General features: G+C 39.5%; 7 protein-coding genes across 12 annotated transcripts in view; 2 read left to right on the plus strand and 5 right to left on the minus strand.

Moving 5' to 3' along the window:
* The first annotated feature begins 2,228 nt into the window (after positions 1 to 2,228).
* ldb3b (LIM domain binding 3b) lies at positions 2,229 to 15,673 on the plus strand. Of its 2 annotated transcripts, XM_028567114.1 has the most exons (9): positions 2,229 to 2,566; positions 6,098 to 6,249; positions 6,577 to 6,646; positions 10,820 to 10,842; positions 12,422 to 12,619; positions 13,407 to 13,430; positions 14,201 to 14,370; positions 14,559 to 14,595; positions 14,947 to 15,673. In XM_028567114.1, exons 1-9 carry the CDS (start codon positions 2,471 to 2,473, stop codon positions 15,041 to 15,043), a joined length of 867 nt encoding a protein of 288 aa, XP_028422915.1. In that variant the 5' UTR covers positions 2,229 to 2,470; the 3' UTR covers positions 15,044 to 15,673. The 2 variants fall into 2 exon arrangements, with proteins under 2 accessions (XP_028422915.1, XP_028422916.1); XM_028567115.1 differs by lacking the exon at positions 13,407 to 13,430.
* Positions 15,674 to 19,215: 3,542 nt separating this feature from the next.
* On the plus strand, positions 19,216 to 35,973 carry sncgb (synuclein, gamma b (breast cancer-specific protein 1)). 3 transcript variants are annotated; one of them, XR_003691325.1, is made up of 7 exons: positions 19,216 to 19,534; positions 23,208 to 23,249; positions 23,391 to 23,518; positions 25,678 to 25,695; positions 26,650 to 26,691; positions 27,786 to 29,364; positions 35,858 to 35,973. XR_003691325.1 is itself a non-coding variant. In XM_028567904.1 (6 exons), exons 1-6 carry the CDS (start codon positions 19,414 to 19,416, stop codon positions 27,792 to 27,794), a joined length of 360 nt encoding a protein of 119 aa, XP_028423705.1. In that variant the 5' UTR covers positions 19,216 to 19,413; the 3' UTR covers positions 27,795 to 29,964. The 3 variants fall into 3 exon arrangements, 2 of the variants coding, with proteins under 2 accessions (XP_028423705.1, XP_028423706.1); XM_028567904.1 differs by lacking the exon at positions 35,858 to 35,973 and having other exon boundaries at positions 27,786 to 29,964; XM_028567905.1 differs by lacking the exons at positions 25,678 to 25,695; positions 35,858 to 35,973 and having other exon boundaries at positions 27,786 to 29,964.
* A 2,584-nt stretch (positions 35,974 to 38,557) lies between these two features.
* On the minus strand, positions 38,558 to 55,028 carry glud1b (glutamate dehydrogenase 1b). The gene is made up of 13 exons (XM_028567413.1): positions 54,400 to 55,028; positions 51,020 to 51,100; positions 50,301 to 50,356; positions 49,513 to 49,576; positions 47,796 to 47,890; positions 45,776 to 45,955; positions 43,854 to 43,991; positions 43,445 to 43,582; positions 43,238 to 43,318; positions 42,194 to 42,317; positions 40,783 to 40,874; positions 40,334 to 40,396; positions 38,558 to 39,534 (listed from the first exon to the last, which is right to left on the minus strand). Exons 1-13 carry the CDS (start codon positions 54,794 to 54,796, stop codon positions 39,415 to 39,417), a joined length of 1,629 nt encoding a protein of 542 aa, XP_028423214.1. The 5' UTR covers positions 54,797 to 55,028; the 3' UTR covers positions 38,558 to 39,414.
* A 7,076-nt stretch (positions 55,029 to 62,104) lies between these two features.
* On the minus strand, positions 62,105 to 68,032 carry epas1a (endothelial PAS domain protein 1a). Its single transcript, XM_028568548.1, has 9 exons — positions 68,007 to 68,032; positions 66,574 to 66,740; positions 65,442 to 65,689; positions 65,197 to 65,281; positions 64,915 to 65,015; positions 64,649 to 64,812; positions 63,270 to 63,376; positions 63,026 to 63,194; positions 62,105 to 62,168 (listed from the first exon to the last, which is right to left on the minus strand). Exons 1-9 carry the CDS (start codon positions 68,030 to 68,032, stop codon positions 62,105 to 62,107), a joined length of 1,131 nt encoding a protein of 376 aa, XP_028424349.1.
* Positions 68,033 to 68,488: 456 nt separating this feature from the next.
* Positions 68,489 to 107,488, minus strand: prkcea (protein kinase C, epsilon a). Its single transcript, XM_028567795.1, has 15 exons — positions 106,295 to 107,488; positions 86,135 to 86,198; positions 81,434 to 81,599; positions 81,313 to 81,347; positions 80,247 to 80,335; positions 79,795 to 79,924; positions 78,496 to 78,638; positions 77,284 to 77,386; positions 76,484 to 76,683; positions 75,212 to 75,385; positions 74,957 to 75,111; positions 74,404 to 74,542; positions 73,054 to 73,242; positions 71,297 to 71,443; positions 68,489 to 70,316 (listed from the first exon to the last, which is right to left on the minus strand). Exons 1-15 carry the CDS (start codon positions 106,637 to 106,639, stop codon positions 70,167 to 70,169), a joined length of 2,229 nt encoding a protein of 742 aa, XP_028423596.1. The 5' UTR covers positions 106,640 to 107,488; the 3' UTR covers positions 68,489 to 70,166.
* A 4,144-nt stretch (positions 107,489 to 111,632) lies between these two features.
* six3b (SIX homeobox 3b) lies at positions 111,633 to 113,300 on the minus strand. Its single transcript, XM_028568321.1, has 2 exons — positions 112,527 to 113,300; positions 111,633 to 111,953 (listed from the first exon to the last, which is right to left on the minus strand). The coding sequence occupies exons 1-2, from the start codon at positions 113,219 to 113,221 to the stop codon at positions 111,815 to 111,817; spliced, it is 834 nt and encodes a 277-aa protein (XP_028424122.1). The 5' UTR covers positions 113,222 to 113,300; the 3' UTR covers positions 111,633 to 111,814.
* Positions 113,301 to 127,979: 14,679 nt separating this feature from the next.
* Positions 127,980 to 144,179, minus strand: part of ppm1bb (protein phosphatase, Mg2+/Mn2+ dependent, 1Bb) — a 31,096-nt gene continuing 14,896 nt past the window's right edge. For 2 of the 3 annotated variants that reach the window (XM_028567368.1, XM_028567369.1), the window contains exons 2-6: positions 142,800 to 143,636; positions 135,557 to 135,674; positions 134,830 to 134,941; positions 133,963 to 134,020; positions 129,551 to 132,477 (exon numbers count right to left, since the gene is read on the minus strand). In XM_028567368.1, coding sequence (XP_028423169.1) covers positions 132,151 to 132,477; positions 133,963 to 134,020; positions 134,830 to 134,941; positions 135,557 to 135,674; positions 142,800 to 143,624 — 1,440 coding nt within the window. In that variant the 5' untranslated portion in view covers positions 143,625 to 143,636 and the 3' untranslated portion in view covers positions 129,551 to 132,150. Of the gene's footprint in view, positions 128,789 to 129,550; positions 132,478 to 133,962; positions 134,021 to 134,829; positions 134,942 to 135,556; positions 135,675 to 142,799; positions 143,637 to 144,179 lie in introns of those variants that run through there. The other variant, XM_028567370.1, reaches the window with a different exon arrangement.

Raw genomic sequence — 144,179 nt, forward strand, 5'->3', positions numbered from 1 at the left:
AGAGCTCTGCAGGGTAAATTGAGACAGCTAGCTATAGACTATCTGTCCAATCTGAGTTTTCTCTCGCACGACTAAAACAACTTTTGAATGTACATGTTCCACCAAACAAGTTCCTTCCCGAGGCTATTTTGCAGCGTCTCCTTGCGGAGCTTAGTGCAGCCGATGACAATTGTGATTGTTTTAAAGAAATGCCAAAAAAAACAGATTATGTTTTTCTCCTATCCCGGAATGCTGTGTGGACTAGCCAGACCCTCGTACGCAGCGCCGTGGAGGTAGTTCTGGCAATGCGAGACTAAACTGAAAAGACTACAACATTCAGGAACTTCTTTTGGTAAGGGCCGACGCCAAAATTGACAAATTTAAGGAACGGCAAGACGCTTAAGGTTGTTTATGACCAAATTAAGAAGCGGCTTTAGCCGTGGTGTAATCCAAGTCATGTCCTGCCTCCGCTTTACCCAGGTGCCACCCCTCACCTAAACCAAACAGAGTATTTCCAGTAGGTAAGAATACTTCTGAGATGGACAATCTCCCGTTGTGTGCTACATATAAAGAAAAAAGAGCAACTTCGAACAATGTCCAGAGTTCATATGAGAAAACGGCTCTAGTCTGGCTTTGTCCAAAATAAAAAATTCTGTTTACGGGCAGTCAAAGACCAGCTAATTAACATGTTGTATCAAATTGTAATTTCTTTCTGTTTGTGTACTGATTAATATCTCACCAAGAGTGTGAGCTGTCTTAAATTAAAACAAATGTTTCTTCATAACCAGAGTCTGTGCACCACCCTTAGTACTTTGCACCACGTAAAATCCAGGGGCTCTGACATATCACTAGAGCTAGGTAATGCTGCAGTCTGATTCATGCAGTTAAAGGCACAAAAACAACTTTTAATGTTGATTTACCCATAAGCGCTTAGTCATTTTGGTTTGCTTTCTACCTTTCTATATGCACATATACATGTATCTCACTTTTCCTCATTACGGAAAATACTATCATTCGCTAATCACTTGCTGACTACAATGTAAAGTTAAATGCGTACACAAGCACATTTTTATGAAAACTGTTCATTAGTAAATGTAGTTGTGTTAATAAGCAGATTTGTTTAACCTTTGACAGAGCTAAACTGTTACCACCATTCCAGTCTTCATGCTAAGCTAACTTCTTTAACATATGGACACGAGAGTGGTGTCAATCTTCTAATCTACGGTAACCCTCAGCAACAAAGCAAATAACTGTAAGTGTATGAATTTTTAACACCAGAAAACTTACATATAATGGAGTAGATTTGGAGTTAAGGTATTTAACATGAAATCTCCAACAGTGTGTGTCTTCACTAGGACCGGTAGTCCTAGCTATTGATAAGCGCTGTCTTGAGTGATAGATTTGCTATGAATCATTACTGGCTCATGTTCACTTACTGCTCTACCATCTCTTGTCTTTTAAAATCAGTTGTTCAGAATCACACCAGTGCACAAACTTCACAAACTTCTCAAATTCAAGGTGTGTGCATGTTATATACCAGGACATGATCAAAAAGTAAAGTCAGTCACCACCTATTAAACAATGTCAGATTCCCGATTGTGTTTCACTTCACAGCTGTGGTTGGTTTCTAACGGAATTGCTCCGAATCACATGCACAACACAGGACTCTGTCAACTTAGTGAGGGTGTTTCTAGGAAAACGGTGCCATGTAATTTGTTGTTTCCTTTTCTCGAGCGGAATGAAAGCGAATGACATCAGTGCACAGACACTTATTACAGATAACAGGGTGCTAGCAGCATGAACTGATAGTACTAAGAGAGGGAGAAAGAGAGAGGGAGAATGTGTTGCAGTAAGAGGGGTCTATATTGGCGATGTGAATCGGCAGTGAAGCATTCTGGGGCTTCGTGTTACAAGCCTTATAAGGGCCAGGGCCTCTGTGTCTATGCTCACCTCAGCTATTCTTAGTCTGTCTGCCCCTCGTCCTCAGCAACTCTGCAGGCAAGAAACTCCTCTCTCTTAATATAAAGTTTAAAGTTGACTTTTTAGAGTTTGTACTTAAAATTTGAGGTTTGTTTAGGGATTTTTTGGTTAACATAGTATAGTTAGAAGAGGTTTTTTGTGGCTCTAGTCAGAATCAGTTTACTGTTGTTCTGCAGTGGCTCAGCTTAGCTCTGCACTCTTTCGGTGTGTGTCTATCTACACATATGTGTATCTGTGTGCATGAATGTATGCCTTTGTATGTGTCACAGAGGTTCCATAGCACCTGAACCACCAGCAGCACCACCACCCAGGGTGTTTGTCCTGAGAGCTGGGAGCAGACAGGGAGAGACGGTAGTAAAGCCAAGGCTGACGGAGAAGAAGCAACCACCGAAGCCAACAGGGACAAAAGGATAGCAGGGGAGGACGGAGAACACGGGCACACCGAGCAGGAGGAGAAACCACACAGCCAGCAGGAGTTATTAGCAGGAGGAGTGTTGACATTTAACCGAAGATGAGTGCGTACACAGTGACTCTGAATGGCCCCGCTCCATGGGGCTTCAGACTACAGGGAGGAAAGGACTTCAACATGCCGCTCACCATCTCCAGGGTAAGGACAGAGTCACACAGGCTGCTGTAACAAAAGCAACTCGCAAATAAAGAATAAGTAACCCAAAATGTGACACTGACAAAGTATTTCACAAACATGATAATCCATTGGGACAAAACAATGCACTGGCAGCATTACATTATGATGACAAAATAGTTCACGAATGATTTCAAACTGAAACTTATGATCTTCAAACATGGTACACTGATTGACTGAGTCTGCCAAATTGTTCTACTCAAACATAATAAAGAACCAACATGCACAATAATGTAAACACAGAACCCTTTAACTTAAAAACACACACACTTTTATCACATTTTCCATGCGTGGATATCGGAATAAGCACCATTTGGTTTTTTGCAGGTGAAAGTATATGTAGGCTCAGTAAAAAACAAATTAGGTTTAAAAGTAAAGGTTGTTTAGACGTGTAGGTTACATCTTACTTCTGTTAAATGACTAAGTGAAGCAGGTTTATTAAAGGACCTCCTACACTGTAAAATACAATCCTTAAAAACAATTAAATGTAACCTAGATGTCTACAAACTTATTTTCCAAACCACATATAACCCCGTTTTATCCTCTTCACCTGGAAATCACGTTCTCACTTGGTTTTACATTAACGTGTTGCATGTCAATGCATGTGCATACTTTATATGCATGTGCGCAGGTGTGATTTGTGTTTGTGAGCAGTGGCTGAGTGGCGGTTATGTAATGTTGCTGTAAGTGATGATGGCAGGGAGGCTCAGATGTAATGTCCAGAGAGATTTCTAGAATAGAGCAGCAGTGGAAAGACTGGAATAGTTTAACTGGAGTAGAGGTGCTGCTACATTGGGTAACCTTTACTGCTGTGAATTTTCTTTAACTTGAAATTGCTTTTAAAAAAACAGGTATAACATTTACTTTGATTACATTACATGAAACCTCAAATGTCAAGTTGATTAATTACAGATTGACTAAAGTGGAACTACTTTTAAGCTCAGCACACTCAAATCATTGTTCAAGATTAGTTATTTTGATGATATTGAGATATAATTACATTACATTGAGTACATGGTTAAAGTTTTTATTGTCACAAATGACAGCAGACAAAGAAGATGATTAAAGAACACAAAAACACAAATACTTTTTATTTTCTTGTATGTACATTAATACATTCTAAACCATTGGTATAAATTAAGCTTATTTGCCTAAACTTTTTATTTAGAATTTAAGAAACAGTGGGGAAGTGAAGTGTCACTCAAGAAATTAATTAGTTTTAACCTTTGCAACAGAGAGACTGGGTGTCTCTCTCTCTGGCAGGACTGCTGGTGTATTTACAGCGTTTCCTTTAAATAGCACTAGAGGAGAGGTGGATGGATGGAGACGGGTGGGAATGGGGCAGGAAAGAAGCAAGAAGAGCAAGGAAGCTAATGGCAGCTTGTGTTACCTTTAGTAAGCTTTATTCCTTGCTTATAGTTCAGTTTCGGCTTCACCTTTTTGTAGCTGCTCCTGAGAGAACAGCATCATTGTGAAGAAGAATGGATGGATGGAGGATTTGAGAGATTCATGAGATGAGAATAAGGTAGTGGAGTTGAGGCTTCCTGGACACTAACAGCGTGGACATTAACGCTCTGATTGATGCTCAGCTGGTGATCTATACAGATTCACGGCTCCAGACCTCTGTTAGTTCATTGTCTCCTAAACCCTTAACCAGGGGGCTTTAATTTGTGTCCAGCATAACATTGTATCATTGGATTTGAGTTAATCCTGTGGTGGTGTTGGGCTCTGACAGGTTCATATACAACACAGCAGCTTGACATGACAACTTGGGCTACCATTACAGTTTGACGTAACACTGCTGCGGTTTGGATTTCAGCCCACTTTTGCTAAGAATTATATTATAAGGAAATTCCAAGCTGAAGCATTGTCCATTAAATAAGTGACACACTAAACAATACATTTCCATGACTATTAGTGGGGTTGTCATAGCTAAAATTCTGAAAAAAGGCTGAAATATGAGTCTCCTTAAATAGACACTTAACTCTATTTACATGCCCTCTTAAGGCTAAATAAATGGAAACATTTTTCTGAACACCATCAATAATTGAAAGACGCATAGGTATCTTTTATGGATTGATATATATATTTTTAGATATAAAATATGCAAGGAACATTTTTAAAAAGGGAACTTCAAGGAGGAAAATCCAAGATGTGTCGGTCTTTCATTAAAAATAAAACAATTTAAGAAATCAGTCCTCATATTAATTTCATGTTTGTCATCTGTTATATTTTATATATACATATACTTATATGTATATATATATATATATATATATATATATATATATATATATATATATATATATATATATATATATATATATATATATATATATATATATATATGTATGTATGTATGTATGTATGTATGTATGTAGTGTCTGATGCACATGAAAACATGCATGCCAGAGTGGTCGGGCACATGTGTCTACATGTGTGTTTGATCACGCTGTGGCAGGCGTGCAGCAATAAGGTTCTTTCTTCTTGCTTTTTCCACCTCCTACCACCTATTGTAACTGTTTACACATACACACACACACACACACAAAGGAGAAATGTTGACAGGAGTAACAAGGACGAGAGTTACAGTCTAAGAAAAAGCAGAACTGAGGACTGTGATGTGAAGTGGTGAAATAATGCAGATAAAGTGTGGATTGTAGAGAGAACTACGTAATGTAAATAGAAAAAAAGATAGAATCAAGGAGGTCTTGGATGAATGTCAGCAGCAGGTGTGTGGGAGGAGTGTGGCGTGTGTGTTTGGGGGATGAAGGGGGGCTCAGTAGGGTCAATCATATTGAAGCTAGAGGCATCAATAGCGTTGCTTATTTTTAACTCTTTAACGAGTTCACTGTAGGCCTAGACCCAGTACTGTATATCCCAGGCCTCTGGGCTCACTTAAAGCTCTTCTCTGTGTAGTTTAAGCGCTAAAGTCTGGCTTTGTCGCGGGGCCAGGAGCATGAGGATTCAGCTGAAGGTCAATGTGTGGCTGACAATGGAAAAAAAAACTAAAAAAAACATGCTCTTTTGAAAATGAAAATAAAGATTTGCAAGGTTGCAGTTTACATTATCTACAACATAAAATCATTTTTGAAAAAGATTTCTTGGATTTAACGATCAGTCACTATGCACAGACTGTATCAATAGTTTGAGTCACAGTTCCTGTACCATGTATCCCTGTCCTGCACACATCATGGCTATGTTACTAGACATCCTGCTGCTTTTCTATTTATTTATTTTGGTGTCAGACAATCTTGTTTGCAGCTGTGGCAACCGATTAGTATCTTAGATAAAAATGTGGTTCCACTCTGCTGATAAACCTAAGACAGACATTTTAACCAGCCCTTTATCTGCAGAGCTGATAAATGATTAATGTAGCTTCATCAGCTTTTCTCCTCTACCTCTTCAAGGCTTATTTATTGAGTTGCTTGTTTGTTTTTTAAGGAATCTGTGTCAGTGGTCCGAGTGTGACCTGCTCTCTTGACCCCTCCATAGATAACTCCGGGCAGCAAGGCAGTGGGCGGCAGCCTGGCCCAGGGTGACATCATCTCAGCCATAGATGGGGTCAGCACTGAGGGGATGACGCACATGGAGGCCCAAAACAAGATCAAGTCTGCCACCACCAAACTGTCACTCACTATGCAGAAGTAAACAACCAGTATACTTACACCAAAACACCTGTCTCCATTAAACTTAAGTAGATGATAAAGAAGCACATTTTCAGGTACTGGATATTACCTGCAGAAAGAACAGGAAAAAGACAAATCAGTGTGGGGGTTTAGGAGGAAGTCAGTGTTATAAATGGCTGGGACTATATAATAATAACAAGATGTACCTACAAAGGTATACCCCACTTGGTACTCATGATTTGCTAATGGCTGATTTATTTTTCCTTTTTTGATTGTCAAAAACAAAGTGGCAAAATATGATGTAACAGTTTATTTTAAAGGGATATTTTGTCATTTAAACTTCAGATCAAGACGTGCTGCAGCATTTTCCACTCCAAGAATGGACTCACCTATGCCAGTCATCCCTCACCAGAAGGTACACACACCCACAACAACAATCAACAAATGGATAAATTAACACAAAGAAATTTCAGTTGTACATCTGCATACTTGTACATGTTTGTTTGTATGTCTGTCATACGTGTTATGCATTCTTGTCCTGTCTATGAGACTATAATCTTCACAATTCTTTAATGATGCCATCAGGCAGTTTCCTGCTGCCCTCTAGTGTCAAATATTTACAGTGCAACTGCAAGGAGGCCTGTGCAGAGGTCAGGGGTCAGCAAACAAGACAAGTTGATGCCTTTACTCTTGTTTGACTTTAAAGCTTTCTTTTCTATATATCTTGATCTCTTCTCATTTTTTTAAGGAGTTAGAAAAAGTTAAAGAGGAGGTTGGACCTAAACATTGTGGAGAGGAAGTTCAAATGGAGCAGCCACTGTCCTATGAATTTTTACAGGATAAAAAGCCATCCAAAGGGAATCTCTTCCAAGTTCCTAAAAAGGATCCAGAGCTCCTCTCGACCCTGGCCAAAGCTCCTGCCTCCTCCACACCATTTTCCGTATCTACACCAGGCCAATGGGGGCAGTACAATTCCCCAGTTGGCCTTTACTCTCCCGAAACTGTCAGAGAAATGATGCTGATGCAGGGCAAGTTAGGACAGGGGTCGGCAGCTTCCCGGGGAGTTTCATCACTGGGGTAGGTTACCATAGAGATTTGTAATACTAAGAGAAACAATTTAACTTCTTGAGTGATAACCCAAAAACCAACCACCAGCTGACGTAACAAAACAAAAGTACTGCTTTTCACTCTGGAGGAATGAAGCAAATGCACATCACACCCTTCCAATTTAATCTCACATTAACCAAGGACCATGATGTAAAAATATACTCAGAACTTTCCATTGCTATCCCAGCAGTCATTCATCTCTCACATAGCACTATTTCGGGAGTGTACACACAAACATACCTGGCCGGCCTCCAGGTAACAGAGTTGCAGGAGATCAGAATACAGGAATGAAACTAGGGCGATGATGTTGCAAAAAATCTTTTTAAAGAACTCTTTTTACTGCTCCAGCTCCCTGATTTCCCTTTTTGAGGCTTTATTATTATAATTTTTTATCTTAAAACAAATGTATCTCCCTTTGTCCTCATTAATCCTGTTTTCCTGGAAAACCAGAGCCTTGCTTGTTAAGTGTATATATATACATTTTTAATTGCTGGTGAGGTTACAGGAAGGTGACGATTTGTTGCTACAGCAGTCGGCCCTCAGCCACTAGAGGTATGTTAATATTTTAAAATATAAACTTTTTGTAGGTTCCTTTTTTAATTATTTAAATATTCTAGGGCTGCTACTAACAATGACTTTTATTTCAATTTATCTTTAGATTGATAATTGTTTGGTCTACAGAATAGTTATAAATGCTCATCACGTTCCTGGAGCGAAGTGACATCTTCAAATATTTAATTTTGTCCGACCAACTGTACAGAAGCCATTGACTTCATTTACTATCACAGAATACTAACACAGAAACTATTCACATTCAAAAAGCTGGAACATTTAATGAATTGATTATAAAAAATAGTTGTGGATTAACTTTTACTTATAATGCTATCATAATTAGTTTACCCAACGATATTTTAGTATATTTGGCCATTTGTGGGTCATTATACATTATGGATTAAAAGAATAAAACATTTGGAGAGGGCTATAGGAAACTTTGGAGCGTCTGGGGCGCTAGAAAAGTACAACACACTGTGGCTGCCTTGCAGAGCGCCACATTACTTGACATTGGTCAACTAACGGCCATAGCAAACTCTGAAAGCATCAAACGGATGTCAAGACACTGCCAGTTGTTGTCTTACATGGAACAAAAATGGTAACTTTGTGTGCTCTTTATCCATTTTGGATTTTGACACTGCTATAACAAATCAGAAGACGTTAAAGTATAATGGTGACGATGTTCTATATATTTTATTTTGTGAACACGGAAAAGAAAAACACCATCATTTCTCAATACTTTCTGACTTCCTTACCTTGTCTGAGCCTCAGACCTATTTTCTCCTACCAAAGACGTGAGTCTTCTATTTAAAAAAAAAAAAGGCTTAGTAACTTTCTAAAAACGTTGGGCACAGTTTTTAGTGAACATTATTCAAACAGGGGTAAGTACTGCATTTGTTGGGGACTATTTTTAGTCGGGTATTAATAGACATTTGGTGCTCTAGTGCAGTGGTTCATAACCTTTTCCCAAAGGGACCCCTTTTCTATCATTGAGTAAACTGACAACCCCAGACTAAGTGAATTTTTGTAATGGATACTTAATATGTGGATGGATACTTAAGTTTAGTTAGTTTTCTTTACAGAAATAAATGAAATGCAGAGATATATGCCAACTGTATATTTAAAAAAAAAAAAAAAGTTGTCTTACATCTCTTCAAATTAAAAAGGTCTCACGACCCCCGTGAAGTTTGTCAACCCTCCAGGTTGGGAACCTGTCCTCTAGTGAGGATTTACGGCAGCAGAACAGCGTTTGTAAGGTTGACTCAAAATAAACTACAGGGCCCCTGTTCCTCGTCATGAAGGTACATGTCATTTGGTGCAGCAGGGGGGGAATAAGATCCGGCTTTCATTACACAGACAATACTTGTTATTTGGGGGATTTGTTGACAATAAGAAACATATATATAATAGAATATCACCTGATTCTGTTAGAATGACACAGTCAAAAACAGCTAATATTTAGGTTATTTGTATGAGTACACATTTGCACTGTTGGGTGTCCCAAAAAGGCTTGTGTCGACCCTAGATTATGCCATTTTTGCCAAGTATGTAGGGCCAAATCAGCAACGCCTTTATCTTAACTATACTGTGTGCGGCACTGAGTAGAGTTCAGTGGGAGTTAAGTTAAGGCTAATGTTGCACACTGGACCAGTGGATGGCATGCATTTGGGTGAAGCCTCAGTCATGAATGCAATCTGCTTTGCCTCTGACATATCACATCCAGATATCAATCCTCACTAATGTGTTTCCCCTCTGGAGCAGAGCTGCTTTACAGTAAAGGCCAACGGTAAGTCTGGTGTCAGGGAATGTGCTCCAGGCAGACTGCAGGGACGATGACGACAGTATCATACCAGCGACCCCACCTCACCGAGCACATAGAGACTTCTTATTCCACACGCACACACACACACACACACACACACACACACACACACACACACACACACACACACACACACACACACACACACACACAGGAGAGAGCAGCTGTTGGTCAGGGAATGTTCCGCTCTGGTTACACACCACCATCCTGAATCCCCTGGAAGACCCCCTGCCAAACCTGAGATAGCTCCCCCTCTCTGGAGGGAGATGTCCCACATGTGGGTGAGGTGCTGCTAAGCACATTCTACTTCCTGTACCCTGAACACATCCATGTACTGTATGGAAGAATCCACCGGCTGAATTATGTGTTGCACTCACAAGCACATTACTGCGGTGGCAGAGTGGAACTGAACACATTTAAAATTGTAATAAAACCAGAGATTTTTGGGTTTGATCACAGTCAGCATTAGTCCCCTCTGACAGGTGAAGGTAGTTTGTGCTAATCTGGAAGCCCAGAAAATATGTCTTGTCTGTTAAATCGGAACTAAATTTTGTTTAAAATATGGTCTTCAAATGGCATTAAATAAGTATAATCCATGAAACTTTAACTTTTTAACATATAACTGGTTCTACAGGATGTGTTGGACAATGATTAAAAGTTCATTCCTTTACATACATTGCAGTATTATAAGTGGGTTTACAACTGAGGTGCCAGCAATTGCGGTAATGGCATCTTATCTACTCGGATTTGTCTATATGTAACGGCTACATTCTTGACATAAGTCATCACGTGGCATATGTTGTGTTTGTGTAGTTGTGTATATTTGTGGCTGTTCTGTGCTAAATGTGTCTCTGCTTAATGTGACAGAGAGGTCTCTGCTCTTGTCAGTCACTCCTGATGATGCAGGGGAAGCTGGGAAATATCCCAGTGATGACAAACTGTTGCTATTCTGACCTGTACATGGGATAACAGCATATGCTATAGTTGGATCATTTCCTACAAACACACACACGGTGCCATTGTTATTAAAATAATCTCTGGTGATTTATTACATTCTCTCCTTCTCTGTCTCCTTCTGTCTGTCTGTGCCACTCTGGTGTGTTTCAGGTTATCGCAAACACAGCTGCAAAGTCAGTACCGTTGCATTTTTCAGTAGTAAATGTGCATGAAGTATGCATAGGCGGAGAGTATTCGTTTTTAGTGATTTTGGTGTGACGTGTCAAACATGCATTCATGTGCGTGAAGTTGAACTAAAGCTTTAGCCTTCAATGTAACTTTAACAGCATATTGAGTGTGCTGATCATTTGTTTCTTCTGGTAACATGTTCTTAACAGCATCTGTTCCCCGGAAGTGGAAGGTAAAAAAGTACATCTACTCAAGTACTGTACTTCAGTACAGTTTTAAGGTACTGCTACTTTACTTGAGTAAATTGTGAGACTTTCTACTTTTTCTTCTACTACTTCCTTTATACTTTATACTTCACTACATCTATCTAACAGCTGTAGTGCTAGTAAGTTCATAGATAAAAGAGTATTTTGACTTGACTAAATATAGAGTTACTAACACATTACCCCAGTTTAAAAACAAAACAAAAATTAGTACTTTTCTTTTTGATACTTTATTATATTTAGCGCTTTTTCTTAAGTAATCATTTTAATGTTGAGCTCATACCCTACTTATACCCTACTATGATATATATGATATCTACCTTACTATGATATATATATATATATATATATATATATATATATATATATATATATATATATATATATAGCAGAGCACAACCTCTGCTGGTTGTGCTCAGCTTTAATATATTACTGGATTTGCGGTTTCTTACTGCAAATCCATGTATAAATTCATGTGCGTTAGCGTTTTGTATGCTTGTTATACTTCCATGTTTGGCAGTAGTGTAAAACATAATCTGCGGTGTGTCTATTCCACTGTGGAATATGTAGATAATAATCAGTTTGGCTGTTGTGAAACTTTAGCATGTTTGGATTTTTTTCAACTGTATTCTGGTTTACAGTGGTTGTTTAGCTGCAAGTCGTGATGGATGAAGCCTCAGTCCCAATTCCACATTAATAAATGCCACGTAGTAATATGTATTGTATCCTGTTTCAAAAGCTATAATACTCCTAATTGAACATAAAGCCACTATGTGGGGATTTTGATGTGATTACATCATCTGTCCAATTATTGTGATGAGTTTTTGTTTGTAGAAATATGAGACAATCCAGGTGAAAGTTGGTGCAGCCCATTCATCTTAGAATCCTTCCTTCCATTAGGGTGCGCAAATTCAGAAACAAGTTCTACACATAGTGGATTTAATTAATTAATTGTCTCACCAGTCTCAACATTTTTTGAGTGTGAACCCCCTAACAAAAATGCAATTTCTATGTAGTATGGAATTGGGACACAGCTACAGTGAAGTGCAATGTGTATTTGGTGTGTGTGGGTGAGCGTACATATTGGATCTCTAAAACTAATATTAAGTGATGCAACAGCCCCACCTGTCAGTCAGCTGTATTACTACACATTGACCCAGTTTCCTCCCTTCACTTTAGTGCTTTCTCTGTCATTTCTTTACTCACAAATTCCCCTCTCCTCCCCCTGTCTGTTAACCTCTCATTTTCACCTCTGCACCTGAAACATCCCCACCTCCTCTTTACTGACCTTTGACCCCTACCCACCTCCTGACACTGACAGTGTTGAGTACACTCCCAGCTTCAACCCCACTGCTCTGAAAGACTCGGCCCTGTCCACCCACAAGCCGATTGAGGTGAGGGGTCCGGGGGGGAAGGCCACCATTGTTCACGCCCAGTACAACACACCAATCAGCATGTACTCACAGGACGCCATCATGGACGCTATCGCAGGGCAGTCGCAGGCCAAGGGACATGACAGGTGAGGTCACAAAACCAAACTAATCCTTTCTCCAGTCTTTTATGCGCTCTCTCTCATGCACTTTTCATCACACTGATTAAACCGACCTGCATGTTGATAAATTAAAGGATCAGTTCACCCGAATTACAAAAAAACAAAAAAACATACCCCATAAAATATTTTCCTCCTCCATAAAGCTGCAAAGTGGATTTGTTCAGGGTTTGGCAGCTATGGTGCTGCGTCTTGTTCCCAACACCAAAAATGAGGCATTGTGAATTTGCCAAATCTCTAATTCAGGCCTTTTTCTCCATAGCAACATCTGCTGAGGCTCATGGGTATTTGTGTCATTCAGAGTGCAAAGCTTACAGAAAGAATGGTCCTTTTAGAAATTAAGTTGAAATAATTAAAACTCATGGCCCTAACATGACATCTTGATAAATTATCCAGGAGGCTTTTCTTGTTTTAATTCCAAATCATTTTGAGGAAGTCAATAAAATAGATGCTGGATATCTGTAACAAAAGTGAAAAAAAATGTTCTCTGGGTGAATGAATTATGGTGAATCAACCCTTTTAGACAATCTTTCTGAAAAGCCAAAAAACAAACATAGAAGCCTGTGCTCCTACCACTCAGATACTTTACTGTATGCCCGGGCTTTTCCATGTTGTCTGTGTCCGTGCCACGTATTCCTCCGTGCTTTTCACCCACTTTCCTCTGCTCATTCCATCCACACAAAAAAAAAAAAACGACCAACCACACCTGTGCTGTCCTCCACCCATCCCTCCCCTTCCTTCCTGGTTGTGACCTCAGTGAGGAGGCGGGCTCCCCCTTGTCGTAAGTACAGCAGCGCTCCTTTTCTTTCCCGCCTCTCCTCATACGCGTCTCCTTTGTCTCATTATTTCATAACAGCTTGTGCGTTGCTCTGTGTTTCATGAACTAATATCCCTGAAGTATTATAATATTAATATGATTAGAATTAATATTATAATAAATAACATTCCTGAAAATGAAATGCAAATTCTACAGCATATATATGTTCATTTAAAAAAAAAAAATTTAATGTGTCATACTGTACAAACTCACTAACAAAGAGGTCATTTTATGTGTATCTGGAAGTACTTAGAGGTACTTTATTCGAAGTGTGAGTTGTGTTTAGGTTTTTCTTTTTTTTCGAGACATCCTCTTAAAAAGCAGCCAATATCATCACAGTCTCGTTAAAATGATGGGATTTCATGGCATGGGAATGTTCTGAGTATCAAATCAAAGGTTTTCAAATGACTAGTGCTCGATCAGTATTGACTCACTTTTCTAACACTCATTAAAAAAACTATCCAGTCATGTTGTTGTGTAATCTCACTTCAGTATCTACTGTACGCCACAGTACAGGCACCTTTTATGTGGAACTATGGGACAACACAAAGACATTGTATGAGTAACAATTACAATTACGATCTTAATGTAATAACTGCCCATAATGAAATCCAATTTAACAACTTCATACATCATATGCATTTAATACATTATGGTCATCTATTATATTTGGGGGCTTTACATACAGTACATACTACACACTTAGAGCTCTAACAGTACTCTCTACCCTGCAGTGGAGCTCTGCCTGTCAAGGACTCCGTGGTAGACTGTGCGTCTCCGGTTTACCAGGCAGTGATCAGGCCTGGAGAAACGAATCAGGATATGTCTGAATGGGCTCGTCGTGCTGCAAACCTGCAGTCCAAGAGCTTCAGGATGCTGGCCCACATCACTGGCACTGAATACCGTCAGTACACAGACTCTTCCTTACCCCCATTTTTCCTGTCCTACCTCCTCTCTTGATCTTCTCAATACTCATCTCTGCTTATCCTCACTTCTTGTTCAGACTCAGTTATCATCTCATTGATGATTATCGTCTGATTGGGTTTTTGTTCTTCCTTACCAAATGTCTCTTGTGTATTTTCACCCATGCAGTGCAAGACCCAGATGAGGAAGCCCTGTTGAAGTCGAGGTAAGAACAAGATGCAAGGCAGCCAGCGGAGACTTCAGGAGGTTACTGGTCACTGCCAAGAATAATCCTGCACAAACAAAACCACACGTCATTTTTAAACTTAAAGTGTTAAATAATTAGCTTTAGAGGTGCTGGTAGGCAGATTTAGTTACCTTTTGGACAGAGCTAGGCTAGCGGTTTCCCCCTGTGTCCAGTCTTCATGCTAAGCTAAGCTAACCAGCTGCTGGCAGTAGCTTCATATTTACTGAACAAAGAATAACAGTGGTATCAATCTCATATAACTAAATACTGAACTATTGCTTTAAAAATGTGATTAAAAGTGTAAATATCACCTGCCTTCCACACCATCAGAGAGAAGTTTGAGTCGGAGGTGAAGGGGCCCCGCTTTGCCAAGCTGAAGAACTGGCACCACGGACTGTCTGCACAGATCCTCAACGTCCAGGAATAAAGAGGGGAAAGAGAGATGAGGAGGACATGTTAAGGAAGATATGGACAAAAGCGCAGGAGTTAACAGGAAGAAAGGATAAATTATATAGGGATAAAAAAGGAACAGGAGGAGGAGGTAACTCCTCAGGAATGTGAGATAGTGTTGTAGCCTAGATTAGTATGTGAGATACTAACTGTTAGTGTGAGAATGCTATGTGTTCATAAGCTCATTATTACCTGTCAAATGTATCTGTCCGCTGCTAAGACCTGATCTCACATTTGGGTTTTTCTTTCTTTGTTTCCTGTTTGTTTGGGTTCTGTCTCTCTTAAGTGAAAGAGAAATTGTACAAAAAAATAAGTATTCAAATGAAAATGCAGCGCTGATGATGTTTTTTGCTTTTATCACATTTAGCACATTCACAAACATAGGAATTTTAAGACTAAGCATGCTTGTTAGAAGGTACACAAGGACAAATGCACACAGAGATTTACCTACATGCACAAAAACAGTATGTAAAAAAATGCACTCAAAAATGTACTTATATCAATGTGAATAAATGTTTTCTTAAAACCATACGGCTGAGTGAACTGTTATAAACTCAAACAAATTGAATAAACGTTTCACTCTCTATTTTGGGACTCAAAAACTGAAGGCATGGTGTTGTGTCATAATTCATAAGGACATTCCTCAATCAGTATCATTTCCTGTCATTTCTAGTGCCATTGGAATGGCACAGGGGGTGTTTTGACTTTGCAGGGAAAAATGGGTTTTGACAGAATGACTGTTTATTAGCTAGTGGCGACATAGACAATGACACAACTATGGTAGCAGGGTAGAGAGCTGAATATTACTGCTGCTGCATTCTCAAAGTTTGGTTTTCTATAATGAATATATGACATAAAAGAGAAACATTTTGTGATTGAACGTTCAACCTCAGCATGCATTCTAAAGAACATGTGTAATGTACAGAGATGATAATAACTAAAAGATCTGTGTAAATGTAATGCAATGTGTATTTCGCCGCAATTTAATCTGTTACAGAATAAAAACAGAAGTCACATGGAAAACGTCCTGATAAACTATGTGAGGATAAAATAAAAAATAAATTAAATTAGCATCACTCTGGAAAACATATAGGTTTTCATGTTCTAAATGCAAACGTTCATTGGTCCAGTGTCAAGTACAACAATGCAATACAATGAATACGCCATTATGGGTTAATGTTAGCATCATTGTACCTCGACTTGGTTTAAAAAGAAAAAGAAAAGATTGCATCTACCTTAAACAGGGATTTAATACACCACCCGGAGAGCACGCTCAATGACCAAAATCAAACACACCCACATGGACCAGGTGCATGCTGCTCTGTGGCTAACATGCTAAATGCTAAAATGTTCATTGATCCTCCAATTGGATGGAATATTTGGAACAAATGGAGAGGAGAAAGCTATACATCCAAGGGAGAGAGGGGTAATAGATTTCTAATTATAAAATGGGTAGTCTATATCAACGACGTTCCACTTATAGGATTGTTCAGGTGCCGCCAGAAATTCCGCTGGATGTCCCTCTTTTTAGGCCGGTTGTCCCACACCGTCCACGTTCAGACCCTCCTCCACAGCGCTGTGAAGGAAGGTCTGGCAATGCGAGACTAAAACAGGTAGCTTAAATCAAGCATCTGATTGGTTCATAGCTGATATATCATAACCATATAGGCCTACAATGGCTATGATTTAAATTATTTTGCACAATGAGTAACACTCCTGCACACACACACGACACAGAGCTGGTAAAAAATCGGCCAAGTGTCCCTTTAAGTGTCCACTATATTTAGAATATTTTCACCGCTTTAACTTGCCGTCAGGTCAGCACTTTTCGACAGACAACTCACGCCGTTATATATGCTCTTTTCAAAGCTATCAGACTCCATTGATAAAAACAGCAATTTTACCTTGTAAAAACGAGAGTTGCTGTTTTACTGCTACCTTGATCGGTAGTAGTTTGTTGTGTTACTGTGTGCCTTTCTTTAGCATTAAGCCAAATAAATAGTTTGTGCTAGCTGCTAGCGTAGGCTAACGTTACCTGCGCTGCATTCCATAGCAACCACTGGTATGTGTGGCCAGGCTAGGAGGGCCATTTTATTGTGAATCTGATTATTTAAATTTTGTCAATTGGAATGTCACTATAACTTTCATATTGTTATACTTGATGACCGTTTTATAAAAGCAATAGCTCACTTCAATCTGTGACATGTTATTATATCACAACATACGGCCTATCATGATCAATTGCCTAACTATATCACAGCTAAAGCCTGTCGTGCAGCCATTGCTTAATAAACACTGGTTTGCTAATTTATAGTTTTGTTTTTTTGTGTTTTTCATTTATTGTATTTTATTACAGAGTTAGACTAACAGAGTTAACTATCCTGTTCTAGTGGCCGGGTTGGGTCAGTTGGTAGAGCAGGCGCACATATACATATATATACGCAGAGGTCCAGGGTTTGAGTCCGACCTGCGACTATTTCCTGCGTGTCTTCCCTCTTTCTCACCTAGCTGTCCTGTCCATTAAAGATGGAAAACCATCAACAAACAACAAAAACTATCCTGTTCTAGGCTGCAGTGGTAAAGGTATACACCTAAAGGTTGATATTACAAATGCAATCCACCAAAAAACACAAAGAAGAAGAAGTGATCTCCAGTGGTTGTGCATTTATTTAACTTCAGTCAGGTGTGTGAGGACTTCTGCTGTTTGTGACTGTCTCTTTCAACTCAAAGTGTTTAAAAACGTTGTAGGAGCGCAGTGACAGACTGGTTATATGTTCAGTAGATTGTAGAGGACTCTGCAGTGCAGAAGACTCACAGTATGACGTTCATTCAGGTGAGTACACTGTCTCCAGAAAACAACTTTGATAGGTAATGTGGCGTTGTGTGTGCAATTTCACCCGCCACAGTGTCCAGTTATTATTTATTGTCGTTATTTTGTTAAATTGTCTTGTTTTGTTGTCTTTTCTGGTTAATTCTAGCATATACAGAAGACGGCAGTATAATTGATAACAGTTGTATGCACAGGCTGCAAGGTGTTTTATGGAAAAGGTATGTATGCATTCAGTGAACGTACATTACTACATTTCTATTTCAAATATGCAGGCCCTACATGAAAAATGGCAACATGTGGATTGTTAATTCTTTTCATATTTGAGACCAAAAAGCTTAAGTTGCTTAAATGCTTAACTAGTCTTTTGCATGTGTAAAGAGAACCATCAGTCAACAATAATGCTGTGTCATGATGTCGTATGTGTCAAGGCCACTAGAGGGCAGTGGGATTCTGTACAGCCAGATTGAAAATATGAGACGTCCTCCTCTCTGCAAACTGCACTGCTCCATATATATCACATTACTCCTCTCACCTTTGTTTTATTAGGTATCGTTATGGACAGAATGCAAAAAGAAATACAGTTGCAGCATCTTATTTTTATTTGTGTTGCCAATTATTTTACTCAGTGTGCCTGTTTTTTTTTTTTTATAGAAATGAAACAAAAATGGAGCTGTTGTCTTATCAACACTATCCCTAGAATTTCTCTGCTGCGGAGTTGGCATGTATGGGAGAAACAGGACGATGGAGGAAGATGACGAGGATGAGGAGGGCAGTTATGACTCATTCAGAAGGAAATGACAAAGCATTTTCTCTCCTCCATACAAGAATACAAATGGCTGTAGGTGCTCTCTTTTTCATTTTTTATTCAATCCAATTCAACTAAATAAATAGAAAATGTGATATATACGGTACATGTAGTCGTTATCAGAAAAAAAAGGATGAAGGAATCATATTTTGGGACTAGTGATTACAGACTACATGACAAAATCTCACAAGTCATATGATATAAAAAATAAATAAAAACTTGAACTGGTTATGTAACAGTGCTCACAAGCTCAGCATCTAGAAAGGTGTATCCAGAGCAATCTGCCAATCAAAATACGCAGCAAACAGCAAGCCGGTGGCTGCATTGAGCATGAGTGAGAATCATCAGGAGAAAGATGGATGACAGGTGGAGGTGTGGCTGAGGCGTGGGGTTGCAGCATGACTTGAAAATGCTGCAGCAGCCGGCTGTCTCTACTCCTCCTCTTCTCTCCCTCTTGTGCATACCGGTTGTTTCCTCCCCCCTCTTTCTCTCAGTCTGCGTGCTGTAGCCCTGCTGTGCGGTCCTCACAGCCCTCTGTTGTAGCACCAAAGGGAGGAGGAGCCACCGCACACACACACACACACACACACACACCAGACACTCACACAGACATACACACTCTCACATCTCACATCATCTCTTCTGCACACTCACTGTAAGCACCAGCCAGGCCCGTTTGGAGAAGGGGAGCCCAGCCGTCTCGTCGCCCAAGATGGATGTACTGATGAAGGGGTTCTCTATGGCCAAGGATGGTGTGGTGGCCGCCGCAGAGAAGACCAAAGCTGGCATGGAGGAGGCAGCTGCCAAGACCAAGGAAGGGGTGATGTATGTAGGTACGTAACACATCTTGTCTGTGGAGCTGCACCGAGTTGTATTAAAAAAGGAAAGTGGGTAAGTGTTGGGGGAGATGCACTCGTCTTTTTGTTGTGGGGTTGCATCATTTCCTTTTTCACCATTTGAGGTGGGGTCCTATAGGTGTCAATGTCTGGGACACTTGTGAGAAGCGACAGAACCGGAGGGAGGAGGAGGAGGAGGAGGAGGAGGAGAAGGAAGAACAAAAGTGGGGATGGACAGAGCACTGGAAGGATACTGCTGCATGACTGGTGCAGGGTTACAGGGTGGGGGTCTGAAAGAGTGAAGGATAGACAGAGTGTGGAGGGGGAGTTAGAGGGAAATTGTAAAAGTTGTAATTGGGTAGCAGGACAGAAGCTGGTGGAGGTCTGGTCTGTCTGTTTTAGGGAAAAAAAGAATAAAAGAGAAAGGATCATGTGATGGAGCTGCCTCAAGCTTATATCACCTTTCCTATTTTATTGAATGGTTTGTAGAGCAGGTTGCAGAGGGACGTCCGGTGATGGACTCATTGCAGTGATGTCCAGCAGTGTCCAGGGACTTGTTTTATCTGCCCTTTTTAATTTACAGAATAGAGTTGGCCTACATATAATACATTTAATATTTGAGGTATAGTCACAGATATTTTAGATAAATAAATAGGTAAGATACATGCATAAATTCACAATAAAGATGCAGACAGAGATTTAAAAATGTTAAAATGCTTCAGATGCTTTGTAGTCACGCCGGGGTTTCCTGTACTTTTAGATTAGCTCAAGCAGCGAATGCGTCACATCTCAAGGTTACCTCGAGTACCAGGCTTTTAGGCCGCCTGAGAGGGGAGGGGCATTGTAAAAGTGGGAGGGTGGGTGAGGAGTTAGCAGAGTGGAAGTCTTTATCGTCGTATACAGTCGCTCCCTTCAGCACTCTGACTGACCGTCACACAGCAGCTTCAAAATGTTAATCATAATGATGAAAATGGGGGGAAAAAAGAGTGTGGGAGGGAGGTGAGGAAGACAGGGCAAGGATCACTTGAGCACTGCAGCAATTTGCTCTCCCATCACCCCCCTCCACCCAATCCTCGTGTTGATGCAAGAATGTGTGATTGTGGCGTTGCAGCAGCAGGATTTGCCTGCCAGTGTGTGCTGCTTTGATGACTAACCACCTTCCTCCCCCCGCAGCTCTTAAAACAACCCCGCCGCCAACCCATCCCAGGGAACGATGGTGGGATGCAGCGGAAGAGACACAGAGAGAAAACAGGGAGAGAGAAGGGAGGGGTATTATGTCAGAAAAAGCTTTGAGCTTCTAGTCTCATGGCTCCTGTTTGAACAGATGGAGAGGCAGAAAGAGAGAGGCAGTTGACATGTAGTGATGGAGGGATGATGGAGGTGGAGGGATGGCACTCACTGGAAAATGAATGTAGGGGGACGGAAAGATGGAGAGAAAAGTAAGCGAGGGGGAAAGAAAATGGACATGCGGATCATAGGGGGAGAAACAGAAGAGGGAGAGAAGATGTGATCACTGAAGTGAGGAGGGTCGATGGCGCCGATAAACCACTGTATCTGCCTGCAGCAGAGTGCATACGTCAGCATGTGAATGTGGGTACACACTGTATCAAGGTCTGCACGCCCGCTTTCACAAACAGGCCAAACCTGGACTGACAGCTGGATGTGCTCTGTGATTAAATTAAAAAAACACGAGTCAGTGAACACAAGCTGCCACAAAACTTATTTTTATATATCTTATTATGGAATTTAGTTTTGTGTTGTATCAGTGGTTTAATTTCTGGTCATCAGCAGAGATGTACGTAATTGCCCGCACCCCTTATTAATTACAATTCATGTTTTCTCAGTGCACATGTGATATATTTTACATTGCTAAAAACATGTAAAAAAAAATAAATACAACCATTGACAGGATTTTTCAATTAATCAGGGACATGTTTGAGCTTTCATCACATAAGGACTGCTAAAGCACAAATCCTCCTTTAAAAAAAAAAAGACGAAAGCCATATATTTGCACATTATTTCATTATTGGGAAAAGCATTCACACACTCTAATCCGTGCAATCTTCATTTATTGAAGCAATCTTTTTATCTGGATTGTCATTTCCTATCAGGATTATTTCAAAATGGCTTTCGTGTTCTGGGTTTATGCTGAGCAGTGTCCTGTGCATTACCTGGATAATTGCATCTGCTTCTGTCCAAATCTTATTTGATAATTTAATTTACACATTTATACATGTACACACACACACACACACACACACACACACACACACACACACACACACACACACACACACACACACACACACACGACAGACAGATCACCACAGGCTCACATGCAGATATTCACAGTGACACTCAGGTGGCTCCCTCTGTTGACTGGAAGAAAGAAGCTCTGTCATTCCTGTGTGTGTGTGTGTGTGTGTGTGTGTTAGGCTGTACTGCAGTACTGCTCAGTACTCAGGCACGTGGCTCATGTAGCACAGGGAGCGTGAGGAGAGATGGAGGGAAGCAGGAGACAGAGAGGACGGGTGGATGCAGATACTGTTAATGGCAGCATCTGTGTAAAAGAGGGAACAGTCAGTGTGCACGAAATCATGTTATTCCGCAGATTTATTCTTGCTTTCCTTACTTCGTTTCTACCTTCCTCCCATTATTCCCTCTCATCTCTTACAGCAGACATTTCCCTCCTTCTACTTCTTACTCTAGCAGATTATATAACCACAATTTAATCTGCTTGGGATCATACTATAATGAGCACAGTGCTGGTGAGCAGAGAGGGAAATGCAGAGAGGCTCTGCTGTTCACAGGATGTTTTCCATAAAATTATGAATTCAACTAAGCTTTATAGAGCTCTCATACACCAAACACTGCTTTATCATGTTGAAAGAATAGAATATTAAACAATATATGAAGACAAAGAAAGACAAAGAAAAAGGACCACGTTCACGTTTAAAAACTAGGGAAACACATCAGTCACACTGAAAGGACGCGGAGTCTTTAAATGTATTTTTAGAAAGAGCAATGGATACTGCTAACCCGACACTGTCAAAAGGATATGTGAAAGTCTTGGGGGGGAACAGCAGCTAAGAAATGTTTTTTTAAAAGAAGGATATTTATCCTTCTTTTAAAAAAAACATGTATTGTACTTAAACTTCTATGATGTTTCTACAACTTTGTGGCAATTAAACTGCAAAAATGCATATCTAAAAATGTGTTTTTCAAAGTGAAAGTAAATGAAATGGGTGAAACCTTAAAACATGTTAATGTCATGTCTTAAGCAACATCCCATTATTACATTGATATTACATTGATATAATAGCCTAGAGGTGAAGCCCTTTTATGATTAATATCAGTTAATAAGCATTCATTTTATTCTCACAACTACAAGATGAGTTACTACATTTAGGCTATTTAATCATCAATGAGCCTAGGTGTAAGGGTATCAAATAATACATGAATGCTCACATCCTAATCATTGCTCACTGATTATAAGACAAAAAGTAAATACAAAATAAATCAACAAAATAATGAAAATATGCATGCATATACAGACTATTCAGTGAAAGCCATAACAAAACATAAGAATTGTAAAATATGTCATTTTTCTATTAAGTAGGAAACAGTGAGTGATTGAATATGAATTTGATTGTATCTTTTTGATCCTCAGGCAATAAGACAAAGGAGGGAGTTGTGTCATCAGTAAACACAGGTAAGTGAAAGCTCTGTAGGCTACCTGCTAGCCCTATTGGTGACCTCCTTACGCACAAATAGGGAAATATACGTGTTTTGTCATAGTACAAAATTTTAGTGTGTTTCAGTTTCACTAACAGTCCCCCACTCTGCATCTCAGTGGCCAACAGGACCGTAGATCAGACCAACATCGTTGGAGACGCAGCGGCGGCCGGGGCCAACGAAGCGTCACAGGCGAGCGGGGAGGGGGTCGAGAACGTCGGCGCGTCGACTGGGATGATCAACCAGGTCAGTTACCATGGTAACGCTGGGTTACAATGGTTACACCCATAGACTGTATAATAAAACTATGTTACACTATACTAGACCACCAACGGCCCCCACAGATACATGTCAGTGTGCAGCACCGTGAAAAGATCTGAACTATAATTGATGTCTCTCTAGTCTCACTTTGCCAGTCCCTCCTCCACAGCACTGCGCAGGAGGGTCTGGCAAGTCCACACAGCCTTCCCGGGATGGAAATAAAACGTGCTTTGGTTTATTGGCATTTCTTTAAACCAATCACAATAGTCTTGCTTGGTGCTAAGCACCGAGCGGAGCCACGGTGTCGCTGCAAAATAGCCTCGGGAAGGAACTTGTTAGTACGTTCAAAGGTTGTTTTAGTCGTTCAACAGCAAAGTCAGATTGGACAGATAGTCTAGGCGTTGATTTCGGTGGGGACGGTGGAGACGGTGGGTACACGTACCTATCAGATTTCGTCATGAGTCATTTTGTACCCACCACTTTTTTTGAAAACCTTTAATAAAGTTCATAATTCTTGAGCGACAGATACCAACAAATCCACAAAAATCTCTATCCCCACAGGGCAGGCACAGATACAGCCGTTCTGCTGCTGCGCTGGCTACACACTTCTCTGTTCACAACACTGCAACAACTGTAACATTGGGATACGTTCTAGGTTGGGGGAGGGGTGGGCGTATACATTTTTATTCATTTACATTAGTAAGCTACAGGACAGCGTCTTTCAAAACATGACCTGCACGAAAGAGAAAAAAGAAAATGAATGCGTCATTGTACCCAGCACTTCTGAAAATGCATTTCCGAATGCATCTCTGTCCCAAGCACATTTCAAACCAAACTGACACCCATGACAGATAGTCTAGCTAGCTGTCTGGATTTACCCTGCAGAGATCTCAGGAGCAGTTAACCATAGTCCTCATAAATCGATCAGAGTTTAAAATTCCAATACAAAGAAAGCGTAAGGTAACGGACATCCACAATTTCTGGTGGCAACAGAGCAATCCCGGAAGTGGAACGTTGTGGATATAGACTAATTCTCTCCAACAAGCTCAAATAGACTCGTAGGTCCAGACCATAGTCAGATTCAAGTTAAATTTTGCCTGACACTAATACTGAATGATCTTTAAGACAGTTGGTCTAATGTCAGCCTGTAGATAGAGCTGTTTCACCATATTAAACACAGAGAGCTGCAGTGTGTAAAAAAAACATTTCCTTTAACAAACTGATATATCAAAGCAGCGCTAAAATTGAAATAAACATGCAATGGTTCTGCTCTTATTTTTTAGGATGCATTTATTTATTTACTGAAATTATAGATAAATAGAATAGAGCTGCAATCAATATCAATTAATTATTGTATTTATTTTGATTAATACATGATTTCATCTATAAAATATTGACAAAATGTAGATATTATTTTTTCTTTCTTTTTTTCATTCTTTCTTTTTTTATCAACAGTCCAAAACCCAAATATATTCAGTTTACAATGATATTGATTTCTGAGACTAATATTGATATTTTGCTTTGTTTTTTGGATATATAAGCCAATGTTTAACATTTTTTTTAAAACAAATCTTGATACAGATCCCTTAGATTTGTGCTAGTTTTGCATTTCTGTAACAATTTTTTGTGTTACTTTATTATTAGCTTGGATGATTTATCAGTCTAGCTTTGCCTAAATTATTCATTATCAGCATTGTAATGATTTATTGGTTATTTTTCTAACTAAAAGAACTGACACAAACATGAGGATATAAACCAGTATGTATTTACACTGTATAAGTGTATTATGTACTGTTTTTAAGCAGATTTAATACCATGCCACATCCATTAAAGCTCACATTTACCCAAAGTTACATTGAAAAGATTTTTCCTGAAATATTTGTTTAATTTGTGACAGTTAACACTGATGGCCCTTCTTCTGCTCGTATGTTTTGTTGTCCTTTTGTCAGATGTTAGATGACCTTACATCTAACTTTTGTGTCTTTCATGCATGTCTTTAAAATAGTTTTTTGATGTCTGTGTGTCGCTTCTTCTGTTATAATTCTGTGGCATTGCTCCTGTCTTGTGTGTTGTTCTGTGTCGCCGTTATTCTTACCTTTTGTTGTTTGTGTTGTTTGTGTGTCTCATCTGTGTTTCCCTGATAGGAGGAGCCTGTATACGAGGTGCCTATTGGACAGAGCAGTGTGGGGTCATAGGTCATGCTGGGGTGGTCTGGGGTGAAGGAGAGACAGAGTGGGGATGCTCTGCATGCTACATTCTAAATGCACCAAGTTTATTATGGTTGCCTGTACAATCTAATCCAATACACCTAATAAATCTGGCTTTTCATGCAGAATTATCACATTTTAAGGTAGGATTAACTGCAGGATTTTTTTTGTATTGGATTACATTAAATGACACACAAATGTACCCAATAAACTGGTAACTCTATTTATATTAGCTAATAGCCCACAACAGACTAAGTGAGCGTCAAGAGGGAAAAGAAAAAAACAGAAGCTGCTGTGATGCTTCCTAAATTAAAATGGACAAATTCCTGCAGTATTTGGGGCTTTGAATAAAAGCTTCCACTGACTGTATAAAAACATAGACACACACACAATGTCTTGGTGAGTAATTCACAATTTTCAACCTGAATATCGCAAACATTTTCTTTTGACCTCTCAGATGCTCACTCGTGTGTGGTTTAGGCAACAATGATACTAAAAGTCTCCATTTCTAACCATGTAGCTCCCCTGTTTAGCGTAAAGTGACATACAAGCTCTCAGCCACATCTCCAGCACGTCGGATAAGCCAGTAAATATATTCATGGCATGCACCAAAGTTACTCTGCGCTGCTCATGCTGAACAAGGCCTGTGCACCTAGAGTCCGTCACTTTTACATGCTGTATAGCTCTAATCAACTAACCCCCTGGGAAGTCTTGAGCATGATAAGAAGAGTTGAGTCAACCCTGCAGCATGGTCTTTGTAGTCTTAACTGCTTTATTTGATCAGAGCTGGAGGAAAACGAAGCCATTGGTGCTTGAGGCTCTCCACCCTGCCATCAACTCATTCTTTCATCCTCTACTCCACCTCTTTTGTGTCAAATTTGTTCTCACTCTTCTTGTTTCCTCTGGCAGGGAGAATATGGAGGAATGGAGCAGGGTGGGGATGGAGGAGAGGTAAGAGAACAAGTTAGACGGCTGCTGGGATTAAGCAGAGCGGATTATTTATAAGAAGCAGCTCAGTCATATCAAATGATGTGTGACACTTGGCTAAGTGCAGCAATAATATAAATGCGGAAAGAAACTAAATACATTGACACCAATTATGATTCTTTTTCATAACTTCATTCAGGTGCTACAGGTGAAATAGTGTATACATTAGTTTAGACTTGAAAGCGTACTTCACCGATTTAGCATTGCTGACATTGTCAGAGTCAACAATGGATAGTTGAACTCTGATCAGATGACAAAAACACAAAATAATGTTTTTTATGCTTTAATTTCATCTAGTCAAATGTTAATTATATAAATGAATATGTGAACTTTAATTTATGGACAAAAGGTAGTGACTGTTCCTTTAACACTCTGAAAGAGAGCATTGTTTAAGGAGTGCTTTCACTTTTGATATTAAAGCACATTTTGCTGCCAATATATTTTTTTGTTTTTACTTTTTAGGATTAATGAAGTACAGTTTTGGATGCAGGACTTAAAAGGGGTACACCAGCAACTTACAATAAATTTATACCATTTCCTTTACCAATTAAGATTTTTTTAATAAAAAATATAATCACGTATTTGTCCTTCTTATCAAGTCATTTTAATCTATGATTGAGTCCCATCCCTTTCATTTCACAGAATAAAAATCCACGAATGCACAAAGAATATATATATATCTTTATCATCTTTACCATTTACTGTATTTTATGAGCAAATTATATATTTTTTAAATGTAAAATGTTAATCTGAAAAGTTACAAGTAACTACAGCTGTCATATAAAAGTGGAGGAGTATAAAAGTACAATATTTCCGTAAAAGTACCCTGAAATTGTACTCAAGTGCAGTACTTTAGTAAATGTATACTTAGTTACTTTTTGCCACTGCTTATGACGAGTGAACGGATCTTGATGGGTATAATATCTGTGGAGTGCCCCTTTAACTTGTAATGTCTTTTTTATTACATTGTGGTATTGCTACTTTTATTCTCAAGTAAAGGATCTAAATATGTATTCAACCACTGACAACATCTTCCTCCTTTCCTTCCTTTCTTCCAGGGGTATTAGTCGTCTTCAGGACCTCCCCTCCCGTGCTCTCCAGTGGTTCCTCGCTCCCCTCGCCTCGCTGTACCAGACTCCAGATGTTCAACATATTTTTTTGTGACTTTACAGAACCAAAATCAACTAAAACAGACTCTTCCGGATGCCACACCTCAGCACCTGTCTCCCCCTCTGCCTCCCCCCAGCAGCAGCCCTCTGCCACCTGTTCTCACCCCGTCTACCTCCCTTCTGATTTTCTGCAGCCTGTAGCTTTTCCTCCACCGCCGTCTTACCCTCGCCAAGCCTGTGTGTTAGTGTCGTCCTGATATGAACCCTGGTGTTGTTACAGTCCCCCACGCCTACCAACCAATAGGGAAACCTCACGCACAAACACACATGTACACACAAACAAAAAGAAATACCTTTATTCCACACATGCATGAAACACACACATACAGTACATACCACAAATGCCAGCACAGACACACACACACTGGGCAAACATGTTAACTAGAGGACTTTTTTTGGGTGTGTAAGGTATGCCTATGCACTCCACAACAATAGCTCACTGAGTGACTGAGGCAGGGTATGAGAGGGTGTGTGATCTGCTGTTTGTGTGTGTGTGTGTGTGTGTGCATGCGTGGCTGCTGGTGTATAAAATATATCAACCAGGGGCTTGTGCAGAGAATCGTGCATTGATGACAGATATCATTCTGTTTTGTGTGTGCAGTAGTTAGATAGCTACAGTAGACTGCATGAACAGATGTGTAGAATGACTTGTCTCGTGTTGTAACTATAGAGTAGCAGCTGTTCTGTGTAGCTTTGTATGGCTTAGTGTGTGTTTGGCCTCGACATTTAGAAACAGGGTTATTTACCAGTAAGCAATAAACAAATGCTCATTTTTCTCAGCAGTTAAGAGTGAAACCTTGAATTGTGTTCATGCGATGCATGAGAAAACAAGAGCAGTTGTTCCACAAGTTGTTACTTGGTTTCAATTTGTCAAAAAAAAATCACTATAACGTTAAATATATGTGGCTAAATTCAAGTGAGAAGACAGACAGATTTTGATTCTTAGATTCTGATTGGTTCGTGGAAATCCCTGACGACTCCTTTTCCACCAGTGTTGCTTTAACTTTGGCAGAAAATAATGTATTCATGTACGCCGGACCCATTCATTTATAGTACTTAAAAAGCTGATTAACTTCTTCAACCCCACAGGTGGGTCTGTCATTACAAACTGATTGAATTTCTGGGGGAATGTGCTTAAATGCTGCACAATAAAATTAGAATAATTCCAAGAAAAACATGTTGGGTTTGAAACATTTCTCTCAATGTAAACATCAAATAGCTTTGATGAAGAGTTAAAAAAACTTGATACAGAATATAAGTCAGACAATCTACTGAAGAGGAAATATGAGCAGCTGATACTGATCACATATTGTTATTGTGTACCGTAGTTGCTTTTTAGTCTTTGTGAGAGTGGTTTGCATGCTATCAAGAGAAACATGCAGTGTGGACATTAGTCAGGTATTCTGATTTCTGTGATGAAAACATTGATTCAGTGAGAGAATCGGTCAGCTAGAAGAACAGCATGAAGGTTCGGGTGTTATCATGGATCAGCTTTATGTGTAGTTCTGTGTACAGCTTGAATTCTGGGATGCATAGTTGTTTTTAAGGTAGTTTTGTATTTCACGAGTCTGAACCTTGGTTGTTCTGAAGCTCCCACCCATCAACTGTCTCAGCCAATCAGAGAATTCCCTTCTCCTCTCAGTCAGTGTGATGCTACCTTTCACAGCTTGTCTGCCCGGCATCAGTGGGTGTCTGTATGCACTGTATGTGTGTGTATGTGTGTATTAACATAGAACCGGTCCAGCCAGCAAAGTGTGTGTGTGTGTGTGTGTGTGTGTGTGTGTGTGTTTCTGGAGCAGGTTTGTGTGTTTTTACTTTGAGGTCTATGGAAACTGATGACTGCATGTTGCCTTATCAAGCATTCTCTGACATTCACATGCATATAGATTACACTTGACACTACACTTGTACCAACACACGCAGCACACTCCAAACAACACACAATCACAATTCCCACCTTAAATACACAAACACAAAATCACACACCATGTTTAAGTTGGCATCAAAGCAGACTCGCTGATTTTATAAACAGTACCAGTGAAATTAAAAAGGTTTTGGTTGAAATCAAGCAACTGTGTCAAGAGTTTCTTTGAAGATGTGGAAGATCGGGAGTTGAGTTTTGATTTTGATTTCATATTTGGGGCTAGATTATCCCGGTAAGGGACCACGGGGAATAAATGAGCTGTGGACTCCAGCTAAATTTGCTTGTTTGTTTGCTTTCTTACCAAGAGTTAAATATAGAAAAGTGATAGCACTTTCACGTCTGTCCGTAAAGTAGATCTGGGAGATGGTTAGCTGATGACATTTATATGACATACTGCATATGAGTTTTTAATGACATTTGTATGACATAGTAGTCTATGACTTTTTATAACTTTTTACTTTTTTATGGCTTTAATGGCATTAGTAGTGCAGTTAAGCATAACAATTATGCATTTTATGAGAAAAGCATAACATATAGTCCAATAGTTAGTGCATACCATAAGGTATTATCCACTCTACTACATACTGTACTACATACTATAAAAATGTCATAAAAGTTGTCATTCGATAGACAGGTGGGGGGGAGTCATATGTCACGGCAACACAACAAATTTCTAAAACACAAACACTAAGAGTTAAAAGTAAAAATGTAAGCCCTTTAAATGTGCATTCATATAATGTGCAAATTCCTGTATGGTGTGGGAAATGTATGTAATTATGAGTTCAGAAATTAATTTCAGTTTGCCAGAGTTACAGTAAAGGTAATTGTGATCCATCCATTTTTTTTACATATTATAATATGACTTTTTTCCACATACTATACGATGACTTTTCTTTGACTTTTTTGGCATACTCTATACTATGACTTTTTTTTTTTTTTTTTTGACATATTATATTATGACTTTTCTTCGACTTTTTTTGGCATACTATACTTTTACTTTTTTATGATTTTTTTCCACATACTATACTATGACTTTTTTTCGACATACCATACTATGACTTTTTTCGACTTTTTTGGACATGCTATACTATGACTTTTTTCGACTTTTTTAGACATACTATACTATGACTTTTTTCGACTTTTTTGGACATACTATACTATGACTTTTTTCAACATGCTATACTATGACTTTTTTCGACTTTTTTCGACATACTATACTAACACTTTTTTCTACTTTTTTCGACATACTATACTATTACTTTGTTGACATGCTATACTATGACTTTTTTCTACTTTTTTGGACATACTATACTATGACTTTTTTTGGACATACTATACTATGATTTTTTTCTACTTTTTTCAACATACTATACTATGACTTTTTTTGGACATACTATGACTTTTTTCTACTTTTTTGGACATACTATACTATGACTTTTTTTGGACATACTATGATTTTTTTCTACTTTTTTGGACATACTATACTATGACTTTTTTCTACTTTTTTGGACATACTATACTATGACTTTTTTTGGACATACTATACTATGACTTTTTTCTACTTTTTTGGACATACTATACTATGACTTTTTTTGGACATACTATGACTTTTTTCTACTTTTTTGGACATACCATACTTTAATCAGGAGAGACTTCCTTGCAAATATGAACATGTTTATTGTACAGGACAAAATATGAAAAATGAAATGTGCAAAGTCTCTGGAGATTAGACTCCATCGAATCCATATGTTATAAAAGGGGTAGTGAACCCAAACATATCCCCCGATGGAGTCCATACACTGGTGGTGGTGATGAAGGCTCCCAGGACCCAATCAAGATTGCCATTCAGCTGACGATCCCCGGAGTACGTGGGTTGAAGGGGAGGAGGCGGGACGCACTCTATTCCTGAAATGACAGCTGACAACCGCAGAGGAGGGAGAAGATTTAAAACAGGATGTCATGCTGTGATTGGCTTGTGATACATGGCTGAATCGGAATGAATTGGCTTAACTAACAAACAGCTAAATCCGATTTTCTGCTGACAAGTGAATGCCATGGAACAGCTGATCAATTAGGAGTGATGAAAAAAGAAATTTGAAGTCTTCCTGTAAGAACTTACGCTGAGCTTCATTATGACTTTTTTCTACTTTTTTGGACATGCTATACTATGACTTTTTTTGACATACTATACTATTACTTTTCTTAAACTTTTTTTGGCACACTATACCTTGACTTATTTACGACTTTATTCAACATACTATACTATGACTCTTTTTGGACATACTATACTATGACTTTTTTTGACATACTATACTATTACTTTTCTTAAACTTTTTTTGGCACACTATACCTTGACTTATTTACGACTTTATTCAACATACTATACTATGATTTTTTATTTTTTTTTTTTACTTTTTTTGGACATACTATACTATGACTTTTTTTGACATACTATACTATGACTTTTTCATGACTTTTTTTCGACATACTATACTATGACTTTTTAATGACTTTTTTCGACATATATAACATAACTTTTTTTCTATTTTTTTTGACTTACTATAGTAGTACTTTTTTCCAATGAAAACTGCTATGTATTATGACTTTCATTAGATCTGGAAGTCACTGTTGCTGTTGTAATGTGGACGTGCATGTGTTGTGTGGCTTTTTGCTATGGTGCGTGTTTTTTTGTGGCTCTTTATGCTCAACTGGTTGGCCACCCCTGTACTATACTATGACTTTTGTCTACTTTTTTCAACATACTATACAATTACTTTTCTTCGACTTTTTTTGACATACTATACTATGACTTTTCTTCAACTTTTGTTGGCACACCATACCTTGACTTATTTACAACTTTATTCAACATACTATATTATATGACTTTTTTTTTACTTTTTTTGGACATACTATACTATGAAATTTTTTGACATACTATACTACGACTTTTTTTCAACTTTTTTTGACATACTATACTATGACTTTTCTTCAACTTTTTTTGGCACACTATAATATGACTTTTTTATGACTTTTTTCGACATACTATAGACTATGACTTATTTTCGACTTTATTCAACATACTATACTATGACATTTTTTCGACATGCTATACTATGACTTTTCTTTGACTTATTTTGGCATACTATATACTATGACTTTTTTCGGCCTATTATACTATGACTTTTTTCCGACTTTTTCGACATACTATACTTTGACTTTTTTATGACTTTTTTCAACATACAGTACAGGCCACAAGTTTGGACACACCTTCTCATTCAATGTTTTCTTTATTTTCATGACTATTTACATTGTAGATTCTCACTGAAGGCATCAAAACTATGAATGAACACATATGGAATTATGTACTTAACAAAAAGTGTGAAATAACTGAAAACATATCTTATATTTTAGATTCCTCAAAGTAGCCACCCTTTGCTTTTTTGATAGCGCTGCACACCCTTGGTGTTCTCTCAATGAGCTTCATGAGGTAGTCACCTGAAATGGTTTTCACTTCACAGGTGTGCTTTGTCAGGGTTCATTAGTGGAAGTTTTTCCCTTATTAATGGGGTTGGGACCATCAGTTGTGTTGTGCAGAAGTCAGGTTGATACACAGCCGACAGCCCTATTGGACAACTGTTATAATTCATATTATGGCAAGAACCAATCAGCTAAGTAAAGAGAAACGAGTGGCCATCATTACTTTCACAAATGAAGGTTAGTCAGTCCGGAAAATTGCGAAAACTTTGAATGTGTCCCCAAGTGCAGTCGCAAAAATCATCAAGCGCTACAACGAAACTGGCTCACATGAGGAACGCCCCAGGAAAGGAAGACCAAGAGTCACCTCTGCTGCTGATAAGTTCATCCGAGTCACCAGCCTCAGAAATCGCAAGTTAACAGCAGCTCAGATTAGAGACCAGATGAATGCCACACAGAGTTCTAGCAGCAGACACATCTCTAGAACAACTGTTAAGAGGAGACTGCGCGAATCAGGCCTTCATGGTCAAGCTGCTAGGAAAACACTGCTACGGAGAGGCAACAAGCAGAAGAGATTTGTTTGGGCCAAGAAACACAAGGAATGGACATTAGACCAGTGGAAATCTGTGCTTTGGTCTGATGAGTCCAAATTTGAGATCTTTGGTTCCAACCGCTGTGTCTTTGTCCAACGCCGAAAAGGTGAACGGATGGATTCTACATGCCTGGTTCCCACCGTGAAGCATAGAGGAGGAGGTGTGATGGTGTGGGGGTGCTTTGCTGGTGACACTGTTGGGGATTTACTCAAAATTGAAGGCATAATGAACCAGCATGGCTACCACAGCATCCTGCAGCGACATGCCATCCCATCCGGTTTGCGTTTAGTTGGACCATCATTTATTTGAGTGCTGCGCCAGATGACCTGGCCTCCACAGTCACCGGACCTGAACCCAATCGAGATGGTTTGGGGTGAGCTGGACCACAGAGTGAAGGCAAAAGGGCCAACAAGTGCTAAGCCTCTCTGGGAACTCCTTCAAGACTGTTGGAAAACCATTTCAGGTGACTACCTCTTGAAGCTCATCAAGAGAATGACAAGAGTGTGCAAAGCAGTAATCAGAGCAAAGGGTGGCTACTTTGAGGAATCTAAAATATAAGACATGTTTTCAGTTATTTCACACTTTTTTGTTAAGTACATAATTCCATATGTGTTCATTCATAGTTTTGATGCCTTCAGTGAGAATCTAGAATGTAAATAGTCATGAAAATAAAGGAAACGCATTGAATGAGAAGGTGTGTCCAAACTTTTGGCCTGTACTGTATATTAGGGCTGTCAGCATTAACGCGTTAATCTATAATATGCGATTAATGGCAGAGCAAAACGCGTACATTTTCCAATCGCATGCCGCCATTTATTTATTTATTTTCACTTCACTCGGCTTAACGTCGTGCCTACTATTTTGACCCTTTGCCGCACCTTTACTTATCATCAAGCTGTCATACTTCCTCCTAATACATCCTAAAAAAATGTTTGTCAAAACATGTAGCCTCGTGGTGCATTCACAGTAATTGTAAAATACCATTTTCCATCTGGTGGTTGTTTTTGTCGTTCAACAGCAATTTACTGGTGAAATAAGTTATTGTTATAGTTATTACATTATTATTAAATCTTTCATTTTGACCATGGCCTTAACAATAAACAAGTTCCTGACTGTTGTTTAGTATCCTTCTTTTTTCTTCTTCTTTTCTTTACAGTAAATAAATAATAAACTAATACAAATCTTAAAGTCAAGTTCATAAAGTAACTTTCTTTGCATTCATTTGATTCCCAATCAAGATACACTGGTAAGAATTGCTTTCCATTGTTAATATGTACTTAAAAACAGTTCTGAAATGCAAAATAAATAGAATTTTAATCATGTGATAAAACATGCTTAATCGCAATTAACTATAGAAATTCAGCGATTAATCGCAATTTAAAAAAAATAATGGTTTGACAGCCCTAACATACCATGATTATTTTCAAATTTTTTTTCGACATACTACACTATGACTTTTTTATCAACTTTTTTTCCGACATGCTATACTATGACTTTTTTCGGCTTATTATACTATGACTTTTTTCCGACTTTTTCAAATATACTTTTTTGATATACTCTATGACTTTTATTTGATCTTTTTTGACATACTATACTAAGACTTTTTTTTGCCTTTTTTCAACATACTATACTATGACCTTTTTTTAGACTTTTTAGGACATACTATTACTTTTTTCCGACTTTTTTTCAACATATTTTAATATGACTTTTTTCGATTTTTATCGACATACTATACTATGACTATTTTTTTTACTTTTTTTGACATGCTATACTATGACTTTTTTTCAACTTTTTTCCACATGCTATACTATGACTTTTTTCAACTTTTTTCGACATACTATGACTTTTTTTGACATACTATATTATGACTTTTCAACGTTTTTTGGCATACTATTACTTTTTTCAACTTTTGGTATAGTATAGACATACTATACCATGACTTTTTTCGACATACTATACTATGACTTTAGGTTTGGGTTTTATCATGGATCAGCTTTATGTGTAGTTCTGTGTACAGCTTGAATTCTGGGATGCATAGTTGTTTTTAAGGTAGTTTTGTATTTCACGAGTCTGAACCTTGGTTGTTCTGAAGCTCTCACCCATCAACTGTCTCAGCCAATCAGAGAATTCCCTTCTCCTCTCAGATTGTCTGCCCGGCATCAGTGTGTGTGTGTGTGTGTCTGCATGCAATGTGTGTTAACATAGAACCGGTCCAGCCAGCAAAGTGTGTGTTTGTGTGTGTGTGTGTGTGTGTGTGTGTGTGTGTGTGTGTGTGTGTGTGTGTGTGTGTGTGTGTGTGTGTGTGTGTGTGTGTGTGTGTGTGTGTTTCTGGAGCAGGTTTGTGTGTTTTTACTTTGAGGTCTATGGAAACTGATGACTGCATGTTGCCTTATCAAGCATTCTCTGACATTCACATGCATATAGATTATACTCGACACTACACTTGTACCAACACACACTGCACACTCTAAACAACACACAATCACAATTCCCACCTTAAATACACAAACACAAAATCACACACCATGTTTAAGCTGGCATCAAATCAGACTCATTGATTTTATAAACAGTACCAGTGAAGAAGAAGAAGACCAGTGAAATTTAAAAGGTTTTGTTGAAATCAAGCAACTGTGTCAAGAATTTATTTGCAGATTTGGAATGTAATTTCACATTTGGGGCCTAGATTATCCCGGTAAGGGACCACAGTGAATAAATGAGCTGTGGACTCTGTGGAAATTTGCTTGTTTATTTGCTTTCTTACCAAGAGTTAAAAATAGAAAAAATTGATAGCCCTTTTATGTCTGTCCGTAAAGTAGAGCTGGGAGCTGGTTAGCTGATGACATTTTTATGACATACTGCATATGAGTTTTTAATGAGATTTTTATGACATACTGCATATGAGTTTTTAATTACATTTGTATGATATAGTAGTCTGTGACTTTTTATAACTTTGTACTTTTTTATGACTTTAATGGCATTAGTAGTGCAGTTAAGCATAACAATTGTGCATTTTATGAGAAAAGCATAACATGTCCAATAGTTAGTGCATACCATAAGGTATTATCCACTCTACTACATACTGTACTACATACTATAAAAATGTCATAAAAGTTGTCATTCGATAGACAGGTGGGGGGGATTCACATGTCACAGCAACACAACAAATTTCTAAAACACAAACACTAAGAGTTAAAAGTAAAAATGTATGCCCTTTAAATGTGCATTCATATAATGTGCAAATTCCTGTATGGTGTGGGAAATGTATGTAATTATGAGTTCAGAAATTAATTTCAGTTTGCCAGAGTTACAGTAAAGGTAATTGTGATCCATACTGAGTGTACTGAGTATACAGAGTGGCGATAAATTGAAAAGTTTAATGGTGGATCTCCTGGGCCGTTCTGTGGAACATCTTGGGGATAGAAGTCTTTGGCTCAAGACTCTCCTCTTCTCAACCAGCATGTCCTGGAGGTGGTGGTTGTTCAGGATGATAACCAATTTGGACAGAAAGCTCTTCTATGCCAGCGCCTCCATAGAGTCCAGCTTAACTGCGCCGGCCTTTCCAACTAGCTTGAGTTTATTAGGGTCTCACTCTCCGTCCCCAGCAGGCAGCAGCATAGAAGACTACAGTGGGCACCACAGACTGGTCGACATACTATACTATGACCTTTTCTCAACATGCTATACTATGACTTTTTGTTTTACTTTTGTCAACATATTACTTTTTTAAAAACTTTTTATGACATACTATACATCGACTTTTTTCAACATGGCTTGCTATGACTTGTTTTTTACTTTTTATGACATAATATATGATCACTTTTTTACAACTTTTTCAACATACTATACTATGACTTCTTTCGACATACTATACTATGATTATTCATGACTTTTTCGAACATATTATACTATGACTTTTTCATGAAATACTATTACTTTTTTCGACATACCATGACTTTTTATGACTTTTTTGACATACTATGCAATGCCTTTTCATGACTTTTTTGAAATACTATAGCAGGACTTTTTTTGCATACTACACTATGACTTTTTATGGGTTTTTTCGACATACTATACTAGGATTGTTTGTTTTTTCTACTGTCCTATGACTTTTTTATGGCATTTATATGACATCTGTGACTTTTTATGTAGTTTATAGTAGTACAGCATGTAGAAAAGTCATTGTATAGTATGTTATACATATGCCATAAAAAGTGATAACATGCTATAGAAGAGTCATAGTATAGTGTCATAAAAATTTAATAAAAGTCATAGTAGTTATAAAAATGTGTTAATGGCACATTAAAACAGCAGTTTGTCTCTGCCCTTTCCTTTATGTTGTTTTGCATATACATTACTGTGGTCTCCACCATGGTTTGCTGTTGTAGGAGCACTACGTATCCAGGCTTCTTTCCTTTCTCTTGTCATCTTGTGACGACCACTCATAATTTAACTCAAATGTTATGTGTAGAAATATGTTCATCTTTCTGGTGCAGTATTTGTTACATCCACGAAAGATGGGCTAACGGCCCCTAATGGAATGAATGGTTAGAACACTTATAAAGCAGAGTGATACATGTAGTTAAAAGCCACATTGATGTTTTATTGTATATCAGCACTCATGGAATGTGTGGTTTGTAGCAGTACAGCATTAAAATGAACGACACACTGACTCTTCTGCTTAACATTTTATTGGTTTCAAAATAATGAATACAAATAAAAAGTAATTTCCTCCAAAATAATTTTAATGTTGAGGAACTGGACGATTAAAACTGAAGAAAATTCAACCAGGGGACGGGCAGTCACAGTGACACCTCCCGCCCTCCCTGCTCCCCTTTCTTGGCCAGCGGAGGAGTCGGGGAGAAGCATCTTTTGAATCTTCAACAGTAAAAAACACTAACTAAAGAAAAAAAAAATCCTTGTATGGAATCTTTAACCTTGGCAACTTTGCTACTAACCTTTACACCTGAATAGTGAGGACAAACTCAAGAGTAATAAAATTACTATTCTCTTTTATTCACATGAAGTTAAATCTAAATCCCTTTGAATTAAAGTAAAATTTAAGTGGCCATCCCCCTTTTAGAGCAGACCTCTTTCTGTAATAAGGCATCTGCTGTCAACTAAACAGTCGTAGCAGAGGGTCACGGGTGCATCAGCAATCACAAAATGGGCATTCTGAACATGTCCGCCATACAACAATATCATGAACATTTATATAAGGGCTGCCGGAGAGACATGATGTTACTCTCTCTCTCTGCTTTTTCTCAAAACAACCTCAGGCAAAAACAATAAGAGGGCAACATTTAAACATAGATGCAGATAAAGTATAATGGCAGCATAATAGATCAGGATAAATACCAGTCTAGCCAATGTCTCGCAGTGTGTGTGTGTACGTGTGTGTGTGTGTGTAGAAGAGCCAAAGAGCAGCAGTAAACTGATATGTTCTGAAGGCTGTTTAGAGGGTGGAACAAGGCAAGAGAGGGTGATCAATAGCAGGAAGGTGGGGTGGGGATGGTATGTGATTGGCCATTTATGTGAAGGTAAGCCCAGCCTCGTTGTAGACCTTGAAGACCTTCTCGATGGCGTTGACGTAGGCGGCCGTCCGAAGGTCCAGACCCAGGTTGTACTTGGTTGCTGTGCGCATGATTTGCTAGAAAAAAAAAAGGCAGAAAAGAACTTATGTTATACAATGTGGGCTAACAGCAATTCCAACAACTTAAACCTGGCCAAGCTTTTGATTATGAATATTTCATAGAAATTTACATTATTTTATTCACCGTTTTTTTAATTATTAATATACGTTTTTCTGCACTAGCCTGTATGAAAGGTGCTATAAAAATAAAGTTTGATTGTCAATCAATTAATCAAATCAGACAACTCCGATGTTAGGTAACTAAAATTTAAAAAAGTCAAATTATGACTTATGGGAAACTTGGTTTCTGCAGTGTTAGACTTTTCTAAAATACCTTTTCAAATTACCTCATATAATGCAGTTATATACTTGTCTTAATGTCACATCTAGACAATCCACTGTCTAACCGGTCTCGCCTGTAGTAGTCTGAGATCTAACATTTTCATTGCCAACGACTGCGTCTCTGTAATTGCTGTGCACATGACAATAGAGAACTTAAACTATTGTGTTGGTTTGTTGGTAGTGTGAGGTCCTCTTGCTACCTTTCTCCTCTATCTGAGCTATCTTTACAAAGGCTTGGAAGTCTTGAAATTATTCAAGGGCTCACTTTTAGCAGTTTTCTTGGTGTCAAGTTTAAGTTGAATCTTTCATTTGCACAATAAAAAAAAAACAACAACGTTGGAACAGGACAGAAAAAGTCTGAGAACCACTGCTCATGCCAAAGTCGTAGTTTTCATCTCAATTTAATACACTAGATATGATGGCAACTGCTGACAAAAACAAGTTGGACTGTGTTATGTACCATACGATCACTTACCCGGGCAGATCTCTCCATGGTGTAGGCCAACCCAGAGTGAACAATATCCTTCTCAGAGGCACCCTGCAAAAGGAAGATGAAGGTTAACCACCCAGTAGTTTCAAGAAAGACGTGCACAGTAGTCCTCACAATATTCATCACTTAGTCAAACAACAGAAAATAATTGAATACTTTGACAGTTTTTAAAGGCTCTGTAACTTGTAATGGGCATTGTTAGTTACAGTGCTGATACGATAGATAGGTGTATGGGGACCTTTGTTGCATGTAATTTTTATGATAACGGTTTGTTATTCCAAGTGGGAAGGGGCATATTTGGCACATTTGTTCAGAGCACACTTTGCCCATGAATTTGTCAGTCACTATCTTAAAACTTATATTTTGTTCATTACATTTTTTTCATCAGGAAAAGTCTCTGCTTGAATACGAGTGTGTCAGCAGATGTTACTTACAGCAACTCTGGCCTGGAAGTCAGCAGTAGGTACGACGGGGATGGGTCCTCCCTGCTTGCCAAACTTCCTCTCTAAACTTTCCTGCACAGACACTAGAAGGGATAACAGAGGATAAAGATGTCTTTAGTTTCTGCAACAACAAATACCATTGATGGCACACCCTGAAAGTTATCTAGCTGTGCATATGACCATACATGGTGAAGAAGGATTGCGTCCTTGCATTTCATGATTTGCTGTGCGTGAACAAGAGAGTATAAATACAACTGGAAAGAAGTTGCCCAGGATTCTTTTCTCTTGGACAAAGACGTCACATCAGCCAACACCAGCTTACCCAAATTTACACAGCAACATCACAAACGCTGCCTGAACTGCCAGATACAGTGAGAATACATTGTTACTTGCTGACTGAATTGTTGTTTAGATTTTTCCTACTTGTTGCAGGTGAAACTACTCAAAACACTGGTTGCTACAATATAAGATTTTCACAAAGGACAGAGTGAAGAAAGGGAGGTAGACTTGATATATTATGAGTAGGTTGGATTTTATAATTCCTGTAGTAGATGCAAATCCTGATCTGAATTTACAAAGAAATAATGGTTCTTTTTTGTTTAAATACAGATGGCTACTGGTGCTCCTCGTGAATTTGAATACCCTGAAAGTGCTAGTGATCAAAAAAAGGAATCGATAAGAGACGACGAACTGAGAAGAAACAAAGACACGCTTTATTGTGCAAGGAAAGGGCGTGAGATATGGAACCTCATGTTCCAGAGCACACTTATGAGAGAATGGCTGAGTGCAATAAAGGAACAATATCCTGAACTTGTGGAAAGTCAACAAGACAATTTAATCAAACTCAAGTCTAACGAAGGTACCATATCTTTCTATACGACTGTAAAGGTTTTGGTACATGGCAAACAACTACAAGAGAGGTTCACGCAAGATTTTCTACAAGTTAAAAACATGGCCCAGACCCGCATGTTAACAGCAGGATTGGCCGAATTGAACATGACCAGTGAGGAAGGACGTCCTGATGAACCAGAGGTTGAGGGCGCTCCCCCCCACCCCAACCAAACAGACAAATGAAAACTAGATTGTAATAAAAAACAAAGAGAAAAAATTAAAAAGAACACTGATGATCATTATAAATAACTGATTATTAAAGTGTTATCCTACCAATATATTTGATGAATAGTTAACTGGGTTGTAAAATCAGTCATATACATATTTTTCTGATGTGTAATACATTTGTCATGTACAATTTCTGGTTTTGATGTTTATATATTGTTTTAGATTTGTGTCACAAGAGTTGGAAATGTAATGATTATGTATCTATTGATTGTGTTTTATGACCTGAGAACACTCAAGTCTGTCTGCAGGTTACGGAGGAAGTAAAGAGCGGTCTTGTACTCACTGAGCAGGTGGTAGTTTGAGTCTCTCTCATATTTGAAGGTCAGTCTTCCATAGCTGACATGGTTGAGATTCTTCAGCCACTCGAAATAAGACACTGTCACACCGCCAGCATTCAGGTACATATCCTGCAGGTCGAAACATCACAAACTCATCAGACATCTGACTGTTAGGTCTTCACTTCTCTGTGTGTAAAACTATTTTGACTAAATTTCCTTGGTGCCGTTTTAGGATTTGATTTGGTAAAAAGAGTGAAAATGTTTTCTGTAAAATAAAGACACTGGAATGAACTGTAATGCTTCTGTGAAATAAATATTTTGACAAGCTTGAAGAAACGTGTAAAAACGACCAAAAGACCCTAAAATCTGTTTTTTACGCAATAAAGGCAACATTATAATTTACATGACTACTGTTCTTGTTTTCAGAATAATTTACTCTGCTTATTGTTTGAGTTTAACCTTTATGGTTTAGGTATATTTACATATATATTACATTGTATATTTTTGCTGTAACATTACATATTCATGACTAAATAAGAAACACTACAATTTAAAAGTGAGATTAACTCAACAAAACTCCGTTAATCTGCTCCATACGGACTGGGTGGGTGTTTGATTAGATTTGATTGAAAGTGCTGGAAACAAAAACAAACAGCTCCACAAACTGTCATCAGACTTTGATTCAAATGCTGCTATGGCGTCGCATTTTCGCTTCACCTTCAAACCAGCAAAAAGAACTCACACTAAAAGAGAAATGAGAAATCTTGATTATGAAATAACCAACACAGGTCCAAATTTGACAAGAAAATTATGACAAGTAGGAACCAAATGATGACATGTAGGAACCCATCACTCATAGTAGGACGCTGATTGGGTCTTCACTGAACTTAAAAATGTTTTAGAGACTCTGCTTTATATCTGAATGGAGAAGTCTTTCTGAATACTGCAACATTTAATAGTTTTCATTGTGTGTGTGTGTGTGTGTGTGTGTGTGTGTGTGTGTGTGTGTGTGTGTGTGTGTGTGTGTGTGTGTGTGTGTGTGTTCTTACAGGAATAACCATGACATTGTTTTCCAGGAAGACCTTGTCAGCATCTGGGGTGGTGGGACCGTTGGCACCTTCAGCAATGATCTGAAACCGACAAAATACAAACACACTCTTTACATGACTGCATCTTGGTAGCCTTGTCCTTACTCATGTAGAGTCAAATGAAAACTTGAAGCAAAGCACCTTGGATTAATTAAATTGAGTGTTTACCTTGGCCTTGATCCTGGGGGCATTGACACGCGTGAGCTGCTTTTCTCCGGCAGCAGGGATCAGGATGTGGCAGTTGGCTTCCAAAATATTCCCTTCGTAGGGTTTGGCTCCTGGGAAGCCCACAATGGTGCCATGTTGCTGCAGAAAGTGCAGAGGTAAACACATGAGAACAATGTTTGAATGTTTCAATGAGAGTTACATTTTGGAAAAAAAAAAAAACTTGTATTTCCAGGAGCAGAAAAGTCATCCAACAGTCATGTAAAGTGAGAATGAATTAGTCAGATAAAAAAGGAGAACTTGTGTATTATTGGATCAAAAAACAGAAAAAAAAGGAACAACTTCAAGTGAAAAAGATACAAGAGAGGATCAAAGAAAGACAAAAGTGAGGGGAAGACTGCTGTGCCGGTACCAGTTTGTAGTCCTCCAGCTGTTTGGGGTCAATGCCCTCTGGGTTGTAGATGGCTCCATCAATCTCACCGATGCCCACACACTTGGCCCCAAACCTGTGCAGGTACCTCATGGAGTGGAGACCCACATTACCAAAGCCCTGTGAAAAGTCACAGCAAGTTCATCATCACCACTGTACAACATCACTATGACAATCACTTTAAAATCTTTAAATACTATCAGTAGTAAACATTTTCAGTGGTTATACCCAGTTTTACTCAACCATAAGGTATGGTTCAGTTCCATTGAAAAAGGCACTGTGGTGCCACTATGTGGCCAGTTTCAGTTATAACATTCATCATCACAATTATTTTACTCTATCTTGACCTGAAATAAGACCTTAGACAGGTGCCATATGTTTAATAAAATATTTGTGTAAAGATGTGAGAAATGGAGAGAAGACAAAAAAAAAAAAAAGCACAGATGGACAGAAGGCCTGTCTGGAGATAATTATGTTGCTTGGTTACAATCTAAAATGTATGTGAATAAATGAAAGAAAAAAAAAAAGAAGAAAATTCAGGATACTTCATTACAGATTCCAAGATCTCTAAACACAATGTGGCCATGAAACAGTCCAAGACTGCCAGAGTGATTAAAGGATAGCAACCTCCAACTGCAGGGTTTCCTCAATTTCAACGACGAGTTGACTTCACAGCTGATTTTGTTTTAATTTAAGTGCAATAGAGTAAAAACATGCCTTTGTTTTGATCTTGATACCACACTAGAGATCAGGCTCTCCTCACTCACTAATAAATGTCTAAGAAAATCTAATCTCAGCACAACATAATCCTCAAACACAAAGGGATTAGCTTTTTCAACATCCACATCATGATTCAGCTGCTGTCACCACTTCTTTACCTCCTTCTCATTCCTCACACAAATACCCCCTCCGCAAATGTCATCCCCTTTCCCAACTCTAATCATTTTCTTTATTGTCACTGAAAAAAATCTGCCTCTTTGCAAATCTCTATAAAAGCAGGGAAAGGATGTTTATTTGTGCGATATCAATCCTGTAAGAAAAAAAAAAAAAAAAACTAGTTTCTCCTTTATGTGTCTAAATGTTACACAGACATTTTTTGTTGAGTGAAATTGAATCTAAACATACAGTTGTCATCAAGAATACCAGATTACATGGTTGTCATTTAAACGTAGAGTAAAAAGGTAAATATAGAAAGCATTCTAGGAAAGCAGTGGAGTCCCGTGCCTACGGGCTCCCTACCCGTGTGTGTGTGTGTGTGTGCGTGTGTGTGTGTGTGTGTGTGTGTGTGTGTGTGTGTGTGTGTGTGTGAGACACGTGAGGAGCTGCCATGTGACATGGAAGTGAAACAGCTGAGAAACCCCACAGATGAACTTCTCTTTTTACCCATTAAATCAAGTATCCTTATAGAAATATGTCTTTAATGTTGAATGTTACCAGACTCTATACTAATTGCCTTGTGTCTTTCATTGCATCTTTATTCAAGACTTTTATTCATATTTCCTAATAAATATTCCTTTGATTACATTTAATCCCAAACACAAAAAACAACAACATTGAGTTCAATAACCTAATCGACTCACAAAGCTTGGTATGCAGGAATTAGAAGAGTACAACAGTTTCCACCAAAAGACTATGTATATATTAATTGGTCCTACTCTCTCATTCCTCATAAACAAAGAAGCGAACCTCCTTCAGTTCACTGACGTCTGCTCTGTATGAGGAGATCAGAGCCAGGCTAAAACAGATGGCATTGCTCTGATTGAGGCTCTAAAACCCCTCATGATTTCAAATGAAAACTTAAATCCTTTGAGTATCTGTGAGCAAAGATCTGCAGCACAGTTAGGGTCTCATCTTCCCTTTCTCCATCTAAACTGTTTCTATGATCATACTACATTTGTGTGTACCTGGATGACAAAGGTCTTGTCCTGGAAGCCAGGTGACAGGCCCAGCATGCTCATGTAGGACGCCTCGTTGATGAAGTTCTCGATGCCGTGGAAAACTCCACGACCAGTGGCTGAGATACGACCATGGATTCCTCCCTGGCTGATGGGCTTTCCTGTCACACATGCATGGGCGTTGATGTCCTGCAAACACATATGGAAGAGATCAAGCCAAATAGACCCTAGAAGATGATGTACAGAGCATTGATGCCCATAGGAGATTTTTGAAGCTTCAATTTGGGTTTGAAAAGCACTGTGAGCGCAAACAGCAACCATCACGGCTGTGTGCGATTGGATGAGACCCAAACACAGCCCAAAACTTCATGTCTCCAATGAGCCTCAAAACAGCAACTAAGATGCACATTAGACTGCATTCACACCAAATCAGGCGTTGCGGCACTTAGCGCAGGGTTGTGCTGCAGTGTGGTAGTGTCACTTAATGGCCCATTTGTGTCTCAATGGTTAGCGATTGGCCACTGGCGGTTGCACTTCAACTTTTTTGCCCCAGGGACACTGGGTTCTTTTCCAGGATCCACTACGGTCCCCACCTCCGCAGCCTAAACGCATTACTCACATTCAAATGAATGGCAGCACTGTCATTTTTTACCACAATGTATGATTTGGTATGAATGCAGCCCTAGAAGCACGGAAACAAAACATTTTTTTTGCAGAATAAAAAAGGGGAATTAAAAGGGAATTCAATACAGTCTGAGATTTTTGGAACCAGTCTTTAGTGGCCATAGTGGTACTGCATTTTTACTTTCTGTATCAGATTTCGGACATGGAGTTAACTGCTTGACATACACACAGTTAGACGTTGTGTAGTGCTACAGTAACAGGCAGTGCTGCAGCTGACTGAACGTCAGTACCAACTACCCATAATCCTCTGCCCTCAGATACCCAGAGCAAGAATGTGTCACCCATTCCAAAGCCCTGCCAGGAGTATCTGGAACAGAGGGCACATGACGAGGTAAGGTGAGAGGAGAGGGAAAATTACTAGCATGGAGAAAGTAGGGGATGAGATGTGTAATAATACACACATGAAATCCAAAAATGTGTTCCGTTATTAGTAGAAAAATTCAAGATGTATCCAACACAGTGGATTACAATTAGTAATAATTATTGTGTAGTCACATTTTAATGGCACAGGTATATAGTAGAGTGCCTGGTGTTTATTGATTCTACATGCATCGCAGTATGTAAGTATGTAATGCCAAAATAATTACAGCAAAACACTTGGTAGCCATTCAGAAAACTGTTGAAACCAGATATCTTACACCAGAAATGTTTATGGGTTGCCTGAATGGTTAACAAGCCTAATCTTAGACTGAATGTAACAAAATAGATTCCACATAGGAAAAAAACAACATAAAAACAGCTGGTAAAATTGTATAAATGTTAAATTTAGCTGCTCACGTTTGCTTGTCTTTACCAAATTGTATAACGATGGTATAGTGTTAATACAGTAACTTGCAGTTTTTGCCAAATACTTTTGTCCATCCACGAATCCTTTGAGTTTTTATAATCACTCACCTCTACTCTAAACACTGCAGCTGGCTTTTCCCAAATCCTTCTGAGTTCGCTATTACACTTTTTCTTGACTTTAATATGGTTAAAATCAAGGTCAAGTCGGTTATTTGACTATTATCATTTTTTACTATTCAGATCAAACCTAAAACCAGTTGTAATATAAACATGAACATTCAGGTAAATATTTTCCAACTTTTGTCAAATAAGCCCTGTTTGACAGGTTTAGATACTAGAATGATTAACTGATAACACAAAAACACACAGGCCTCAGTTTGTAAATCTGCTTTTAAAGAGAGGAGGAATGTCTAAGTGGTCGGGTGGGAAGGGAGAGGCAGGAAACCACTGCTCGTGCTTTACGTGTGACTCATTCCTTGCTTTCATTTGGCCCAATTTAAAAATCGTACTAAAAACTGGCCAAGTCATACAGTTTGGTTGTGTGTGCCTGAGAACTCACAGTGTGTGCAATGGTGTTGGCGTATGTGTCGGCGATCCAGGACATTTCCCTCTCTCCTGTGCTCATGTCTGGGGCCGGGACATCAATGCCAGGTCCTGGTAAAGGGAGACGGGTAGGAGAGGGAAAAGTGGGACAGTTAAATCAAGCACGGATGTACAGTGCAGGAATGCACGAGTACAAACTTCACACAATGAATTTCTCTCACAAACCAGGTTTCAGTCTTGATAACTAGGTATCGCTTTGGATACTAAAAGCTTAAATGAGTATTAGGTCACTGGTAATATAAATTTGGATGACAGGGAAAATGTGAGGGCTGTGTCCTATATATAAACAGAAGCATGCATGCATGAATGCAGAGAGGGGGTGGGTCTACTGAGAGAGAGAGAGAGAGAGAGAGAGAGAGAAAAGGGTGACTTTCTCAATAGGGGCAGTTTGAGCATGTTAAGCACTGACAGAACAGGACAGTGATGTGTACAGTGGGTACTGCTTTGCCTCCAGGGTGTATATGTGAATACATTATAAACATTAACATGCATCCAGGCTGAGGCAGCAGTAAACTGTGTAGGGGCTGTTAACCTGCTGAACCACTGTATGTTTATGTGGGACCCATAAACTTTATTTTAAAGTGCTCATTATATGCTCATTTTCAGGTTCATAACTGTATTTTGAGGTTGTACCAGAATATGTTTATGTGGTTTAATTTTCAGAAAACACCATATATTTGTTGTACTGCACATTGCTGCAGGTCCTCTTTTCACCCTGTGTGTTGAGCTCTCTGTTTTAGTTACAGAGTGAGGCATCTCACTTCTGTACCATCTTTGTTGGGAGTCGCACATGCGCAGTAAGTACTGCTAACTAGTCAGTTGCAGAGTATGAGGGATTGCCATGCTAGCAGATAGGCGAGCATTATAACGCGTTTTAAAAAGTGATTCATGTTTGTCACGGAAGTAAAGGCTGGACTACAACAGAGCTGTTTGGAGCAGTTTGTGCGACTTTCTCTGGAAGATGGTAAGTCCCATTGGGGTGGACTTTTTCACTTTGTAAACCTATAATGTGCACAAGAGAGAGAGAGAGAGAGATAGAGATAGAGATAGAGATATATATATATATATATATATATATATATATATATATATATATAACACAATAAAGGAAAGGGGAAACGCCAAAAAGCACAATATGAGCACTTTAAGAACTAATTGTTAAAACATTTTGTTTTCTGTATTATTATTATTATTATTATTATTATTATTATTAGTCATAGTATTAAGTTCCCCATTAGAACAAGGTAACATGTAAATATCTTCTCAAGGTATGCAAGTTGCCTTGTTTTGACCATGTCCATCAGCTATGGCTGAAATACTTTATGACCAACAAACAAATGTATACATATATACAGACATATATAGACACTAAGAGATTTGTATCCCTTTTCAGTTGACACAGACACACCCTGAGCTACCCAAACTGAATAAGCACTGGATGACAGGAAATGTTTACTCTTCTGAGTGGAAACATTCACCTTTCACCACCACAGCCTTTTCTAACCGAGTCAAATAAGGCAAGACAAAAACACTGTCATGCACAAAATGCCAAGCAGTGTAACCAATACTCATAGTACTACTTATAGTTATAAAATACATTTTAAATTGTTGGAGTAATAACTTGTAAAGTTCTCAATTTAAACAACTGTTAAAATTCACACACAAAAACTCACCAATAAACCCCTTCTTGGCCAGCTCAATAGTGAATCTCCTGGTAATCTTCTCCAGCTCATTATCCTGCAACAGACAGACAGAGTTTATGTTGTTGCTTGGTTCCAATTATAATTTGAGAGACATTCAACAAAGGACAGTTATTAAGCAAATAAGCTAAAGACAAACCGTGTCTTGTCAATATAAAGCAATAGTTTATATTTAGAAAGAAGTTTCATGCATTGTGACAAAATGTTGAGGTTTTTGTTGAGTTTCTTTGTAGTTAACTCTTCCAGGCAACAGCCAATGACCGTCATTTCAATTTATTTCCCAGTATCCACCAATAGATGCACTAAAATGCCTATCATAGTCCAATAAAAAAGGGAAGGCAGGCTCCATAAGTTTGAAGCAAAAACTTATAGACCTGGTCCTCTACTGACAATACAGTTCCTGCAGCCTTCAAACTAAAATTAAATCTAAAGAATGATACAAAAGAAACATTTGATTATCTGCTTTAACAGTTGAACTTAAACAGGTCATGTTTTCTCCTTTTCTTCATGTCTCACTCTCACAGTGTTATTCCATTATTAATCAAAAAGTACAAAATTAAAAAGGATAAGACCCGGTAGCCCTGCCTTTTGTATTCCAGACTGAATGAAGCATCATTTGTTTGTTTGAATGTGAGAAAGAGACAGAGAAACCCATGAAACTTGATATCCCTCCAAAGGCTTTGTTGCTTTCCTATACGCATTACCAGGCTGGCATTACGCATGCGAAAGTGGGGGAGGAGGATTGACATTAGAGGGCTTACGGAGTAATTCTTGGTGTTGATCTTGACTCCAGCTTTGGCTCCTCCAAATGGCACATCTGGAGAAGAATACAGCTTAAAAACCACAGGAACATTCAAATGCTTGTGCTAAACACACAACATTAAGATCAGGGGTTGAGTATCGTCTGGGTTTTTTACAATACCAGTGCTAAAACGATACTTTTAAAAACGGTTCCGGTGCCCAAACGGTCCCTGAACAGATACTTAAAAAAAAAAAAAAAAAAAAAAAAAAAGGGAATAGGGTATTTTACAATAACTTTGAATGCACTACGAGGCTTACTAGTTTCTAGTGAACGCACTGTCTGTGTTGTTTTTCCAACAACAGCAGCTGCACACTGCTTAACGTCCCGCTGTTGGAATCCTCTACAGTGAAATAGTCACACTTTTCACTGTTTAGCTGTCAGCATTTCACTGCGTTTAATCCAGCTGCTAGCTAACGGTAGGCTAACATTACCTGCTGTCAAGTGAAGTGTTAACTAGCGTCATGTTCAGCGATGCTCCGGTTGCCTCTGTTTCAGAGCATCAGAGAGCAGCGCAAAAGGCATTTAAGTGAATAGCACTGCCCCGATATCTTTTGAATATTAAATATGAGATGGCTAAGTGAAAAGAACTTGGTAAGACAAAACGTATTAATATGTATGTGGAGATCAGAGGATAACCAAAAAGGAGGCTTTGTGAAAGGCTAAGACTTGAATACTTACCAACAACGGCACACTTGTAGGTCATCAGAGAAGCCAGGGCTTTGACCTCATCCACAGACACATCTGTACTGTAACGGATACCTGAAGGAAACACACACGCATACATACAGGGGGAAGTTTATAACTTGGCCACCATACAAAGAAAAACTATAAATAATAATAATTTATACTTTATTAATCCCGCAAGGGAAATTATGTTTTCACTCTGTTAACACACATTACACACAGGCCTGAAATACATGCTGAGTACCTATCCAGTTGGGGGTGCGAGCACCATGGCAGTGCCAGGAGGTGAAGGGACAACTCTACACCAAACAAGCAAAAATTTACAAAATGTTCCTCAAATTGATTTTTTTTTTTTTATATGATAAAACAAAGTTGTTATTTTTTTTAAACCAAAATGAATGTAACGTTTGTTTTTTTAAATCATATATGCTATCATATGCTAGTTTAAGAGCCTCCTATAATTGATTACTTGTTCAGACTGCAACATGGGGAAATCATTAGCCTACACTGACACTGTCTCCACTACTTGTGCAGCTCAACAACAGAGAAATGAATAGCAGACATAAAACACTCTGAAATACTGTACTGGATCATTAATCACAGCATTTCTCCACAACCACACACAAGACCACACAAACAGGTTAGAGATCACGATTATTCCTGGCACAGGAACAGCAATGGGCGGGTGGAGAGGCCGCTAGAACCAATCCCAGCCCCCCATTCTGACGCCCACCCTCGAGCTACAGTCATTCCTTCCTGTTTTCTGGGGTTTACTACCGTCGCCACGGTAACGTGTGAGTCAGCCTGTGTGCGGCGATACATGAGACCATACAGCCAGGCAGCCCAAGTACCACACTACTACATCTTACTGGTACAGTGTGTGAGTGAGATTGTCCGGCTGCACCAAATATAGCTCATCCAGAGTTAGCTTCTACAGAGAAACTCAAGGGCAAACAGCACAAGGAGGGGACTGCAGATTGCTTTAAGGGGACAAAAGCGCTGGGTGTGTCATTTTTAATGAGAGCAAGTAAAACAAGTAAAAGCCCACTCACTACCATGTCATCTTTAATTGCCACTTAATGACACGATATCATACTACCCACCTACTTCCATTTGTGTTAACGCAGTAAGAGAAAAAGATCAAACCTCTCACAACAAAGCTCTTTCAGCAAGCATCTTTAAGAGTGCTGCTGTGGGTCTCCCCTTCTATCTTTATTTCCATTCACCCAAAGATCAGCTGAGTTACCTCAGGGCTGACACAAGACAATCTGACTCACTGATCAAATAAAGAAGAAGAAGAAAGGAAAGCAATGCTGCCTACCCATTCCCTATCCAACCCTCCATTTATCCACCCAACCAAAAGCTCAACACTGCAACCAGAGCCAAAATATATCTGTAAACACATTCCTCTGAAATGGAGGACAGATTTTTTGTAAATAAACTCAGCCCACACTAGAATTTAGAGTTCCTGCAGCAGTCAGACCATTTAATGTCAACAGTCTGGCCTAAAGGCCCGACAAAGCAATTTACTTTATAGTGGTGGTAAGGTCTCACAAACTATATATATATATATATATATATATATATATATATATATATCTCCAATAAAGCTGAAGAAAGATATTATCGTCTTTAACTTTCATGGAGTATGGGGTGTCCCTCCATACTTTTTGGTTTCCATGTAACAACAGTTACAAGGAGATACACACATCTTTCAATGTTTCAGGGGTGTGCAAACAACCATGCAAACACACCACATGATATTCCAGAGTTCATTCAGTATTCAATGAAGAGCAGTGTGACCAAAACCCAGCAGCTGTTGTGCTGTGTCGCTATTGGGGGGGCTTATGAGCAAAACACATGCTCACAAAAAACAGCCTTTGCACTTTGATCCTAACACAGCCAAGGTTCTATGCATCATATCAATGATTAAATACACTGAAAAATAACCGCTCTTACTCCTATCCCACCCCCATTATGATTTGTGATTATTGGTTAACTGTAACTTCAATCTGGATTAGGCAACATGAGAGCGAGGAAGATATAGTTAAATACTAAACACTGTAAAGGACTGGTAATGCCAAGCTGGATTTTGATTTTGATCTAGGCAATGCTCTGCTCTACCCAGGCTTTGATGAGATGGATAGAGGCAATCACGCTCTTGCAATGTTATTAATTTTACATATATGGCTACTGATCACTGGCTGGGCAGCCTGGAGATTCATAAATAGGTGAACTAATTGCTCCATTACTCTGGTTTGGAGGAGAAATCTGTAATAAATATTTTATCTGGGTGCCATAAATGAGGCCAGGTCAATGTCCGCACCACACCATTGAAACATGCACTTTGACTGAATGGCATGTCTCTTTCTATTAAGAAAGCCTCCTCTCCACAGCACCCTCCCCCACCTATCACACCGCTGACAAATAGGAGTGCCTGAAACACAACCACCCCTCTCATACCTCCTGGCTTCCTATACATCGTATTCTTCTATTCACAAACCTACCCAGAGTGCACTGCAGCAGTAGCCCATAATGCCTCTGCTTTGAACCTTGAGCCAACTAACTAAGACACTTTGCCATATTAGACATCATACTCTGTCCAAGGTTGACACATTGCACATGAAGCAGTGGATTCAAGTATTTGTCTATAGAATGAGTGAGGACATATTGTGTGCATTTGACCTGCCTTTCACACTTGATTGTATATGAATCAACTGACAGAACAGTGCATGAACAATTACGTCTTCATTGTCAACCATGTGTTTTGTGCAGCTCATGCAGAGATGGCCAAGGCCTGACATGCTCAATGACATAACACCGGATGCCTTCAGGGTTGCCCTCTCCCATCACATCACATCATACATCTGACACACAAATCATAATAAAAATGAGACCACATCAGTGATAACAAGAAACAAACTGGTGCATCCATCCAGTTTTGTACCAGATCAAGTCACTGGAACGTGAGAAACTGGCAAAAAATATTGTTAGTTTGGTGGCTTAACACTGCCCACAAAGTCGGGGGAATTTGATGGTTAATTTGCTGCTAGCCTGCAAGCTAACAAACTACAGTATTATTATACCTTCAGGTGAGAAGGAAGGTCAATGTAAACTGCACAAAAAGTCTCATGCGAGCAGTGCAATACAGGAAACAAACCGAACGAATTATAAAAAGAAAAAAACAAGGGTGTGGTTAAGTGTACCGTTAGGGTTAGCTACGGATTAAACTGAGAAGCTATGTGTAACTGTAACCAGTAACATTAGCTGCCTTATGCTTTTAATTAGCGGATGGTACTGCTAACTGATGCTAAGTAGTTAGCTAGAGCTAGCTGTCATAGGGGCCAGTCGGGGCGGTTTGGCTCAATTCTTACCCCCTTTGCAGGGTGTCCTGTGCTGGCTGTGCTGGGCGCGGTACCCCTCAATCACCTCCCACTCTCCGTTATCCCTCTTGATGGGGAAAGACACGCTCAGGACGTGATTACAGGGCTTGATGATGCGCAGGATGCCACGCACACGGTTCCTCTTCTGCTCGAGGGTCTCCCTCGTCCTCAGATCCTCCACCAGCTTGTCCTCCACGATGCTGGCGCCACGGTCGAAGAAGCCCTCGACCATCCTGAAGAAGTTGGGGTCATCAGGCTTGTCCGCTGCGTCGGCATAGCTACGGACCCGCATCAGGGACGAGGACACTGGGAGAGCGGAGTCAACGCACCCCGAGGCCAGGGCACTACCCGCAGAGCGGCTCAGCAGCTCCCCGAAATACCGATACATGACTGAAACTAGCTAACCGTGTAAACGAACTAATAAAAATGCAACTAAACAACAAGGGCAATGGGGGGTGACGACAGGAAAGGGGGTAGAATGAGTGACACAGCAACTATTCACCGTGTCCCGTCCTCTGGCCGAGTGGGTAATGACATACTGTTTCCGTTTGCTTTAAAAGGAAGCACGAGCCAGGAGGGCAGTGGGGCTCCTCGGGAGTCGGAACGCACGCGGAAGAGGAGGACCAACGGGGGCGCGCCCCCGTGCGAAGCAATGAGGAAGAATAATTGACCGCGCGCGTTCCCGATTTTGCACGATTAATAAAAAATATCAATATAAAAATGTAAAATTATATAAATTAATTTATCTTGATTTAGTCAGCAATGATTGGGTTGTTATAGGCTACTGTTTTGAATGATAATATATAAATTAATTTATCTTGATTTAGTCAACAATGCTTGGGTTGTTATAGGCTACTGTTTTGAATGATAACTGTGGATAATTTCATGTGATCACAGTTGGTCACAGGTCAACTAAAATGGTTGAAACTGGTTAGTAATATGTTAATGGCAAATATTCACAACAAAATTGGTGATATGCGTTGCAAAGGAAACATAAATTATTGGCCATATCATCATTATTTAACACAAACATGCGTTGCCTATGATGTCAGGTGATTTAAACAAAGGAAAAGGAAAAATACACACACAGGTTACATTTTTAATTTAGTTATAATAAAACATTAAAAATAAAATTAAAAACATTAACAACATTTCCCTACAGTGCTTATTTTCTTTCTCCAATGCCATTTTAATAAACAAGACATTCTAGTTACAATTAGTAGCTGGTAAGTAGTAAACCATTTTAGTTACAAGGACACATGATATTGATAATTAATACACATATATATATATATATATATATATATATATATATATATATATATATATATATATATATATATATATATATATCAAGTTTGTAGGAACATAAACTGGCAGAAATAAAGTGCATCAGCTCATTCATTAGCTTTTGTACAGCGACCAGAGTGTTACAGATTTGTACTTTGTGGTTTGTTGAAAGGATCTCTGTGAGTCCTGCTGTAATCAGCAGTTCCCTGATCTCTCGAGTGAGTGAAAGAGATGTGGCAAATGCCCATTGTGTTTGCACCAGTCATTAACCACCCTCATGGGCAGGAACAATTAATGAGAGGGTTGATTTGATGATGTACAGTTTGTAACTATCGGCACAAATAATTGACAGTTTCCATTTTTTTAAAAACCCATGCATTAGTTTTGCAGGTATTTGGTCTTAACAAAGTTTTGGACAAACTGAAACTTTGATCTAACAATGACGCTAAAAGGTTAGGGATCATCAAAGTTATTACAGTTAATCCTGAGTGGGACATTAATGTCTGTACCAAGTTTCATCAGTTCATCAGATAGTTGAGACATTTCACTTAAAACTCAATGTGAACTTTATGGTGGGACTAAAGGAAAAGTCAGGGGATGACCAACGTCAGTATGATGTATCCTCTGAGTAGCAGGAATGTCTACAAAATGTTGTGTCAAACCATCTAGTAGATGTTGAGATGTTTTACTGAATACGTGAAAAATCAGGAGGTGACGCTGATTATCTTCTTGTTGAGCTTAAACACTAACCAAGGCCTTGTAGTGCACTATTAAGGTAGTGTCTTCCACTGAGCTGTGATAGCACCACCGGTTTGCTCAAGATGATTTCCGTCAGTTATCTTGACTCAGCATAGCATAGGGGCAATGTTTCATGGGTACCACCTACGGATCAGCCAATCAGGGCCTAGTTTTTCAAAAGTAATCCAGTGGGATTTCAGATCACGGATTGGATCAAATCTTGGAAATGGGTTTTTCAAAAGCAAAAGAGGGATGCCGAATTAAACTCAGATCATGTCATCCAATTTTACATTTGATCTGGATCAAACCTGCCCTTTGGGTTTTTCAAAACTTTGAACTCGGTTTGAAATCTATTTGATCCAAAAAAACTGGATTATCCTGATCCCATCAAAAGGGTGGATTCAGTTGTGATTTTTTGAATCAAATAAAATCTGTTGTTTTTTTTAAGTGAATAATCATAAAATAAAGGTTTACTGATGATATATAAATTTTTTCATATTTAAAGCATATATGAATCATGTCACATCTAATGAGATATGGACTATTGGATAGTATTAGTAGTTGTTTTGTTATTTAACATTATAACAAAATAAGGAATGTAAAATATTTCTGTTTATTACAGTGTATCCGTTTCTTAAAATTAAAAAAATATTTTTTATTTTGCCTACCTGTTGTTCTTTACTAAGCCAGTAGGCTACACTGTTGGTTCCATTTAAGGCTCTGGTAAACAGGATTTGGTAATCCTGAAATTTGGTATTTGGATCACAGTGATCCAATCCAATGTTTCTTTAAGAAACTTGCATAAAAATAAGATGGATCAGGTGATCCTGGATAGCAAAACATGGGATTTCCAAATCCGGATCAATTTGATCTAGATTACATTTTTTGAAAAACTGGTCCCAGAGCGTTGGTTAATGACCAAAAACCTGCAAAACTAATGCATTCAAATCAACCTCACCAGTATTTGGAATTTAGTCAAAAATAGTTACTTAAACATTTTTAGCTATGATGGTGAACATGGTAAACATTAGGGGTGTAGGACTGGGGGTGGAAAGGGGACTGAGTACAAGATGCTAGAATGAATAGCTGTAGATGTGGGGAGGGACCCATAGAGAATGCCTTTCTACAGGGCCCAGAATTTTGTGCTACGCCCCTCATTAAACCTGCTACACATCAGCATATTAGTATTGTCATTGTGAGCATGTTTGCATGCTGATGTTATCATTTAGCTCAAAGCACTGCAGTGCCTACAGTGAGTCAATTTATTTCCGAGGATACGGCAGAGTAGGGCAGGAGAGGCCTTCGCCATCCGGGGAAAAAAATACTTGCCTACAGTAAGCACAGCCTCACAGAGCTGCTAGCATGGATGTAGACTCCAAGTATTCCTATACTGTTCATTGCAGACACTGAAGGATTGATTTGATACATTCCTGTTAATCCTCTCAGGATGAGCATGCACAACACTCTCATGAAACAGTGACTATTTTTGTGCGTGTTGTATGTTTATGGCATCTGCTGCCATTGTCTGAGAACAGATAGTGTGGCTCTTATGTAACAATGCATTTATTGCATGTCCCCATTATTTGTGTGCGTGAACATTTTCTGCCGCTCTACAATGCACAGAGACAGAATCTTAGTGCTGAGCTCGTCTGAATAAAGTCCCTGACCTGGGCTTACACCTGTGGACTCTGCACAGAAGATAAGATTAGATCATGCCCCCGGGGGCAGGTACAATATGCTTAAACATTGGTACAAACACATGATTACACAATATGAAAAGCAAGTTGAATTATGGTTCAATTAGGTGTGTTTTTACACATATGTAAAATATATAAATAATTGCACAGAGGTTTGGTGCAGATTTGGTTGGTGTAAATCTAAATGTCACTCTGATGTCAGTTGGGCAAAGTAATCAATAGTAACCCATGTTGCTCATTGCAACAGGCACAAGTAAAGGAAAGGTTTAACTATTACTAATGCAGTAATGGTAGTGCTTATCTGCAGTAATGGTAGTGCTTATCTCCTCATTGTTCTATCTGTGTACTAGAGGGCCATATTGTCTCTTAAAAGTTGATATCCAGTGATAAAACTGCACAATTTTACTTTATTAAAGCAAGCGAATAGAGAGAATGGGTATATTATCGTTATAGTCATGCCACATGACATTGTTCATTGCATAATCATACAAAAATCCTGTATAAGGTTCTTAAACTGGATCTCAAGCAAGCAAAAATGAGATCCAGTTAAAGGACTTTGACCGATGCACCAGAGGTCACTTCCACTTTTTCTTTATTTCGATACCCTTATATCTATTCTACAATAAAACACATGTCCAATAAAAAGGCAATTAATATTCAAATAAACATGATGAACTAGTACTCTATTGCCTTTGATTATAACTTCACAATCTCTCCTTCAATACTCCACCACTATTTCACTGATTGTGTGCCTCCTGTTTATCTTCAGTCATATCCTTATCCTTAACCTATCTCTGCCTCTCTGAGGTTTCCTCAATGCACTGACACACATTCATTTATCATGCTTGTGTTTCAAAGGGTGAGCACCGGCATGTCATTGGCTGACAGCCTGACAACACCCACCCAACCATAGGCGTGTGACTGAGGGAGGGGAGGAGGGTACAAGGAGAAGGAATTGGGGATAGGCTTAAACAGGGGCCTGTTCAGTCAGGTTACTTGGGGCTTTTCTGTAGAAATGCATGAGACCAACTTCCTGCTTGTTTTTTGCGTCCGTTGTGCTCCTTTAAAATGGTCGCTCATTCTAGTTAGAAATTAAACCCACCACCATGACCTCCACCACCTCTTATCTCCGCCCCTCTCGTGCCTCAGACTCGGTCATACTGGAGCGATCAGGTTTTTGAAACAACATGCAAGGACACAAATTCCCTCAACAATAGCCAGGGTCACCTTGAAAACCGGCATAGTCACAACCAACCAGAACATGTCTGTTCAGCAAACTAATCCAACTTTATTGTAAAATATATCCTTGAGAAAAGAAAACCCTTTGAACTCGGAGAACAAAACGTGCGTCATACGTGTTAATCTTCTTTAATTTTCCTTGGCCAAGTAAAGACTCAAAATCTGCTGTGATGTTATGAATATATATTTTTAGGCGATCACAAGGTTGGATAAACTGATTATTGATAACAAACATCTTTTATTCCCTTGAAGCAAAGAGAGACAGAGCAGGGAGTTAACCATTATCGTAACTGATCAAAAGAGACAAAGGATGGACTCAGAGATATTGAAGGACAGAATAATAAACTTAATTACCAGATTATATGTATTTGGGCAATTTGTATCTAGAAAGATTTAACTTTTGATTACCAGTTTTCATACACACATGTACATATTTTGTGTGTTAAAACTGAGATTCCGTATGATTAATATCATCTTCATCATCTAGTACACATTTATTTTTCCAAACTGAATCATCATAATTACGATAACGTCTCAAATCTGGTCAAGCTATTAAAATACCTCCAGTAAGCAACAAAAAGAATGATGAACTGCCAAGCTATATTTGACTGCAGTTATGCCAAATATTCACATTCCTCTACGATTTAAAACAGCTGGTAGAAGATTTTTTTCTCCTTTTTCTTGCAAAGGTTTCATTTCAGGTTGTTTGTTTTTAAGTAAGTTCCTGATTATATTTTATAAATACTGTACCTTTTTATTTTATTCATTACATGTTTTATTTGCTAAAACTTTCACTTGCTTTTATTTACATAATCACGTAAAAATGTAGTAGTTTTATTTTCTCGGGAAGAGAAGCTGTAACAGCTAAAGGGTCCAAATCCTCACTTAAACAAATAACAAATAAATAAACAATTAACAAGTCAGTTATGGCTAGGTAAAAGTTAAATCCACATTTCAAGTGATGTGATTTTATTTTACTTATCTTTTATCTGTTAAATTGGATATCTGAATAGTTTTGCAGAACACATTTTGCACCAGTGTTTGTTTTGAAGTTAAATGTGCTCTCTGAAATATCTGTTAAGAAAAACTAGGAGTGGTCTGATATTTCTTTAAGAATATACAAGGATGTATTTCGAATAATGTTCAACCTACATAGTGACTGCTTATGAGACATGCAGTACATAACACTGTCCTAAGTAAGGAATATGGCCACCTTGGAGAAGATACAGACTGTAACTGACGACAGTTAAACACTAGATGGAGCACGAGTTTTTCCCTACATGCTGTAGTGTGAGTGCATCTGTGTGAGGGTGAGAACACAAATCCACTAACGTCCACAGCTTTTACACCAAACTGAGCAAAAAAACCTTCAATACAAAATATCATTAAGACACATGTATGGCTTTAAGTATGAGATCCAGAAGTGACAATGATGTCTGTCTTACTGTAAGGTCCATAACAACGGCATTTTTAAACAAAGACAAATTTAAGGGCTGGTTCACCCAAATTCCTAAAAAATATATATTAGTTATTTTGCCATGGAGATAGATTGTGATCTATTTGCCCAGTAGTAGTAGAAGTATAAAGACATAATACAAATACAAATACTCAACTAAAGTACAAGTACCTCAAATTTTCACTTGCATTCCACCACAGCTTTTTTATTTAGGTCCTAACTCCTAACTACACATGGATTGAAACACATTAGAATGACCTAAAGACTTTACTTTTCAACCAACTTTAGCCCCGTAAACTTTAATTTAGATGTCTAAACATATCACCACATCACTGAGAGACACAAAGTCACACAAACATAAAGTATGTAATATTGTGTGCCGTTTCACACCAGTAAAGCCAGTGTGTGTGTATGTGTGTGTATGTGTGTGTGTGTGTGTGTGTGTGTGTTTGTGTGTGTGTGTGTGAGTGTGAGTGTGTGTGTGTGTGTGAATTTAGAAGCCGAGAGGTAAAAAGTTGAAAAAGTTCCCACGAGAACTTTCCTATCGAGTTTCTCTATTCAGGAAGTTGTGGCTTTAACTTGCGTCTGCTCATGTCTCCTCATCAGCACAATGCATATCTCTCTATATATACTGTGTGTGTGTGTGTGTGTGTGTGTGTGTGTGTGTGTGTGTGTGTGTGTGTGTGTGTGTGTGTGTGTGTGTGTGTGTGTGTGTGTGTGCTGTACATCATGTTTGACAGTCAGATGTCACGCATGTGTCAGGTGGCACAAAAGGAAACCCCACAGGAAGTAAGGTTAGGCCCAGAGAGGTCAGGAAAAAGTCAAACTGCCTGCTTTCGTCAACAATTTTTTAACTCTCACTACGCCCCGTCAACTGCCTGTCAACCACAGTCTACACCTAAAGCTTTCAGTTTCATTAATTTGAAGAAAGAAGTCAAGCTACTGCAACAAGTATGCAAAAACTTTGAAGCATTATCTGCCCGATCTATCAAAACTTGATGCAACAACCTGCTTAAAATGTACAACATTTTCTCTGGTGGTCTGGTGGTTGTCAACGGTTTTGACAGTTCAAATATTTAGAGCTATACCCAAATACTATAGGTTACATCAGAAACATCAGTGGTTGACAAAACCACACAGCAAGTTGTTTAAATTAGAAAGTTTAATATTTAATAAAAGTTAGATCAACGAAAAATAACTACTAAGAATTCACAGACTGATTGTTGTTGTTTCTTTGAGGATGAGGGTTTTGCAGACTGTTCTCCAGACTCAAGTTTCATCTCAAATATCTGTGGACAGTCTGGTCCAAAGAGAGCTGCAGGGACGGCTCCTCCACTCCACTGTGAGACACACATGAATACAGCATTAAACCATTTGGTCTGGTTATTGTTTGGTTAGGTTAAGGACAAGGATCATGGTTTGGGTGCAAATGACTACTTTGTAAAGTTTAGGGGACTTTCATCATCATGGACACAAGTGTCGCAAAAGGATAGCGTACAGTAAACATGGCACATTTCTGATGTTGAGCAGGTGTTTGTCTGGCAGCTGACTCTCAAATCTTGTACGTCAGTGCAACTTTAAACACACCAACAAAGAAAGGTTTACCAAACAGTCCACGCTTGAAACAACAAGACTAAGAGACTAGAGCCATGCTAGCGGCTCTGTGAGTCTGTAGTGCATTGTGCAAAATGCTAACATGCAGGTGTTTAGCAGGTATAACGTTTACCATATTCACAATGCTAGTCTAGCGTGTTAGCATGCTAACATTCGCTATTCAGCACTAAACACAAAGTAAAGCCGAGGCTGATGAGAATGTGATTGCAGGTATTTGGTCATAAACCAAAATAATGGACAAATTGAAATGTTGGCCTGATGATGCAGCTTAATGGAAGGTCAGGAGATCACCAAACTGATTTTAATTAATCTTGAGGGAAACATGAATGTTGGAGCCAAATGTCATGGCCATCCATCCAAAAGTTTAATAGAAATTTCACAGAAAACAGAATCTCATGGAGGAGCTGGAGGAAAAAGTCAGTGGATCGACAAAAGTCAGTAGGATTCATCCTCCTGTGAACACGATTGTCCGTACAAAGCTTACTCCGTCAGTTTTTTCTGTCTGGACTAACGTGGTGGACCAACCAACGTTGCCATCCTCCATAAAACCTTCAATGAGATGGACTAAGCTTAACGCACACACCTGAGGACATAGGTAACACAGAGGATGCAGAGCGGCTGGTGGGCGCCAGGCCTGAACTTGGAGGGTCGGACGCTGGGGATGACAGCACTGTGACTCTCCACCCAGACGTAACCTCCACCTCTCACCAGCATCCGGTACTGACCACTGACTGACTGACTCTTTAAACACACTGCAGATAGTGAGAGAGATGTGAAATTAGATATTAACAGGTGGGTAATATGTGTGTGTGTGCATCACTACTTACAGTTGAGATGGTTTTTGGTCAAACAGTTTGTGTCCAGTGTATGACAGAGATCATAGATGGAACGGCCCAGCAGCTCCTCGGTACTGTAACCTAAAAGCAGAGTAATTCTGCAAAAACAGAAACCCACAAAGATGTGACAATATGAAATTCTCTTACAAAAATAAGCATACTAATGTTTATCAGAATCAGAAATACTTTAATAATCCCAGGGGGAAATTGTTTTAGTTATGAATTAGTTACTAGTCAAACTTCTTCCCACAACTTGACTTAGTTTGACTTATTTAGCAGCAGCCACAAACAAGTTTAAGGTTCACTGATATTATGCAGTCGTAACTCTGAAATTAAAAAAAGGGGAAGGTAAAAAGGGAACTGTTAAAGCTCTTTCATTTTTGTCATGCTAAATTAACCCCTTAAAATCCAGTTTTCTTTTAGCACCTTGAATGAAGTTAAAAGCGTTTTATTTCACACTCATTCTGTATCAGCTTGTTTCAGATCTTCTAATGTTTACTGAGAGAAAGATTCAACCTCAATATTTTTAACAGCTGCAGCAATCCATCAAACGGATATATTCTAGGTGTCTTGTGCATAATTATACACTTTTCGCCAAAATTCAGCCTGACATATTGGTATCTTCGGAAACTTTGAGATCACCACTAAAATAAAGTTTGAGTGGACTGGAGTAATGTTTGGCTTAACAGCATGACTTTGTAATGGGTCAGGGATAGTCATATTTGATACACAAGATGCTTCTGTAGTAAATATACATTATTGTGTATAAAATTGGAAGTCATGATATTTATTTCAATTTCATTTCGACATAACTGGTATTGACAATAATTAATCAAAACTATGAAATGAAGCACGTCAAAAAGAGAACATTTTTGAAAAGCATATGCATCAAACGTTATTTTACATTCATTTAGCTGATGCAATTTACAATAAATGGAACTGGAACCTGTGAAGCTATGCTGCACGTGCAGCATAGATTAGTCATAAAAGGGGGTGAGCATTAAGTTGAAGAATTCCCCTTCCTTTTTCTAAATAGTTTCATAACATACATTGCCAAATGACCTAACAACGCTTCCATGCTACAAGATGTGGAAATAAAAGACATTGTAGAGTGCTTTTTAAAGGCTTCTTCTGTCTAAAAGATTTACACCACTTTGGTGAAGTAAAACACGAGCAAGGTAACACTACTTCTACTTGGGTTTTTGCAATCAGCTGTTGCTTTACTCCTATAATATAAAATGTTATCCTATTCACAAAAACAAGTAAAAATAAGGATACACGATGGTTGGTAACTGCACAAAGGCTGCCTATTTAAATAAGTATTAAGTTGTATATGCCTGTGTGCTGTCAAATGTGTGTGTGTAAATCACCTCTGGTCACAGTAAGTGAACCTCATGTCCATACTGTGCTGGCTGGTAAAGGTGTGTGTGCTGAGAAGTGTGTGTGAGAGGGGCAGAGGCTGGCAGGTCAGCAGCAGGCAGGAAAGTGAAGATGGGGCGACACACACCTTTGCTCGGCCCTGACAGTGGAGAACCTAAAACCAGAGAGAGAGAGAGTGGGATTCAAACTAAGCCAAATAAATATTATCAGAAACCGTTAGCTGCTTGACAATGTTGTGTATTTGCTTCACACCAACCTTCCACGTAGCTGACTTGAGGTTAGAGTTTCTTCCTCTGTGTGTCAGAGCACCTTTTATCCTCATGACAAAGTCCCTCTTTGCACCGCACCAAACTTCTTCTAAGAAACAAGCGATTTAATGAGCTACAGGGATAAATCTTTTCAAATCTGTAAGATCGCTTAAAAAACAACACACAACCACAGGATATACAACCAAAACTGAACATAGATACACACACACACACACACACACACACACACACACACACACACACACACACACACACACACACACACACACCTGCTGTTAGACGTAGGTTATTTCTGATTTCCTCGTGGTCACAAGGGTGAGTAAACTCAAAAATATTGTGTCCCATCAGCTCAGTCTGTCAGAGAAAATGAGGTTCATATTCATCTTCAAATCCAGCATCCTAAATGTATACCATTACATCATTTGTGTAGAAATGTGTGTGTGCGTGTGTGTGTGTGTGTGTGTGTGTGTGTGTGTGTGTGTGTGTGTGTGTGTGTGTGTGTGTGTTTGTATACCTGTGTCAAACCCATGTACTTGCTGACGTTGTCAGACAGGTAGATCATGTCTCCCTCAGTGGACAGGACTATCAAAAATCCCTCAATGATCCTCAGGAACATGTTTGTCTCCTCCGAGGCCTCCACATCATCATTTTTTTTCTCCTCATCGTCACGTCCTCTGTCACACCCTTGCCATTCCTCTCCACTTTCCATTACTGGTTCACATTTTACTGCGTGACTGGCCTCTGCTTTTGTCCCAGTAATCCCTAAAACAGTGCAAAAAAGGAAGTTGTTTTATTGGTTGTACTGTCTGTTTTTTAACAGTTAATAGTTCCTTTCATAAGAAACTACTCAGTGTATTGTGGATGTTGTAGACTACAGACTGTTTGTGTGTGTGTGTGTGTGTGTGTGTGTGTGTGTGTGTGTGTGTGTGTGTGTGTTTAGGTATGTTAACACCTTTCCCAAACCCACCACTTTTGCGATTAAAGTTTACCACAACAAACTGATATTTTTTTTCTTTTCTGAAGCAGAAGATACTGTACTGAAAAAAAGTACATTTCAATTATAGTAGAGTACTTTGATGCATATATTTTATTTTCAAAGTTCTTTGCACAGATACATTCAAAGGTTCAATTTAAAATACAAAATATTTTGGACACTTTACCATGAATTCCTTTAAAGCTGTATTTATTATACAGCTCTTGAAGAATGATGGGAACCTGCCATATTTTAACATCTGTACATTCCCAAACTTTCAGCATACCTAATGGATCTTTATAAGGTATTGCTTGGTATTGATTGAGCATGCAGACATCACATCACATCATTGTGACTCAACCAAATATTCAAAGTCCCTCTTGAGTGAAAAATATGTTATTTTGTTTAACTTACTTCATTTCTGTTTGCGTTAGTAAGTATAGTAAGGTTTTTGGTTGCTATTTTATTTGTTGTCATTATATGCATATTAACATTCTGAATGGATACGATAAATGTGGTCAATGACAGATAGAATCGTTTTGACACACGCCCTTAACCATGACGCTGAAAGTATTTTTTGAGTTTTTGACCAATGATGGTGTTAGATGGTTGCCTATGTACAAAGCAAGCTCTCCCCAACCCCCCACCCAACATGTGTGATGACCGTTTGTACCTTTGAGCAGCGTGTGCATGCGTATGTAGCTGAGGGTGAGGCGAATGACTGAGGGCTTGTCCAGGTGATTTTGGACAGACTGTTGGAGCGGCAGGAGGCGAGACAAATCTGCAAACACCTCAGACTCCACCCGTCGTCTCCTTCTGGCTGCATCGCGGCTGATCACCCTGCAGAGGTCAGGAGAAAAATCCTCATGACTCAAATCATCTCAATAACATTGAAATTGATTTCTTTATGGAATGAAAAGGACATTAAATACAATAAAGATTTTCTGTGAAGAACATAAAAAATAACTTGGCATGGTACACCCCCCCCCACACACACACACATAACTATTACATATGTTCCGGTCTACTGGACCCGAGTGTATTTAATTGCAGGTGCTATGAAACTAAGTTGTCTTTCTGCACCTGCTATTTCCCACACAAAGTTACAAAATTATTACATTTCAAGCACTGATTCTGATTAAGTTTTAAGAAATAAGCACCAATAATGATTAAAAATCTTGTTTCTATTTATTTATTTTTTAGCTTTTTTATAATTGAATTTCCTTGTTTTCTCACAAAAAACGAAAATGATCATATGATAATAAATGTGATCTCACAAGGGTAAATGTCAAATATGAACCATAAATGATGTATATATCATTGGTAATTGAGCTGAAGTAAACATCTGTTCAGTGTTTTTACATAAATTGTTATGGCTGTATTGATTTAAAAGCCTAATAATGTGGTGGGTCCACCAGACCCGGGAACATTGGCTGTGTAACAAAAATATGAACAACATATAAGGGTTAAATGATTTCCATCTAGACATTAAACTGAGTCAAAGAGAGAATTGCAAATGTGCAAAATAGCAAGATGCATTTATTCAAAGACTCTTTTACTAAATTTCACAAAGAAATACTCTTTACTGTACATTTTGCTCACTATACAACTGTAACTTTGCAGATTCAGATTCTACCTTCAACATAAACTAAAACTGATAAAACATCACTGTATCTCCAAAAGGTCAACTTTACAGGAACTCTGAAAAACATGCATGTTTGAGCTCCTTGATGAAGCTTTGAACTTTTTGATATTATCGCTTCTATGAGCATGCTTACTTTTACTTTTGATAGAATACTTTTTTACTTTTACTTGCAGGAGTTTTACTTGCATTATTTTATTGTGGTGTTGTTACTTTGACTTTTCTTTAAAGGATTTGAGTAGTGATTCCACCACTGATGAACAGATGGGGAAGGGCGGTAGTGCATTCTGGTCAAGATTGAACTCTAGATGCCCAGCGTGGCCACAACACCATCTTTGGGCTCACCACATCACCAACTGCCATAGAAACCATTCAGTTAAAGCCAAAAATTATTTTTTGCAAAACATATCAGATACACCGTGAAGATGGTTATCAAAATATTCCAAAGCAACATGCAGCTTTACCTTCTCTTCTCCTTGTCGGCTGTCATCGTGTCCAACAGGCGTCTCTATCCGGTGCCATGGTGAACGTTGATTCAGGACACAAAAAGAGATGGAGGCAGCAGGAGTTCACAGCACAGCAGGGAATCTCCCTGCTACAATTTGCACCATCACAGGTAGTCTAATTAATCAGAGAGGCAATTAGTGGTGCCAAATGTCACAAGGCAAGTGGTCCTCCGCAGCACAGATGACTTCAACAGCAAGTGTCTCCTCTCCCCTCTGCATGTGCATCACCTACAGGGCCTCCAAAACTGAGCATGATGATAGGTCAGCTGGCCAGGAAAAGCATCACCCTCCCCTCCCCTTCCTCCCTCTCTCCACTCCCCCCTCCTCTTCTCTCACACAAACTTTGAAGCATCCCACAGAACAGATCTGCCTCTGAACAGCAGCAGGCGAGAATCGATAAAGAAACGAGGAAGGAAAGACAACACAGATGAGTCTGAAAGTGATGTAGACAGCTCAGTGTTTTATTGGAATCAGACCAGACAGGACTAGCCCGGCTGTTGCACTACATTTTGGCACAGAGTAAGATAGTGTGACCAGGAACAGCCCTACCCCTGGGTGCACAAAGCTTCACTACACACCGATTTTACTGCACACAGAGCAACCAGCTCGCCTTCAGATCACTGTACAGTACACAACAGTCCTTCACTGTGAGTGCATGTGTGTGTATGTGTGTGTTTGAAAGAAAGAGAAGAAGAGGAAGGAGGCAAAGGAGAGTGTGTGTATGTGGTGTTTTGTTTGTGTGTGTGTGTTGGAAATGAGAGGTAATTCAGCTGCTGGTTTTCCACATTTCTTTTCGCCCGGCTGTAACAGACCTATGATAGTATAGTTATATTTTATACACAAAGATTTCCTCCAGATACACTTTACAATAATAATAATAATAATAATAATAACTATAATAAAAAAGAAAGAGCAATAAGAAAAGCCATTCTTGAAAAAAAAGCAAAAGTCAGAAAAGCAAGTGGTTTTGGCTGAGTGAGACGGCTGCTGGAGGCAGGAAAGGGGAATTGGTGCTTTGGAGAAGAGGGGAAGGAAAGGGGGGGGCTGAAAACACTGATGGTAACTATAGAAACAAAAATGCTGAGGATAAAAATTCAAACACTGAAAGGGAGAAAGAAAAACCAAGCATTCACTTACGAATATATACATTCACGACAAAAAAACCCGCCCACGGGCCTGCACATTCACACCGACAGGACAGACACAGACTCTGAAACTAGCAGATGGATGAAATAGCTGGAAATTGGGCTTTATGCTGCTACACAGGCCGCCTGTAACACTCTGCTCCACATAATTAGTTCTATAGCCTGTAACCTGTAAGCTCGACATTCTCGTTATACACATGAGACAGGAGGATGATGAGCGCAAGATTTCAATCATGCACAAAAACACATTTTGAGGAGAAAAAAAAGACAAAAATAACACATGAAAAAAACAAATAAAATATATAGATAGTCAGCGTATTGCACAAAGGGTATTTAGCCCTAACTGGTCCACAATAAGGACAGTAATAACACAGGTAGGGTGCTTGTCCATGCGCCACAACTCTCCTTTACTAGCAGACAATACCAACACGATACAGCCACTCAACACAGGCTATATACAGGCCTCTGCACCCAGCACTCACTGTACAGTCCTGGTGCTGGGGAGAGAAGCAGCGTAAGTGTGTGTGCGTGTGTGTTTTGGTTGTCTGGGCATGTGCAGTGAGCATGTTTGTGTTTGTGAGTAAAACTTCGGATTGTCGTGTTTGTTTGTGTGTAAATCTACATTAAAAGTGTGCAGCGTGGGAATGTTTGTGAGAGAGCATGTGCAGGTGTGTAAATCTATATTCATAGTCATATTTATAGTCATAATAAACCCCAGGCAACAAGAACAACACAATGCAAGTAAAGAATATTCCAAAAAGTAACAACAACCAATAGCTTCAAAGTAAAGGATTGACTGTGTGCGTGTGTGTCGATGTGTGTGTGTTTGTGTGTGTGTGTGTGTGTTTGTGTGTGTGTGTGTGTTTTGTAATGGGATTCATGGTTCTACACATATGAGTGTCAGCAATGTGTGCATCCGTGCGTGCAAAGTTTAGTGTTTAGTGTTTGATCAGCGTGTGTGTTTGTGTGTGTGTTAGGTCTGCGCCTCCTCGGGGGCGCAGTAGGAGAAGTCTTTGAACTCCTCCTGGTTGATCTGTCGAATGATGGCCTCGTCCGTGGGGGTCAACACAGGGTCCTCCTTGGTGAAGTCCTGGTCAAAGTTATTCACATCTCGCTTGGTCTTCTGCAGAGACACACACACACACAGAGAAAGGGACTTCAGAGGAAGAAACTTCACAACAAGCTCGTGCTTTAAAGGTGACATTAGAGCGACACCTTCTGACTGCTGAGACTTACTGCCTTTTCTGTGAAGATAACACACACACATGTGCATATTGTTACCTACATGTAAGGCAACTAATTCTACAACAGTGGTTCCCAACATGGGGATGGGCACCGCATTCAGGGGTTTGTGAGATAAATATCAGGGGTCATAAGATGACTAACAGTATGGAAGAATGCATTTTGACTACATTGAAGTATTTAATTATTCATCTTTATTTACTTTAAATACTTTTTTTTGGAGACTTTCTTCTTATCTTTGCTTTTGCATTTTATTGTGAAATATTGTAATGTTGTACTTTGCTACTTCCTCAGGCATTAAGTTCTGTATTGTTGTTTAAAATATTTCAATAGCCGTGGCAAAACCTACAGTAATACCTGCTACGATAACAAAACAATTTGAGGAATGTAAATATGTTTTTTTCACAATATATTTTCAATATTTAACAAAATATTTAACACATTTCCTGAATGCATCAGGGTTTAATTTTGTCTTTACACAAAGCAACCATACATTCATTTTACTAAATTCAAATACAGCCTAAAAAGAGCAAATGTATGATTTAAAGTCAGGCTATATAACTAACTGCTACATGAGTAGTGACTAATTAGCATTTTTTCCCCCTCTTTCTTCCATCACTATAAAGGTTTTGTGAGCTGTTTTTGCCACAAGAGGACCTCGTTTTACCAAGTGTTCTTGCAACAGGACACAACAACTTTTGTTTTACTAAAAGTTTGTAAAAAACTAAATAAATAGCCTTAAATGAGGATACATGCATCTACAAGTAAATGAAAACTAATAGATCGTCACAGTTCACAGATTTAGAGGTAATAAAACATTAGTGTGTGCTTGTGTATGTGTGCGCTGTGTATGTTTCTTACAATCCGCGGTTTAAAGGGTGGTTTGACTTTTCGCTGCTCCAGCAGGACCCAGTCGATCTCTCTGAAGAAGGCATGGGTCTTGATGGCCTCCTCACAGCCCTGGCTCACCACGCAGCCCAGACGCTTGGCCGGGTTCTTGGTCATGAACTACACACAATAAATCCATAAAGTGACGAGGACAGAAGCAGAACGAGGGGTTCAGCAAAAAGCATTTCAGTGCTAATAATAGACCGGAGGCATTAATGGCTCTATGGTACAAACAAAGAGGCGTAGTGGCAGAGTAATGGAACAGGTCAGCAGAGTGCTGGTGTTATTAACTGTGACTGAAAGCTGTCTCTTTTGTTACGTTGTCTGGTCGGTATTGTAGGAGCACTTTGTGATCGTTGTGGTTTTATGATTGCATTGTTATTACTTTAAACTCTCTGACTGACTTTTTTTTTTAATTCTTCTCTGTATCAGAGCAAATAGAATCGTACCACCTCTGCGTTAAGTGCACTTTGAATGAGTTTGTGTGCAGCTGAGGATAGAATAATGAATGATAGTGCAACAACAAGATAACAGGACAACGATGAACGCCTGAAAATCTTGAGTGAAATATTTTTGCATGAAATGAAATCTTTTCAAAGTAAAGTTTAAGAGGTCATAGCCATCCATTTCAATAATATTCAACATTACAAAAGCAATGGAAAAATTTGAGAATTTAAATTTTCCATTTCAATGACAGTTCAGGCAAATACTGCAGCGGCTCTATTCCAATGGGACACCAAGTATTGCACAAACATTGACTAAACTGTCAAGATGAATTTGGTTTCAAGCCTTCACATTGTTATTCCTTTGATAACCAGTGATTGGATGGTGAAAGGACATCTAAACATCTGGCTACATCTGGCTGAAAGGTGAGCTTATAGGTTACATATAAGCGTTGTTCCAATAGCATTTAAATGACTGTATTTCGATGTTAAAATCTAGCCCTTTAAATCTTGTTGAAACAAAAGTTATATGCAACCTAGCTCCAGTTTGTGCCTCTTGTGTGTTAACATTAGATTCAAGTCAAAGGTGCAAGCATCCTATTTTCCGAAAAATAAATACTCAATACGTGTTGAAGGTATTTCAAGAATCCTCAAAAACTCTTTTGATCATCTGCATAAAATTGATGCATCATATAAAAGATCTTAAGAAGAGTCTTTAATGATTCTAGAAATACCTTCAGAAGAGAAGAGAGGTAAATGTTGAACAACCTCCTAAGTTTTTTCAAATTGCCGGGAATTTATTTTTCAGAAAATGAGATGTTTAGCTCTTTGACTCGAGTGTATACTCACGTATTACCATTACACTCGAGTCACAAACTAAGGCTTTAAGTAACCAAGATGACCACAAATATTCAACCAAATTCAGTCCATTTTTTACTTCTTCTGACCTCCAAACCACACACATATATGATAAAAGGTTTTGTCTAAAGACCTTCTCATATAAAGATTATGTTCATTTAAAAAAATGAAAAGTCTTAAAAGTACATGGGTAAAATAAAGAAGTCAAACAGGCCACTTTCATACAGTGCATGATTTGATTGCGACAAAATCTACCAAATTAAATGATTAAAAATCAAACAATTCTTCATTTTGACATGGATGCCTTTGAATGCCTACTGAAGAAGAGAATATGCACTCTTGAAGAAAATTTCATCGCTCTTTAATCTCTTATTAATAATCAAATAGAAAAAATATTAAAGTGGTGTCTCGTGGAGAGATGACACATACCGCTCTAAGGATAGAAACAGCTTCTTTGCTGAGCCACACGGGGTAGAGGACATCGTCATGGAGAATCGACTCAAACAAGTCGTCTTCGTTATCAGCTTCGAACGGAGGCTGTCCGGCCATCATCTCATACATCAGCACCCCCAAGGCCCACCAGTCCACGGAGGCTCCGTACTCCAGCTCCTGCAAGATCTAAATCCAACAACATGACACGGTTCAACATGGAGGACAGGAAATACAAAATACTGCAACACAGTAGAGGATTTGATTATAAAACTCTACAGACTCCCAGTCCACATTTCACTGATAACCAACAAGCAATATGTCACCCTTTTCCCCCACATCTTAATAGTAAACAACTGTTAACTACAGTGTTTGTGCACATGAAATCAAAAACTCTAAGCTGGCATTTTAACTTTTTATCACCGTTTGGTAGCTTAAAACAAAAGGCTATTCACAGATTCCTTTAAGGGCAAAATAAAACATGTAATGGCAGAAGAACTGAAATTATTAAGGAACAACATCAGGATGCATTAAACATTTTGATTACTGAAACCGAAGAAAGGTTTGCAGTAAAATGTGCACAATCATCACGTGTATAAAAACTTAAATCTATAACAAAAATAATTAATCTATTAATTGATGATTTTTAAATCAAAAATGCCCTACATTATCTGGTTCCAGTTCCTCAAATAGGAAAAGTTACTGGTTTTAAGGTAACTAAGTGTTCTATTAGATAAAACTGAATATGTTTTGGTATATAATCTATTATTTTAATATCTTAATTTTTTACTATTTTCTGACATTTTATGGACCAAATGATTAACCCATTAGTCGATAATGTAAATAATTGTAACAGGGGCGATTCTAGGATCAGACCTTTAGGGGGGCTCAGCCCCTGATGAGAACATGAGACAGATTCAGTGCCTTGTAAAAGTGTTATGTGATGAAATGGTGAAAACGTTTCATTTATGCGATTCACAGCTTTGTTGTAATGACGCTCGCTCTCTTCAGTCACTCTCTATCTCGCTCGACCACATTACGGTGTTCGCAGGTGCTTGTTGAGCCTCCGTCCAAAACTCTGCCATTTCCACCCGCTTACAGTTTGTAACATAGAAATGACATGTATTATGGATCATTTCATTCAGTTATGAAACGAGGATCAGGCCATTGGTCAGTCGACGATTTGCAAGACTGGACAAATCTGATTCAACTTTGTAAATTCTTAGTCAGGGACACCCCTAACTTTAAGTATAGCACTTGAGTAAACATACTTAGCTCCATATCTAATCAACAGTAAAACTAAGGGAAATATAGTACAGTGCAGAACGTCCTGTGGACGGCTCAGCTCACCTCAGGAGCGATGTAGTCAGGCGTGCCACAGAAGGTGGTGGTGGTCACTCCGTTCTTGATGCCCTCTTTGCACATGCCGAAGTCTGCCAGCTTACAGTGTCCCTCTGCATCCAACAGGATGTTATCCAACTTCAGATCCCTGAGAGAAAAACACACACACAGACACACAGACAGACAGAATTAACACCATCGGGTTTCCATAACAGTTGGACTCCCTGCAAGAAGGGAGCTTGTGATGTAAAAAAAAAAGTGAGAATCACCACGTAATGCAATTAGTGTGGAATATATATTCACACAATATGTGTGAAACATGTTGTCATGATGATGCACTTTCTGGTATGTTCCTGGTAAGATAACCATTTGTGAAATCCCCTAATAGTCCTTGAGTTCTTCAAATAATTAGTCAAATTCTCTGGACTTGTCAATCAGAATTCACCTCTAAACCAAGATAGAATAATTTGAAGAACATATTAGATATTTCTAGATTTTGAGTTTCCTTGAATCATTTCAGGGTTTCTCTGGCTGAAAACCATACAAATACGAGGGTGTTTACCTGTAGATGACTCCGTTGCGGTGCAGGAACATGAGGGCTGAGGTGACCTCAGCGGCGTAGAAACGAGAGCGAGCCTCGTCAAACTTTCTGGATCGCTGAATCTGGAACATCAGGTCTCCTCCATTCACATATTCCATTACAAAAAACAAACGGTCCTGCAGAGAGAAACAGAGAGAGAGACATATGAGATAAAGAAAGAGATCATCTATAGAACATTAGAACAAAAGAACCTCTATTGCTGTCTGGTGCTCCGACCCGTGTCTGGAAGCAGCAGTAGAGCTGGGTGAGGTAGGGGTGTCGGCGAGCAAGCGCCAGGATGCGCTTCTCTGTCATGGTGCAGTCCACGTCGTCGTCCTGCAGGATCACGTCCTTCTTTAAAACTTTGACAGCGTAAACCTCCTCTGTCCCCTTCAGCTCCGCCAACATCACCTTGATTACAGATAAAAGACAGGGAGGAAATTACTGTCATGTATGAATTCAGCATTACAAAATCATTGTAAAATCTGCAGAGTGAAAAATGTGTTAAACAGCTATTGAACTAAAAGTGGTGTGGTTTTAGACTGTTGGTCAGACAAAACAAGACATCTGAATATGTCGATTTGGACAGCGATGGTGTTGAAGGTGTTCAAAGCACAATGGTTGATTTTGTATAAGATTAGATTCAACTTTATTGTCATTGTGCAGAGTACAAGACAACAAAATGTAGTTTGTGTCCAACCAGAAGTGCAAAAAAGCAGAAAAGTGCAATGTGATATTCAAGTATAGACAGGTGGTGCATAATCAGGACGACATATATTGCAGTGTTATAAGAGCAGAATAAATATGGCTATGTAACGTGAACAATGTATGAACAACATGTAAGACGTGGCATTGTGACCGTTGAGCTTTTAACTCATGGACAATTATCACATAAATCAGGCTGATTAAGTTTAGCATAGGACTGGACTTAATGTGCAAAGTTTGGTGAGTATTCGTGCATGGGAACATGGATTTATTAGGAAGAAGAAGAAGAAGAAGAAGAAGAAGAAGAAGAAGAAGAAGAAGAAGAAGAAGAAGAAGAAGACAAGCTGCTCGGCCCCTAATGAGAGCAGTGAGAGTAAACCGAAACACCATTTGCAAGCATAAAATCTAAACAATGAGCTGAAAGATGCAAAAAGATTGCAGAGTCAATTGATAACTTTCTGTCTCTTAGTCATTTGAGCAGCTGTGAATATAAGAACACTGATGATTAGTGCAGCTTTAATGCTATCCATAACTGCATGTCAGACAGATTTCTTAGTTAAGAACAGGAAAAAGTTTGGTTTACTGTTTGGTATGGTACGTAGTCAAATGAAATGTCTAAAAAAAACAGCTGCCTCCATACAATGTTATTGACATGTGTATTGTTCTATTCTGGTCCCTTATATCCCTGACATCTCTTAATAATGGCAACCATGAAGAACAAAACAAAAACTCTTTCAATTATGAACATAATGCGCAGCAAACAAACAAGCATCCCCCTCAAACGCCTCCTCTGTGTCGTCGCACCTTGCCGAAGCTGCCTTTGCCGAGAACCTTGATAAAGTTGAAGTCCTTGAGGCTCCTCCTCAGGATCTGTCCGTTCTCCTTGCCTGCCGAGGAGGATGAGGATGAAGAGGAGGTGGTGGAGGAGGAGGAAGAGGAGGAGTGTTGGGGTCCCTGCTGGTCGAGTGACAGCACGTCCTGCAGGCGATCTAACTGTGCCAAGTCTGTGGGTGTCAGCGGAAAAGCAGATTAGACATCAGTGAAAACAGGCCGACTGCCTTTTTTCCGGTCTTTTTTTTTTTTTTTTTTTTTTTTTTTTAGAAATGTTGCTCATTATTTCTTAATGATTACTTTTCAATACACTTTCAAAATTGATGATCACATCCTTTTTTGAAACATGAGATGACTCAGTTACAGTATCTCTGACAAGGGTGATTAAATAGCAGCAGTGGCCGGTGTTATTGTTCTTTAACATTTGGCTCCATAAAAACAAAAATGGGAATCTTTCCAGAAAAAAAAGTTAACTTTTATTTCTGAGCTTGTAAAATGTGAGAGGACGATGACTAACTGTGACAACCAAATGGTGGTGGGCGGTTAGATCATGCGAGTTTAGGGCTTATATATGCAAGGATAATAACACATTCAACTACTTATTTCTTAAAAGGAGAAACAATATTATTACTGAAAGGGAAATACTACCTCTTACTAGTAAAATTAATACATTTAAACTGCACGCTGCTTAGCACACATATCAAAGTGCTTTGAAATGTCTGCCTGTTGTAAAATCTGTGTTTTTTGAGTGCTGTGTTCAATGTTACCCTTACCCTGCTGTGAGGGGGAGGTGGGGACAGATGGCTGGCTGTAGCTGTTCTCCTCAGTCTGGGAGAGCTCAGGAGGAGACTGAGGAGGGTCCAGCCCTGGAGTCAACTGGAGAGAGAGTGAGAGAGACGACACGATCGTTCCTTTGGGCTGAACTCTTAAAATCGTTTACTTGAATCATGAGTCAGGGAGTGGAAGATCAGTTTCTCAGTTGAAGCGTTGAAAGCCACAGAAATACACAGAATAAAAAAAACCTTGAGCAGGCTAAAAATAGTTTCAAATAATACAGTGTAAAATATGATTTGTATCTGTCACAATTTAAGCTCGGGTAGGTTTTTTTTTGGCGTAATTAGGCAGAAATTCCATTATAACCTTTCAGCATTTCGTAAATCCTTTCGTCGTCAAGTGGTCTGAGAGAAAACTAGACTTCTGCACCCCCTCTTGGCTCTGTTTTCAGGCTTTAAAAAAAGTCTAGCGGGGCTTTGGCCAATCACAGGTCATTTAAGCGAGAGAGCAGTCCTATTGGCTGTTCTACAAATGCAGATGCGCCTGCACGTCCCTTCAGGCGGTGAAAGACTCAGTGGCGGATAATCTTGCAGAAAAAGTTGCTATTGCAATATTGGCAAAGGTTTTAGAGATGGAGAGAAAATGTTGCTAATAGTTGGCTACAGTTAGCTTTCTGCTAACTGCTGCAACTAGTAATGTAACTACTAGGTATGTAACTATGACCTCAAAGCACAGTATGTCAACTTAAAAGGGCGTTACAGTACGGTAATTCTTGTAGAATTGCCACTATATAATGGGATCAGTATCACATAAATTAAAATGAATGACTGGTACTTGTAGAAGTTACTGTATGAAGCATGTGCATATGCCTGTGGAGAGGGAGGGGCTGAGGACAGAGAGGGGAGAGCTGCAGGAGGAGGGCTGTATTTTCAAAGTCTGTTTTCTTTTTGCCTTTTCCAAAAAACTGCCTAACCCAACTTTAATTGAATTCTAAATGCTGAAGAAATTGCAAACAAATCATCCATATCATACCAAGCAATGAAAAGAACCCAATCCCCCTCTGAATAGTCAAATTGATGATTTGAACTGCAGAATCAAATTCGACAGGCGCAGTTCTGTGTTTCCTTGTATGTATTGTATGTTTCCAATGTCCAAATAAAACCTTAATAGTGGAAATGTCTCTATTTGTGAGAATGACTGATCCCTCGTACCTTCCTCCGGCGCTGTGCGGTGTTGCAGATCTTGTCCGGCGTGACTCCCAAATCAGACAGGACCTTTGCGATTCCTCGGGCGTCCACACCGCAGTTAGGAGCTACATTGGTCTCACACCGTCTGTGCACATTCATCTTACACACTGCATAACAACAAAAACAAATGAAAATGGTTCAGGTTAAACCCAGGAAGGCTTTTTTTATATTATAAAGTAATTATACTGAATTTTTATGAAATGCTTTTTTTTTCGTTTATCGATTAATCTAATATAACCCTGCGAGACCTCTTACATCACAGCTCAGTGGGCGGCCAGTGGTGCCTAAAGCAAAATCTAAAAGAGGAGAAGTGGCTCTTCGTCATTACGCAGCACAGCGCTGGAACCAACAGCCTCATGGTCTTAGGAATGCCCCAACCATTGCAGTTCTTAAATCCAGCCTAAAAAACATGTTGTGCTTTTAGCTAATTGTTTCTAAAGCCCAATACCTTATTGTCATCGTATTATTTTTATTGTTTTTAAATCCTTTACTCTTTTTTTAATTTTGATATACTGTAGCTCTATACATTATCCCTTTTGCACTTTTAAATTGTGTTGTTTTAACTTTGAATTGTTTTGTTTCAACTTTTCCACTATTGTATTGTGTTGTTTTAACTACTCTGTATCACCTGTAGCACCTTGAACCTACCTGTGTATGAAACATGCTTTATAAATTAAAAAAATTAAAAATGCCTATCACACGTTCTGAAGTCAAGGTGGCATCTCCAAATTGCTTGTTTGGTCTAAACAACAGTCCACAACTCTTTAAATAGGAAAAAGCTCACATTTAAGAGGCTGCAGGTTCCTATAATCAGCAAATCTTAATGAATTAAAGAAAATGTGTATACACCCAGACAGATATTCATGGGATACACATGGGGGACTTTGTGCACTTATTTTCTCAAAAGTATTCACATTTGTTTTGGCCCATGCCCCTAACACTTAAATGGCTTTTAAATCGGTTCACCAGTTTTTGATCCTACTAAGTAAGAAACAAGCAGGATGAAAAACATATCCTCCTCGGCAAAGATACAAATGTGTGTGTTGGTATTTATTATCAAACTGTAATGAAAATGGAATGTTACACTTTATTGTGCCTTAAAGGGCATTGTATAAAAATGTATTATGTTTATTAAAACATTTATATTTTTTATTTACAGTCTTTGACTTTAAATAAATGCACATGTAGGCTCCAAGGAGGTTATAACACCAATATGCATCCCATTTGCATTGATGTTGTTAATTCCCCTTTGCACGAACTCACCTTTGCACTGCAGGCCCTGCCTCATGAGGCCCCACAGCAGGGAGCCACAGTGGTCACAGAACGTGGGGACCTTGTAGTTGTGGATACTGAATTTATGGGGCATGTTAACACTGAACCGCTGTGAACCCACCTATGGAAGGAGACACACACACGCACACACACACACACACGCACACACACACGCACACGTACGTTACAAAGAGGTCACTGTCACATTATCGGAGGAATAATGCATGTGGATCAAGTGGTAGTACAAAGTGTACGCATGTTACCTCAAGTAAAACAGATTAATTCAGGAAAGGCCTGAATGGCGAGTATTCAGTTTTTCCTACATGATTAACTGCATGCGTGTTCATGTCTAAATATGTGTATGATATGTAATGAACTCTTTATTAACAAATAATATATTTTCTGAGCTTTTCATTTTTACCAACATGGATGTTTGCATGTACCTCCTCAGGTGTGTCCTCCTGCTTCTTCATCCCGGCACACTTGGTGATGATGAGCTCATGGCAGCGCTTGTGGACGACACACGTACACACTGAAAGCATCAACATTAGGTGTTCACCAATGTTTTGTCAAATAAAGTTTACATGACGATTAGTTTGGCCGGTAGAATATGAATAGCAATATATGATGTTATTACTGATGATATCCTGCGGATAAGATGGACCAGGAACAATAAAAGTTCAATTCTCCAGTGATTCTGATGCGACACTGTTGCACCTAGTGATGAATCGATTTGATACACTGATTTAATATCCGTGCCAATACTGACCTTATTAAAAGAGTTGGGTACCGGCTGAATGTGACTGACCCACATTAAAAGTCGATTTAAAAATGTAACAATGCAATCTCAACCTTTTTAAACTATATAATTAAAATCTACAAAAATCTAAAAAGAGTGTTGTGGAGCTGCAGCCTCTCATACACATTACAGGAGATGCTACAATTAGTGCTACATAGTGATGTATAAAAAAAAAAGATTGCTGGTATTGGATTGATAATCTACACTCGCCAGACAAAACATTAAATTCAGAAGATCTAGTAAAATCTGGATTGCTTTCAATGCTAAATGTTTTACAATACCCAGCAAGGATGGCTACAATATGATTAGTGATATATATATATATATATATATATATATATATATATATATATATATATATATATATATATATATATTTGTAATTTCTTGTGGGCTTCTGCTGGGCAGCAATTAAGTACCTCAACTAATGAGTTAAGTAACACTTTGACTTCCAGCTGAATTTTCATCCACTAAAGAAAAGCATGGCAAGAAAATGTGCAACTGAATCAATGCTCATGCACATTTTTTTAAAAAGTGGATGTTGTCTGTGTAATGCAGGTCATCTGTGGCTCTGGGTGAAGGTGGCTTGAGACCAAATCACAGCTGTCATTCAGCAACATGTAATCCCTCTTGTGTTCTCATGCTTAAATAATACATGATGTGCAGTGTTACTTGAGAAATTGGAATCCGCCAGAGAGAAAAGTACTCACCCTGACACTGGTATCCCTGCTTCCCCAGCACGCCCCTATCAGATCACACACATACGAGTCAGCCAGGTTGGTTTAATGAACTATAACAGTGGGTCTGTGTTTGTGTGTTTTTTTTTCCTACCAGATAAAATCTCTGCAATGTGAGCAGTAGGTTGGTTGTCTCAGGTAGGTGGCCATGAACTTGTGTCCATTGACTTGATGGACGCGTCTTCGGACGGCGCCCTGTCGCCGGCGAGGACCGATTCTCTCTCGAAACACCCGCTCCTCATTCTCATTGGTCCCCGTGGCTGTCGAGAGAGCACACACAAGATAATCAACTAAAAATAGAGAGAATAGTATAGAGAATTTTTTTTCTGTGTTCCTGAGTTTATATTCACACACATCACAGTGATGCTTTCTTAACACCCATTGATTTTCCTTCCTGAGATGTTTGTACAAATAAGGATCATTTGCATCATGTTGCTCGAGATGTTTAATCATTCAACGGCCTCTCATCTTCCTTTTCCCAACCTCCCTCCCTCTTCCTCACAAACACCTTAAACCTACCAGAGGCCTATGCATACGTACGTGTGCATGCTATTTATACTTTCATGTGTGGGCACTAAAACGAAGGACAGCATATTAAAATACTCCTCCTCAGCGAGCACCATCCAACCAGCCGTTCCCTTCCTCTCTGCATCTCCCCGGAAAGATAAATGCTTTCCGAGGGTAACCTTAAGACAAGAGAACCACCTCCACTCTCACTCCCACACACACTCCTTCTCTCTGAGCTCCTGTCCTAGTTTGCCTTTCTTTCACACTCTCTCCATCTCTCTCCTGGGCTGCGCTATAGATGTGGTTACTGCTGAGTTCGATTACAGACAGGCTGTCTAGGGACTCTGTGTGTGTGTGTGTGTGTGTGTGTGTGTGTGTGTGTGTGTGTGTGTGTGTGTGTGTAGGAGTGTGTTTCTGTGTGTGTGATGGTGGTGCTGGTGAGAGGGGAGAGACAGCTTAACAGGCCATTACTGGGATCACTTTGTTTTACATAATACATCATCCATCTGTCCTGGAAACACACACACGGGCATGCTGACAAGGAGGGGTGATGATGAGGCATAACAACAGTTAAGAGTGATCGTCGTGGAGACAGACGTACTCTGGTTCAGCTAAAGGACCAACTGGGAGATGGCCGTCCAACAAACACACACATACGGACAGACAGAAGAGACAGCAGACAGAGAAGAGGAAAAGCTGAAATACAGATGGTGATATAAACAAATATGACATACAAATGAATAAAAATACAACCTTGGCACTAATCCATCTGCTTCTTTAGTCAATGATTGTAAATAGATTTGTGTACAAAAACAGATAAATAAAACTAGAAAACGCAACATTTTCTGAAGACGAACAACAAAATAAGGTGCACCGAAGGAAGATGAAGTAGTTCCTCAAATGAACAAGAGGCTGTGTAAGAACTGAAGAAAGAGTGACTTCAGAAATTACATCCAAGTTTTCCTGAAGATGACAGAATTAGACCGATATGCAAAATAAAATTACATGACATTTATAAATCTGAATCAGATCCATTACTCCTTAATCCTGTCGAGGAAGAGGAGGTGGACAGAGGAGGGTGAGATGAACTCGTCACATTTATTTAGGCTTAGGAAACAACATGCCAAACTCAAAACAATAGATCAGCTGAACACTGATGGGCCTATTGCTAATGATTCTGGTACAATTACTAACTTTATTCTTACTCTTTTAAAGAGACATTTCATAAACTGGCTTAACTAGTTTTTATTTATTATTCCCTCTTAATTTGTCATTTGTTTTCTATTTCTTAATTACACTTTATTTATTTTGTGTATTTTCTGTAAGAACGTTGTGAACTTTTTTTGAAAAGTTCCATATAAGTAAATTATTATTATCATTATTATTTGTACATCTTATTATTTTCATTATTATTGTTATCAGTATCATTATTATCATTATACATTATTATATATTATAATATACTATTATTATAATAATTATTATTACATGCCAATTTGTATGTATCGAAATTCTGCCCTAAATCTTAAAAATCATTAATTTCCATACAGTGTTTAAAAGGTAATTAATTTGGATAAATGAAGATATTGCATTGGACAATAAGAAGCTGTTTCTTTAAAAAACAAAAAACAAAAATATAACTCTGGTCACTCATGAACGTTATCTTTTAAGCTTTGAGAATAAAATATTTAAAGGGAACAGAAAAGGATGAAGAAACCGAGAGGGAGAGACTGCAGATGGTCAGATTAGGTCAGATTATTGTTTTCATGTGCTTCCTGAGAACAACAGATGTATAAGAGAGAGGAGAGGAGAAAAGAGGAGAGGAACAACTCCATCCAGGCTCTGAAGCTGCAGAGAACAGATTGCACCAGGCGAAAAAAAAAAAAAAAAATCTGCTAAAAATACCACCTCTTCCGCTAGTTCTCACCCTCCATCTCTCCATCCCTCCTATTAGCGCACACACACACACACACACACACACACACACACACACACACACACACACCATTTGTTTTTATCAGCATACATTAACATGACGAGCACTCTTGCCAACTGAGCTCAGGGTGGAAGTTCAAGAGTGGGCGTTGAGTGGGTCGTGAGGTCACCACAGAGTGTCCAATCATCGATGAGGAGGGCAAGAAAATGAAGCCTAAGTGTGCATATGTGTGTGTGTGTGTGTGTGTATGTGTGTGTGTGTGTGTGTGTAATCCGTAGCTCAATCTCACCTACTATTTTAAGAATCTACTCCCTCTCTCTTCACTCTCTACTGCGCTCTTTATCCGTCTACAGAGAAACTACAGTGTACACACACACACACACACACACATATATACAAGCACACTTTTACTGGAAGGCAGAGAACAGTTCCTATTTATAACCAGGTGTGAAGATACACAGGTGCAGGTGAAAACCACTCTTATCAGACATCATGTGAGTCAGTAAGTGTATGTGTGCGGAAAAGGCTAACTGAGAGAGATATTCTGGATCTTTCCATGTTTAATGAATACAAACAAATAGAGGAGAAGGAAATGGAGAAGAAGAGTGAGGACGAGAAAGTTTTATTAAATCTTTTAAGTAACTTTCTAGGAAAACAGGAAGTCATCTTTCCATTGCACTCGATGGCCTCAAGTTCCAATGCAGCCAAGTAGCAGTGATTGCAGAGGATGTGTGTACATTATGTTAGGTTAAACCTGCAATAATTCTGATGTTTTGTCCACTCGCAGAAGACAAAAGTTGTGAACACAACATTGACATATCATCACCTTTTAAGTTGATATGGCGAACATGTTAGCAAACAGTTGCTTATTTACATCCAGCAGTTACAGAGAAACATTATCAATATTTTGGAGTCGTGTCGTGCCCGATTTTTAATCTCCTTTAACTCGGTTTTTGGTCTATACTTACTCCTGAGGGAAATATCTGTCTCTTTAGCTGCTAAATGCTCCACTTTGTTTACCATGTAGTGTCTAACTGTGTGCTGTTTGGTAAAGAGCAGGTAGTGTACAGTCAGTGGGTTTTTAGAGCTTTTTCACTGAAAACAGCTGCATGCTGCAGCCAAAAAACAATACTATAAGAGCAGTGAGAGTGAACCACGACAGTAAGGTTGTGGGTCAGATAGCTAAACAACAAACTCATTAAACTTACTTACTCAAAGTCATTATTGAGCTGTGTAAAGCTGAGGGGAACTTTACAGATTCAGGTGATAATACTCTATGTATGTTCATCACTACAAGCGACTCCTTTAACATTCGTCATTTGATATATTGTTAAAATAATAATGACTTGTAGCTTTAAGCTCATCGTAAAGCAACAAAACCCTTCCAAATAAGTCCTTATAGGATATTATAGGAATAAAGAATTATACAAGGCTTGAAATGATAAAAGGACATATATATCTTATTATTTAATATTCAGATAGCTTTGGCCACTCATAACACTTCCATTTGTCATGCATCTCCTGCTACTTTCATGACAGAGAAAAATAATAGGTAATCAATAACACATTTCATGTTTAAGATTAGAGATGGCCCGATACCATTTTTTGCTTCCTGATACCGATTCCGATACCTGAACTTGCGTTATCGGCCGATACCAGTGTGTCATATATTTTATTATGTTTTAACAGCTGTATACTACTATCCCTGTATGGATGTGATATTATTTCTATCTTTGTTGTTGGCCTGGCTCAGGTTAAACTCTTTGTGAAACATGAACAATGAACGCCCCCAAGACTTTCTTTTATTATGCAGTTTGTCAGTCAGTTATAACGGAAAAAGAACACAAATAAACTACTTTAATATAGATTTTCGTTAGGGCTTTATTACGTTGTATCGGATCGGTGCATAAACTCCAGTACTTCCCGATACCAGCGTTTTAGGCAGTATCGGAGCTATCGATTTAAGATAGTTGGGTTTTATTACATATGCCACAATGGAATTGGTCAAAGCTGCACTCGTCAATAAAGCTTTGATAAACTGGCGGAAAGTGTGGCGAATAAAGAGACAGATATGTTCCTCAGGAGTTGGGAGGAAAACCAAACCAGAGATAAAAAGAGGAGCGAATATTGGACTTACTTTTGTCAGGTGCTCAAAAACACGACTCCAAATCAATGCAAATATTTCTCAGTGTGCTTGATGTGTAAACAGGCAACTATTTGCTAACAAGTTCGCCAAATCAACTTTATTTAAAGCTGTACTTTCTGCCAGCACATACCACCGTGTCTACATGGGTGTTTTAATGTGCGATTCCTTCTTTTTACTAGTAAAGTAGTGCAATGTGGTGGTTTTACCTTCAGTTGAGGATCCGGACAGGTCAATGACCACGTACACCTTCCCCTCTGGCTCCAAGTCAATCTGCAACAGACAAAGAAAGAGAGAAACAGAAAGTAAATCAGTGAGAAATAACACGCCTGAACAGTGAGTGCAGCAGTGGGGCTTTCCTCCAGCACAAACAAACACACCAGCGCACATGGAAGAGCTCATTATCTTCACTACAATTACATTCCTCCCCATCCATTGCATCATTATCAGCATTAACGTCAGCATCTTTATTACTATTTCAATTTCTATCCTCAACATCATCACTGTAGACCCCATTTACTCCTGGTATTACCATATCTGATATGTTATCTGGATAAAGAATTCCTATAACAGGGCATTTTACACCTGGTGTTTATAAGCATTCTTGAATCTGCCCTTGGGATCCAATCTCAATGTTTAAATCAGGTACAATTTATCTTTTGCAGATGAAGGGGTCGTCTCTAGCTTTTTGCAAGGCTTGCTTGAGAAAGCAGAAAGTGTTAAAGTTGAGAATGTGGTCTGGTCGATCGGATCGCATTTTGATTGCAGCCCTACTTAATGCTGGCCCATTTCAACCACTGGTACATAGTGAGGCACCTGGGATTGTGGGCTGGCCTGTTGGTCAAAATAATACACAGGAAATGTGGTCAATCCTGCCCGTCAAATAATAAAAACAACAGAGACACCAAAGAGGAAAGAAAGTCACGGCTCAACTGTATTACTTAAAGTAGAGAATCTATTACAACTTCCAGATGTTACATTTTAAAAGTGGAATATGATTAAGTCAATCTAACTGATGAAGCCACAGTTTAATTCATAATTGCAGGTAAACTATAATGTAATCATCCACCCATCTAGTGTATGTTGCAATTAACAGTCCCATTTCTCCTTCCTGCTCCAGGATAGATAACATTGACCACCCAGTGTTTGCAGGAGAAGATCATTTTCATATAGAGATTGATAAGGTATAACATTAACTTTCTGAATAGTATCATAGTGAGTATTACGTTAATATTAACCACAGCCGTAATAAAAAAGGTATAGGGTTGTATAATACATTTAAAAATACTAAATATAAAAAAAATGATGTCCTCAAAAGAGTCAAATCAGCTTTCTTTACAAAATGTTCTTGTGCTGTGAAGAGTTTGCAGCCAAAATTTGCAGCATTGCATGTTGGACAAAGTAATGCTTGTGGAGTCTCAGCCAAACTTCTTATTTTTAGATCACCAGTGAGCCTAGTCCTCTCTGTGTCAACAGACTGTAAAACGGTAAGAATTGATTTCTTGTGTTACACTCACAGGGATGTTAAGAGTTGCCAAAACACAGACTAGTTGTTGGAGGATAACCTAAAGAGGAAGTACCTGTGTTATAATCCATTCATCCTCTATATACATGGCATCAATTATAAAAAACAAAAATAAATGAAAGCTGATTAAATCAGCATCTTTTCTTATTTATTTGATTAATCATTAAGGTTTTGTGTTTAAAGATAATTTTTAGCAAACGTAATGAATTACCTGTCATAATGAGTTATGTGTGTTTGAGCAGGTGTCATCAAAATGGAGGCTAATTTATTCTGGGATCTTCATTTGCACGCAGAACAAAAATAAATTTTGCTGCTCATACATTACCAGATAAACAAACATACAATCTGCACATCGTACACACAAGACTTATTCTACAAATAATGACATCACCCCTCTTCAATACACAAGTACGGAGATTAGAGAGAGTGCAAAAGAGAGCGCTAGAGAGACAGACAACACAAGAAGAGAGAGTGAGAAAGAGAGGTTTAAATCCTTAGTTAAGCTCTGGGACAGCAGCAGATCCTCTTATGCAACAGCCAGAAACACACACAGAAACACACACACACACACACACACACACACACACACACACACACACACACACACACACAAACACACACACACACGTCCATGCATTGCTGAACATGAGACACAAAGATCGCACAGAAACTAATATCAGACACACTGCATACATCTCATGTAGATACAGCAGCACACAATCACGTAGAGAAGAAACTACAGTATTGAGATATGCAGCAGAACATGACACTTCGGTCATAAGCACCTAAATTACAGCTGTTATCAGAGGAATAACATGAATAAACAATTGGAAAAAAAAACATCTGCAGGTGAAGAATGATTACACTGTGTTTAGAAATTACACAAATTTGAAGATAAGTAGCAAAGATGTTTTGTCAGTGTTTGATTGGATACTTGTTATACTGTAGGTCCCTTGAAATATCAATGACTGATTCAAAGCTGTCACTTTCATCCAGCTTTTCTAATTACCGTAGATAATTCACACAAAAATGTTTGGATGGAAATACGGTGTTATAAGATTAGCGTGGCTCATTTAAAGCAGGGGTCTCAAAATTTTTTAAGCCAAGGACCCCTTAGGTAAAAGCGAGATGGAGCATGGACCCCCTACTACATATATTGTATAACATTAAGTTGCACATTAAACTGTGCCTACAATAACATGTACGGAGGCCTAAAGCCTTTATACATACCTTTTTTGCATAAGCTATTAAAATAGCCTAATAATTGTTGGCATGATTTTATAAATCATGTTTTAATGTTAAACATACATTTGGTATAGTAAATCCTTAGGATGAACTGTATCTGTGGATGGCTACCTTAGTGACTACCTTACCTATAGACCAGTATGCTTTTCATCAGTGGGGATATACGTATATTTGCTAATAATATGTTGGATTCATTTTAGATCTTTTTAATTTTTGAAAAAAACTCGCAATGAGTCTGAGGACCCCCTAGGTTTCCCGGACCCCCTATAGATCTCTGATTTGAAGAATAGCTCAGTGTGTAGTGCGAGTGTAGCGAGTGTGTGGTCGAGAGACAAACACACTGTAGCTCCTCAAGACCTAAGTAAAGTTCATGTATTTTGCCTTCTAACTTCAGGGTCTGGACGCTGAAGTAGGAACAGTTAACACAGGTGTTTCCATGTTGCATAATATTTTTTGTTAAATAAAATCAGGCCTCCTTCTACATTAATTAACTGTCTTGAACTAGGCTTTCGTTACATTAGGTCAGCCTACACAGCAGTTTTAGAACAGGCTTTTTAAAATATATCTAAGTGCAGCAGAGCAAGAGGTAAAACATTGTTTCAGTAAACTATTTAAAGATGAACTCACACTCTTTTGCCAATAATCACATAATTTCAATGAACAGCCACTGGAATTTACAACATGGATTTAGAACTAGTTGCAAAGCCAAAAACAACAGCACTGCTGTGTGACATTAGAAATGGACAGAAAAATCTAATAGAACCGTAAATCACAATTATTTGTATGACAATTAATCTTCAACTAAAATGTCATGATTTATGACAGCCCTAGCAACCACTATTAAAGTGCTCATATTATTCTTTTTGGCTTTTTCCATTTCCTTTATTGTGTTATATATATTTTTGTGCACGTTATAGGTTTACAAAGTGAAAAAGCCCAAAGTCCACCCCAAAGGGACTTACCATCTCTAACAGAAAACACTGTTCACAAACTGCTCCAAACAGCTCTATTGTAGTCCAGCCTTTACTTCTGTGACGAACGTGCGTCACTTTGTAACACACGTTATAATGCTCGCCCAGCTGCAGCCCTCATATTCTGCTTCTGACTGGATAGTAGTCCTTACCTAGCTACTGCGCATGTTCAACTCCCAACAAAGATAGGAACAGATGTGAGATGTCTCACTCTGTAGCTAAAACAGAGATCTCAACACACAGGGTGAAAAGAGGAGCTGCAGCAATGTGCAGTACAACAAAAATATAGCGTTTTTTGAAAATTAAAATATGTACACCTATTCTGATATAACCTCTAAATACAATTATGAAGCTGAAAATGAGCATAATATGAGCACTTTAAGAAAGAAGATGCATAATTTCATTGGTTGAATCTTTATTTCACTCTGATCTGTGCATTTTCTTGGGTTTATGTATATTCTAAAGCACTGTAAAAACACTGTCACTTGTTTTAGAAAACTGCTTCACAAATAAGGTATTATTAGATCAGCTTTGCGTCATTTTATGGTGTCATTAACGTCAAGTAAAGCTGAAACGATTGGTCGATTGATCTGTTGAAAGAAAAATAATCTGCAACTATTTTGATATTAATATGACTGTTTCAGTTGTTTCTTAAGCAAAAGCAATGCCAATGGATTTCCTGCCTTCCTTTGTCATATATTATTGTCCACTTAATATCTTTCAATTTGGACTTTTGACTGAACAAAAAAAATCTTGAAAACATTACCTTGAGCATTGTGAAGTTTAGATTTTTTTGACATTTCATAGACTAAACAATTAATCGAAAAAAAATAATGAACATAATCATTAGTTGCAGCCGATATATTTATTTAAAATAGGAACAGTGAATATTGATGAACATTTTTATAAATATGCAAGATTATAGCCTTTGGCCATTTTACATCTTTAGTCCCTTTGGCAGGTTGAATTAAATTACAACACAATATATCAAGGAAATGTATCTGAAGCAACAAACAACAAAAACACAAAGAATGTAGCGCATATGAGCATATGTGCAGTATCATCCTTTTGTTGCATGTATAACACATAACAACTGCATGGAATTTGTGACCTATAAACACTATTGGATTCTTGATGTCTACCCTTGAAAATGATGTGCTAATCCCCAAACGTAACCTCTTGCATAACAGCGCATCTCAGTGAGGATTTCAGCCGAAAGATGGACTCAGAATGATTTTGAACAGAGTGGAGCAAATGGACAGTGCCATCATTGATATAGTGCTCGGGATCCTGGGGTTGCATGCCAGCCAAAAGCTGCACCGTTCTCACATGGCCAGTTACTGGCCACTTGGGCTGTGAGGTGCCTTCAAGCTCTGTTTTCTATCCAAATCAATAAGAAACACTACTACACGGATTTGGAGTTTTGAATATGAATTAGACCATGCCAGTGTTCAATATCATGCCAAAAGAAATCTAAAATAAACCAATTTTTATTCTTGGAATTTACACCACCATGTAATGGTAAAACAATTTAAAACCCATGACACAGTACATTATTTTAATGATGTAACATACTTTGTAGATTAATCACAGGCTTATTTATATTATTGAAGTGGTTAACTGCAATTGAATGATTGGTATACTTGAGCAAATTTACTCAGAGGGGGACCAAAATGAGATTAAAACAATCTAAAACACTTGCCACAGCCAGCGTAGCATTGATTACTAAGAGGCAATGGCTGACCTGATGGATTATAGCAGTGCTCTCAAAGACTGAATGTATGATTATTTTGATCACAGGTTTCATAAACTTTCTGTAATAAAACATCTAAAAGCAAAAATCCTATCAAGTCATAGAAATTAAATTACATTACATGTCATTTAGCTGACGCTTTTATCCAAAGCGACTTACAAGTGCTAATATATATCAGAGGTTGCACACCTCTGGAGCAACTAGGGGTTAAGTGTCAGGGACAAGTGCTCAGGGACACATTGGTTAATGTATTGCAGTGGGAATTGAACCCAGATTCCCACACCAAAGGCATGTATCATATCCACTGCGCCATCACCATCAAGTGGGGGACACTGGGAGAAATTTGGTGGTCTAATTTGTGTCAGTTTGAGATCCTTGATGTGAAAGCAATTGAGAACCACTGCGTTATAGTACAATAAAACATGTATTAAGTATGGTATAATCACAGAAATTAATTGAGATTAATTGGATACCTGAGAATGTAATAGTGTATTCAGAAATGTTATAAGAAAGAAATCCTTATTTTTCAAATATGTGACACTGTTAGCAATGCATATAAAATGTAAAATGAATAGCTTGTAACAGAATGGATGTATATGGGTCACACTTTACAGTGGACAGTTGAAGTATTTTGCATCTTTGGTAAATAACAGTTCCACAATAGTGTTCCTAAATAATAGCCTGAGATTTGGGTGAACTGCCCCTTTAAACTTTACCTAGAGATTCTTAGTCCACAAGAAGGTGGATTACATGACTTGGTAGTTGAAAAACACTCTATGAGAAGGTAAATACTTACTTAGCAATAGCAGTTCATTAGAAACTAATTAAGCCGCCTACACATGATCAAAGGCGGCTCTGCAATGGCCATTCCTTTGTTTTTCTATGGGGAGAGCGGTGCAGCCCAACTAGCCGGGGCACTAACCTTGGCGTCACACACCACTTGGAATTGCCGCTGACCTTTCAAGGCGCAACCAATTCCAGAAGCGATGCACTTTGCTTATCTGCTCTGCGCCCTACATCTTGGTTTTACCATGGATCATATGTGGGCAGCTTTAGACATAAATATTGTGGTTCACACCAGCTTTACACTGGTAACTTATAGCGGAAAAAGTACAGGTGTAGCTAAAACCATTAATGATAGTCTCCTCCATTTAGGTGTCATTTAGCTGGGCTTTATACTTGGGACATCTAAATGGAAACCTGTGTTTATATAAAAATGTCCTCTTTGGGAAAAAAAAAGGGTATATAACATTAATAATGGATAAATAAATTGCTTTCCTTTAGTTGAGACGGTTCCAGCACCTTAGCATTATATATTCTGGCTTCACAGCACCATTGTCAATGTTAATAGTTACACCTGAGCTTTTCCTGCTCTGACAACAAGTCAACATGTCTGCCGTGAGAAAGCTCTACTAGAGTCAACTTACCGTCTCTCTTTCTGTGATTTTAAGCTCACCTGTCTCTATTTGAACTGCCATGTCATTACATAAACCCAACCCTTCAACAGGTAATTCAGGATAAAACAAACACTACGCCAATAAATTTAATCACACAGTATTTCAAAACTCAAATCATTTCTGGTCAGGGTTGGGCAATGTGACAATACATTTCTACCTTTTCCTTAAAGCTGCACTAATCAATATTTTTATACTAAATGGATCAAATGACTATGTGTAATAATTAATATGTGGAAAGGTAGCTTGTGTTGTTTTAGTGATAAACCCACAGAGAATTTTTGGGGAAAATGCTCTGATAAACCCACTGTACCCTGGAGATAACTGGGCTTGCTTGATGTTAGTTTAGCATTTTTACCAGCGTTGGCCAACAATGATGTCTAAAATTCCTTACCAACGTGCTATTTAGTACAATAAAAATAGTATGTGAGATTCTTAGTCTGTTTTAGTACATTTTTGTAGTTGAAGAGAGAGAGAAATTTAGTACCGTTGGGTACTGGTACTGAATTCCAGGTACCGGTACCAGTTTAAATGTGAATGGTACCAAACCCTACCCTACACAAGTGAACAAAAACTCAATCAATGCAGCTTTAAATATCAGTGGTTGTATTGGGCTGTTGTATGCAACATTGTGAATTAATATTGGATTTAGCATTAATATGATGAAGAACCTTGATTTGTCATGTATACATTTTACCTGATAAGCTCAAAATTGATATTTTAATTGATTGATTTTTATGAATAAATAGTGTCTCAATGGCATTTCCAGAAAATTTACAAAATCATGAAATATCTATTAAATGTCAGACCATGGTGAAAAGGCGTGTCATAATTTTCCAATGCCCAAAGACCAAAAGATATTTAATTTACAATTACATAAAACTGGGACAATCTTTGCCTGATAAGTGGTTTGAACCATTAACTGATCCTCAAAATGTGTTGTTTTATTTTCTATCAACAGACTAATGGATTAATTGACTAATAGTTTCAGCACTAATATAATGACCTATACAATGATAGAAGATTTGATCCACATCACCACCCCTGTTAAATGAACTGTAACGTGACTTGGATTAAACCTGCTGTGTACAGACACACACATGCACTGAGTTCCCCCGCCCCGAGAACAAAAGTTGGGAGGAGAGAGAGCTGGAGAATCTAGTTCATCTCATTAATCTTGTTAGTCCAATTAGGACACTGATACAGCCAGGGAGACGGAGAACTTTACAAACCCTCTGTGTGTCTCTCTCACACACACACACACACACAGGAAGCTGAGTGTCTGTGGATTTTAAAATGGACTTCGGAGGGAGGTTAGCGTTAAACACACATACAAGCTTAACTATCTTGTGTTCGTCCCATCACCACACAGACGAACACTTCTGACAGAATGAAAACAGACAGAATGAATGAAAACACACACACACACACACACACACACACACACACACACACACACACACACACACACACACACACACACACACACACACACACACACACCATATGCAGCAGCACAGAGAAGCACTCAACCAAGCAGACAGGGCACTCAAAGCTTGCATTCTGTGCTAACCCCCTCCCACTCTCTGTCCATCTAGCTCGCTATCTCTGTCCAACCAGACAGCTCTCTCAGGAGCGTTTAGTCTCAGTGACAGCCTCCCACATCCATCTGTCAAACAACAAATTTCGGCTTTGAGAGAGCTCGACCGCATTCACACAATAACGTGTGTTTGTGTGTGTGTGTGTGTTTGCCCTTACACACACACACACACACACACACACACACACACACACACACACACACACACACACACACACACACACACACACACACACACACACACACACACACACACACACACACGAGGCCCATGCTGAGTGAGACAGCATGAGAGTCATGCATCTTTAATGTAACATCACAGACGGCTAATAATGTAAGAGGAGCTGAGCTGTGTGGTGGTGGTGGGGAAAGATGGGGGAGATTAGACCAAACCCCGCCCCCTGCCACGAGTGACGGGTCGAACGGTCCAGTAGCAATAACTAAACAGGAGTAGAATTTAATTTAGGAGAATGGACATTTGATCAAATCAAGTCTGTTCAGTCGTCTTAGAGCTCACACACATGCAAAACGAATGTGTGATATCCAGATGGGCTGGCAGACGGCCTGCTGTAGATCACAGTCAACGCTGTTAGATCGGTCTAAATGAAAACACACTTCATGAAGACTCAAACTGCAGAAGGAAACCCTGTCCTAGGGCTGACTGATTTGAGGAAAATTGTTAATTTTCTAACCATATTGCGATTGTGTGAACTCTAGGCCTGAGTTGGTGGTCGATATAAAAGTTTGTGTCAAATATAAGCACAAACGTATCTTGTTTGATGAAAATAAAAAAGGTGCAGCAATTAAAATGCCACATAACCGCTAAGTCCCAGGTCAGATTACATCAGTGGAACCTTTGTATGTCTCTACTATCTGTCCATTAAATAAGAAGGAACCACCAACAGCTGGTTAGCTTAGCTAAACACATACAATGGAAACAGGGGGAAACAGCTAGCTGGCTACGTCCAACAGTAACAGTAAAAGTCCACCTACAATACCAGCACCTCTAAAGCTCACTATTTAACAAGACACATTGTGATACAACCACTTAAACCAGTCGCTGAGGTGGTCTGAGACACATTTGACCACATGGATGGTAGTATGAACGCTGATGCGTCCTGATACATCCCCAACATGAAGTAACAGAAAAATACGTCATCAATGCTGGACGTGGTGGTTGTTTTGGTGACAGCATGCCAACTTGCCCATTTTAGAACGAGTTGGACAAAGTGTTGCATGATTGTCATCGCATTGCCCGATGGAAGGAAATGTGTTCGATTCTGCTGACAGCAATATTTCCGTCTGTACCGACACAACCACTAATGTGAGTGCCGAGAGTGTGGATGAAAAACTGTGCGCGGGGCCCTTTGACCTTCTAGTGACGTAGGCAGTTACGAAAGCTGGAGACACATGATAGACAGGTGTGAATGGCGATGTGTCTTGGCTGTCCACTTGTGTTCGGATCACCAAAACGCATTTTAAAACCAAGTGTAAACAGGGTCGTAGACACACTCCTTGGGTAACAGAAAGACAGAGGGGGTGAACAGTTTCACCTGCTGTCCCAGAGTTCTCAAATATCCATCCCATTTCTTCCCTTACACTGACAACATGCATTAAACACCCTCCAGGATAAACACACACACATAAGGTTGACCTGATTTGGCATCAGTGGGCAGTGCTCATCTTTTGTGTGTGTGTGTGTGTGTGTGTGTGTGTGTGTGTATTGTCATGGTGGCAACAGCACATCTTAAATCCAGTCTGTCCTACTTAACTAACAGGTCACTGAGGGGTGGAGCCTATGATGTCATGTAACTTGCCATGGTGAGGGGATGGGCTTATGACAATATGGCTGTGACCTCAATGATCAGAGTCATGTTTTGGCTGAGGATGGCCATGCTGTGCTGTCCCTTACACAAAGGTACAATAGCATTATGATGGTAAGGGATGATATTTTCAACTTTACCTTCCATGGCAAAAAATACAGTAAAGGCCCAGTCATCCCACTCATCTTTGCGAAATAGTCTAGCTTGGTGACAGTTGGTGAACTACTGTAGCTGGTGAGCTAAAAGGTGGGCGGCGTAAGGTGCTACAGGCCGCAGCCGGCCCGTTCTCCAAAAACCAGCACTGACAAGACATCTTACTGACAAGACTTTAATGTACCAGGCAGTGACCATAACATTGTCCGTGGTATCGAATTGCAAACATTAACAATTTTTTATCATAAACACCATAATTATGAGCAGCCAAAACATTCAAGTCAACTGCTCTATAATTCAGTTGGGAATTTCTTAAGTGTCAATAAAAAAGTGTGACAATTGCTACAAAGACATCGTCGTGACACTTATCAAATCCAATATTAACACTAATATAAATGATTCAACTAAATGTAAAGACGCTTCACACTATTTGTATCTATCACTTGTTAACAAATCACAAAAAATATGTCGCACAATATCTTATATATGCAATGACTACAAGGCTAGAAATAATCATCTAAAACAATGTTGTTTTACTGTTGGTTCAAATGTTAGCCTCACAAAGGCTTGATAAACTTAACAATAAACTGTTTAAAAATGTTTTTAAAGGAATGGTGACTGGCTTCTTATTGTAGTCCTTCAGTCATTAATCCTGGCTGCTGTAAGTAAGAGCATGTGAGTGTGTGTTGATGCCAAGTGTCAAACAGTGGCTGGCTGATATCTGACGTGGTCCGTGTCCCTGTGAGGAAACGCTGTGTGGCTCCTAACTCCTAGCAGTAAATATATCAAGCTTCCAGCTTGATATATTTACATGTAGACAGAGCTTATTTTTACACCTCATATTCCACTCCCTCTCCTTCATCACTATTTCCCTCTTCTCCACAGCCTTCTCCTTTTTCCTGTCTATGTATTTTCATGTCCATTTACCTCCCCAATTTATCTTTTCTTAATTTCTACCTTCTCTGCTTACTTTCTCTCTGTCCATCTGTCCGTCTCCAGGGCATGCCATTTTCAAAAACCTTAATTAAATACTTTAATTACACCCTTTTAATGCTGGAACTGTTTTTAAGACTAGAAATAAAGTGGAGGAAACCAGCCTATATCCAATTTAAAATATCTACTGGAAGTTATAAATGCAGATGATAAGATTCATTTAACCATTTTGTATTTTATATTTGAGCTCAACAGTGACAACCAATCAGAGCCATTGCTGTTAAGCTTAGGATTGTAGGTAGTGTAGTAATTTGCTGTGACATTACAAATAACATTTTTTTCTTATAACAAGGTTGATTTCATATAACGGAAGAGGCCGGTTACCAGTTTCAAGGTATACCATGGTTTGAAAAAGTCGAGGTTTCAAAACCTCAAACATTTATGACTGGTAAAGGAGAGAAAGTACAGTTTAGTAATCCATCTCCTTGCCTGTGTGCAGTGTGTTTAAAAATAAAATACATTGTGTTCGGTGGAAAAGAAATGTTTTTTAACCAGACATAAAAAAAATTTTAAAAGCTGTAATTGCAATGCCACTACACTGTGAAACCATGATATTTTTGATGAAGGTTATCATACCATCAGAATTGTATACCGGCCCATGCCTATTACATATGGACTTTCGCAAGGTGTTTCACAATTTCGTAGCTTGTGGTGAGTCTACCTTGGATGTTTAAGACATTATGGCTGATAATCAAAAACCTTATGCAGAATATGAATGGGATTTTTACTTCCGGAACCACACTGTTGAGCTCTATAAGACCTGTATGAACTGGGTCATAAAATCTAGCAAAGGCTGACACAATACTGGGGATCCTTTTTTTCCCGCTTGTGGTGGATGAGAGAATTTGGTCCGCGTTGTACAGATGATTCGGTTACAAGGTGCCAACAGAAAACCACGAGAATACATTCGTAATCACCATGTTTTAATGTTCTAAAAGATTACTTTTTTTTTTATTCATTAGCTAAATCATATACCAAAATAATTTTAGCATGGGCAAGTACACTGTGAATGTTTAATGCTATGCTTACGTAAAGAAAGATATTAAATATTCTGTTCAATAATATGTTTTCTTAGTTTTGGTCATAATTCTACAATTTACTCACTGGCTGCATTGTGGACACATGGGGTTCTACATACAGTATTACAATAACATTTGTGACAGCAGCCAAATATACCCTTTTATCTAAACAGCTTATTTAGAAGTGAAAAGTAAAATCAACAATATTGTAATCATCCTGTGCATTGCTCTGCCACTGCTATACCATAGTTACCGCAGGAATGAACAGACACAGTTTTGTTTACAGTGGTATGTGGCTCACCTCTATATAAAGGCAATGGAAGGCAATTTTATTTATATAACACATTTCACTACAAGTAGACTCGCTGTGCTTTATGTTAAAGGTAACGTACTGAAAACATGTACATCAACTTAAGTATTTGGCAGCAGGATTTGGATTATTTTATATCTTACATTAAGGGCAAATATTCCTCTAAACTGCATCAATACAAATTATGTTGTGTCAATATTGATCTAAGAAGAAACTCATTTAGGGTATCAGCTTTTAATTAATGAAGCTGAGACTTTTTACTTTGTATCTCCAAATAAGTGGCGTAAATAACTGAGTACAACTTGTCTGAAGCTTGCTGGGCCCAATAAGCATAATGTGTTTAGCTGAATTATGCTAAAATGGAATTTTCCTTAAAGAACGGACATGCAGCACAAAGAAACCTTTTAAGTTTCTCTACCTTTGATTTTAAATTATTCTGACTTCTTAAAGAACCACCAAGGCACTGTTCTTCTTTGTTTTTCTCTGATCTTACCAACTCTCACCTACCCAGCTCTCGGTCTCTCTGGTGGGTGAGAGGCTGTCACCAAGGGGACGGGCTGTCATTGTCGTCATGGGGATGGGCCCCACAGAGCATCTCATTTACTGAGTGGGACAATTAATAAACATCAAAGCCTGGTTAATATTTCACCGGCGGCACAGAGCAGCAACCTGGCCCACAGCGCTCGGGTCCACAGATGTATCATGGAGAGGTGGTGGAAGACAAAAGAGAACAGGGAGCCGAGAGGATGGGAATAACTGAGACGAGAGGGAGGATGAGATGAGATGAGTGAGGCAGCAGAAGGGAGGCGGAGAAAGTGAGAAAGACGGAGCTGAGGTACACAAGCCTCAGTGGAAGGAAGTGTAACACTGAATAAGAGTTTCTGTGATCAAATTGAGGAATTTTAATTCTTATATGTTTTATTAGTTAGTTTTATTAATTTACATTTTATTGTATATCCCTGATTCTGACATCACTGCTAGGGGCTCTGTGAGGCTGCACTGAGCTAAATGCTAACATGCCCACAATGGCAATGCTAACATGCTTATGTTTAGCAGGTGTCATGTCTGCCAAGTTCACCATCTTAGTTTAACATGTTAGCATGCTAACATTTGTTAATTAGCACAAAGCAGGTGAGGCTGATGGGAATGTTAGGAGTTTTGCAGGTAGATGGTCATAAACCAAAGTATTGGACACATTTAAATGTTGACCCAAAGATGGTGCTAGATGAAGAAAAGAAAAAATCCTTCAAAAGGCTGGTGTGTTGAAAATATGTCATGACAATCCATCCAACCATTTTTTAGATATTGAACTAAAAAAAACTAAAATGTGAATCTCATGGTGGCGTTAGAGAAATAGTCGGGGGCTCACCAAAGCCATTAGGATTCATACTCGTGGTACGGTGGATATCTGTACCAATTTTTATGGCAATCCATCTATTGTTGAGATATTTCAATCTGAACAAAAGTGGTTGACAAACCAACAGACAGACGATCACTACAGTCATGCTGTCCTTTAACCAATTTATCAAAAAAGAATACCAAAACATTCTCTTTTTCCAGCTTCTCAAATGTGACAATTTTTTGCTTTTCTTCCTTTAAAGCTTTAGTGCGTAACATTCAAGTCATTGCCAAATGAGTTGCTAGAAAGCTAATTAAGACCAGATCAGCTCAACACACCACTCTCTGTATTTCTCAGTATGGCTGTTTAGAAAATGATGTCATCCAGCGACTTAGCGCGCAGAAACTCAAGTGAAGATAATTACCTCTTCTGAAGAGTCCATCTTGTTTTCACATTGGCTACTAGCAACTGCGTGGAGGAGTGGGCACAGTGCACCGCTGTTGTCATTACTTAAAATTCCTCATGGGGGCGAAATAAACTATGCAATATAGCTTTAATTTGGTTGTAAATTTAATATTTTTGGTTTTTGGACAAAACAAGCAAGTTTAATATTCACGCAGCTTATTATAGTACTAGCAGTCCATGTATGTTATACATAGTGCTAGCATCCTGCAGGAAGACACTGGGTGGCAAAAGCAATCTTATTTTGAAACGTACAGTATGCTGTGGGAAACTAATTAATGACACAAATAAGTAAAATGTTTAAGAAAAAAACCTGACTGATCCGACTCAGACAACCTATTAACTCCTATATTATATTTCTCACCGTATCCTTGTTGAGTCTGAACTCTATATCCGTCACTGGAGACTGAAGAGTAAATGAAGGTAGGAAGGAGCAGATGAAAGAGGAGTGTAAGGTACACAAGCCAGCGAGGCAGGAAGGAGGAAGATGGTGGGTAAATGAAGACAGGAGGGAGGTGGGGGAAAGTAAGGAAGATGAGGGGAATCACTGTTGGAGATGGGAGGATGAGGGAGACATGGGAGGCAGAAGTGGTGAGTAATGGAGTTATGAAGGGAGGAGGACAGAGGGGAAGGGGGAGGGACTGTTTTGCTGTAAGGCAGATGTATTGACGAGCCAGCAGGCTGATCGATGGGATGTGGTCAATCAACAGAGTGATCCATATGCTCTGACCTTACTCTGGACGGCTGAGGGACGAGGTGTGTGTGTGTGTGTGTGTGTGTGTGTGTGTGTGTGTGTGTGTGTGTGTGTGTGTGTATGTATACAATGTATACTAATACAGTGTAGGATTACATACCTATAAATCAATTAAACCCCTCATAACGAACTATACCATGTCAAGTCAAGTCAAAGTCAAATGAAAAAATGAAAAAAGCTTCATAAGAAATCAAATATGAGATTGGTAAAAACCACAACGAAGATTTTGTTGCCTCTCTTTTTTACATTATATGTTAATCCAGCTGAGAACAGAGTCTGTATTAAAAACTCTGGCATTAAAGAGTTTTCAAAACAGTATTACCATGCTACAAACATGCCATTTTGATAAAAATGAATAGTAGGCTAAAATACTGTAATAACAGAGCATAACACAACATTCACTGTTCAACCGTTTATAATCATATTTAAAACAAGCTTCAAGTATATTGTATTTTGTTTAAATTGCGTGTCCTCAGCTCCCAGAATGCTTGTCCTTCGTCAGCTTTTCATCTAATGTAAAGCGAGAAAAGATAAAACAAAGCGTAGAAGTGGAACCCCATCGCATGTTAAAACTGGAAACCAAACTTGCAGACCCCAAAAAAACTCTTTATCCCCTTACATACAGATATATATGCTGCAGTCCAACATCAGTCCCTGGCGGCCGACGCAAATGAGATAACTGATGAGAAACCATAACAAATGAAAGAAACTCCAGTCTTTCCCACCACTATTTTATAGTAAATATAAATGTGTATCTCTCAACATACAGTGAGAGGAAACTTGTTGGAGACGTTGAACCAGGTTGTGGCGAAGTTTCACACAACATCTACTTTGTGTGCTCGGTTGGTAAGTGTAACTCTACAGGGGGAAAATAAGGGCATGTCATATGTCTTCTTTAAGTCCAAAGAGGCAGGAGGAATGTGAGGAACGACTACATGCTTGACCTGAGATGCCAAAATCAGATCTAATGCAAGTCCAAACAGCTCCTATGTCACAGAAATAGGAGGTAAAGCTGCATAATAAAAGTACTGCAAAAAACCAAAAAGCCCGGAATAAACAACCAGCCAATGTGTCAGCACAGAGACGCACATACAGTTTGACAACAGACGTGTGCAACTGAGTTCACAGTTAACTAACACACTGCTGCTCTGCCAAAGAAAGTGAAAGAAGATGGTGATGATGGAAGTAGGGATTTCTTTTAAATGCAGCTCACACTTACGTTACTCCTCGATCCATCAGTGAAGAGTAGGGATGGGCATGATTACGCGACGATCGATAATTGATTATTAAGAATTTCGTCAATCACGTTAATTTGTTATCGATTAAACTAATGCTGGTTGCGTTGCGTAGTGTGAGTCTTGAAGCAATGAAATGAATTTCACAGTGTGGCAGCAATTAAACACTTTACCACCCGGGGGCAATATTTGACTCCATACTCAGTTACCTGGCTGCAAGTTAACGTTTTGATTTCAAAAGTAATCATGAAGAGGACACGGCTAAGTGTGGCATGGGACCATTTTGATTAAAAAAAAACGACTTAGTTCACTGCAAACACTGAGATGCCACGACTCAAATGATGTAGCCTACCACTAAACAAAGTGTATCCGAGCCGGTTAATGTCGGTGGCGGCCGCGGTGCATCCTGCTCTCAGTCTCAACCTAGCATAAACTCGGCGTTAGCACGGAGGAGCTGCGATGCACAACGAGCAGAAAATTACCCAAGGGACCTGCAAGTTCCTTGACATGGATATTGGAACAAGCATATCACATTTCGTCACAACGTACCATCACCAGACTGGTAGAAACTCACTACGAAGAACGGAATAAGGTCCCCGGGCTGGCCAAGTTAGCGCGGAGCTACCTGTGCACAGTGTTGTGAAAGTTCACTTTCTACATGAACTAGTTCAAAGTTCAGTTCACAAATTGTAAAATGAACTAGTTCAGTTCATAGTTCATACTTCAAAATTTTGAACTAAGTTCACAGTTCCAAAAATGAACTAGTTCATAGTTCTTTTTTTCCATATGTTGCTTGAATTCAATGTGCCGTTTCAGGTTTGCTGTGGATGTGACTGAAATGCGGATTTTCTTTTTGAAAGCCGGCGGGCAAAGTTTGCACAGAAATGTACGATTTTTCCCATCCTCACCGACCTTGTCATAAAACTCGTTTAAATGATCAACAGACGCCTCCTTGCTGCTTCATCGCCTACAAGCATAGACAGTATATAAGAAGCCTACATGCTGCTTTTTGTTTTGATGACGCATGTGGCGGTGCGACTCTGGTGGCTGGTGTTGCCAGATTGGGTGTTTTTTTCCGCTACATATTAAGGCCTGTTTACAGTGTCTTTTAGCCGAGTTTTCGCCTGGAAGGCTCTATAGAAATCTGGCACCCTATTGAACGAAGTTAAACTGAGAGAGCGTGCCGTTCACAAACACCAGAATGAACGAGTTCACAGTAACGTTCATCAGGCAGTAATACAGTACGTTCAGTTCACCCAAAATTTTAACATTCAATGAACGCGTTCAAGCACAACACTGCCTGTGCATCCCGGCAACGCGGGTGTTTTCGGCGGCTGGAATGATGGTCACCAGGTAGCGGTCGCGTCTGACCCCACATCATGTCAACATGCTTATCTTTCTCAACAAAAATCAGTAGACTGGTGCAGAAGTTGTATCTGAGTTAGCCTACTGGATATTTTGCTATTAGGCTTTGTCCCGTGCCTTGGATAGTTTTGAGTTACATTTTGACAAAACCTGTCAGATCTACTATTATTATGTTTTTGGTTAAGTTATTATTTAACATGATTCTTTTTATTTATTATTTTGGAACAAACGAGGGTCTCTGTTTAAGAACGCAGGCTCGCAGCTGCAGGTTCTGCTGCTTCAGATCACCACATATATCTATAATCTATATCTATAATCTATATCTATAATCTATAATCTATATCTATAATGTATTTATATATACATTATGTATAATCTGTATTTTTGTATTCTCATTGCATTTTTAACTTATAAAAAGTTAAATAAATAATTAATTTTAATATAAAAATATGAATGATTAATCGATAGTTGATCGTTAATTCTCCCGACGATCGACTAAGAAAATCTAATCGAATGCCCATCCCTAGTGAAGAGTAGGGCTGGGGACCGAATTCAATACTTTTTAGGCACAGACCGGATTGCCTCCTTAGTACAGTGTGTTGAAAAATCATTCAATACCAAATTTCAATACTTAAGGAGTAAATCTCATCAGTGTCAGTGAGCCAATACGCATGCAGCATGCTTCTACCAAGAACTAATAGTGTTGGTGATTGGCTGTCTAATGTTACAAAACTCTCCTACACACAGAGATAGGGCTTATGTAGTAGAAAAAAAAATGAAAAGATTTGTGCCGTTAATGTTGTAATTTCAATTTGGTAAAATTAATTTTATAAAATTGGGATCGTTTAGGAACCGGTATCCAAGTCACGGTATTGGTATTATTACTGGTTTCGAAAATTTAGAATGATACCCAGCCCTAGTGAAGAGACATCCAACAAAGGTTTGCCATTTGAAGACAATATCTTGAATTGAAGGTAAGGTGAGCATATTTGTGAGTGGATGGCCCAAACAACTGAAAAATGCTCTAGACACTATAAACAACAGCCAGAGAGGTGCCCAAAGGTAGGGATGTATCATCCCTGATATACTGACCTTATTAGGTGGGTTGGTTATCGTCCAGAATTTACAATTAAATACAGTTTCTTTATTCATTACTGTCATTATAAAATTCACTGTTTCTGCTACAAGTTGCATTCAGAGTAATATTATTTTATTTATCCCAGTGAGTTCCACGCAGGGAATTCGCTGTTAGATAGATTTTATATTTGGGAAGAAGACAGCAACTGTATCTGATCTGTACTTAGTATCTGTAGGTACCCTGAGTTAAGGGATCAGAATCTGTACACCCCAATTCATGAGCAAGGAATGGAGCTGCCCAAAGGGGATCACTGGCCATGCAGTAGTTGTGCTGGGAAGCTCTCAGGAAGAAATGTGTGTAAATGAATGAATCTTGTGAGGCAGCAAATGAAAAAGCTAGTCTATTTCCTAGATGAATAAGTTCAAAAGAATTTGCTTTTGGTAGGGCTGTGAAACTAATCGAATTTTGATCACAATTTCAAGTTTGTCTCACAACGGTCTCAATAACAATGTATCAAGAAAAACGATTATTTGGCACTTTACATTTTGCAAGTAAATTCTTATGTTGGTGTGTTCTGAATGACACAGATTTATGCCAGAAATTAACTTTGATCTCGTTTATTTTTGTTTTTCTTTTATTTGAATTTTATTTACTTATTATTTTATTACTTGTTTTCAAAAGATTGTGACAGTGCACTACGTCAGTTGATCTTATTTTGTGTTTATTACTTAATACTATTTAAACATCTGAATATATTTTTTTATTTTAAGGGGAATTCAAAAAGTTCAATGGGAAAAGTATTAAGGGAAATTTCACTTGTTGTGTTTTCACTGTTGATTTGTTTACCTGTTTCACTGTTCAATAAATGCAAGATCTTTCCAAAAGTCAACGAGTAACTGTGTTAAATAATGATGCCTTTTTCCATAATCGAGCAGCCCTAGCTTTAAGTTGATCATTTACTTAAAATATTTGGATAATAAGGTGAGGGGACACTGGGCAAACTGTACACTGTGCATTTTCTGCCTGATGCCTTTAAGTAACCACAAGCACATCAAATATGCAATGCAAACAATGTAACAGCAGGGTTGTTGCAGAGACTGTATGCTTCTGAAACTGGGGCCCTGTTTGTTTCAGGGCCTAGAGTCTGTTATGAAATTTCATTCCACCTGCACAAGCGCTTGTGCAAATTTGCCTACATGCATACCTGTGACTTTTGGGCCCAAGGACTTCTGCCCCAATGCTCTGTGGGTAATTAAAACACACTGAAACATTCACACATCAAACACATACCCAGTCCTCATAGTGCCTGGTTCCGTTCTGCAGCAGGTCCTCCAGCTGGATGGTGCAGTTGGCTACAAAATCATCATATCCGATGGGTGCATCGTGGAACACAGACAGCTCCAGACTCCTTCCCTCACGGACCTCAGTGCAGAACTCCTGGTGCCAGGCGGGGCTGTTGGTCTTGGTCCTGGTGGCGGTCTGGCCAAGCCGGGTGTGATCCAGATTCAGGGCCAGGTAAGGGTCCAGCAGGAAGGAGCCGCTTTTCCCCACAGCGTGACGCAGGGCCCATGGTGTGGGCTTCAGGTCCACTGCCTCACACACTCGCACCTTCAACAGGCCACTGAACACAGGCATGGCTGCAGGCAGCTGGGATGTGTGTGTGTGTGTGTGTGTGTGTGTGTGTGTGTGTGTGTGTGTGTGTGTGTGTGTGTGTGTGTGTGTTTAGGCTAGTCTGCCTGTTCCTGCTCCTGTACACAAAGTGTTTCCTTCCAATGAGAGGGGTCACTGAACAGTCCTGCTACATCCCATAATGCCGCTGGCTCCTTGGACTCTCAGTCTAGTACAGCCATATCTGAACACTGTTATCTACACACGCACACACAAACAGAGGCACACGCGCTTACAATACAGCTGATCTCTAATGGGCTGGGGGGGAAAAACGCAGTAACAACGCAGACTCACACCCTTCAGAGGTCGCTTGCTGAACACTCTCCCACCCGAGCGGCTGTCTTGTTTGTTTATGGTCGGTCCCGTGCGCCACACAAGATTCCTGTTTCGGCGTAAACAGGCCGAGATATAAAACAGCAGAGAGGGGGAATGCGGGTTAACGAGCTCCGGTTTGGTTCACGTGAAGCCCAATAGCGTCCCCACGGTCCTTGTGTGTCTCTCCCGGGTCAGGGTGGGAGACAGCGCGAGCAGCCGCGCCTAGCCATCCGGGATTGGTGCTCCGTTTCCAGCCCCTCGATCGCTCTTCTTTGGGATAATCTCCTTGTTTCGACCTCACAGCAACGCGATATTTGCACGTACTCTCGGAAAGCAATGCTTTTTTGCCCCCTCAATGCAGTCTTTTTCGGGCTCACGAGCACCCCAAATACATCACGGTGTTCCACTCCCGTTCGTTTTTTTTTTCTCCTTTCGGTCCCTGTTTCCCGTCCCCTCTCTCTCCTGAATCTGAGTGAGCGCGAGCTGCAGGAAATGCGCAAAACGCGTCACCCGCGCTGCCGGTCTCTTGCGCCGGATGAGAGAAAAGAGAGACTCTGTGTGTGTGTGTGTGTGTGTGTGTGTGTGTGTGTGTGTGTGTGTGTGTGTGTGTGTGTGTGTGTGTGTGTGTGTGTGTGTGTGTGTGTGTGTGTGTGCGCGCGCGTGCAGATAGAAAAGGTGGTGGAAGAGGTGTTTTTAGGCGCAATAGACGAAGTGATGGATGGAATTCACCCGCAGGCATGGTGTGTGTGTGTGTGTGTGTGTGTGTGTGTGTGTGTGTGTGTGTGTGTGTGTGTGTGTGTGTGTGTGTGTGTGTGTGTGTGTGTGTTATGGCCAGACAGCCAATAGAGCCAGTCAATCAGTCAATCCTTATGCATGGTCACAGACAGCCTACACACACACACACACACACACACACACACACACACACACACACACACCTACACACACACAAGTACAGAAGAAGAGAGTCTGCATAGACAGACATTATCACAAATCTTAAACTATTACTGTTTCCATACCTGCTACAGTCACACCATCAGCTCCGATGAGAATATTAGAGAGGTGTGATGGTGAGGTGAGGTTTTTTTGTCAACATGGAAGTGTTGATAAGGGGACAGCAGATTCACAATTACACACTAATACCTGTCTATATATTTACAATGTCCTATATCTCTGTGTTAACCTCAGTTGTATTACGATATCTTGCATAGCAACTTCTATATTAATTCTATTTACATTTAATATGCAATTTCAATGCAGTAACCATATAAATACATTACATACACTTGGGCAATTGATTGTGATGATTATGCTGAAACAATGCTTATTGTATCAGAAACGAATACTGAACTCGGTTTTATCTCTTTTTTAATCTCTATGTATGAGTCCATTGGATGAATGTAACTACTGTAGTTTTGTTGATGTTATTTTTGTGTGGGAGCTGTTACACTTTTAACATCTAATGATTAAAAAATAAATAACAAATAAACTTGCATTACCAATGTATAATATATTTCCGGGTGCTTAACATTGCACAGTATCATCTTTTATAACTTATCTTGAAGCATACATGTATTACCCTGATTGTGCTTGCAATTTGTACTTGATTTTATTTTACCTTCTTTTATCTTGTTCCAGTTACATGTTTTTATTCAAGGATATAAGGATTTGTATTCCACACACAAAGTGACATGAATCACATGACTACAAAACTAAATGTCCAATATAAAAAGGTAGTTTTTTTTTGTCACAAAGAGAACAACAGGACTGATGTGAGTGTCCTGAGGTTTTTTTTTCCTCACACACACAAACCCAGAAGTACATAGAAGTTTGTTATTGTAATAACAAAGCTTTTGATCAAGCTCAAATCACTTACACGGAAGCTCAACAGATTTAGTGTAGTCTACAATGTCCACATTTTGTGAGCATTTAAATATATTTTTCAGAATCAGATTTCTTTTCTGCGTAAAATTTTATTTGCATGTGAGGAATAAACACCGAGAAAACTGAGAGCGTGCAGCTTTGAAGGAAACAAGTCTCCCCACTCACTTACAGTAAATCTAGAGATGAAATAAACTCATGCAGGAGTAAAACATCTATGACACTCATAATGATTATTATTTTATTGTCTTTAAAACCTACGTTGAACTTGCAAAATGTCCGAGTCTCACATCTTGACTTGCACAGAGAACAAATATCTAAAGTCTAAGAAAAAATATTTTACATCGAGCTTCGTAAATTCAGCCCCTACGTCATCTCAGGCCTGGCCAGCTGCGCCACCTGCTGGCTCGAGTGACGTATCACTGGGGATGTGACGTCACGGAACGATGTGTTCAAGTGCTCCTCGTAGAGCTCCCTCTATAGCCTTATATTGTGTATATAGCATATTATTGTATTAGTGTTGTATATGCATGCATTTTAATAATGTAGTAGGTGTAGTTGCTACTTTTTAAACTGTTGTGTCGTTAATCTACTGTATGTCTAAAATGCATAATGTTTTTAAACTCATCATAGCCTATATTTTGTATTTAAAACCTTTATCTGTCATATAAATGTAGTTTGATTAAAAAAAACGGTTTCTACTGAAGAAGGCAATTGCTATTTCTAAATGTCTCTGTTGCCCCTTTTCTATTTTTGACATGATCTAGTTTATCATTTTGTAATGTTGTAATGGATGTATTGTGCTATCTAAAAGGAATATTAGTCTCAAGGGACTTCCTGGTTAAATAAAAAAAAATACAGTTAAAAAAAAGGGGCAATATTCCCATCAGGAATGTAGTGGAGTATTAAGTAGTCGTTTTTACTTTGACCACTGGATGGCGCCACTCTGCGAGAGGATTAAGTTTAGAGATTATGTCTTTTTAAGTGAAACATAAAGGTCACCGATAAGAAAGAAATGTGCATGTTGAAACTTTTTTTATAGACTTTTTTAGGATTTTCTTTTTTTCAACAGTGGAGGTGATACATTTTTGCATGGATAAATGAAACATCTAAATTATGTAGGAGGCTACTATGCAGATGTCTTGGAAACTATTGGGAAAATCTAGTTTTAAGACTTTTGAACAGGGAACACACAAAAATAGCCAAACCCAATCGACAGCGGTGGCGGAAGATCTTTTACTTAAGCAAAAGTAGCAATACTACAGTGCAGAAATACAATCACATGAAAAAAGTAGAAGAACTGAAGTAAAAGCACAAAAATATTTATACTTACTTATTATGCAAAATGGCCTGTTTCAAAATAATGTATATCATTTTATTGGATTGTAATTATTGAAGCACTATTGTACTTTAATGTTGAAGCTGATAAGGGTGGAGCTAATTTGAATTATCTTATATAATGCTGGGTAGCTTGTGAATTTACCCCAGGGATCAATAAAATATTATCTTCACCTATAATAATATAATAATGTTTTTGTTGATTATGTTCTATATCAAATAAATGTAGTGGAGTAAAAAGTACAATATTTGCCTCTGAAAGGTAGTGAAGTAGAAAGAAACAGAAAATGGAAATACTCAAGTTAAGTTCAAGTACCTTTAAAATTGTACTCAAGTACAGTACTTGATTGCTGTTAATCCCAAAGACGCTGAGAAAAACTCAACACAGAACTCACTGGAAAAATAGCATGTTGCTTGTGTCATAGGCGTTTTGAAAACACGTGTTACTTTTTAATTCAACAAATGCTTCTATTGTGTTTCTCTTCAACAAGTAGGCCAATATGTGGATAATATAATTAACATAACTGATCAAAACTAAAATCGCTTTTAGGTTACATATATATTAATAAACTGTTTTAAACCCGCCTGTGAATCATTGTGTTTTAACAGTGTATACGTGCATTATAACACTATAACGATTTGTCTATGTGTGCAATCATAACGTATATAACTTACTACTCATTAATGCCTACTGTTTTATCAATAATTCATTAACTTTAACAGTTTAATGGTTACTTATGTTTCATTGTAGTAGCTGCAATTGTTGACAGTGATGGTGTCATTAAAGAAGAATGTGCACAATAACAGTCATATATTAAATAATTTTATTTACATAAAAATACCCAAACATTTATTCTGCATCAAATTGAACATAAAGTACAACAAAGTATCACACATACACTGCACAGTGAACTCTGTGAACTTTAAATAAAGTACAAGTGAAGGTAAAGAAACAAAGAAATGTCATGAACATATGAACAAGGTAGGCTTCAGTGCATATTGATTGTCTACAACAGTGGACATCCAGGGGTCGTATTAAGAAAGAACTAGCTTCATTAAAAAAAAAATAATAATAACAATGACACATAATTAGAGAAAATTAGAGTGATTAGCTCACTGGCAGGTTTCAGTCTATAAATGTCCTCCCATGTGGGGGTCCCACTCCCTGGTTTAAAGTCCAACAGGGATCCACGGCTTGATGTCAGTTTAATCAGCTTGATGGTGTAAGCTGGGTCAACAGATGTGCAGTCACCATCCAGTGATGTAGTTCAAAACCAAAAATGTGGGTCTGATCTGCAGCTGGTGATAAAAAAATAATAATAATAAAAAAAAGAAAAAATACAGAAAACCAGCCTCACAGACAAAAATCAATCATATTTTCAGGAAACAAAAGAACAAAAAAATCTTCATGTAACCTCTAACATTATCGGTTTGGTGGGCTGGGGTAACATTTAGGATGAAGCTTCTTTTTTTTTTTTATGCCCTGAACATTTATTGCAACCCAAACCCTGATCAGCCTTGTGTACACATGGCTACATCATCCTCCTCTCTACGGTAATCCACGACTGACCATCATAGGCCCCTGAAGGTCCATTTCATAATTTAGTCTCAAACATCCAAGTCAGAGTCACTGTCCGTTACTGAAAGCAGAGTTTCCCTATCTGCGCGCTCCCCGCTTTCGTCTGGACTGCACTCTCCTCCGCTAAGTGACCGCGCACCGTCGGGACACATCCGGTGGTGCTGCAACCTGAAAATCAAGAGTAAATGAAGTTAATAGTGGGGAAAAACTAGTAAAATGCAGTTAAGTTAAGTTAAGTTAAAATTCAAAAACAAAACGTGTTGTTTTGTTCTTGTGAAAAAAAGAGAACAAATACAAATCCTAACTAACCACATGAATGGTTAAAATTGATCGAAATCTTGGAAATAAAGCCATTGTGTGTAGAGCAATTTGCACCCATTCATGCATGTTTTGATTTCACTGGCAGGGTGGTTGACCCACACACTGACCCTGCAGCAAATTTTAGTGAGAGAGAGAAGGAAGAAAGATCGTCCAGGTCAGACTGACAGAATGAAAACAAAAACCTACAAGCTGAATGGCCGTGGCCCTTTACGCATGAATTGCCCCTTTACGCACAACCTACCCATGGAGACGAAATTGCCTCAGCGAGAGAGTGAAAGAGTAAATGGATGATTATTAGTAAGGAGTCTGCTTGCTTTTTGGACATTTAGAGTTGCATTGATTTTAATAGTATTTCGATAATATATTAATAAAATAAACTGTTACTTGGACTGAAACTTATTTCAAGCCAAAGTCACTGACCTGTTTTTGGCTGCTGCCGCCCGGTCTCTCTGTCTCCGGTTTTTGAACCAGTTCCCAACTTGAGTCGGTGTGAGTCCGGTTGCGTGCGCCAGCTCCCGCTTCTTCCCTGGGTTCGGGTACGGGTCCTGCAGGTACCACTCTCTTAGCAGTCCCCGCGTGCGCTCTTTGAAGCAGTGCGTCTTCTGCTCACCGTCCCAGATTGTCTTCGGTAACGGGAACTTCTTCCTCACGCGGTACTTGTCAACAGGTCCGAGCGGTCGCCCCCGGAGCTTCTCTGCCTCCCGGTAGTGAGCTTCGAGCCACATCGCCTGCAGTTTACCGTGCGAGTCGCGCGTAAAGCGGTGCGTCTCCAGGATGTGATAAAGCTCGCGGAAACTTCCCGTGTGGTAGGCCACCACGGCGCGAGCCCGCTGCACGGACTCGTGCTCAGAGATGGAGTCGCGACCGTCTGCGGTCACCGGGAGTGACCAGAGGAAGCGGGCCAGCCGCTCGATGTCTCCGGTCTCCTCCAGAGTCTCGCAGACGCTGGCGATCTGCGCCGCGGAGAAACACAACCCAGGGAGAGCCAGGGGAGGACAGGCGGAAGGATGGTCCTCCGGGGACCGGGAGCGGGACAGAATAGGAGGCCCATCAGCGAAGTGTGGCAGGAGGATACGGGAGGCTGAGAAAACGTCGAACGGCGATCGGAACACCATCTGGATGACAGAGCGAAACCAGAGAGGAGACGAAGTGTGTCTCGGAAACCGTCTGACAGAAATCTGCTGAAGTCTGACTCTTTAGCTCACCTGGGAGTCAGGGAGGGATCCTTAATCTGACTCCTTATTGGACGGACACCCTGGAGCTGATGTGGGGTTGTCATGGCAGCACTGTCAATCAAACGCCGAGGATTTATCTCCCTCCTTTTAACAAGCTGGACACAGAAAGAACTCCCTGAAATGACTCTCTATTGTGAACCATTTCATTAAACAGGAAGAAGAAAAAAAGTTAACCGAAGTGCCACTTAGCCTACTAGTTTTTTTTTTCCGGAGCTCTAAAACAGATTAAAACGAGTGAAAGTGCTAGAAACATATCAGGCGGTAAATTAGAATCAGTAGGCCTACAAGATGACCAAAACATATCTCATTTGGCGTTACAGTTACACATTTTATTTGAGATTATGTGTTAGTAATAAAAAAAATGTACCGTTTTACATTGTTGTGGTGTAAATACTTCATATTTGTAAGATGTTTAACAAACAGTACACAACTTATCTTTAAAATCGCTTAGCTTTTAATTAATGCTAGCACACTGTTTTATTTTCAACATGTTTCTATGTATCATTATTATTATTATTATTATTATTGTTACGACTACTGTTTTTTTCTTATATTATTGTTTATTCCATTTAATGTTTGTATTATGTCCAGTTGCCTGCTTATATTTGTCTCACAGGGGTCCTGAAATGTTTTAATCCTGGTTCAACCAAGTAAAGCACTTTGTTTTGAAAAGAGTAGTATAAAATAGTTAATTATTTTTAGTACATGTATTATATAGGCCTACACTGCTGCCAGTTCTCCAAATTAAAATCAATTTAAAGTGGTTTCCTCTCCTCTTTTTTTACATCACAATGACCAACAAAACAGCCATGTGATGTGTGAAGACAAACACAAGGCAATTATTACGCTTGATTTAAAAAAAAAAACTAACAATGAATACATGACAATAAACAAATAATAACCAAATAACAAAAAGACCAGTAGGGCCCCTTAAACAGAGAAAAACAGACTGTGGTACAACAGGAGGAAAAACATCTTGAAACAAAACTGACCTCAGTTTAAACTAAATCTCTAACCTCTCTGGTCCTGCAGGTAAGCTGCTTGCATCAGTTATAATAGCAGTGATGTGGATGTTGGGATTGGAAATGTCACCCAGATCTGAAAGCGTATGTTTCTCTCTAAGTGGTCTCCCTCCACTCTAATCACTTTCTAATCACTTTTCTATTCTCTAATATTCATAAGTTCAGAGATAAGCTGCAGCTCTAGCTCCATTTTGTTACCTTGGATTAGCATCGGGCCTGCACAGCCTGCTAACATTAGTCTAATAGAGCAGCATATTCAATCAGCATTAACACATTTTTGGTTGCCCCGGGCCATATGCTTTGGAGTGTGGCACCTTTAGTGCAGAGTTAGTTTGTGTGTGTTTGTGTGTGTGTGTGTGTGTGTGTGTGTGTGTGTGTGTGTGTGTGTGTGTGTGTGTGTGTGTGTGTGTGTGTGTGTGTGTGTGTGCGTGCGTGCGTAAATATAAAGTAGTATAATATAAAGTAGATTTTTTGGGGCAAAACACACACACATACACACACACACGGTCAATGCCAATTACCCCAACAGCCAGATGTCCCTGCATGGTGTTGTGAGGAGTCGTGTATCAGTTTTTCAACCCACATGATGCATGGTAGTGGTCAAATAAGCTTTATATTATTAATAATAATAGAATGTACAGTTTCTTAAAGGGAAACACCACTGAAGATTTAAAAGGGGAAAAAATCTAGGGGTGTGGTGGAGTTAAAAAGAGCTTGCATCTTATCTTTGCATGAGGCATTTTGAGGCAACATTAGCCAGCAAACCACACCCAAATCTCCATCCGAACATTTGATGGTTGAGTTGCATTGTGGGTAATATAATGTGCCATGTTTTGACAGTGAAGAATGCATGGAATAAAAAATATTTTACCTCTGGTTCTGCTGTATCAATTTTATCCCTAGTTTTTTTTTTGTCAACGGTCCATACGGGGTCGGCATACAATGCTAACAATCACAAGACAACAAACAACTTGCACTACCAGTAGAACCCTACATACATATTCCCAAACAAAGTTGAATAATTGTAATCAACAAGGAAGAATTTCACAGCCAAGAAAGATGTTTCAGTGTCAGTTTAGTTTCTCTTCTTCCCACGTTCACTTCAAGTAGCTCATTTGGCTCTACTTGAGATGCTTACGTCTCCAGAAGATCGCAGCATGTTTCTCTGCGTGTGTTTTAACAGCGAGAAACAATGGACAAACACACACAACAGTGTCTGAGTGACAATCATGGCCAGGGCACCTCCAAGTTCAAAAGACATTCTTCTAATTGAAGCAGGAAGGATGAACCAAACATAGGCCTACTCGAGGAAGCATACTCAAGGTGTCTTGAGGTGTGTGTGTGTTGTGGTGATGAGGGAGTGAGTGTGTCGTAATGGTGACAATTAAACAAATTCAGTTTTGTCTCTTTTCAGCGACAGGACAATTAAGCAGGAGGAGGGAAAGCAGAGCTGGGTAAAAGCGGGTGGATGACAATTCCAGAGTGGCTGGATGAACACAGCGAGGATATGAAGTGAATCGCCTTATCCTTCGTAAACAAAAGCCCGGCTCCTAATTAACCTCTCCACTGACCTCCACAATTTAACACTGACCTCTTAAGCCCTGAAACTTTAACCCCCTCACCTCCTCTTATGGAAGAGGCCGTGCAGACCCCCTACTTCCCCACAAAGCCTCCTCCTCGTTAAGCCACTAATCACTTCCTGAGTCTTGTTGGGCTTTTGTGCTCTTACACGGATCCAGGAGAGTTCGGTGCACAATGGTAACCAAAAAACAGGAAAGAGGGGGGTAAATTGTGGGGGATGTAGAAGGAGGAAAATTAAGATGTGGAGGGAGTGGGAGGACAGCGCTTTTAATACGCACACAAAGAGTGTTGGTCAATCGAGTGTCGGATAGCCGGTTAATTCATTTGTTGGTTGCCAGAAAAGTAAAACAAAAAACATTCATGATAATCAATATCTAATTCAACATTCTTTCTGAGAGTTAGATCTCTCATGTCATGCATGCTAAATATGAAGCTACAGCCAAGAGACAGTTAGCTTAGCATAAAGACCGCAAATTGGGGTACGCAGGTAGCCCGGCTCTGTCCGATCTTATTTGTTTAATCTGTAAAAATTTCCTAGCTGTAGCTTCGTATTTAGAGCACAGACATTACAGTGGTATCGATCTTCTCATCTAACTGTCAGCAAGAAAGCTAAAGTTTATTTCCCAAAATATTCCTTTAATTACTTTAAATAACGAATGAAGAACATGCCGGTTCCAGCGTTTTTAAATATAAAGGTTTGCTGCTTTAATATCACTGTAGAATATGTTGATTATCTTTTGTTTTGGCAAGATTGTTCAAAGGAAAAGAGGCTACACATGTGGACAGAAGAATGTGGCTTTGTTTTACTGTGTGTGTATGTGTGTGTGTGTGTGTGACCATTTTTGACCACATCATCTCAACCTCTGTCACAGAAAGCTGAGGAGGACAGGTACTTAAGTAACTGTACCTGAGCAACTAATCCTGGCCCCTGATTGGTTTGTAACCCAATGCCTCAAAGTTAATCCTGCTACTTGTATTTGGTGAGGCATTAGTCCAGCTGGAAAAGACAAAGACAAACATGAATACATGTGTAAACACCTGACCAGGTTTGTGACACAAACAAACAATCATCCACACAGGGCAGATGGGTGACGAACACAGACTTTAAAGCACAAACACCTTCCTGTCAGATGGATAATCAAAATAATCAGATAATTTGACTAATAATTCCTCTCATGTGCTGCACTGCTTTCTAGACTATAGATTTGGACAGCTGGGCCAGATGTGAAGTCAGCGATTACATCATTATCCTGTGTTTTGTTAGTGTCATCTCACCACTCGGCGTAATTTGAATAAATAGCTTGAATGACACAAACACAGCAGCTGCCTGACAAACAAACCCCGGAGGCCAAAAATACAAACAGCTGGAGCCTGGCAGAGACACACGGTCATACAGATGTAAGGAGAGAGACACACACACACACACACACACACACACACACAGGACAGCTAATACATTAATACCCTCAAATTACACACATTCATGCAAACTCAGCAGGTTAAGAGAATGAGTCAAAGAAATAGAAATAAAAGAATGAGTCAGATTTTCATACCTTGTCGATCCAGCCAGGGTATCTGTAATAAATCTGGAAGAGAAAGAAAATAAATAAATATATTAGCCTTTTTATGGAGGGGTCCAGACAGTGTGTGTACTGTGTGTTGCAACTATATATTATATATTAATTACTATGTTCAGTGATTTTTATATGTATTGTAATTTTATATGGCATGTAATCAGGGTGTCATTGGAAATGAGAGCTTGCTCTCAATTGGCCCTCCCTGAATAAATAAAGGTGATTATAAATAAATAAATAAATATATATATATATATATATATATATATATATATATATATATATATATATATATTCTAATATTACCTTATGATTATTCAATTCTATGCAGAGATTTAAATTAATCAGTGAGTTCATTTGTTTTCATTCCTTGTCAAAGGAAGATGTCCCACTTTCAGGATTTTAAGACACCAAGTACAGAAATACTCACTGACAACTTCCAAGTGCTGCAACATAAATAAAACAAAATCAAACCCAAGTAGATCAATAATCTTCAATATTAACTATACATTGCTCTTTAGTTAATCATCACTGATTGCAGATCCAAATTATTTCCATGTATTCAGTTACCATAAATAATATAATGCAGCTCATTGTACCAACGTAGAAGTGTTTACACGTATACCCTTCCAGTTTTTAAAATGTATATCTAGATATGTTCTGTATTATAAAGTACATGTTTTGTCAGTGATTTATTAATTTTTGTTGTAGACAATGATATTGTAAAAAGCATTCAAATTTGAAAAGGTATACGCAACATTCATGATCTATCTTATATGAATTATTTTATTTGGGGTTTATACATTTTGTGTGTCTACATTGTATGTAGACACACAAAATACACATATTTAATTTTTGTGTTTTTGTCTGATTTGTTTGTGGGGAATATGTGGACAAGTGTGTTATGTGTAGATTGTTTTAGGACACAATCAGACCAAACCAAACCAGGCAAGGTAGCTTGACACAGTTATAAAAACGTCATACATTCAGTCATGTAAAATCAAATTAAATTCCATTAAACAAACATTTATCTTCCTCAATCCCATGATTATGACCTGTTTAAATACAGGAAGGTAGAATATCAATAGATATGTAGTTTAAAGTATAGAATAATATATAGAATATATTCCTCTTACATCTTATAAGGTTTGTTTGTGATTTTATTAATACTTAAACATGAGTATATGGGGTGGGGTTACCAGTTAATAAAGAAATATCAGCAAATAAACCGATGAATATAATCACGAATGTCCATGCATTAATCAGCACAAAAGACTTAAGACATAAGACTATTTGTTTTGCAACCACGCACCCATCGTCCTATACCCCCCCTTATATCTTATTAGTTGTCCTCTATTTTTAAATCATACTGTCTTTGTATGACATAAATGGGATGTTTTTAATGGATTTAATGTAATGGATTGTGGAAACCACAGCTATGGGTGGGTCTAAGACAGTATCTAAATTATCCTTCAGCAACGAGTGTTGTGAGTCTTTTGAAGAACATTGATTGCAATTTTTTGACTAGACAAATGTGTTTCTACTCTAGAGAAGAAATGATTAGTGATGGGAGAAATAAGAAGCTAGAGTTGGAGAAAGCCCTGAAGAGATAGATACAAAAAATGGGACAAGGATGTAGGAATAAAAAGCCAAGAGAGGATGAAATGAAGTGAAGTTGGGGTTATGATGAACGAAAAGAGGAGGAAGGCAAAGATGTGAGGGTCGGCTCAGAGGGAGGAGGCTGTCCTGTCTGGTGTGGTTAGGGGTAATCTGGTCTAATCTGCTGCATGTTAACCTATCTGAGCAGCAAAAACCAGATTATCCCTCTAACAATGGCCACACGCTCATCTGCTAAATTACTCCACTCAAAATCATATGCTGAGACAGACACACACACACACACACACACACACACACACTTCACCATCTGCCAGTCAAAATTTATCTCGTCCAAGGTTACAAGCGGAAAATCAATCGCTATGAAAAGAGAAAAGCGTGGGTGGAAGAAGAACTCGAGGGAAAGAAGCAGGTGATGAAAATTGAGCATGTGAATGAAAGGAGAAAGAGAAACATGGCTTGCATTTTCCTCCCTGTTAACAAAACTGTTGGTTTTTCTATTCATGTTCTCCAGCATGGGTCAAATGAGATGTAGAGAGCACAAACAACTAGGCTACTGCCACTGATCACCTTCACTGCCCTTTCAGGAAGGAAGGACTAAACACAATGTTTAAACAGCAGCAACACGTACAAATATATATTCTATCAATATGGCAGGTTCAGTGTTACCATGTATGTGCCCCGTAAATAGAGTTTCTGAAGCTGCTGCAGCTTTTCCAACAGCTCAGGTTAGAGTTTGAGGACTGAAATGGTCTGAGGTTTTCACAGAAGCTGCCATCCATTCAAATATTAGGAGAAAGAGGAAAATAAAAAAAGAGGCAAGTCTTGAATATATATGTTAGCCGGGTGAAGTTAGTTTAATGTTATTTTGTTTATTTTTTGTAAATATCTGTCTACAATAAATGACCCCTGCTTCCATGTAGTTTGACTTTTCACCAACATTTCACCTGTAATTAGGTCACTTCAGTTTGGGAACTACTAACAGCAATCAGAATGAAATATAAATCATTTGATGTCTTTTTTGTGAATATTTTTCAAAAAATACGAAATACCTTTTACGACGGTCCCTTACTACACTTATAGTGACGAGCGCGTTGAACAGACATTCGGTTCTTTGCGCTCTCAACTGCATCGTCATTTTTAGTGATTTTGAGATCACCAGAACTGTAAAACGTCTGTCCTAATAAGCTCTCCAACATAGGCTACCCTAAATGTGAGAGAAATCGAATCACTGGCACGAGCTATTGAAGGTAACATCCGCAAAAACGTGTGTTAACATGCTAATATTTGCTAATTAACACTAAATACAAAGTACAGCTGAGGCTGAGGGCAATGTCATTAGATTTGCAGGTATTTAGTCATACATGTAAGTATTGGATAAATTAAACTTTTGACCTCATGGTGGCGCTTGATAAAAAGTAAAGGGATCACCAAAGTAGTTGGATTATTATTATAAAGCAGTTTTATTATGCCGAAGGAAATTTGTCTAAGACAAACAAACAATATCTGCTGTTTAAAGAATACATAGGCTACATACATATATTTATACATACATACATAAAGAGTAAAGAGACACAGACTGTTGCATCACTCAGCATGGACATGCTCATTTTGCATGCAGACTGCCAACAGCCAACAAAATTGCACACTGCCCGTTGTACAACACATCATAAAAGTCGAACAGCAGACGGTGTGTCCGTGTCACCGCAGAGCAGCGCTACCCCCCCATGTCACTAAGTATATTTACTCAAATAGTGTAGGCTACTTAAGTATTTCCAATTTATGCTACGTTGTACTTTTACTTTACACCATCACAGTGGAAATATTGTACTTATAACTATTATTTCATCTTGCATAAGATCCATATCCTGTATACACAGGTGATACTCTAGTGCACAAAAAAATACCATCATTTAGGACAATTTGCTGAAAATACTTATCTACTTTCACTCAAGTATCATTTTGAATGTGGGACTTTTACTTGTAAGTTAAAGCTTTTCCCACCACTGCTAGATGAAGAAATATGTCCCTGGTTAAATCAGAACTGTTACCTGGGGTAGCCCAACAGAAAACAGGTCAAAAGATCACCAAAGTTATCAGAATTGATCCTGAATATCTGTAGCAAATGACATGGAAATTCATCCAATAGTTGTTCAGACATTTCAGTGTGGATAAAGTGGTGGATCGACCAACCAACCAACTACCTGGCTGAAAAGCAATGACCAAAGAGACAGCAGACCTGTGTTTCCTGGACTTACTTTATTTCGTTTTATTTCATGTACTTGTACACAAACAAATTAAAATGAAAGAGATTAAAGATGAACCGAAGAGGGTAGCACAAAAACATTTTAACAGGTCAGTGTCTATTGTTTTGTAATATCAGGCTTAAAGTGTATCCAGTGGGTGAATCAGTGAGAGGACACCCTGTAGCCCATCATCAAATTAAATCCACCCCCTTTACCCCCTCCCCCCACATACACACACACACACACACACACACACACACACACACACACACCAACACCGTAACATATTTGGATCACTCATTCACACATGCTCGGCAATCCCATAATCCCACTCCAGATTGAGAACACCTTTAAGATACGATGTGATTATGATTAGAGATTATGATCAAATTATGAAAGAGTGACAGATTAGACAGGCATGTGTGTGTGTGTGTGTGTGTGTGTGTGTGTGTGTGTGTGTGTGTGTGTGTGTGTGTGTGTGTGGCACACTCATTCATATCTTGCTACACTCATGCATGCTGGTTTTATGTGATATTTATACTGTAAAAGAAGAGTAGCAGACATTTTTTGAGGAAACATAAATAAATACACTTAAAAAATGTAGGCCTACTTAAATAAAAGAAAAAGTAGGTCAGTTAACAAAATGTGCCCTGAGTAAATGTTACTGCGTTACATTTAAAAAAGGGGGAGGGGGGGAACGTCTTTAGACTATAGTGGATATAGTGGATAGACCCCTCATGTCCAAACTAACAGTATATTCCATATATTGACAGCACTTTGCAGCCTGTAGCCTACAACTGCCGTCCTTAAAAGCCTTACTAGTATTGACCAGAAAAGAGACGAAACTCAGACAAAAACGACAGACAATAAATAAAAGTCTATGGACACCGCAGCGGGTGCAAAAAGCAATATTAAGATAGCCTACATAAATGAAATCACCTGGCACTTCTTATAGAACCAACAGCAGAATAAAACAACACAGGCAGACAACACATGGAGCTGTCCAAACAATATAAACTGCACAGCGGCTGCAGCCACACACACATATTACAGCAAAGAGAGACTGCACAATTTTTATACACCACATAGCACACGCAATGTTGCTAGGCAATGCAGTGATTCTTGACGTTCTCATCTGGAGAGTGAGTTGAAAGAGTTTGTTGTACTCACCTGTCTGAACCTCAATCTGTGAGCATGGTGAAATCCTCTTTAACCTGCAGGTTCAACTTCTCTGCACGCTCATTCTCAAAGCAAAATATAACCAGTCCACTCAGCCTCTCTGTCCCAGTATAACCAGTCCACTCAGCCTCTCTGTCCCAGTATAACCAGTCCACTCAGCCTCTCTGTCCCAGTATATCCAGTCCACGCAGCCTCTCTGTCCCAGTATAACCAGTCCACTCAGCCTCTCTGTCCCAGTATAACCAGTCCACTCAGCCTCTCTGTCCCAGTATAACCAGTCCACTCAGCCTCTCTGTCCAAGTATAACCAGTCCACTCAGCCTCTCTGTCCCAGTATAACCAGTCCCAGTATAACCAGTCCACGCAGCCTCTCTGTCCCAGTATAATCAGTCCACTCAGCCTCTCTGTCCCAGTATAACCAGTCCACTCAGCCTCTCTGTCCCAGTATAACCAGTCCACTCAGCCTCTCTGTCCAAGTATAACCAGTCCACTCAGCCTCTCTGTCCCAGTATAACCAGTCCACTCAGCCTCTCTGTCCAAGTATAACCAGTCCACTCAGCCTATCTTTCCCAGTATAACCAGTCCACTCAGCCTCTCTGTCCCAGTATAACCAGTCCACTCAGCCTCTCTGTCCCAGTATAACCAGTCCACTCAGCCTATCTTTCCCAGTATAACCAGTCCACTCAGCCTATCTTTCCCAGTATAACCAGTCCACTCAGCCTATCTGTCCCACTCATCTCCTCAAAGTGTTGTAACACGTTGAGCTGAATGCAGTCACATCAGGGATTATTGTCAGAAACAGTAGAACCTCACTGGAGGTAAACGTTCCCCAGTTAATGCAGAAGTTGGGCGGGAGAATCCACCATGAGAATTTTAGCATGTAAACCAGACCCAGCATTGGGTCAGATCATTTCATTGCATTGCTGTGCATTTATGAACTGTTTGCTAACTGTTGCACCCGTGACCCTCAGCCGGTGAGTGTAAACATTTTCAACATGTAGGCCTATCCCTCCCAGAGGGTCAGCTCTCTGGAGCTCTGCCCTCCTGTGGCTGCAGACACACCAGCAGCTTCTTCTCTGTTGTAGCTGCTGATTTATCATGTTCCATTCTCAGATTATCAGGACTTTTTCACCTGACTTTTGCTTTTACACTTACTGTGTAACCGTTGCAACTTGAAATGTAGCAAAGTACAACACTTGTGATAAAAAGTACTTAATTACAAGTAAAATTACAGATTAAAAATATAAAAGGAGGCTACAAGTACACACAAAAATTACATGTAATACATTACTTCTATAACTGCTTAGCAAAAGGAGGATTAAAGTACTACTAACAATATATATATTTTTTAACTATTATGAATACGTTAAAGGACAAATCCGGCGCAAAATAAACCTAGGGGTTAATAACACACAGAGATGGCAAAAGTACTCACTTCCCGTTCTCAAGTAGAAGTACAGATACTATAAAAATAGTCTGGTAAAAGTAGAAGTACTAATTTAACTTCTTTACTCAAGTAAAAGTAACAGTACAGGCTTGGAAATTTACTTAAAATAGAAAAGTAAAAGTAGCCTTGCGAATGACAACCATTTTTTATGCAAAGCTACCTGGACCTGGAGTGCAAGCTGAGAAACTTCAGTGAACATGGAAAAAAGGCTCTTTATATGCCATTGCCTATATTTTAAATGGATGTCTGCCAATAGGCCTAAAACATCACATATATGATTATTGTGACAGAGACTGGGACTCCAGGTTAATAAGATTCTGACTGAGATTCTGTGAGAATTCACAGATCCAGTTTCTCTTTTTTAATCTCTCTCAGATAAGGCCGAGGATGATTGGGAATGTCTTGCTGCTTGTCGGCCGAATCTCTGGGATCTCCGTTTTCTTCATTTTCAATCATGTCGCCGTCCATACTACTATGTGCTAACGTTACCGCCATCAAGCCGCGATGATTTGCCGTGAATGAATGCTGCCAAATCTGTCGAGTCGTCTTGTAGTGGTGCGTCAAGTGCAACGTATATTCCCATCCAATTAGATTGAATTCGGTATTGATGACGCGAAAAATAGTAACGGTAACTCCACTGAAATTATTTGAAACTAAAGTAACGACCCAAAAGTACCGATTTTTGTGTTAAAAATGTAAGGAGTAAAAGTAAAAAGTTGGCACAAAAATAAATAGTATAGTAAAAATATCTGAAAAATCTACTAGAGTACAGTAACAAAGTATTTGTACTTTGTTACTTCCCATCTCTGATAACACGTGTTCCCGAGTCGACCGTTCTCTGGGATTTGTTTTCATGCTAATCGAATGTTACCAGATTTACCGCAAACCGCTAATTAGCTTATAACGCTAGTCGCCCGGGCACGGGTAAAGTAAGGTAAGGGTAAAGGTACTTTATTGTCACATACACATACATGTAGCGAAATTCATTCTCTGCATTTAACCCATCCCTCAAGGGAGCAGTGGGCAGCCAATCACAGCGTCCGGGGACCAACTCCAGATCTGAGCCAGTGCCTCGATCAAGGGCACTAACTGGAGAACCTAGTACATGTTTTTGATGGTGGGGGAAACCGGAGCACCCGGAGGAAACCCACGCAAACATGGGGAGAACAAGCAAACTCCACACAGAAAGGCCCCGGAACGACCTGGATTCGAACCCATAACCATGCGGCCTAAAAAGTAAAAAGAAATCGCTATTTCTATACCACTAACAAGGCTCAAAATTGCACCACACTTCCATGGTAGCATAATGAGGGTCAATACATATAAACCGAAGCATTGAAAACTTTGTAAGTGTACAGACAGATAAGTTAGAAAGTACCACCTTTCACTTATACAGGCGGGCACCACCTTGGGAAAACAGTCCGACCAGTCGGACGACAAACAGATGTAATTCATGCATTTCCATGTAATTACATTTCACAAACGTAATTCCTATGGACCCATTCGGAAACCACGGACCATGGGAGATTTCAAGTGACAGTTCAGCTCACGTTGCAGGGCGTTCGACTGTATACGTGAACGGTACGGTCTTTCTAAACTGTAGTCTTTCTAAACTATCTTTTTAATAAACTGTCTGTACGCTTACAAAGTTCTCAATGTTTCGGTTTACATGTAGGGACCCTCATTATGCTACAGTGGAAGTTTGGTGCTATTTTGAGCCTTGTTAGTGGTATAGAAATAGCGATTTCTTTTTACTTTACCCGTGCCCCGACGACTAGCGTCATAAGCTAATTAGCGGTTTGTGATAAAACTGGTCACATTCGAATAGCATGAAACAGAGATGGGGACTCAAATCTGAGACTCAGACTCGAGTCGCACTTAAGTCGCACAAACAACTGACTTCAGACTTGACTTGCGACTCGACCCAAAAGACTTCAGACTTGACTCAGACTCGAGCTTCGTCAACAACCGGTTTTCAGGCAATTATTGCTTTTTAAATCTAAATTTATTCATGTATTTCTATTTTCTTTTATTGCCACATTTACATTAGGGAAACGTACGACGAGCTGCATGTTCCCTGCCCTTTGCCATAATGTGCAACGTAACGCATGCGCTATGCCTATGTGCGCGTACTCACTTTGAAAATAGCGACACCAAGTCATCCCGGAGTTGTGCCTTTTGTCATTAGTTTTGCTTTCAACTTCGTAAACAGTGGCAGTAAGCGAACAGCTACATGCTGGGTGTGTGGCACCAAGATAAATGATGCCGGCTCAATAACGTTGAACTTCATCAGGCATTTCAAAACGCACCCAGATAGGTTGGTCACTTGCTAACGTGAAAGGGACGTCAAATTTAGCATATATCATCACAGGTAACAAGCTAACCATCGCAAAGTGTTGTGCTGATGCTGGGAACAGGCAAATTGTATCTTTATAGTTGTATTCATATGATGTGACCGACATAATATTTCACCAGGTTGTTGTTAAATAGCATTACAGAAAGTATCAATTCTCACGTTTGCACCATGTTTGGTGTATTAACTTTCAATACAGAGGTTTCCCTCAAACTTTGAACACTGAAAAATGTAATGCATGATCAGGTTGGGCTTTACAGCCAGTTAGTAACAGAGACAAACATGTATTCTTTGGTGCAGATAATACAGGTGAAAAATACAGTTATGAAATTGAAATGGAGTTCTTCATTTTGGTTTCTTCAGGTTGCATTGCAGTAGACCCCATAAAGTTATCCTACAACTGATGGCCAGAGACTTGACTTGTGGCAAAAGACTTGAAACTTGACTTGAACTTCCAAAAAATGACTTGTGAACATCTCCGGCATGAAAACAAATCCCAGAGAACGGTCAAACTCTGTACACGTTATTAACCCTTAGGTTCATTTCGCGCCGGATTTGTCCTTTAAAAGTAAAGACTTTCTGCTGCCAAAGCAAAGAAGTTGGAGTTAATGCCGATAATTTACTGGGAGCCAATTAAAAGTTTGGATTTTTTTCTAATAAAAGACAAAAGTAGGTGCACTTTAATTTAATAATTATTTTCATTCATCATTGCCACCTCATGTTATGGGATCATGTCGGGAAAGTAGAAAGCAATTTGCAGCTATACTTTTGTATAGTGTGGTAAACTATACTGCAGTTTGCTTAAAACCCAGACATGGAAAGCCTGGAACAATAAAGTGATTGCATGGAACTTAAAAATGTACAACTTGTCACTTTATTGTCAACCTAAAATTCTGCTTATGTCCATGTCGGGGTGCTGTAGGAACTTTCCAGTATTCTGATTGGTCTTGGTTCATGATACTGGCCTCTGAAAGGGGAAAAAAGGAAAAGGCCACACAGACACAAACATCCAGAAATGACATGATCTCTTATTAAAATACGCAGCCAACACTGGATCCTTGGCAGGTATTTTATTTCATATATAGACGCTTTCTGTAATCAAATGTGAGTGCAATCAAACAACAGCAATACAAACATTACCAATGCAGTCTGAGAACCAGGAACAGGGTTAAAACAGGGAGTTCACTCACTCTACATACCGAGCAGCTAGTAACCTTATGGACAACATAAAAAAAAAAAAAAAAAAAAAAAAAAATACACGTTCCTCTGTCAGGACAGTCCGCCGTCATGTGTACTTCCAACAATGATGGTGGGGAGGGAGGTGGGGAAACTTCTTTGATCCACAACCCCCCCTGCCCTAACCCTCCTCCTACAGGAAGTCCAACCAGTGATACAACAGCCCCAATCCCCACCCGCCCCCCCACCCCGCTCCATGAGTCCAACTTGCACTCGGCTCTTCAGTGAACTAGATAACCTCCCCCCCTCCCCCCCATCGTGATTATCATCGTCATCATTCTAATAGTATCAACAACAAAAAAACTAAAAAATCCAAATCATTTCCACTTCTCACACGGCAGGAGCCAATCAGAGTGCAGAGGTCTTTCGGGTTGAGTTAGTCTCCACCAATGGATGTCCATCCGGGTCAACTAGAAAACCACGTAGCTGTACATGTAGAACCAAAGTCCTCATGCAGTGCCCTGCGAAGGTGGCACATCACATACGTGCACAGGTGGAAGTGGGGGTGGGTGAGGGGTGTTTATGGTTTTTCATGGTGTGTCTGTGTGTGTTAGAGATAGAGTGTGTGTGTGTTTTAAGAGGGGAGAAGCAAAGGTGTTAGGCAAATATCAGACCCAGGAGCACAAAAAAATAAAAGTCCAGGAGAAGAAGAAGAATTACATACAAAGTCTTTATCCACCGTCCGTCTTCTCTTGGCCCTCCTCAAAACACTCACACACAAACACTCTCACGCACACACAAACATACGCACACACTATAGGTCCTTAAGTCATTGTGAAGTCAGGTGTTCAATGTCAACATTCAAGAAAGAAAAAAAAAAACACCTCAATGGTAAAAAAAAAAAAGAAGAAAAAATCATCTCTACCATCACAATGCTTCAGGTCATAAAATCTTGACATTTCTGAAAATTGATTTTGTTTTCCTCCAGGTTTAAAGCAGTATGCATGTGTGTGTAGTTGTTGTTGTCGTCGTCGTCTTTGTCCCACTGCTGCAGACACACACACGAACACACACACACGCACAACCAACATACGCACACTCACTCACTCCAACACACACCACATGTCCTCTTTTAGTGGAGAAAGACATGGCGCAATGGAGAGACACTCCTCCTCTGGGCGGCTGCACCGATCACCAGGAGGAGACGGGGGTCTTTGCCACGGCTACCAGGGGTCTTCCAGCTCACCGGCACTCTGGGTGAGTAAAAAGGAAAAGATAGAGAGAGCTGTGGGTTAGGTTTTTTTGTTCATGCGCCTTTTCCTGCACACAGAAGTTAACATACTGCTCCTGGTGCCTTAAATAATGGCAAACTTTGAACCTCACTGCTCTCTTTTTATCTACTCAAATTGAATGGATAATGGTGAAAGACAGTGACATTCCCCTGACCAGCCTGTACTTAAAAAACACAACCAGAACCCAGACCTGGGATGACTCACCTTGCGGAGAATCAAGGCCAAGTGTCAGACTGAAAAACAGGGGAGAAATGGAGAGAATGGAGTCCCTATAATCTACGCAGCTCACCCTCCTCTCATCGCCGCCAGCTCATGCAATGCAGCCATTTATTTTGCAGCTATTGTTTTAAAGGAGACAAATTAAAATGTCTTTAAGCAGCATCTGAGATGAAATTACGAGTCAAGGCTAGAGTTAAAAGCTGGCAGGGGAGGGAAAGGAAGGTGAGGATTTATTTTCTGCTTGAGCTGAAAACTACACAGCCTAAACAGAAACATTTACAACACATTAAATAAAACTGAGACACTGAAAAATCCCACTTTCAGTTTCAGGAAACGGTCCTGTATCAAATGCCACCACTTTACCTTGGATTCTGTCAGGGATTTCTTTTCTCTAATCCCAACCCTGCACATTTGCAAGGTCCAAAAGGACAGGACCAATAGACAAGAAACACAGCCTTACAGTCAGATTACATCCACAAATACTCATACACTTGACACAAATCATAGCATTATACCTCAAATCATTTTTATTTGTTCATTTGTCATATTTACTGTGTGGGACTAATTTGGCCCATGTAACTGCATACAAATACAACTCATACATACATACATACATACATACGCACAGTGTTGAGCATAACCTCCCCTCTGATAGTTAAGTGCCTTAGATATTGAAAAGATAAGTGCAGTGCATGCATTACCAGAGTCACTGGGTACTGGGCTTTATACAGACTTAGACAATAACATCCCTCTACCTGCTTTCAAAGAAGAATGAGCACTGTAGGTTCAGTCTGTTCAAATTAAACTTTCACAATGAGGCAAGAGTTTCAGATTGTGTTGTTTTGAACAGACAATGTCATAACCTGTGAGGAATGAAATATACTGTGTGGGATTTTATCAAGCTGAAACACATCCTGCCGCGGTTAATACCAGCAACTGTCGGCATGAGCAGTGGGAACTGATTACAGATACACAACCATCTCACATAAAACCCACTGTTGTCCAGGTATAAACGATTGTAGAGGTGCTTAATGTTGGAGGCTGAATGCCTACAGTGGATTCAATGCTATGACCTTTTAAGCCACGCTAGCAGTAAGACTTTAGGGATGTAATGCCGGCCGTATGTTTGAAAAAAAAGAAAGTGTTAGACTGAGGGTGTCTGCTAAAGAAAGGCCATATTGTTACCTAAAGCAAGACCATTAAATCATATTTACAGTGATTATTTTATTTCATCTTCTCAGCTTCAGCTCTACAGTTTGACTTTGCTCAAATTACATCTGACTAAGATTTACTTCGTCAAAATAGCAGCACTTAACCTCAGCTTTGCTTTGAGATGAATGCTAAGCACAGCATAGCGTTATCATGCCGACAGGTCTTCATTTACATTTAAAATCCAAAAGCTGTCGACAAGCACATGGGCATTTATCCAGTTAGTCTTTTTTCTTGTAAACGCGATAATAAAAACTTCTGATAAAGGATAAATCTCACATTTGTGTTGCTTTTCAAAGTGGTGTAGTGGGTGATTTTCTCCCAGCGGCCACAATTAGTCCATTGCTCACCCGAAAATAAATTTTGACAAGCAACACAAAAATTAGACTTTTGCTATATCGGAAGGGTTTAACAAGAGAAAGGACCTCATGAATGATGACTAACTGGTTGTTTTGGCAAACATACGTCTGTTTAACCACCCAACCAGGGTTAAAGAGTAGAGCACAGCCACTTCCCTGAGCTTTTTATGGAACCATCTCTATGGAACAGTATCTGTGATTTGCCAGCTAACACTGACAATACAAAAGTTGCGCCACCTCACACAATGTAGAGAACCATACTATATGTCTGATTTTGGAAACTATATGCCTTTTCACCTGGCGCCACCATAGTGAAGGTTTCTCTCCTTTTTTCATCCATCCAATAATTTTGATTTGTGGTGTGTAAAGTGCATTACAGCCTTACAAGGTTGCTAGTGTGGCTATAGACTTTTAGTCTTATTTTAATTTAAACACGTTGCTTGCATGGCCCCTTTTGCACCTAGTACTAGTATACTTGAGTGCTACCGACACATTCACAACCACCTGAATAACAACCAGGAACAAACGTGAACCCCTTCGTTGGTGACTGTGAGGCAGCGTACTAAAATGTGGTGATGTGGAATTCTGCATATGGTGAGGTGTGGTGAGGGAGCAATTTAAATGAAATGCCGCTCAAACTAGTATACAGTATAAGTATACAGCCACTAACCCACCTACACAAGTGTCCCTCTGTGGTTAAACTGCCCAGTTTTTCAGTACCCAGACTGGTTTGGACAACCTAACATCGCTGAATGAGCTAACAATCACAATCAAGTATCACCCACTACCAAAAACAAAAATTTCAGTAGTGATGATTGGTCTCTTTCTCCGTCACTCAAACTCATGCAGACACACATACATACATCAACGCAAAAGAATGTGTTCTGAGTCTGTAGATGGAGTAGGCCTGGAGAGCAGTGTGTTGAACACAGATGCGGTTCAGAGGGTCTCCTCTCCTTTTCTTTGTCAGGTTGTCCACTGTAAGCAGGTATGCGTGTGCGTGTGCGTGTGTGTGTGTGTGTGTGTGTGTGTTTGTGTGTGTGTGTGTGTGTGTGGGGTCAGGTCGGAAATCAGCCAGAAGCCAATAATGGTAGATGTAGGCCATGGAGTGCAAGGTCTATTTTTACTTCACCAGCCACTTTTGCACGTAATAATAATTTCTTATTTATTTTTTTAGAATTCTTTTTTTTTTTTTATGGTAAACAGTCTGTGGGATCAGGTTGTAAAAGTGGACTGAGAAGTTTGGGAATCCAAGCTGAGGTGATCAAAGGACAGGGGAAACAAAAGAAAGGAGGAAGGTATATATGTGGCTCGGAGACAGAACTTGAATAGACAGAGGGGCCATTTTTATTTCCATTACATTACTAAAATATTCATGAATGGCAATGGAAGCTAAATTTGCAGCCCATGATAGAGCCGGAAGTGGCCGATGTGTCCATTCAAGTTCTGTAATAAAAGGAAAGAGGAGGAGAGATCAAAGCACTTTGGACTAGGGCTTTGGGGTCGGGTGGGAAGGTAGGTATGCAGAGGGGGTGCTCAGTCAGAGGAGGGATCGGACTCGGGGGCGGGCGCATCTTTGCTGGCCTCCGGCTTTGCAGTGGCGGGTGAGGGCGGGGGCGAGGGGGGAGAGGGAGGGGAGGCGGGCTGCTGCTGGCCATCACTGTCGTCATCGGAGGTCCTCCTGCCTTCCCCTGGTCCATCCGCAGTGCTCTCCCCCCGCAGGTGGTAGGCGGCCAGGGACTCCTCCAGCACCGAGTGGTACTGCCCCCGGTGGTGCAGGCGGAACTGCCGCAGAGCCTCCAGCAGATGAGCCGCCGTGCTGCCACCTCCCTCCTCACTCTCCTCCTCTCCCCCCGCACAGGCCTGAGGTGACACGCTAGGGGTCAGACTCTGCAGGCACGCTCCATGGTCAAACACACACATACAAACACTAACAAACAGCGGCACAATACTCACATCGGTGTCACACAAATATCTACTACACACTAGCGTGACGAATTCAGAGACATTCTTGCACCAGTCTGACAAGCCCATGCAAACACTACCGCTGACCAACCACCCATTGTGATATTCGCTGTATGGTGCAACAGAGAGAGGTGTGTGTGTGTGTGTGTGTGTGTGGTGGTGGGGGGGGGCACCCACACATCCCAGAGAAAAGAGCCTGTAAGACTCCAATATGACAAATACACTCACATGCCCTCATACATCTACACACACGTCCACCATCACATCACACCTTTCCAGGCTGTTTACAAGCTGACACTGATCTCTTCTTTAGAATAAGAATTACATTTGTAAGCCTACACGTGGCCTTGACAGCAATTTCTTTAAGATGGATGTGAAAATTCCTCCTAGACTGCATTTGAATTTTACATAAACTACATTTTAATACACTGAGCAATATTTCTAAGCTTTACTGAAAAGATAAATCAAAACAAAGTGACCATGCCAGGAGAGCAATACCTATTGAAGTGAATTTTTTTTTTTTTTTTAAATGTAAATAGGAAAATGTGTCTGACAAGTGGAAGAGTGGAAAATAGACTTTAGATTAGTGACTGTGTAATGACAATACATTTGGCACTGAAATGTATCTTGCTATTTTGACACATTTGACTTACTCTGCATGATTCAGCAATCGACTCTTTAAGCACCGTGAACAGTATATTTAACTTTATCTGTAAAGTCCCCCTGCACCCAAAAATATGTTTTTCTTATTGTCACTTCACTTGGGCGTTTGACCTTCACTGTGCGGAGTTTTGAACGAATGTGAAAACTTTTTTTCACATTCATCTGCTCGAGAGGGAAAGTTTATTTGTGCTCACCTTGAATGGGTCTAAGACGTGTACCAACATGTACCTAACTTACACAACCGTGATGTGGAAACTTGAAGCCTCCAGTGTACGAACATTGAGAATGTAATAAACAATCATAGATTCTGGATTTGTACTTATTCAAATTTGTGGAAAGCATTTTTATGTCTTAAAACATGTCGGGGGGTAGGATCTTTAGAAAGGCTTTTTAAGTCATCTGTAAGTTTTGTGTGCTTTCATTGCTGAGGAGTTCAAGAGATTTATGAGGCCTTAAATGGTATACTATTTCAATGATGAATACAAAATTGAAAGTGGCCACACCACTTCAATGCTTTTCAACATGAAGACAAATAAGTTTCACTGAGCTTGCCAAGGTTAATTTGCTCAATCTACCCTCCACCCTCTTTCACACTTCAAAATAACATTAATTCTCACACACAAACAACAGTGTGTCCTTGTCTGGGCCGGTGTGTGTTTACATGTTGAGGGGATGGTGAAAGGTTGGAGAGGTGAGGGGTTTAGAGAGTGATCAACTCACCCCTTCCTCTTCTCTGTGAGGGTTCAGCTTGTTGTACACCGCCTCGATCACACTCCGTCTGCAAACAGACAAACAACTCGCTGCTTAGAGAGGAGACAACTCCTTATAGAATACAAAACAGTCTGTTCATTCTTTGCAAATGTATATTGATTCATATTTTAATGGAACTAAGTAAGCAACTGAGTCGATACTAGAGTATCCGCTATTCATGCATAAAGAGACTACAGAATCTCTTTATGAACCTGTACAGCTAAGTGTTTAGGAGTGTTATCTGTACGTGTATACGTTTTTAAGTGTAATAAATTATAACGATTTTATAATAATAATCGCGTTATCAGCACTACATAAACAAAGTGATGAATTTTGGGTTGCTTTTGCAAGTCGCAAAATTCAACAATGACATCATGAAAAGAAAAAAAAAATCCAGGTGTGCAAACAAAATGTTTTGCCCAAAGCACGTGCAATTTCATGAGAAATATGCATGGATGAATATTAAACCAATCATAAAACAGGTGAAAAGGCCATTCACACTTTGAATGAATTACCATTCACAGCTACTTCTGGGATTTTCTTTAAAGACGGCTAAATGTTTAAAAAAAACAAAAAACAAAGGTGCTGTACAAATAAAGTTATTATTATTGTCAATTTGTGAAGTTAGAGATCAAACTTGGGGTTCAACACATCAAATCATAACTTGTGTGCACATTAGGATACAATATCCTGGTGGTAAATTATGCATTTACAAGTTTCTAAGCCTTAACAAAATAATGTATGTGGATAGTCAAGTCCAATCATATTTTAACAGTATGTTGTGTGTGTAAAAAGCAGTAAAATCATGTTAAATGTTGTTCAGGGCTGTGTATTTACTTGCTGGCCAGGCCTCCGCCAGGTGGAAGGTTGGGGATGTTCTCTGTGGCAATGCTCCTCAGGACAGACACCAGGTCAGGGACTCCCGCCTCCCCACAGTTCCCCAGTAGCTCTACACACAAACACAGAGAGGACCAGGGACTTGTCAGAGGTTATGTGGTATACTGAGGCAAGATTATAGTATTTTATACTCCAAGTGTTGGCGTTAAACCACAGAAATTACCCCATTTGTGGAAACATACACCACTACCTGCCATTTGCAGCACCACTGTGTAGCAGACTGCTTTCAAATATTTGTACTACCTAAAGAATGTTTATTTTGGTTATGTACACAGAAACTGAACACAGTATGTGGCCACTTGTTTCACTTAACCTTTATAAAAAAATAAAAAATAAAAAAAAAATTGTTTTGAAGAAAACATGAAAAAGCTGCTGGGCCCAAAGAACAGTGTGGGCATTTGAACAGTTACATGTTTATAATAATCTACCACACGTTTCAAATACAGCATATCTGCCAATAATAGTGTAAAGATAAACAGTATTGACAGATATTCTGTTCCTCAAAAAAACAATGAAGCTAATATGTTTAAGACTATAGCATTTTTTAAATCTTTGTAAATCTAATTTTAGGCAAATGTAATTTACTCTCTGAATATCATGATAAATGCATACGGACTGGCTATTATGTTCGTATGTGTGAAGTGTAGCGTGTTTTGCGTGTGCTGACCCTCAACACGGGTCTCCAGGTACTTATCCAATTCCTCTTCTTTCTTCACAGCCTCCTCTGAGATCTTGGGAGCGCCGGGTAAACACACCACCACCACACTCATATTGTCCCTGCTCCCCTGCAGGACGAAATAAAGAGGACATTTACATCTATGTGGGACATAAGGTATATTTTGCTGCCAATAGTACAGGGATTTTGATGTTGTTGTGATCAACAATTCTTCAACTCACTGTTGATTTTTCCAGTCGCCGTCCATCTAGCCAGTCAAAAATAGTCGATCTCCGAATGCAACGTAACAGGGAGGAGAGTAGAGACGGAAAGCTCCTAAAGCTTAGTTCCACATAAATGCACGGATAATTCGTTGTTTTGTCGTCCGTGAAAAACATTGACCTTGTAGTTGAAAAAGGAGCTTCATATAAGAATAACATTTCCTCCTATGCAGTCCGTTCATTCGCATTCGGAGATCAACACTTTTTGACCGAGCAGAAAAACCAACAGCTACTAGTGAGTTGTTAAAACCTTTCATTTTAGTAAACTCTGTGTACACAAACAATGTTCTCAATGCTCGAGTTCATGTGTAGAGCCCCTGGTGATACTTTGAGCAAAGTTTCATGTTGTGTCGAGCCTTCTTAGGGTTTTAAAAATAGCAATTGTGATGCTATCATAGTAGTGCCCCTAGCACTCCCATTCAAAAGTAGCCTGGTTAACACACCAGACCCTTCTCAGTTGTAACTGAGAGTGGGTCTGGGGAAGGTTCATTGACAGTTCATTTCCAAAGGGGCGTCACCAACGGACGCCACTCAAATGCCTCTGGGCTCATTGGATAGTCCTTCAACCAATCAGACCAACGATACGGGTGACGCTTTTCACATCTGACAAAAAAAATGTGATTCTGGTTTTTGGTGTGGTCCCTCCACGCCCTACTTTCTCCTCGCAGGTGTTGCATATTGCTAACTTGTTATCTTCTGCACACACGCTGAAGAATTTCCAAACAGCTGATATGTTGCAGGTTAATTCACGAGGCTCCCTACATGTGCAAGAATAGCGCTGACACGCGCTTCACACCGCAAGCGGGTACGCGCCACACATGGCGGAGAAGTTGAGAGAAAGGAAAAAGAGACTGTGTCTCTGTCCGTGTGTGCGTGCGTCCTTGAGAACTGTAACTCGTATAACTTATGTTGTCAGTTAATTATAGCATTGACCGGTATAAAAATCGGCATATGTCTGACTGACCTATGCTTTATCACATCCCATAATATAAATACACTTTTTTGATAAGTTTTCCTCAGATTCAAAGGGGGGGGGCAAGGTGGAGGGTGGGGGTGTGGCCTGGACCAACTGCCACTTTGCTCGTTTGCAAGCCATGATGTCTCTCTCTCATGGGTGGAACAAATTCTCTGGGCGGGTAAAGCAGAGAAAGGGGAGGTAACCTTGCTCCTTATGACCTCATAAGGAGAAGATTCCAGATCGGCCCATCTGAGCTTTCATTTTCTCAAAGGCAGAGCAGGATACCCAGGGCTCGCCATTCACACCTATCGCCATTTCTAGCCACTAGAGGACCATAGGCAGGCTGGGGGAACTAATATTAATGTTAAAAAACCTCAAAGTGAATTTTCATGCCATGGCACCTTTAACAATGCCAGCCTAGGAATGTACTGGCCCGGACATACAGTCCAAAAATAAACTTGTCACGGTTTAAAAAATATCTTTTGAATTTCTTTTCTTCTATTTCTTGTCATTTATCGGCTGATATATACGGCGAGATCATTATATATGCAATGAGCCAATTTTGGCCGATATATCAGCTTGCCAACATATACTTTTGGACAATTTTACAGATGGAGTTCCCTGTGGAGTTTTTGCCCTCTAATAACGCAATGGAGCAGTTTTTCAATGGGTAGGTCGCTGTTCTGTTTAAGCACATAGTGGATGCAAAACACAGTCCTGCCATTGGTTTCAAATGATTCTACAGGCCTACAAATGGCAGTAACAGCCAAGATCTGCAGCAATTTGCCAGCAAATACAGGGGGGAAGAAGACTCCTAGCAAGTAAACAATGCAGGTCTCAAAAAAGAAAAGAAAAAAGAAAGTGGCTTTACATACAGTGGGGGAAATAAGTATTTGACCCCTTGCTGATTTTGCAGGTTTGCCCACTTACAAAGAATGCAAAAATCTACAATTGTAATCATATGTACATTCTAACAGTGAAAGACAGAATCCCAAAGAAAATTCCAGAAAATCACATCATATGAATTTATTAAAATTGATAACCATCTGATGAGGAAAAACAAGTATTTGACCCCCTGGACAAACAGCATGTTAATATTTTGTAGAAAAGCCATTATTGGCCAGCACAGATGTCAAACGGTTTTTATAGTTGGTGACAAGGTTTGTGCACATTTCGGCAGGGATGTTGGCCCACTCCTCCCTGCAGACAGCCTCCAAATCATTCAGGTTCCGAGGTTGTCACCTGGCAACTCAAATTTTAAGCTCCCTCCAAAGATTTTCAATCGGATTCAGGTCTGGCTAGGCCACTCCAGAACCTTGACGTGCTTCTTCTTCAGCCACTCTTCTGTTGCTTTGGCGGTGTGCTTAGGGTCGTTGTCGTGCTGAAACACCCATCCTCGACCCATCTTCAGTTCTCTCACTGAGGGAAGGAGATGTCGGTCCAGAATTCCACAATACATGGCCCCGTCCATCCTCCCCTCAATACGATGGAGTTGTCCCGTCCCCTTGGCTGAAAGGCACCCCCAAAGCATGATGTTGCCACCGCCATGCTTGACGGTGGGGATGGTGTTCTTTGGGTTGTACTCGGTGTTCTTCGCCCTCCAAACACGACGAGTTGAGTTGAGGCCAAAAAGTTCTATTTTGGTCTCATCTGACCACATCACCTTCTTCCAGGCCTCTTCTGAGTCGTCCAGGTGGTGAATGGCGAACTTCATGCGGGCCTGTACATGTTTCTTCTTGAGCAGGGGGACCTTGCGTGCGCTGCAGGATTTCAATCCATGACGGCGTAGTGTGTTACCAACCGTTTCTTTTGTAACTGTGGTCCCAGCTGCCTTCCGTTGATTCATCAGTTCCCCCCTTGTGGTTTTGGGATGATTCCTCACCGTTCGCATGATCAGGGACACCCCACGAGGCAAGATCTTGTGTGGAGGCCCAGACCGAGGGAGGTTGGCGGTGGTGTGGTGCTTCTTCCATTTCCTGATAACTGCACCGACAGTTGATCTTTTCTCTCCATGTTGCTTTCCCATTCTCTTGTAGCCCATCCCAGCCTTGTGCAGATCAACAATCGTGTCCCTGATGTCCGAAGAAAGCTCTTTGGTCTTGCCCATGGTGGTGATGTTGGATGCTGGTTGTTTGGGTGTTGACAGGTGTCTTTTATACAGGTAACGAGGTGGGGCAGGTGTATTTGATGTAGATAATTGGTTCGGATTGGGGCTGTGTCTTAAAGAAAGACTAACTGGCTTGTAGGAGCCAGAATACTTGCTGTTTGTCCAGGGGGTCAAATACTGTTTTTTCCTCATCAGATGGTTATCAATTTTAATAAATTCATATGATGTGATTTTCTGGAATTTTCTTTGGGATTCTGTCTTTCACTGTTAGAATGTACATATGATGACAATTGTAGATTTTTGCATTCTTTGTAAGTGGGCAAACCTGCAAAATCAGCAAGGGGTCAAATACTTATTTCCCCCACTGTATGTAATATGAAGAAGGTAATGTATTCAACATGCTTGTTAGACCTTAATACACAGTGAGTCTTGGTGAGTAACACTGAATGTGAACATAACTTTTGTTTGTTTACAAGACAACATCTTTACCATAACACTGCAGCTCCTGAGCCATTTCTCGAATTATGAAAAAATGCTTGTGACTTGAAGATAACAGCAGACAAGCTAACATACCTCTCATAGTTAAAACACTCTGTTTTCTCCAATACAGAAAAATGTAGGAAAAACAATCTGGTTGAAATGAACAATTGTTGACATGTTGCTGACAAACACCTTTTATACAGAAAGCTACCAGAAGATTATTCTAACTAATCATTTACGAATACGTCTGTTTTAATAGTTTAGGGCTTCAAATACTAATTATTTTCTGGATTAATAGATTAATCGTTTGGTCTATTATTAAGAAAACATTGAACAATGTCCATCACATTTTCCCAGAGCACAAGGTGACTTCTTCAAATGTCTTTTTTGTTTTGTAAAAGCAACCGTCCAAAATCTTTAATTTAGGCAGCTTTACAATCATAAGACAAAGAAAATCAGATAATCCTTGCAGCAAAGCTATAATCAGCAGATATTTGGCATTCTTCAAAAAAGACTATTAATCAATTATCAAAAATGTTTGCCAACTAATTCTCGGTTGATCGACTTATCACTCTAAAATCTTTAATTATGAACCTATAAACTTTTATGGAATGTATTTACTCTCAATAGGAGTATTATAGCAACAGAACAGCACAACCTCTGGCTGGAGGCCGTAGCCTGAACAGCAGACAGTATATTATTTGCAATCATAGGGCACACACTCACAGTCAGTTACAGACAAGATAGAGCTGTACCCTAAAACCAATGGATGGTCACCTTGTCATTACCTTATAAAAGTCAATGTGGTCAGAGTAACTTTCTGTAAGTGTACAGTGTGACATACATTACAAAAGGCAATAGCAGTGGAGGAGATTTATGACAGTGTGTGTCTGTTACTTGAGATAACCCATCAAGTGAAGTAAAAATAACAAGGCTGCTGTGCACTTGTTGGTTCTTGGAGTACTCTAGACACAAAATAGGTGATACATGGAAGGCTGAGTTGAGCTAAGGAAAAAAGTGCTTTTTCTTGGATCGATAGCTGAGAAGCTTGATGGGCAGGGACCGAATATAAAAGCAATAATACATTATTCATCATCTGATTTTTATGATCTCTCACTGTGAGAAGTTAAGTTTTATTAAACAAACATCACATCATTTTGTTATCTTGTGATGCAGTTTTCCATAATTTATTTCAGTATATTTTGTAATTATAATCTTTGAAAGAAAACTACTTTGTTATTTACTTAAATTCTAAGAATTAGAGGCAAGATTGGTTAGAAATGCATTTGATAAGCAGAAGAGATATCGGAATCAGAACTACACACTAAAACCTCATTACCACCCACTTTATCAATACTAGTGAAGTATTAGTGAAACCAAAGACTTAACAGCTTTGACTACTCATTTGAGTCACAGTCATCAGAATGACTAGGCAAATTACTTACGTTTATTATTTGTCAGTCCACATAAGGTAATTGGCAGTTGAAATGTATATTTCGCAGATCCTCTCTTTATACAGGCATGCAATTCGCCAATTCCCCAAATGGGAGTCTTATCAAGTATCATCATTAATACTCAAAATGATGGGAGATTAAATCAAATGTCTAAACTGATTACATAAAAACCAACATTATTCCTCTGACTGTCAAACTTTCTAGTCCTACTTGCAACACAGTTCTGTCCCTTACGCCACATTGGATTTCAACTATTTAATTGTCAAGTTAAATTTGGCATTTAGGTTCTATAGCTGTACGATTAAAGACAAGCTTAAAAGAAGAAAAATATGCTTACACTCCAATGTACAGTGGGGGAAATAAGTATTTGACCCCTTGCTGATTTTGCAGGTTTGCCCACTTACAAAGAATGCAAAAATCTACAATTGTAATCATATGTACATTCTAACAGTGAAAGACCGAATCCCAAAGAAAATTCCAGAAAATCACATCATATGAATTTATTAAAATTGATAACCATCTGATGAGGAAAAACAAGTATTTGACCCCCTGGACAAACAGCATGTTAATATTTTGTAGAAAAGCCATTATTGGCCAGCACAGATGTCAAACGGTTTTTATAGTTGGTGACAAGGTTTGTGCACATTTCGGCAGGGATGTTGGCCCACTCCTCCCTGCAGACAGCCTCCAAATCATTCAGGTTCCGAGGTTGTCGCCTGGCAACTCCAATTTTAAGCTCCCTCCAAAGATTTTCAATCGGATTCAGGTCTGGAGACTGGCTAGGCCACTCCAGAACCTTGATGTGCTTCTTCTTCAGCCACTCTTTTGTTGCTTTGGCGGTGTGCTTAGGGTCGTTGTCGTGCTGAAACACCCATCCTCGACCCATCTTCAGCTCTCTCACTGAGGGAAGGAGATGTCGGTCCAGAATTCCACGATACATGGCCCCGTCCCATCCTCCCCTCAATACGATGGAGTTGTCCCGTCCCCTTGGCTGAAAAGCACCCCCAAAGCATGATGTTGCCACCACCATGCTTGACGGTGGGGATGGTGTTCTTTGGGTTGTACTCGGTGTTCTTTGCCCTCCAAACACGACGAGTTGAGGCCAAAAAGTTCTATTTTGGTCTCATCTGACCACATCACCTTCTTCCAGGCCTCTTCTGAGTCGTCCAGGTGGTGAATGGCGAACTTCATGCGGGCCTGTACATGTTTCTTCTTGAGCAGGGGGACCTTGCGTGCGCTGCAGGATTTCAATCCATGACGGCGTAGTGTGTTACCAACCGTTTCTTTTGTAACTGTGGTCCCAGCTGCCTTCAGTTGATTCATCAGTTCCCCCCTTGTGATTTTGGGATGATTCCTCACCGTTCGCATGATCAGGGACACCCCACGAGGCAAGATCTTGTGTGGAGGCCCAGACCGAGGAGGTTGGCGGTGGTGTGGTGCTTCTTCCATTTCCTGATAACTGCACCGACAGTTGATCTTTTCTCTCAAGTTGCTTTCCGATTCTCTTGTAGCCCATCCCAGCCTTGTGCAGATCAACAATCTTGTCCCTGATGTCCGTAGAAAGCTCTTTGGTCTTGCCCATGGTGGTGATGTTGGATGCTGATTGTTTGGGTGTTGACAGGTGTCTTTTATACAGGTAACGAGGTGAGGCAGGTGTATTTGATGTAGATAATTGGTTCGGATTGGGGCTGTGTCTTAAAGAAAGACTAACTGGCTTGTAGGAGCCAGAATACTTGCTGTTTGTCCAGGGGGTCAAATACTTGTTTTTCCTCATCAGATGGTTATCAATTTTAATAAATTCATAAGATGTGATTTTCTGGAATTTTCTTTGGGATTCTGTCTTTCACTGTTAGAATGTACATATGATTACAATTGTAGATTTTTGCATTCTTTGTAAGTGGGCAAACCTGCAAAATCAGCAAGGGGTCAAATACTTATTTCCCCCACTGTACATGTGTGAGAAATAAAAGCTTACCTTATGCAGACAGGTGTCCACCACTGAGTTACAGACCTTCTCCAGGTCATCACACACCAGGAGTCGTGAGCGGACAAATTCACACAGCTCCTCGTTGGACATGACATCCCAGATTCCATCACATGCCAGCACCACAAACTCGTCTCCTTCAGCCGCCCGCTCCAACACACACACCTCGGGCTCAGGGCTCACCAGCTGCTCCGTGGGGCCCTTACCATGCACACATTTGTAGTCGTAGTCCCCCAGGGCCCGGGACACAGCCAGGGAGCCGTTTACCCTCTGGATCATGACTGAGCCGCCAGCGTTCTGGATGCGCTCCTTTTCACGGGGGTTGCAGGGCTTGTGGTCCTGGGTAGAGAAGCCCACCTTGGTGTCTCGACTCAGCACGGCCCTCGAGTCGCCGCAGTTAATGAAGTAGAGGTGGGTCGGGCTGAGCAACACGCACACGGCTGTTGATCCACTGCGGTCCAGGCCCTGCCGCAGGTCAGAGAAGCTGCGCATGTACTCGTCAATTGTTAGGAAGCCCGAGCGGATGCCGTCCTTCACACCCTCCACAGAGGCAGATCCTGAACTGAAGTCTTCTGACAAGATGTGTTCCAGCAAGTGGCCGGAGCAGTAGTTGGCCACCCGGGAGCCTGCATGGCCATCGTAGACAGCAAAGAAGGACCAGTCGGTGAGTCCATGGGGGAGGCCCACCACAGCTGTGTGAGCGTCCTCCATCTCCACCCGCCAGCCCTGCATGGAGCTCAGGCCATAGCGCAGCCCATTGCCCTCACCGTGGGCACTATGCTTCTCCGTCTTCGGCTTGTCCAGGAATGCACCCATTGCTGCCTATAGCTGGAGATTAATCAAAGAAAGAAACAAAATTACAATTACACCATCCCCAGCAAAGACAAAGAAGATAATTTATCCCTCACCAAGTCAGCCACTTTTATGCTAATGCACTACTGTACCATAGGTATGCTGCACAGAATTAGAATTAGAGCTAGACCAATAAATCGGCCAGTATTATCCTATTGCAAATGGGTATATATATATGTCGGTCCATAAGTAACAAGACATTGCAGTACAGAACTCGTCAGATTCTGACGTCTGGAAGACTCTTGAGCTGATGAGCATAAGGAAGAGCCAGGGGCCTGACCGCATCAGCGGCCGATTGCTTAAAATCTGTGCTCTGTTCTTGAGCAGTATTTTCACATTTATTTTCCAACTTTCGCTATCACAAAGCAAAGTCCCAGGGTTATAGAAAGAATCAGTTGTGGTTCCAGTGGCAAAAGTCCCATCTCCAAAAGGTGCTGAATGACTATCGCCCCATGGCTCTGACCTCTCTGATAATTAAGGGTTTTGAACGTACTGTAAAGAGTTTACTTATGCCGATCT

This window comes from Perca flavescens, chromosome 21 (genome assembly GCF_004354835.1).
Source record: "Perca flavescens isolate YP-PL-M2 chromosome 21, PFLA_1.0, whole genome shotgun sequence".
In the NCBI taxonomy this organism is placed as follows: Eukaryota; Metazoa; Chordata; class Actinopteri; order Perciformes; family Percidae; genus Perca; species Perca flavescens.

What these genes read in the sequence shown, in the direction of transcription:
- ldb3b (XM_028567114.1), top strand. Translation starts at nt 2,471, where the DNA reads ATGAGTGCGTACACAGTGACTCTGAATGGCCCCGCTCCATGGGGCTTC. An exon ending in CTGTCACTCACTATGCAGAA is followed by an intron (nt 6,250 to 6,576) that starts GTAAACAACCAG and finishes TTTAAACTTCAG; the next exon opens with ATCAAGACGTGCTGCAGCAT. An exon ending in GAAGCCCTGTTGAAGTCGAG is followed by an intron (nt 14,596 to 14,946) that starts GTAAGAACAAGA and finishes CCACACCATCAG; the next exon opens with AGAGAAGTTTGAGTCGGAGG.
- prkcea (XM_028567795.1), bottom strand. Translation starts at nt 106,639, where the DNA reads ATGCCTGTGTTCAGTGGCCTGTTGAAGGTGCGAGTGTGTGAGGCAGTG. An exon ending in CCAGGCACTATGAGGACTGG is followed by an intron (nt 86,199 to 106,294) that starts GTATGTGTTTGA and finishes TGTCTGTTGCAG; the next exon opens with ATTGACTTGGAGCCAGAGGG. An exon ending in GCAAAGGCAGCTTCGGCAAG is followed by an intron (nt 75,386 to 76,483) that starts GTGCGACGACAC and finishes TCTGTAATCAAG; the next exon opens with GTGATGTTGGCGGAGCTGAA.
- six3b (XM_028568321.1), bottom strand. Translation starts at nt 113,221, where the DNA reads ATGGTGTTCCGATCGCCGTTCGACGTTTTCTCAGCCTCCCGTATCCTC. An exon ending in GCGGCAGCAGCCAAAAACAG is followed by an intron (nt 111,954 to 112,526) that starts GTCAGTGACTTT and finishes CTTGATTTTCAG; the next exon opens with GTTGCAGCACCACCGGATGT.
- sncgb (XM_028567904.1), top strand. Translation starts at nt 19,414, where the DNA reads ATGGATGTACTGATGAAGGGGTTCTCTATGGCCAAGGATGGTGTGGTG. An exon ending in GGAAGGGGTGATGTATGTAG is followed by an intron (nt 19,535 to 23,207) that starts GTACGTAACACA and finishes TTTGATCCTCAG; the next exon opens with GCAATAAGACAAAGGAGGGA. An exon ending in TGTGTCATCAGTAAACACAG is followed by an intron (nt 23,250 to 23,390) that starts GTAAGTGAAAGC and finishes TCTGCATCTCAG; the next exon opens with TGGCCAACAGGACCGTAGAT.
- glud1b (XM_028567413.1), bottom strand. Translation starts at nt 54,796, where the DNA reads ATGTATCGGTATTTCGGGGAGCTGCTGAGCCGCTCTGCGGGTAGTGCC. An exon ending in CTACAAGTGTGCCGTTGTTG is followed by an intron (nt 50,357 to 51,019) that starts GTAAGTATTCAA and finishes ATTCTTCTCCAG; the next exon opens with ATGTGCCATTTGGAGGAGCC. An exon ending in TCAACACCAAGAATTACTCC is followed by an intron (nt 49,577 to 50,300) that starts GTAAGCCCTCTA and finishes TGTCTGTTGCAG; the next exon opens with GATAATGAGCTGGAGAAGAT.
- epas1a (XM_028568548.1), bottom strand. Translation starts at nt 68,032, where the DNA reads ATGACAGCCGACAAGGAGAAGAGAAG. An exon ending in CATGCACACGCTGCTCAAAG is followed by an intron (nt 65,690 to 66,573) that starts GTACAAACGGTC and finishes GCACTGTTTTAG; the next exon opens with GGATTACTGGGACAAAAGCA. An exon ending in AGTACATGGGTTTGACACAG is followed by an intron (nt 65,282 to 65,441) that starts GTATACAAACAC and finishes TTTCTCTGACAG; the next exon opens with ACTGAGCTGATGGGACACAA.